The sequence below is a fragment of the Cupressus sempervirens genome, chromosome 3 (assembly GCF_028749045.1).
Source record: "Cupressus sempervirens isolate cs-2001-9-10 chromosome 3, ASM2874904v1, whole genome shotgun sequence".
NCBI lineage: Eukaryota > Viridiplantae > Streptophyta > Pinopsida > Cupressales > Cupressaceae > Cupressus > Cupressus sempervirens.
In genome coordinates, this window is record NC_143120.1 from 299070186 (window position 1) to 299214364 (window position 144179).

Here is a 144179-nt window from a genome sequence, read left to right on the forward strand (position 1 = left end):
CAATGAATTGTATGCAATTTTTTGTTATTTATTCCCTTCTATTTCTAATTCAAGCCGACCGGCTAGTACTCTTGATAGCGGTTGTGTTATCACTTCTCATGCATCTTGTGATCATTGCAGTTAATGGACATGTTCGATTTTCTCTTTTGGTTGGTAGATGATGCACCATTGGATCCCATAACAATAATTCTCATTAAATACCTGTAGCACAAACTCCCAACAGTGATTGGATACAACCCTACAGCACAAGCCTTTCACATTGGATGTTTATATTTGAGGGTTTCATGTGATGTAGTCAATGGTAAGGCAAGAAACAATTCACTCTGGCGCAAGTTGCTACCTATCCAGTGAGTCCAACCAAAAATAGAGTTGGATTGGGTACTCTTCTCAGCATTGGCAAGCATCTATAAAATAATATCCTTCTATTTTATTTCAGAGTGGAACAGACACGAGCATATATCCCATAGGAAGCAAATACTCTATAGCATAAATGTGTGAGGTGGCTAGAAGATTAGTCATAAGGACGAATCCAGTAGCAGATGTTGAAGCCTTGCGTCTAATATTGGGAGCAAACTCTCTTCCAATTTAAGGTAAAAGGAATTGTTATTTGGGCCATTGAAGAACGTTCCATAGAGACCACGTATCAGCATATACAGAAGTTTGATGATGCCTTTGATGACAGAGAGAGAGAATTTTCCTTACACCACAAAACTAGCATTCTGAAAGCATCAACTTAAGGCGAGAGACATCTAAGCATCAATTTATTCTATTCTTTCACAGGTGCATGTTCATTCTCTGTAACTTTCTAGAGAATACATTAATTATCATTATCTACATTGATAGTAGTAGAATTAATCTAAACCATGGTCAAAGAGGGGGATACAGTAAATGTTTGTATCACACATGAAAGTACATAGATGTGGACATTTCTTCTTTTCTTTTCCTTTTTGTGCCTCCTTATGCTTTATTATACGAAGGGGGTCATTGCTTTAACAGATGGAGAGAACAGTAATTTTGTTTGCAATATGTTTCATATCTCAAAAATCTACTCTACAGTTTTCTCGTCAAGTTATAAGGAGTCTCATCGTCTTAATTATACAATTTCATTTTGAACTTCTCTTTAGTTCTATGGGTCTGGTAAGAAACCTGCTTCGATACCATGTTAAAGTAGAACAATTTTTCATCGTTGTAACTTGTAATAGCACTAGTGGATATTTTATGTGTTTTCCAACTTACTATAAGAATGAATATCTATGTGATATAAAGAGGCATGTCTCTTGAAAAGACATGTCTCTTTAATATATTGACTTACATTAGTATAAAGAGGCATGTCTCTTATCTATATCTATATCTATATCTATAATAATATTTTGAGGGCATATTACTTGTGTTATAACTATAACTAATGTAAATTAATATATTAAAGAGACATGTCTCTTTATATCACATAGATATTCATTCTTATAGTAACTTGGAAAACACATAAAATATCTACAAGTGCTATATATCACTCTTAATATAAGTTAATTATTCCATATATCATATATTATATATCTCATATATAATATATAATTTATCCAACAGAATTATAACATTAACAATTATGGATAATCATAATCCAATAAGAAGCAAGGAATATCTATCAATAAGTCATGTCATTGTTTTAGAAATATCATATCAAAGAAGCTTGCAAAAATGAGAGTTAAATGAATGATACAAAGGTATGAAACATAGTATCAAACCCTTGAAGATGAACCATGTAGGAGATCGAGAGAGTTTTATGAGGTTTAAGTGAAAAGAAGGGTATCCAATGGGTAGTTTTATCCAAAAGTTTTAAACTCAAAACAATAAAAAAATTGCAAAAAGGAATGGTCTATAAAGTCAAGTCTTCACAAAGTACACATGTTCAAAACATACATCCATGGTTGCAAGATAGATATAGTTCTTTTTTTTTAGGCATTGAAACTCTGATAGTGAACAAAAGGAAAGCCTACAGTAAAAGACCATGCCTTATAGAAGTGAACAATACAAAGCAAGCATAGTTTGTTTCAGATTTATCAACAAAAAAATTATTAAGGAAAACTTGTAAGTCTTGCACCAGTCCAACTCTCATGATGACCTTCTGATAACAAAAATTAGAAAGCAAGAAATAGAAGGACCCTCAAATAATGACTCAAGGGTTTGTTAGCAAGAACATCTAATGTCACATGGCGAAAACCCTTGTGTCGTCAATACCTCAGAGATCCCTACTAACAAAGTTTTGTGCAAGACGTAAACTTCAAAAGCAAAAAATTATTAGATGGAAGAAGTAGAAGAACCTGTGAATATTGATTTAAGAGAACACTTTCAAAAGTTTCCATAGCCTTACAATTTTGCATGCACAACAACAAACTCATATAAAAGAACAATGCACATTCATATATACATATTGATATGTAAAAATGCATACATAAGCATATACATATAGATACATATTTACATACATACATATCCAAATGAAAACATACATGTACATAACTATGTACAGACATATGCGCAACCACACACATGCATACACACATGCGCGTACACCCACACACACACAATGCATATACATACAAAGTGTACCAACATAACTATAGTTTGAATTTAAGTAAACATCAACTTAGTGTAACGCCCCGCCAAGGGATCCAAAAGAATTAACCTAAAGTATCACTAAGTTTGCTAAACATTTTTTTTTTTTAAGTAAGAAAGTATAACATACACATCAAACACATAGTAGCGGAAGTAATAACATGTAATCATCAACAAACATACATCACAAGTTACATTTCTTAAGGATCTCAAGACGTTGAGTCACGTTTAAATTTAATTAATTCCAAGTCTAACAACTATCACATACATATGAAAAAATAATCAGAAACTCCAATGTCCATAATATACATTTGTTCTGAATGCTCCTTGGCAAATTAATTCGGAATGCTCAATCATCCACTGTACAAGTCACAGGGTATGAAAGGCTTAAAAGAATATACATATGTAAAGATAAAGATACATCATCCTCAAATCCATGATACAAAGTACAGTAAAATAAATGAAATCATCCACCATACATGATACATCAATACATCCATAATGATAAAACATCCGTGTACAGAATGAAGGTAAATGCCAACCAAGAAAACTCCAGCCATGGCAACCACGGATGGATCTCAATGGTAAGAGTAAAAGCACTACCACCCGACTACGTGGAACCTAAATGGTCCACTCCCACCGCGCTGAGGAGATAGTCTCAAGTCCCAAACAAGGTATCAAAACACAAAACACAAGTACTCTCTAAGTCTGGAAATCCTAAAAGTATACTAACTCAAGGGTTCCAACATAGATAAACATCTAGACCCAGGGGCACCACAAAGACACGTAGGAAACCTAATATTCAAGCGGGAAAGTGTCATCGCAAAAGTCACGTAAAAGTTACCCGAGCAATCCCTTAGGAATCTCGGGTCCCTACTGATCCCTGCGGCCACTAGTATCCTCTCGTACTGACGAGGCATACTACGGAATGCAAGGTCGTAACCAAGCGTTCTCTCTACCCCATCCTAGTCTGTACTAGCACTCAAGGCATGGAAGAGAACATAAAATTATCTTGTTAGGTTCATTTTCTCTCATTTAGTGTAAATGTTTTCACTTATTAAAACAACTTACAATGGGTTACTCCAGGCAGCCTCTTAGGGCCCCGATCCCCATTGCAAGCCACTTCCCAACACTACACATAGATAACCTACCCTAGGCTCATGAAATCACAAATCAAAGAATCATAATAAAATCACCTCAGTCCTATACAAGCAACTGAAAAACATCATAAAAGATAAGCCACAAAGTTACATCAGTTCTTCATGAGCAACAAATAAGCATCAAATAATAACCATATGATCACAACAGTTCTCTATCAGCAACTGAAGGCATCAATGATAAATCACAAAATCCAATGGTTCTCCAATGAGCAACCAGAAAGTATCCCAATAGTAAATTACAATACTGATCGAAGACTCCAAAATGGTCAAGTCAAAACATGTCACAACATGACATCATCAAGATCTAAACGAACACTTCAGTCCTCTCAAAGCCACCAGAAGGTAACACAAGTATAACTGATCGAGACTCAAAAATGGTTAAGTTAGGTATCTCAAATACATACATCTCAGCTTCACACAAGGAAACTGGAAAGCAATAACAAACAGTAAATACATCCATCATAGAGCATACAATCACATTACCTTGGTTGGTTTGAAAAGATCGAGAATAAAACATCATAACCCCACATTCACAAAACCGGGCCTCTGGTAACAACCTAAACTGGTCAATACTAGAACAACCCCAAAACACAGAGAACACATAGAAAATATCAAAGTCTCACAGATTGGATTTGAAAGTATATTATTGAGTTAAGGTAAGGTTTATGTTCCAGTTTAATGTCGATTTCAAGTAGCTAAGTTTTCACAACTACCCCTTACGATTAACCCATTTCTATAATAACTTCCATTAAATCAATAATCCAAATCTATAATTTAATCAAATAATATTCATTATTAATTAACCTTAATTAAACTAATTTTAATTAAATTAATCAATAATTACTTGTTCTAATTACTTATTTTAATCTATTCATTAATTGTTAATTTATCAATATTTAACCAAAAATATTAATAAATTAATATTTACAAAAACTATGTTAAATGCATTAATATTTAATTATTAAATATTAATAAAGGTAAAAATATTATTAATTAAAATATATTACAAATTTATTAATTTTTAAATAATAATAAAATTGTTTTGTAAATAATACAAATTTTTAAAAGCAAATTAAAATATTTAAAAAGGTACATATACAAAGCCGCTGGCTTAACCAAGCCTGCGGCCTGCCGCAGTCCTGCGGTCGTAGGGCGTGCGGCGGCAGGTACCCTGTACCTGTCATCGCAGTACCTGCGACGCAAGTACTATCGGTAGAGCCGACAGTGGGGGTGGGTACGGGGTAATTCCCTCCCCCCCACTAATCATATTAATTTTTTTTTTTTTAAATATGAATTTTTTTTATAATCAATTTTTTTTTTAAATTTAAATTTGATTGCAGATATGTATATATATAAATTTATAAATATGTTAAATTAATTCCTCTTAATATATATATATATAAATATATTAAAAGAAATTGCCTCCTTCTTAATAATGACAGATAAAATATAGTCAATCATCCGCACTTCTAATTTAGAATTTCAGTCTTAGATTCAACCCTTCCCATTTAAATCCTATGTATACAAAAGTTAATTGACAAGCGTCTGATGAATTCCTATATTGTAATGTTTAAACATTCATCATAGAGAATTCAGATCTACAATCCACAGACACGAAGAAGACAGGAAATAAGAAAATTGCGTAAATGATCAGCGATCAAACACAAGACCCTACCTGATCCTGATGCTAATACGAAATCCTTGAAAAACTATGAGAGAATTCGTTCCCCTTCAATAACTTTCCTCTGGAAATCTTTCTTGGTATTAGGCCTTCTGAAATTCGCTTCCAAAAGTTGTCTCCCAAAAAAATTCTCATCCAAATTCGTGTGTCACAAAAATGAACCCCCAAAGTTGTGATAAGAAGTTTTCTCCTCAAATCGGAGCACTAATTGTGCATTCACCCGAGAAGACTCTTTGCACAACTGAGTTAACTCCCAAATTAACCTTTATTATCTTTTCTTTTATTTTGCATTCATCTTTCATGCACATTAAGTTGAATTATTAAATAACTTTATTTAATATTCCACTTGACTTTTATTTTAAATTAATTTATTACTTTAATCTCATGTGCACTTCATGAAATTAAAATAACATTATTAATTTCTATTATTTAATCTTTTAATTTATTTCTCAAATTTAAACTCATGCTTAGATCATGCAATCTAGAATCCTTAATAACTTAATATCTTTCAACTTTTAATTTATTTTAGAAACTTAATTGATAACATATTTAATTAATTTAAATAACAATAATATTTAGCATTTATTTAAAAATGAACTCCAAATATATTATTATTAAATTAAATTAATATTATCCTGTTCTAAATTTATCTTTGAACTTTAACCTCTAAATTTAATTCTTTTATTTAATTAATTTCTCAATTAATTAAATATTAAAGACATCATATTAATTCTCCATTAAATTAAATCATTAATTAATCTTTTTAATTAGACTTAATTAATAGAAAACACATCAAGGACTCATATAACAACATACGAAAACCCTTCATAGAAAAACACATACTAAATCAAAACAAAAGGGTTATAATCACGAAATTACATCATTTGATGCATTCAGAGGGTACTTAACTCAGATACTTGTCCTAATTATCAATTAGGACAATTGGCTAAAGGGTTTAGGAATTGTACTTAAGAGTTTATCTCCCCTCTCTTACCATTGAGACAATGCGATAGGGTACGCTCCTCCTGGCAATTCAGGGAAGTCGATACCCGGTACCTTCAACCTGCATAAAATCCACGCATGCACAAACACAATATTCTAAGCTAAACAGACAATGGCAGAAAGTGGTGCATCGTGTAGATCCCGACTAGCAGGTGACTACGACTCCCTTCCTTAACCACATCAGAAACACCATACATAAATAAAACAAACACGCACACCATACACATGCAGTTTGGGGTAAGTATCCATAAGAAGGCACATGTGATAATAAACCATCTAACTAATCATCATCAATAACCGAAAACATTGAATAATCATCATACATGCATGAAATATAGAGTACCAAGTAATCTCATCATATAATAAACTGAGTGTAAACCAACATCTGATAATCTCTAAAATAATAATACTAATCATCCAACATAAATTGGCCTAAAAGAGTTTGGCAATGATGACAGAAATGTGACTTAGGGGCAGGCACTACACTTAGTTGGATTCTTAAGCTTGAAAATTTGTAGAAGATATCCACTCAAAAGAAAGATAAATTCATAATAAAAATGAACCTAGAAATTCCCTTTTGTAAAATCATTTGAATATGAAAAGTAAATGCATTCATTTGCGGTGGTTAATTTACAAATTTGAATATTAGTGGGGAACAATCAGTCATTTCATACTTGCGTCTCCAATTCAAGTTTGGATTGTGTGATGGCTCCAATGACTTCAGTTTTATGTTTTATTATATATGTTTGGATTTTTGTTTGACAGGGAACCTTACAAAAGTGTTGCAAATGTAAGTAGTAATGATAGATGAATGGGGGTTTCACTTAGTGAGCTTAAATCATAGCACATTTATTTGTGAAATAAAAAAGAATCCCCCTTTTTTTAAAAAAATATTGCCCCATACTCTTTTTTGTCACCCCCCTCTAATAACCAATGAGGGCTTCACTTAGTGAGCTTAAATCATAGCTTGCGTATTTGTCACATACAAAAAAATCCCCCTGTTTTTTAAAAGATATTGCCCCATACTCCTTTTTGTCACCCCCCTCTAATACCCACCCAATACCTCCCACAGTAACTTTCCTATATAAACCCCTACCACTCACCCCCCAAAAATTCCCCTCCTCCCTATTTAGTCAATATACTACCTTTTTTTGCAATTTTAAACCCACAAGTTATTGCATTTCCCTTTAGTGAAGACCCTACGAGAAGATAGAATGAAAAATAGAAGCATAACATGATTTTTCAATAACAAAAGCATAACATGCATGATCTAGAATACTTAAGACTACAAAGTAACATACAACATATCATGAGAGAGGTTATTTTGCACACACATTTACAACAATAAAAACTAAAAATATCCAAATACAAAAAAAAAAAAAAACACCTAATTCTATGTTTATATGTATCGGCCCTCATTGCCCAACATGATTAAGCCCTAAAAACATGTAGTTTCATCCAAATTTCAAGATTGTGTAGACGTGTGTGTGTGTGTGTGTCTGTGTGTGTAGATACATATAAATAATGAAAGCGATAAAACAATGAATGTAAATAATCATTTAAACAATATAATGAAACCCTCAACACCATACATATAATTATTCAATAACATAATGAAACCCTCAACACCATGCATATAATCATTTCGTAATACTTAATGAAACAATTGATGTCATATACATAACTATTTCATAGTGAAATGAAATAAGCATAAAACTACAATTTTAATGTAACTCTTAATGCCAAAGAGAATCATTTCATAATATAATGAAACCCTGGAGGACATATACGTAATCATTTCACAATAGAATGAAGCACTTGATACAACATAGATAATAATTCAATCATAAAAGGAACCCCTCGGTAACATACAAATTATTAACATTATTATTATTATTTGTAGAGGATAGTTGTAAAAATCTTGATGAAATGGCTCTACACCATGTGCTTGCTAGGGTTTCTCGCAACTTTGCCACATCAAGTCCTCAAGCTACTAGCGATGGTATTTATGGTTGTAGTGGTCTATGATTGTCAAATGGGGGGTGCATGTATCTATCTGGTCTTTGGGTTTTCCTTCTCATTCATCATTACCTACTGGGTTTTCCCTTACGAAGGTGTCAATTCTAACTTCTACAGTACAAGCATCTGCTTCTATAACCAATGTCACTATTACTGCGAACAATATTTCCATTGAAAAGGGGGATGCTTTTGCAATTCATTAAGCCTCTATGTCTATAACTAAGGTTGCATGCATGCAAAGGCCTAGCTTGGAGATCTTTGTAATTAGGACATCTCTTGTAGTTGTGGTGATGCCTTCTACTCCAATGTTGACACCTATTGTTTCTTATCATAAAGCTATTCGTATGTTTGCTAAGGTGGATGGGAATTCACACTCTCAAGTGGTTGTTGATGTTGGCGTTGCAAATTTGTAGTGGCCCAATTTGGTTAGTGGAATGTTGAAGAAGTAGATTGCTAAGAGTGGTCCTTCATTATGTTGGATATGGGGATAGAGAAGGAGATGGGGATAGATCACAATGCCTCTATTTTCTCCATCTATGATTTGATTTGTTGGTTCGGGATTTTGGCCTAGCCTCCCAAAGGAGTTGCATGTCTAGATCTTATAGCATTAGGAGCCCCTCTTGGCTAGTACCATGCATATTTACCCTATGGCCAAAGGTTTTGTATGATAAATTTGAATGTGTTCAAGACAGAAATAAAATTTTATGCAATAATTACTCTAGTTGGAAGGATAGATTTATGCTTATGGTAGAACCTTGGCATTTTAATTTCAACTCTTCATCTAATACATTCAATTAGATTCTAATATGGGTTCAACTACCTTATCCCCCCTTTTATCCTTGGGTTGACTCTCTTTTAAATGAAGTCATAAATGCTCTTGGGGATTTTTTGATGGTGGATGATGAATCATCAGATATATTGTATTCCACCTTTGCTCATATTCTAGTTGACATGGATCTTTCTAAGGGGTTTCTTGTGGAGATAATATTTAAATCTTTTATAGGTTGAAGGATTTAAACTTTGGAATATGAAGGGATTTCTTTTAGGTGCAGAATATGTTTAAAAATTGGCCATGTGGCGACTCGATAGAGATTAGAGAAAAATAAATTTTTGGCTTCATGGTGGAAAGGTGCTTCATCTCAACATTATACAATTGAGAAGTGGCTTTGTAGGATAAGAGGGAAAGAGGGTAGGGTGTATGGGCCCCTACTTTTCATCACTTACCTTGTATGAAAATTTAAATTCTTGAAGAAGGGAAGGAATGAAAATCCTTGTTGTATTGACCTCAAAAGGGCATTTGTAGAAGAACAAAAGTTTTTGAAATTTAGCCTCGAAAGGGCTATGTTATGGTATGGTGATTGACGTCTCCTATTGAGAAAATCCACCTCCCTCCTAAATTTGGTTCAATGTTGAACTTATCGTGCAAAATTGGGTTGGGGATCCATGCTTGAATCGTTCATCATATTATGTTGTATTGCCATTGGATCAGTTCTCATCTTTTCCATGATTCCCTTGATACATTGAAGTTATTAAAAAGGATTCCTTGTTAAGGACCAAGGAGAGAATTCAAATTGTATTGTATTATTTTGTAAAAATGCATTTAGACTCGTGTTGAAGTGGCAAGGATGTCGGGTTTTCTTACTAGATCTTTCCCAATAGAGCCTTAAACCAAGTTGATTAATAGAAGAAAAAAAACGAGATTGAGAAATGTTCTTGCATATGAGTTTTATAGCTTTTTCTTCAGTTTTGCATATGCTATTTGAAAATCAGATGTGATGATGTTTGCTCTTCCTGTGGCAATCGTATGTCTCGTAATCATATTGAATTGTTTTGGTTTAATTAGATAGAATGAGGATATACCATTACAATTGTTGTTAGTGAATAAAATTAAGGGACATGACTATTTAAATTTGTGATTTACATTATAGTAGGAGAAAAATCAAACTCTTGTAAATTGTATAATGACAAAAGAACGAAGGGATTGATCTTGAGTATAATTGTGTGGACCTTATGTTAATTATTGTTAGTTGGACAGCTGTTATTTCTGACCCGAAAATAGCAGCACTATTTATGGGTAGCTTGGACAGCTGTTCGTCCTTATCTATGAATAGCGGTTGTATTTATGGGTGGTTTGGACAACTGTTTGTCCACTTGCCAAAAATTAGTAAATGGTTATTATTTACTAATTTTAGAGATTCCCTTTTGGACACCTTGCAACCAATTCTATTATTGGCTGTTGAGTTGTCTTAATCTCAGCCGTTGGTTTGTTTTAATCTCGGTCGTTGGTTTACCAACGAGAGTAGTATAAAAAGGGGTCTAGGGGGCATTTGGAAAAAGAAGGCAGGAAGCTTTTGGAGAAGCAGTTTGCAGTGTTAGCAAACAGTCTTGCAGTATTAGCAAGGAAGCTTTTGGAGAAGCAGTTTGCAGTGTTAGCAAACAGTCTTGTAGTGTTAGCAAGGAAGCTTTTGGAGAAGCAGTTTGCAGTGTTAGCAAACAGTCTTGCAGTGTTAGCAAGGGAGAAGCTTTCGTGAAGCAGTTTGCAGTGTTAGCAAACAGTCTTGCAGTGTTAGCAAGGGCACAAGAGAGAAGCTTTTGTGAAGCAGTTTGCAGTGTTAGCAAACAGTCTTGTAGTGTTAGCAAGGGCGCAGTGTTAGCGCAGGGATAGCAGTGAGAAATATCAGCGGGAGAAATTAGGAGGTTGTCGGAGTTCTGCCAGTGTGAGGCAAGGAATTTTGTATCTCTTGATTTGTTGAAGTTTAATATAATTTCTCATCTGTAGAACTGGTTTTCCCTTAGGGGTTTTTCCAGGGACAATTTGTCCGAAAATATTGTGTTCATTGTGTTGCGCATTTCTTTCCGTATTTTATAAGTGAAGTTGCAGTTGTGTTATTCTTCGATATTAGCTGAGAATTTATTTTCAGCAGTTTAATAATCATTTGTGATAGGAGATTAATAATCAGTGACTGCAATAGTTTGATTTTTCACATGGTATCAGAGCATTGTTAAGGGTAGAAGAGTTTTGCCCTAGGAAAGAAATTTTGATCTCTTTAGATTTATTATTGCTTTAAACCCTTGAGATGGCTTCAGCTGGTTTGAGAGATCAGGATAGATTGGATGGTGCCTCAAATTTTGGTGTCTGGAAGGCCAGAATTTCTTTATTGTTGGAAGAGAATGGTATCAAGGATTATGCTACCAGTGGTGTACCTGTACCAACGGATGCAACACAGCTTGCAGCATATAGGAAGGACGATGCCAAAGCGAGGAGGATTATCCTTGATGGTGTTAAGGATCATATTGTTCCACATATCTCGGAGCTAGATACAGCAAAGAAGATGTGGGACGCCATTCTAAATCTGTACCAGAATGCTACCACTAACAGGAAGTTGATTCTCAGAGAGAAGCTAAAGAATACCCGGATGAATCAGGGAGAAGACGTCACAAGTTACCTCACCAGGCTCAGACTTGTCAAGGATGAGTTAGCAGCTGTTGGAGATAGCCCTAGTGATGATGAGCTAGTGAGAATAGCCCTAAATGGGTTTACTAAACAATGGAGTGTCTTTGTTCAAGTTGTCAGTGGACGAGATACTTTACCGAGTTGGGATCGACTATGGACGGATTTCACTCAGGAGGAGTTTAGACTAAGTCTTGTCAATGGGGCCAACAAGAGTCAGAAAAATGAGATGGAACAAGAGAACGTTGCCCTAGCGGGTAAAGGGAAAGCAAAGAAGGGATCTAGCAAAGGATCAAATTCACAAAGTGAAAAGAAGAAGGACCTTTCTAAGGTTAAGTGCTTTGGATGTCACGAGTTTGGCCACTATGTCAGTGATTGCCCAGAGAGGAAAAAGGGTAAGAAGCAGGTGGTAGCTTCAGCAAGTGCAGAAGAACTCTCCAGCAGAATGGAAGATGAGTTTGCACTCATAGCTTGTATGGTTAGCTCAACCTCACAGTGTGTTTGGTATATAGATAGTGGGGCGTCATTTCATATGACAGGAGTTAGAGAGTACTTCTCCAGTTACAAGGAGGAGGACACCAACATCCAGATTTCTACGGGAAACTTGTCCAAACTCAACCCTGTTGGGAAAGGGACTGTTCAGTTTCAGAGGGAGAATGGAAAGATAATTCCTCTTCATGATGTGTTATATGTGTCGGGCTAAGGTATGAATTTGATTTCTGTATCTGTTCTTCAGGATAGGGGGTATAATGTACTCTTTAGAGGGACACATGTGTTGATTAAGCACAAGGATTGGAAATCACCCATAACTATTGGAGTTAGGAGTGGTCGCCTTTATAGATTGCAGTTTGATACTCCTAAGGCACTTATGAGCAACAGTAATCCTAGAGATCTTGGAGAGCTATGGCATAGGAGGTTGGGCCATATTCATCATGGAGCACTTAGATTGCTTCGTGAGACAGTGACAGGTGTTCCGGAGGTGAGCACAGAGCATGACGATGTATCTAAGGAGAAGGATGTAGATCCCACTTTATATAGACAAGTGATTGGTTCGCTTATGTATTTGGTCAACACTAGGCCAGATATAGCATTTGCAGTTAACTCTCTTAGTCAGTTCATGGTTGAACCAAAGAGAATGCATTGGATAGCGGCTAAGCATGTGCTATGTTACTTGCATGGTACAGTCGAGTATGGGATCAGATATGTTCGAGGTGAAGGTATCAGGTTGATAGGCTATACTGACGCAGATTGGGCAGGAAGTACAACAGACAAAAGGAGCACTTCAGGGTGTGGTTTCAGCTTGGGATCAGGAGTTGTATCTTGGTTCAGCAGGAAGCAGAAGTCTGTGGCTCTAAGTTCAGCAGAAGCAGAATACATAGCAGCTAGCATGGCGACATGTGAAGCTATATGGCTTCGAAAGTTGTTAGTAGCCTTGTTTGGTCAGAAGGTTGAGACTACTGTGATACATTGTGACAATCAGAGTTGCATCAAGTTGTCTGAAAATCCAGTGTTTCATGATAGGTCTAAACATATAGATATCAGATATCACTTCATCAGAGATTGTATACAAAGGGGAGTTGTTCGACTACAATACATACCTACAGATGAGCAGGTAGCAGACATTCTGACGAAGGCTTTGGGAAAGGCCAAATTTATCTTCTTCAGAGATAAGATGGGTGTCATGCAGAACAGCTTCCTCGCTAAGAGGGAGTGTTAATTATTGTTAGTTGGACAGCTGTTATTTCTGACCCGGAAATAGCAGCACTATTTATGGGTAGCTTGGACAGCTGTTCGTCCTTATCTATGAATAGCGGTTGTATTTATGGGTGGTTTGGACAGCTGTTTGTCCACTTGCCAAAAATTAGTAAATGGTTATTATTTACTAATTTTAGAGATTCCCTTTTGGACACCTTGCAACCAATTCTATTATTGGCTGTTGAGTTGTCTTAATCTCAGCCATTGATTTGTTTTAATCTCGGTCGTTGGTTTACCAACGAGAGTAGTATAAAAAGGGGTCTAGGGGGCATTTGGAAAAAGAAGGCAGGAAGCTTTTGGAGAAGCAGTTTGCAGTGTTAGCAAACAGTCTTGCAGTATTAGCAAGGAAGCTTTTGGAGAAGCAGTTTGCAGTGTTAGCAAACAGTCTTGTAGTGTTAGCAAGGAAGCTTTTGGAGAAGCAGTTTGCAGTGTTAGCAAACAGTCTTGCAGTGTTAGCAAGGGAGAAGCTTTCATGAAGCAATTTGCAGTGTTAGCAAACAGTCTTGCAGTGTTAGCAAGGGCACAAGAGAGAAGCTTTTGTGAAGCAGTTTGCAGTGTTAGCAAACAGTCTTGCAGTGTTAGCAAGGGCGCAGTGTTAGCGCAGGGATAGCAGTGAGAAATATCAGCGGGAGAAATTAGGAGGTTGTCGGAGTTCTGCCAGTGTGAGGCAAGGAATTTTGTATCTCTTGATTTGCTGAAGTTTAATATAATTTCTCATCTGTAGAACTGGTTTTCCCTTAGGGGTTTTTCCAGGGACAATTTGTCCGAAAATATTGTGTTCATTGTGTTGCGCATTTCTTTCCGTATTTTACAAGTGAAGTTGCAGTTGTGTTATTCTTCGATATTAGCTGAGAATTTATTTTTAGCAGTTTAATAATCATTTGTGATAGGAGATTAATAATCAGTGACTGCAATAGTTTGATTTTTCACACCTTAAATACAAGAATTAGTGCAAATTAAATCAAAAAAAAAACTTAGTCCTTGGATGAATCTACTTTGGATATGATTAATTGTCTATTCGACTTGTCAATAAACTATTAGATTGACTTTAAGTTGAGATTCATCCTTCTTGCCTTTCAAGTTGTTCTTTAAATTATTGAAATTGGATTCAAATATTATCACTAAGAAGTTGAAAAATAAAATCATGTAACTCGGGCTCTATAGAGCTTTCAAAAAACAAAATTCTCAAAAAAACATCCACAAGATGCTGGATTTTGCATGAAGAAAAAATAAATTAAGCCATCTCCTTTTTGTAACAGAGAATCTGAAGATTAATTATCTTCTTTATGAATTTTTCTTAAATATTAAATATTTAGACTCAAAGAAATAAATAAAGCAAACCAAAAAAAAATAAAACTACTAAAAGATATTTCCTAGATATCCTAGACTCTCAACCACAAAACTTTATATCATAAATCACTACTCAACTTTTTTTTCCCCATGCTTTTTCCTAAGCGACAGCTAGCAGCAAAGGGATAGAGTGGAGTTGAAAACCTAAGTCAAAGGCAATTAATGGTGATAAAACCCACCTACACCACCATAGAACACGCAACCCCATGACAATCTTGTTGGGGAAGTCATATGTAAAATCTGCAAAAAAAAAAAAAATGCAAATTATGTTTCTTCTAGCAGGCTTGCGAATTCTACCCATAAGATTTGGGGATCACGTGCCCCCATAATTGCCTTGGCAGTGGTTTGAGCAAATAAGAGTGGGTGGGGGGCAAATTTTTGTTTTAATGTAGACTTGGGTGAAGTTTTAAACTTACCTTTATCTCACATACGTACCCCCTTGCTTGGCAGATGTTCCTGGCTGCGTTGGCAGCTCCTTGGGCAACGTGGAAGGCATGGGGAAGTGCCCATGTCTTTGGGGTGAGGGAGGGAATTCAGGCATGTGGCCTAGGGTAGCTAGGTAGTAGGGTGGTTAAGGGTTTAGTTGAGGGTTGTGGTTAGTTTGTGGGTTAGTATAGTGTTAGTATTTTTTAATTGTTTTGTTTTTTTTTCTTTTTTTTTTATGTAGGAAGGGTGGGTTAGTGTTATTTGGTCTAGGCAGTAAGTTAGTTGTTAGTTTAAATTTAGCTAGTTATATTAGTATGGTATTTAGTTTATAGTTAAGTTAGTTTAAATTTAAGTATTCAAAATACTTATGTTTAGTTTATATATACTTTAAATATATCTAAATTAGTATTAATTAAATTAGTTGTCATATGATTTATGTACGTTAGTTAAGTTGGATGCTAATTTTGTTATATCGTTTTAATTACTTGAATAAGGATAGTAGTTAGAAGTAAGGATTGCAATTCATTTTTAATTATTATTAATTTTTTTAAAAATTAAAAAGAAAAGAAAGGAAAAGTACTATGTGATATTAGTTAGATTAAGAGATATACTATTACATTGCTTTTAAATAAAGTTGAGTATTTGATGGTTGGATGTTTACAATCTTCAAAAAAAATTGCAATTTTTATAAATTCAAAAAAAAAACATTACCTAAATTAAGGTTAGTAGGAGGGATTTATTTATTTGTTTAATCGTGATATGAAGTGATGGTGTTGGTTCAAATTATAAGATAGTGTTATTTTAATTTAAAATGTTTTTAGATTGGTAAAGGCTATTGAGGTAAGTTAGATTGTTAGATTAAACTTTAAGAGTTGAATATATAACCAGATTCTATTCGTATGTTTTATGGTAGAAAATGTTGTCTTGAAATACAATGGATGTTAGAGTTATTTTGTTAATTTATTTTTATTAAGATAATGATTGGTAATTAATGTTCAGGTTTATAATTAATTTCTCTTAATAGTGATATAGTAAAATTATAGTTGGTTTTACCTAGCTCCCTTTATATAAATAAATTTGCAATTATTTAGTATTGGTTTAAGATTAATTTAATTTAAGTTATAGATTTAATTAATCTTTGGAGATTCAATTAAAGTTATTCTATCATAATATTATTATAATTGCTATGAAGGCGTCTTAAGGTTAATAAGTGTTTTGTTATCGTATATAGGTTTTATAGGTTAGTTTGCTTGATGGTCATTTAACCTTTTTTTTTTAAAAGTTTGGTGTGTTTTTGCCCCAATTTTTGGGCATGACACCTTAGAGCTCTACTCTTCAAATGATTTCAATTTCTAATGGTCAGATTGTTGAGGTGCCTCAAAACGTTATTACAATTACTAGAGGAGTGATTGTGGAGGTTGGTTCACAATCTAATTACCAAAGGAGTTTCCACTGGGTGGCTTTGTAGGATCCTTAGAGCTCTACTCCTCAAGTGATTTTAGTTTCTAATAGTGAGATTGTTGAGGTGCCTCAAAATGTTATTGCAATTCCTGGAGTGATTGTGGAGGTTGGTTCACAATCTACTACCCCTCCCATTATTTCTTCAAAGGAGTGTGGGAATGGACCTATGTTGTCCACATCGTTTGATAGTGTTATGGCTATTAATTTTGGTAGCACCCTTGGTGTTGCCTCTGAGTTGGTGATTGTTGTTGGCCTTTTTTTCTTAGGTTGGGAATGTTCCTATGATAAGTTATTTGGATTGGCAAGGAGCTGCTACTAAGGTTGAAGAGGGCTAGATTACCATAAAAAGGGAAAGAAATCTAAGTCATCTATGCCTTCTTTTGACATGACTTTATGTTCCTACAAGGGTGGAGCTATTAGAAAATCTTGATGATTCCTTATTGTGGGTTTTAGGCTAGAGTTTCTATGGTCCTTTGGTTTTTGGGCTTCTCATTGGCTTTTTTAGTAGCTTTTGTTTCATACTAATAAAACCCATTTTGTGGTCTTGGTTCTTTCTATCTTGTTTCATTGAGCTTTCATGGTACATCTTAGATTATACTTTCATAAGGGATTTCGAGTCCCCTTAACACCCATTTTTCTCCTTAATAAAAACCATAGAAGTTTTAATTATTTCAAGGAATTATGAAACCCTCTACAATATCCATATACTTATTTCACATTATTATGAAACCCTTGATGTCGTAGAGATAATTAATTATGCAAATAATGATGCCATAGTATGATTATTTCATTACAAACTTTTAGAATGCATGATGTGTAATAGTGAAACCCTACATGAAATCATATGATCAATGTGAATTTGACAAAATCAAAAGACAATACACATGAATTAATCCCATTGACTAGAAAAACAAAATGTGAAATTATGGGTTTAATGAGAAATCATTAAAAAGAAACCCTCAATCTTAAAGATAGATATCATGAGAAAACAAAGAAAACTACAAGTATAAAGGGAAAAAAATCCATCATTAAACATCCAATAGAATAAGCAGGAACGATGTGCATGCATTACTACGACAGAAGTGTCAAACAAAGCACACTTGTTGTAGAGAACACATCACAAGAAGAAAACAATGGGGAAAGTAATCCCCAAACTCATGTTTCTAGGGTTCAACAACGTTGGGCAATGTGTCCAAGGCAAGCTATGTACATGGCCAATGATGGAGATAAAAGGGACGTGAGGGAACCAAGTTGCCACACATTCATAATGCAAAAGTGAAAATTGTGACAGTGCCCATATGAAAACTTAGAATTTAAGTGTTATTTAATGTAGAAATTAGATATTTTTAAAAAAAATTATTAGTTGTATGTTGAATTACTATTGTTACAATAAAGGGCATATATCAAGTGAAACTTTGAAATGGTTACTTTTTTATTGTTTCAGGCATAATGAATCCTAAACGTGTATCAATAATACCCAAAGGCCAAAACACTAGCTTTAAGTAGTTAAGTTGCTTACAAAGACAATAAAGAAAATAGGAAGAAGGAATGTAGAACAAGAAGCCCAAAAGAAGTTAAGAGTTGTTGCACCAGTACAAGGACATCATTGTTGAGGTAATCCCTGAGTCTCTACCACCGATAAGAGACATAAGTCACCAGATTGATCTTATTCCTGAAGCAGTGCTACCCAACAAGGTAGCATATAAGATGACACTGCAACAAAATGAAGAGATTGCTAGGCAAATACAAGAGTTGCTTGAAAAGGGGTTGGTAAGGAAAAGTCTTAGCCCATGTGTTATACCCTCGGTTCTTGCTCCAAAGAAGGATGGTAAGTGGTGGTTGTGTACCAATTCTAGGGCCAATAATAGGATAACTATAAGATATAGATTTCCTAGAATAGAATAGAAGATTTGTTGGATTGTTTGGGGGGAGCTTCATATTTTTCTAAAATAGATCTCAAAAGCGAATATCATCAAATAAGGATACGAGAGGGGGATGAATGGAAGACGGCCTTTAAAGCTAATGAAGGGTTGTATGAATGGCTAGTTATGGCATTTGGTTTATCTAATACTCCTTGTACATTTATGTGACTAATGAATGAAGTTTTGTAGGACTTCATTGGGAAGTTTGTTGTTGTCTACCTTGATGACATTTTGGTGTATAGCAAGAATAAGGAAGAGCATTTGCAGCATTTGAAGATGGTTTTGCGAAGGCTACAAGAACAAAAGTTGAAGATAAACTTGGAGAAGTGTGACTTTTTGAAACAAGAGTTGGTGTATCTTGGATTTGTGATATCCAAGGGAGATCTAAAAATAGATCCATCTAAAGTGGAGGCCATCATTAATTGGCCAACATCGAGGGTTGTTGGAGAGGTTTGAAGTTTCCATGGATTGGCCACATTCTATAAGAAGTTCATAAGGAACTCCAACAACATTTGTGCACCGATTTTAGACACCATCAAAGGAGGAGGTAAAACGAAGTTTGAATGGAATAGCACAGCAAATAAGAGTTTTGAGGAACTCACGCAAAAGGTAGCCAAGTATCCTATTCTTGTTTTACCAGATTTTAATAAAGTTTTTACAATAGAATGTGATGCTAATGGCTTTGCAATAGGGGTTGTTCTTAGTCACGAAGGCAGACTAGTTGCATTTTTCAATGAGAAGCTGAATGAGGCAATGAAGAAATATTCTTCTTATGATTTGGAATTGTATGTAATGGTCCAAGCATTAAAAAAATGGAGTCATTATTTGTTGCCTAAGGAGTTTATTGTGTATACTGACAACCATGCTTTTAGTTTCTTGAATGGACAAGAAAAACTCAACCATGGGCACATGAAATGGGTTGAGAGATTGCAGGCTTATACATTTACGATCAAGCATAAGAAAGGACAAGCCAATAAGGTGGTTGATGCACTTAATAGGACAGTGCTAATAGTGCAAGAAGTACAACTCCAAAGCATGGGTGTAGATGCATTGAAGGGAATGTATGTGGAAGATCGAGATTTCAACGAAGTATATGAGGTTTGCACTAAGTTGGAAGATAGTTTTCATTCTAATTTTTTTGAATTCATTGTGCAAGATGGACTGTTGTTTAAAGGTAGCCAACTATGTATTCCCAAAAGCTCTATGCGGAACAATGTCATTAAAGAGAAACATTTTGGAGGTCTCAGTGGCAAACCATGAATACGAACTATTTCTTTAAAGAACAATCTTGCAATATAACTAGCATCATTAGTAGTTTTGCATGGAATAAAGTGAGCCATTTTACTGAATCTATCAACAACCACAAATATGTTGTCATAACCTATCTTTTTCCTTGGTAATCCCATCACAAAATCCATACTCAAACACTCCTAAGGTCTATTCGGTATGGGTAAAGGCTAATAAAGTCTAGCATTTGTTGGCACTCCCTTTGCCCTTTGACATACAAGACAACCTTCCACAAACTTCCTGATGTCTGTTTGCATCTTGGGCCAATAATAAAATCTTTGCACCAACTCCAATATCTTGTTGAGTCCAAAATTATCACCGAGACCTCTGCAATGTTTCTATTTAATGACATTGTCTTACATAGATCATTTGGGAATACATAGTTGGCTGCCCTTAAACAACAGTCCATCTTGCACAATGAATTCAAAAAAATTAGAATGAAAACTATCTTCCAACTTAGTGCAAACCTCATATGCTTCGTTGAAATCTCATCTTCCACATACATTCCCTTCAATGCATCTACACCCATGCTTTGGAGTTGTACTTCTTGCACTATTAGCACTCTCCTACCAAATGCATTAGCCAACTTATTAGCTTGTCCTTTCTTATGCTTGATCGTAAAGGTATAAGCCTGCAAACACTCAACCCATTTCATGTGCCTATGGTTGAGTTTTTTCTATCCATTCAAGAAACTAAGAGCATGGTTGCCAATATACACAATAAACTCCTTAGGCAACAAATAATGCCTTCATTTTTTTAATGCTTGGACCATGGCATACAATTTTTAATCATAAGAAGAATATTTCTTCTTTGCCTCATTCAACTTCTTGCTGAAAAATGCAATGGGTCTGCCTTCTTGACTAAAAACAGCCCCTATTGCAAAGCCACTAGCATTACATTCTATTGTAATAACTTTATTAAAATTTGGTAAAACAAGAATAGAATACTTGGCTACCTTTTCCTTGAGTTCCTCAAAACTCTAATTTGCTGCATTATTCCATTCAAACTTCATTTTACCTCCTCCTTTGATAGTGTCTAAAATTAGTGCACAAGGTCATCTTAGGATGTAACATCCCAACCGGGTTACTCCAAGTCACAATGATATAGTCTCTATAAATGTTCATCCTGACATGCCCATTTAGCTCCCATTGTGACGGGAGATGAGTGGGAGCATCAGTGAAAATTGGAAGGGAGGGAGGTGGTCAATATCAATCCCTAAGAGCTCAACAAAGAGGTCGCCTGAGCATACCAACATCGACCTCTAGGGGAGGGATCTGAGGCAGCAATGACAACAAAGGAGCAGCAAGCCAAATAAGCATATTTGTGATGACCATTCGCGGAATCTACAAAGCCATGAATCTAGTGAAGAAACCAAACCAGATCAAAAATGGCACCCAGTCTGAAAGGATGAGCCCTAAATTATGCCATAATAATGTCATGGGGGGTGAATCTATGGCATCTGATAATGCGGCAGAGAAGCAGAGTCTGAACACGCTCAATAGAGGCCCAATCTGAGTCAAGAAAAGACAGTCCCTATACCACTAAGCCATAAAGCATTGTCGGTCTAACCAAGGAGTCTAAGAGAGACAACTTGGACATCGTGTCCTAGAAGTGGTGTTTTTTGCATTGTCTCTCCAGCATAGCAAGGGAGCACACCCACTTGTTAACTCTAGGGTGGATAGTCGACCTCATACTGAAGCAATGTCCCGAGAAATTGACACTGAGGTATGTGTAAGAATAGGTGATCTCAATCTCCTCTCCTTGAAAGTAAAAGTGCAGATTAGAGCTCTTCAGTCGATTGAATACCATAACCCGAGTCTTACACAGGTTCATTGTCAACTGCCGCAAGTTATAGAAGGTACCCAAAACATCTAGAAGTCTCTGAATACTCTCAAGAGAGGATGTTATAAGGACCACAGCACTAGCATAAAAGAGAATGGAGATCAAAACCTGGTGTAAGTAACAACCATCACCTGGGAGCAAAGACTCTTTGAGAAAGGTCTCCAGCGCATTAATGTAAAAGCCAAATAATGTGGGGGAGAGAGGGCAACCCTGTTTCAACCCAATAGTGCTCTAGATAGGAGCTCAAAAACCCTTAGGAGTCTTAAACCTACCCATAACGTTCTCGTATAACCTCATAATAGTTGTTAATAAGATCTCTAAAATCCCAATGTCTCTGAGCCTTTGGAAAAGGGTCACCTGCGAGATGGTGTGAAAAGCCTTACGAAAGTCTACGAAACAACAATAAACTTTTGCAAAGCGATGTCGAGCCTCCTCAATACTAGCCCATAACGTCATGATGTGATCCATGGTCTAGGAACCTACTTCAAACCCTGCCTGGCCTCTAGCTCTACAAGCCCTCCTATCAAGCTCTCTAGTAAGAATAGTGTTCAGTGACGTAGTGTAGAGCTTGGCAAAGGTGTGTCCAATCATGATAGTCCTATAGTTGATGGGATCAAAAGTCAGCCCAGACTTGTGGATCGGATAGATCACATGCCTTGACCAAGAGTCTGGGAAGCCAGTGCAGACCACTTTGTTAAAGTGTGGGAAGAAAGGAGCATAGCACCAAGGCGCCAAGCTTGAGAAGCTCAGCATGAAAACCCTCCTTGTTAGCCACTCTACTACATCTCATGAATCTAACGGCCTCAAGAATGTTGGCAGGGGTTAAAAGGTGGTGGCATTGGGGAGGCGGAGTGAGGTGAAGGGGGGGTTGGTCAAGAATGTATAGAATGGAGGCATGGGCGATGAGGGAGATGAAATCAAGGGAGGAAAGCAGGAGAGTGGAGCAACGAGGGAATAAAGTGCGCCAAAACGAGGGAATAAAGATGCTCTAGAAAATTATTATCATTGCTTAAGTATATTAGATCCAACCATTTTGATCTCCTCTTAGTATCAACCCTAAAGGTTGGTCTTCCAAAATCAAAGTATAAGGGTAAATTTTGGTTGACATGCTTCCTAAACATATTTTGTGGTTCTATTTTTAATGTAACAAGAAAATTTTTTAGCAGGATACAATCATCAGCAAATAGGCTCATTTTCATTATCTCAGCAAATATATTATGTGGCAAAATAAGCTACAACGATTTTTTAAAAAATCAAATATGATAGATTGGTCTAAATATGGGGTTGATTGGAAATCATTGGTCACCTTTTATAGAAGGTGTGATGTAAGATACCTCAATGAATGCAAACCCACTCACCACAACCAAGGTGATAAAGTAATCTATGGCTGACTTACAAATCAAATGATTTCTCTATCAAACCAAACAAACTTCTTTAGGCAAGGAAACTCTAGAGATTTCCCTTCCATAATTAAATATCTAGTTCACTTTCCTAGAAATTGTAATGTTAAGATTTATAATCATCTAGTTTGATGGTCCAAAATCCTCACTAGTGATAACTCAATCACAACAGGCATCATTAGACCACATGAGTGAAGTCAATAGTAAAAAATTGTTAAAACCATTGGGTGATTGTTCTGATTAAGTAAGCATATTAAATATAAGAATTGACCATATCCAAGATTGAGCTCCGACATAACGTTCATTTGTCGTAGGCCATAATTTTTCCCTCTCAATACACTCTAATCATCCACACTTGGTTACAAACCTCTCTTCAAGATTATTTCAACTTTGCTTCCCATGCACACGCATTGGAATAACTAGAAAGATGAAAATGTTACTCGCTTTGAAGACAAGGGTAAGGACCCCTAATCTATTGCTAGTAAACTATCTATAGAACTATTAAAGTTGGTCTATATTCTTTTTAGTGTTCAACAACCTTCTAATTGATTGAGCAATGAGGAACACTAGTTGGTGATTGGTTAGAGAATTGATGCCAAATTATCTTCAAGCGCACAATTCTCCTCCAAAAAATTTCTCTATTTTTTATGATGATTCTTTGTCCAATCTCACTATACTAGTTGCAAGCAATGATTCTTTGTCCAATCTCACTATACTAGTTGCAAGCAATGATTCTTTGTCCAATCTAAGGATTATATTCTCAATTACTCATGGAACCTTGTCCATCAAAGTAATAATGTAGCTAAATCTACCTCTCAATTATAAGCACTTTAAATGTCTATTATTTAAAGATAACAATTCTCATGGCTATACTGTACGAACTTGTTTCTTAATTGTACAATGCCATGTCTATTGATGAAAATATTGGGAAATTTCAAATGTCTAAAGGTTCTAAATTTGTTATTCAAGGTTTGCAAGGAAAAAATTGTGTTTATTAAGTAGTGGTATTCTTCACAATTTATTGACTATGCAAGCTTTTAGCCAAATTAATTGACCCATATTACATGAGCAGTAGTCCAAAAGAACCTCTCTCTCATGACCATGAATGGTCTACTTCACAATAGATGCATCTAGATGATGCTTACAAGTTTGAGCATCAAGGCCTTTTTTGGAGGTTGCCAACCACAATACTACTCCAAAAGAAGCATGCTTGAAAATAGGGTTTCCCCAAGGTCAAGCACATAGGGTAAACTTAAGGGTAGGTCCCCGTGCAACTGCTTAACTTATTTGGACTAGCTGCCACTGCTCAACTTTTTAAGGAGTAATTTGTGGAGCTAATTACCCCATGATTATTTAATTTTGTTGATTATTCAATTGTATTTTACATTAAATTAATAAATAAATAAAAATTACACATTAAAGTTTGAGGAAAAAAGGCAAAAAAAAATGAAAGAAATGTGCAGCCACGCCATTATTTCAATAACTCTGCTTGGCTTTCAACATTTTGAGAATACATTGAGCTCAACAGATACTTTGTGATCCAAGGGGGGATATAATATCATTGTTTTCATAGTCAAATATAGTCAGTTTTCCATGTTTGATTCAGAATGTTTTTCTAACAACATGCCATAAGTTTTCTCGAGTGTCAAATAGCTTTCTCCCTCAACAAAGAGCCAAGTGAAGAAATGTACAGGAGGGAAGAATTCTGATGGTATGAAGAAAACCAACAATGAAATCCAATACCTCACAATTTGAGGCTTGAGACAAAACCATAAAACATGCTCAACACACTTGCAGAGCTCTTGCAAGTTGATAGTTCATATAGCCCATATGCTCAACCTTTTCTAAAGACCTTTTATCTAGATTGTTATGTTCTCAGAGAAGATTTTGATTTTATCTACTAGTAAAATTGATTAATAAAAAGAAGATAATGAAAAAGCCAACATAAGCAGCTCATGGAATATACATGAAAATGAGTATTGACATTCCATCTCCAATTTCCATCATTTTGAGGGAAAGCTAAGACTATTTATGCAGCCCTGTATAGCGTGTGCTCTGTCAAATCTACTCATGAGGATCATTATCTAGTAACTGCTAAGAAAATACCCTTAACCCTGTGAAGCTTTTTAAATCATGATTACAAAACAGATATTTTCAAGCCTTTTATTCATGGAAGGTTTGCAAGAGAAAACTTGAGGTTGGTTAGGATGGAAGCCACCACAAATGGTGAACAGAGAATCATAATCTTCATCCAAAGTCTTATGCGGATCTCACCCCTCAAAGGAGGTTTGACAGACCACTATGCTTTCCAACTGCATAAGATAACAGAAGTGCCTTTGATTTTAACAAAGACCAGATTATATTTTAATAAATTGGAACATTTTCAAGAACAATATTAATAAGAATATCTTCATGTTTACTATGAATATCTATTTTTTTGTCATCTAGAAGGACCACTAATTCTCACTCGTCAGGACAAATTACATTTGTCCACATCCCTATCTTCAGTCATGTACACTTATCATCATCTCCTAAAGATTTTGGATCTAGTTTTGGGAGTGACTGTATGTTTTTAGTCCCTTCGTAATGGAGCTAAGTAGAACATAGCCTAGATAAATATTTTGATGTTATATGTTAATGAGATTGCTAAATGGAACCCAAGAATTTATGTTAGGGCGTGTTTCCTTCATGAAATGAAAAGATGCCTTAAATTTATATTTTAAACTAATTACAAAGTGTTTAAGTTACCAGAACTTTGCACCCTAAAAAGTAAGAACCTTGGAGGGGCATATGATGTTACTATTAAACAAACAAAAGGGGTTGAATCTATCTCTATCCAGACCTCAAGCAAAATAGACATTCAAGCAACATGGAGCGTAGATCTGAAAAACATCCATGTTGTGACTAAGAGCTTAAAAACATCTATTTCTGTTTAACTATCACTAACTATGGATGGCAGAAATCAAGTTAAAACAGGGTTAACCAGTACACTGAGAATAACCATGGCCAAAAGCAATTCTGAGGCGATACCACTAAGACCAGTAAGTGTGATATATCATGATGAACTCAGAGAGAAAAAGTAACCAATCACATTCTGTCTTAGTTATTGGAGAGTTGGCTGGAAAGAATTAGGAAACCACGCTTGGTTTAAGCTGTGACAAGACTTGAAAGTGAATATATTGAGAATTGCTTTGGTTGGTGTGAATGAAGCCAAAGAACACAAGCCGAGACTCCCATTTGTTGTTCAAGGATGCAGAGAATAGGTGAGACGTGTTATTCTAGCATCTCCCTGGTAAGGAACAATGATCAAAAGGTGGTTTAAAAGATGGTAATTTAATTTGTAGTGGCTAATAATGATGAATCATTTCCAATTAGAGAAAGAATCAACAACATGGACAAAAACTTTATGTTAGGTGCAAACAGACTTGCCTGAGAAGATGAAGCAACTGAGGGCACAGAACGTAGCTATCCTAGGGATGTAGATAGATGAGCACAGATGAAACCTGAATTTTTTTTCTCCGGAGCTGATCACTCCTAATCCTGCTTTTCCTAAAAAAGAATTATGGGTACAAAGAAGAGATTAAATTTCCTCCACGAGTACAAGGACTAGCTTCATCCTTCTCTTGATGCTAACTGGTTACATGCATATTGCCCAGAGTTTCAACTCTGGAATTTCTGGTCTGTGTATGTGGCTATGATGCTCTTGATTCTATTTTTCTGGAAATCTGCTTGTATATAATATTTTTGTATCTCTACGAACTTAAAAATCTCAGACCTGACAGAAACTATCATTTGTCTCTTAACCCATAGGTGTATTGTTTTGCAGACAATGGAATATTTCAAAAAGTAGTAAAATAAAACTCCTTAAACAAACATGTGACTGAAATAGCCTATAAAATATTATATCCAATCAAAATACACATTTGAAGCTCTAATTTCATTACCAAATTATACAACATTGATAATAATTTTGAGACAAATAAGATATTGCAAGCATAAAATGCTTTGTCAAATTGGGAAATAAATTAGAAAGTCCCTGAGTTGATAAGGGATCCAACTAAAAGACTAAAATTATTTCATATATTCATATAAATTGAAATATTTGCATATAGAAAAATAACACATAAGAGAACAAATAATAAATGAAAAAAAAGAGATTAAAAAAAACATTTGATTCTCAAACATCAGTCACTCACACATTTTAAAGCATGTTCCTCATAGAGATAACTGCTACAGAAGCATAACTTTGGAACAAAGGCTCTTATAAACCTATCATCATTGCAGATGATGGCAAAATTACCGATATTTCAATGCCATGAGTCATGCATGTTAAGGATATGAGATCAGTGGTAGAATTTTATCCTTTAATGAATTTCCAAATAATGATAGATCTGACTGCTTCAATTCTGGTATCAATCACAGCAGGGATATAGATAGAATGCTTTAAATGATGAATTCTGATGTCTTACTTGTGTTTGAATCTCCCAATGACCAATACTTATGCTTTCTTATTAATTGCAGGTGAATATATATATATATATATATAAACACACACGCACGCACGCAGGTCGCAGGTAATAACATGTGTAGTTGATGAGTTTCCAAATGATCATACCACTCAATATATATAAGAAGTGGAATGGTCATGTCTCTACATGAGACAACCCTTAACAACCATTAGTTAGGATTCATTGACTCAAATCACATTCGGTGATTATGTACTTCAAAAGCCCGATCATGAACGGCGTCTGATATTTCATAAACACCCGATCTCAGTCAGTGAATAGAATAATGATAACATAACAAAATAACCCACAACAGTGGGAGAATGCTGAGTAACAGAATCACATACATGATTCACACAGACTGTGATGTTATCACAGTATGATCGCTGCATCATAACAGGGATTGAAACAGATCGAATCATCTTGTATAGTCAATTATAATACTTTCTATATATATAGATATGTGTGTGTGTGTGTGTGTGTGTGTGTGAGAGAGAGAGAGAGAGAGAGAGAGTATATATTGTTCCTTCTGAGCAATAATCAGATATTAGATATCCGACAGATGCTACAAGTTCAACAATGCAAACTTAAAAAACAGGACACAAAGGCATGACAGTCAACAATTACAGTGTTGGGAACCCAGACCTCAAATATTCAGATTAAGGTGAAGCTTGTTCCTAATCACTAATCAATAAAATGAGAATGGACTTACCTGTGTAAAGCCAATGGTGAATTAATTCTTTAACAGATTTACCTGTGGCTGCCAGATTTGTGAAAGTTCACCTTCAAGGGACCAATATAACCAAATAGTCTAAACGCATATGCTTACACAAAAGATCTCCGTGGAATATTATGCTTTCAAACTCTCAAGTTTCTCCTCTAACTATGTGTCATCATCACTACTTCCCTCTCCATCCCCATCCTCGTTATCTTCATTTTCTTCATCCTCACCCCCACCCTCTTTATCATTTTCTTCAAGACATACAAGCATGGAAAAACCCTTGGTACCTTTTCTCAGCACATCTTTGACAGTCTCAAGTCCTTCCTCAGAAATGAAATCCCCATCAATATTAAGTAGAATGAAATCAGCCTTGTTTGCAACAGTTTCTACGGCAACATTTGCTCCAATTCTATTGGTATGTAATATCCCTTTGCTAAGTTGCCCTTCACTTGCTGATTTAAGGCTCAAGGAATATTGCCAAACACTAGTCATGAAACCTCTAATTTGTTGTTATATGTATTCAGGTTAATTTTTGATTGCTTCAAATGGTTTCCAAATTACATTCAAATGCTTACAAATTAAATCTTAGCAAGAAATTAGGTGCAAATGGGACTTCTTTGGGTCTTTTCAAATGCATATATAAGAAATTCTACATGTAAAATGTGCACCTACAGCCAACTGTCACTTTCACAAACACGTGGTATGTATACCAAGAATTCATTGTGAACTGCAATGAATGGCTACAGGAAAGACATTTTAACAAACAATTGTGCAACCATATAACTCTTTCTTTTGATTACGACTGTTTAGAATTGTCCTATTTGAAAATATTGTAATTTAAAACTACTAAGCTACACAATTTAGAAAGCCTGGCAACCTGAAATTTGTTTGCTCAGTTATATTTCTCCAAGAGAAGACACAGGCCTCTAGAAATGTGGAATTCTCTGATATTAATGCTTGAAACACACAATGATGGCACCCTTAAAGAAAACATGCCTTCCCCTTTGCAAACACAGACCATTCATTTAATATCGCAGCCTCTAAATAAGCTGCCTCCAAACCCCAAATGTAGCCTCTCAATAATGTTGTGATCTGCAATAAATTAATAAACCTCTGACTAGCCACTATATCTGAGATGAAAACTCTAAATCCTCTTCATAATTCGATCACCAAATTAAACACATTCATAATCTCTGGATGAGATTATCATTGGCACAACTCACTGGTCATTTTAAATCAATTCAAAGTCTTGGAATGCTGAGAATAACCAATTCTCAGGGTTCTTGGATTTTGAAATCCCTGGTTCCAAACTCAACACACAAAAAACCAAATTCTCAAATGCACAATAGCATTTTTTCAGTTCTCTCCAAGGCTCTTTTACAATATTTTTCCCATGAATCTTCATTAGCAACGCTCTTTAATGATTTTGATATTTGCTTTTATAATATGAGTTGACTTTATAATACATCATTAATAAAGCACACTTTTAATCAATGATTATTACCCTCAACATGTCCCCCACTTTATTATAAAATCAATTTATAACTTCATAATATAACTTAAATAAGTAAACATCATTAAAGGTCATTAAAATATTAATAACTCATGAAATACTCATTATTTTGATGAGCCCTCCAAACCAAGCAGTCAACCACTGCATCCTTTGTCTATGTTACTGCCTTACTAAAAATAGAAAATTTCATCTCTATCAACCTCAAACTTACTATAAATAGCAATTATATGACATTGAGCCCAAACAAAGTCCAACCTAAGCCAGACGAAGACTAAACAGGAACATACTAGATTCTGAGGAATATTACAACCTCCATTAACCAAGCCTATGCCTCAAAAGACTCTCTATTTACAATAATTAGCTTATGAGGGACACAATAATAGGCCAATCCCTCAAACTATGATGCTCATGAAAATAGGGGAATTACATTATAATGTTTGTACTCAAATCAAGTTCTTTGAGATCATCATGACCTTACAAAAGTGTTTTGCATATGATAAATACAAATGGAAGATATGGAAGAATGTGTAGACAAAAAGAGAGGAGGGCAGAGTAAAGAAGTATTGACTGAGAACAAGAAAGATGAAAAAGGAAAATTTAACAATAGAGAAAAAAGAATAAAAGGATAACACAACAAGTGTGGGAATAAGAAAACATGTGCAAAGAAAATACAAGGAAAGTAGAGTGAACAAGAGAATAAGGAAAGAGAATCACCTAGCTGAAAACATTTGAGGAAAAGAGAGGAATGGATAAAAAGAGTGGCATGAAGGTGTAGCAGGGAAATATAGATGAAATGAATTACATTGTGGAAGGTACACATAATTGGGCTCTCACATGCTAACAGAGAAATTTAAATCAGTTTTGATTGCAGAATAAATGATGGAATTTGCCATAAGAGTAGGAGCAGCAAAGAATGTGCAGAAAAGAGCTTTGATAGAATGAAGGTGTGGGCATTGCAAATAGAAACAGAATTGAAGTGAAGTGTGTGATCTCTAAAATTAACAGGGCAATAAATTTACATTACGGAGATGTAGATTTGAATTCATTTCTTGTAAATTTTAATAGTTAATTACTAATAAGAGAGGTTTTTGTGACTAAGTATTTGTATGATTTGTCCATATGAAGAAATAAAATTTCAGTTTGTTTGGTCATTTAAAAGGAATTTATGATGACAATGTAGTCAGCTTATCCTCTATCTTTATTTGCATCAAATGAAACTGCACATTGTTGATTACTGGGGTTTTCTTCAGAGAGAAAAGAGGATTTTGAGAGGATATGTTTGTAGCTGGCATAAAGAAATCTTGTATTTGTAGGCATGAAAGAGGATTTGTATCTACCATCCTCTGGCAGAGATAAAAATGAGTGGAAAGTGTGCAAATATCCTCCACTATGTTAAAGTAGATAAAGGGGGTTTTGAGAGGTGCATGAACTGTAAGAATTCTGTTATAGGAAGAGTGGCAAGCTAAGAGATTTGTTCACGAGAAGTTTTGTTGATGTCCGATAGCTTCAGTCAGATAAACCTATTATATATGTGTTCTTTATATTTGACATATAAGGTTATTGTTATATAAGAAAAAATTTATATATATATAAACTATTTGATTAATGAGTAGACATGTCTATTCATGGCTTTTACTCAATATAAATGTAAGTGATTGTTGCATTTAGAAAACACATACCAAATAGGCAGTGCTTAGTACATTTACAACAATCTAGAAAAATCAACACGATATCAGAGCCAAGTTACAGATGTAGATATGCAAATCATATAAAATTGTGACAATAAATAATGAGCAATGAAACAAATATCAATCAATATTTCCATGAAACAAAAAAGTCAGAAATTGATAGATATAATGGGATGAAATAAATTCTCTCTTTGCATATGCGGGTGGAGATTTGCTCAGGGAGTTGTCTAAATAACTAAAAAGAATATATATATCATAGGTACAATTGGATCGGAGTCTACTTGTGTCTCACTGCTCTTTGTCTCGTGCACAAGTGGAATCATTGAGTGCGAAATCGGTTAGCAAAATCCATAAAAGTCTCAGATCGAGAAGCAACATCAACTCGAAGCACGTGGATGAGGAGGTTGGGCTTGCTGATGCTTGGTAGATTGATGTGCAAAGTCCATCTTCTCATGGAACAGGCACTGGACGCCAATCCAAAAGTGGAATTTGCATAGAATGGGCACATGATCCACCATGAACATCCTGAAATTTCAAGGACTTAATATTGGAAGAAAATATTACACCTTCAATTCCAAGGACGTACTTCTATCAAGGTTGCTACAGTCTGCAGCGCATGGCAAGATTGTATGGATGATTAATAGTGGAAGCAAGAGAGAAGGAACCCTTCTCCTACGATGGAGAGTTGAACATTATGGTTGATGATTTCTAACACCAATCGCTCTTGATCACCAAGTCTACGAAATGGGGCCATGGGGGAAGAAATTTCAAGTCTGATCATAGCAACAAAGAATGAGTGTCAAACGAAACTCACATAGCAATAGGATCTAGATTTTGGAATGACGGATCACAATGATGTTGCCAATGTCGATAAGAATGAATGCTCAATCATGAAAAGCATTGATCAATTATTGGAGACAGTCACTACAGATCGAGCTTGGGGTTGGTGTTGAATGTCTACACCTACGATCTCAAAAATGATAAATAGGGGTGCACTCAAGGAATGTTGTCAACTAAAAATAAAGAGACCCTCTTTGTGTGTTGGCCAACCCTCATGGTGCAAGTGTAAAGTCCACTACAAGCTTGATAATGTGATGCTCAAAATGGGAGTAGTCGTACTTGAAAAATTGTGGCCGGCCATGTGGATCATGCTTGGACTCTTAGTTGAGCAAGCAATTCTCGCTCATTTCACTAGGTCAAAGAAGCTCAAACTATACAAATTGGAAGGAATGACAGTAAAAGAAAGAGGAGTTCAATTGAATAATGAGGACAAATTATCAATTTGTAAATAACTAGAGATGGGTGTGATATCCCATACAAATTCAGTTATAATTGAATAACAAGTCGGATAATATAATAAGTGGACATAGGCGTGATTATAAGGTGTTAGAGGCATCAATCATTGGTCAAAGAAGATATGTCTTATTTATAAATATGAGATTATAATTATATATATATATATATATATATATATATATATATATATATATATATATATAATGAAACTGTCTATTATTGAAAATATAAAATAAAGAGAGATGTTATAATTATTTATGTTAGTAATAAGCATGCATTAAAATTACTAACATTCTAATTAATATTAATATTCTATTCAAGCATTTGCCTTGATCTTTTCCTTCAAGAATGTTACTGCAGGAAGAGGGAGATTGAGATTTAGAGGGGACCTGACATTTCATTAGAGGAAATCTTGAAAGAGAGGGAGAAAATAGAGGACGTGATTCAGTCAACCTTCGTTAATCTCGGTCATATTGATTTAGAGGGAGTAGCCATGTGAGATGGATTCTCCAATGATCAATAAATTGTAGCAGTCAAGAGGGTCGTGATTCATGAATATACCTCATGACTAGATTTTAATGGGCCTACCCCCTGTGTACATCATGAGAAAGTGACGACTTCCAAATGATGTCACTTGTATTTGCAAAAGTTTTTGTAAGGTGACAATCTTACAATATCTCGTATTATGAGATCAAACAAGATGAGTATATGGTGAATGTCTTGCACCTCAACATTCTAGGAGGCCATTACTCAAAGGGTACTTGGTGAATATCATTGATATTCTAGGAGGCCAATACTCTTGATATCAGATGTGATATCAATCCTTATTTTGAGTACCTGGTAAATATCATTGATATTCTCGGAGGCCGATATTCTTGATATCAAAACCTTTTGAGTACTTGGTGAATATTATTGATATTCCGAGAGACCAATACTCTTGATATCAGATGTAATATCAAAACCTTTTGAGTCCTTGGTGAATATCGTGTGTTGATATTCTGGAAGGCCAATACTCATGATAACAAATGTGATAACAAATGGTGGAAATCTTCTGAGATATCAAATGAGATATCCTTAAATTTGTTATTTGTAATATTACATTGAAGTAATATTTATTCTTATGGGGTTATCCTTCTAAGCTAAGGAGTGTTGATGTTTGATAGCTTCAATCAAATAAACCTATTATATATGTGTTCTTTATATTTGAGATATAAGGTTATTGTTGTATGAGAAAATTATACACACACACACACACACACTTATTTGTTATTATATTAATTATCTGATTAATGAATAGACATGTCCTATGAAGGGACATGTCTATTTATGGCTTATACTCAATATAAATGTAAGTGATTGTTGCATTTAGAAAACACATACCAAATAGGCAATGCTAGTACATTTGCAACGATTTGGGAAATTCAACAAGTCTTAATATAAAGTCTCGAGCAGATGCCTTGGAGAAGTATTTTTTTTCTAATAATGTTTTGATTGGAGGAGAGATAAAAGATGCAATAGAATGTCAAGCATGTGACACTAAAAAGGAAATGGGTGAGATTGTAACAATTGGAGACATTGCAATTGAGGATGTATTAGTCTATGAAGGCCCTATATTTGATACAGAACCCGATGAACAGAATGCATTGATTAAGGATGAGATCAAGAAGGCAAAGGGGATGATTAGATTAAGCAAAAACTTTGAGAATAAAAGTGTTGTAATGGACATGGTCAAAGAATCTGCACCCAATAGTGAGGAAGAGGATCATAACATTCTAAACCTAACCTACCAAGTAACAATATCAAGTAGTGAATAATTCATAGGAAATAAAAATTTCTTCTAACCAGTATTAACAAAAGATAACTATTTCATTTTCACATGAACATGATAACAGTCAAGTTCATTTTAACGAACTGCAAGTAACAGATAATACAATATATTCATTTCGCTACCTCACATGTAAAATAAATTAACTAAAAATCAATTACAGTTTAATCCATAAGGAAATCTTAACTGAATTAACTATCAATGCATAAATCCAAAAACCGAGAGGTGAAAGCATCTTTTTTTTTTTTTTTTCTTTCTACAAGTGCTCGTGATTGTTATCTAGAAAAGGGAGAGCATCATCAGAAATTTTACCTCCCAACCATTGAAATTTTGGTCTACTGCACAACTTCCTTTCAAAAGTAGCCTGGCCTTCCGCAAGACGTGCAGAAATGGGATCAAACTTTATTATCATCGACGACTGGGTGTTTGGTACCCACAACTGCCCTAGCGGATTATGCCCTATAGACTTCCTTTCCTATGAGAATGTCCTTCTTGACTAGACATGCACTGCAAGTTCAAGTAACTGACGGTTACTACACCATTGCATAGCACCACTTTGTTCAATGTTTTATTAACATGAGCACTGTAGTTCATGTTGTTAGTATCAACACCATACTTGTATATCAATCCCCTAAGACTCATTCAATCTTCCCCCACACGTACTACTGGTTCAAGTAATTGACGCTTACTACACCATTATGTAGGACCACCTTGGTCAAGGTTTTATTAATGCAACCACTGTACTTCGCATTGTTAGTATCACCACCATACTCGAATATTGATCCCATAAGATTCATTCAATCTTCCCTGACCTTAATAGGACTTACCATCCAACTCAGCAATAGGGGTGCAAAGACCTTAAGAATGGTGACTCGCTAGAATATTCCAAACACCTATGGTCCATTATGGTTCATGACCAAACTAAGTTGAGTCCCTTCCCAACAGTTCTCAGCCATTATAATTCACTTAAATATGATTGAGTTTATTTTCTTTATTCTATAATCCTTTCCAGGGTAAGAAATGGAACCCTTCCCAAATGTTGCTACATTTTAAATTGTTCAGGTTTGATCTAGTAATACAAGAAAGATGGTCTAAAACTCTTATTGTCGACATGCCATCATTTTCATATAAGGATTTTGGTTTGCCCAAACAAAGGATCATTCATCATTCATGAGTTTTACAACGCTATTGATTGTCAAATCTATCAGTGCAGATTATTAATGATTACGTGTTACTCCACAGATGGGCAAATCCTTCGATGGGAAAATCCTCAAGCAAATATAGATGGTGCCTGATGTTACAAGACTGTGTGATATGACCACAATGTATTCCAAGAATGGTTTTAACTGTTATATTATACAGATTTATGATTGATATGCTCAATACTAAATGATATTTGAATTCATATCTGAGGTGCAGTTTCATAAGGATACACAAATACATATCAGAAAATCAGTTTCAAGAAGATATTAAATCCATATCAAAATGGTAGAATTCACAAATGATATACTGCTTAGTAACAGAATTACAGATTCACATCAGATTACAGAGTTCCTAATAATGAATGGATTCATAAAGATACACAAAATCATATTTGAAAAGCAGAGTCATTATAGTTATGCATGCCAAGGGTTACCAACTTATCATTATCCTATTTGACATAGAGTATGTCTGCTGAAGTAGATTGGATTCAATGTATCACAATGTTTTCAACTAATTTCATTCTCATATTCAATGTCAGATTATATGGGAAACCATACCTGGGCTACAATAGTTGATATAGAAAGAAATATTTAATATTAATTTCATGATGTTAGACCATAGTACGCGTAGTAGACTTGATTAACATTAATGACTTAGATATTAAGCAGACTAAATGTTCTGAGTAAGTTCAGATCGTTGACTATTTAAGAGATTCAAGTGTTAGACTAGTGGATTCCTCAAACCCAATTGGTTGTACATGGATACATTCTCATTGCATAAAGACCTGAGATATTTGGAATAAGTTAGAATATATATGCAGGCTTAAGATCGGTAAAGTTCTCTTTAGTATGTCCATCACTCTAAGATTATATTCCTTTACACATCAGCAAATGACTTTACACCCTAGTTTGTATCCCATTCAAGATTCAATTTAATCAGTAATCTATCTTTGCATGCCGATAATGAAATGCTGATGCCATGCGGCATTCAATACTCAGAATGTCATAGATTCTTCAATGTACATAATAGTGAGAATAACAGTATATGGTTCCTCCAGAAGATATTTCTTTGACACACAATCTTATAATTCTTTTACTCCAAAAGCAAAATGGAAAAGCAAAATGGATGCTCTTGTTCAAATGATTGATATGGATGATCTAACAGCACTGCTAATATGAGCATTCAATATCACAGAAATATGAAAAGAATGTCAATTCTTTGCACAGAGATTAGAATTCTCTCAACGTAATGATCATGGCATTTTGAATGCATTGCATTTATGATCCTTCTGTATGATCAATAATGATGAGAACATAGTTCGTTTGATCTGAACAATAATAATGAACTTCAATGCACAATAAATATATTTCTTATGATGAATGCACTACAAATAGATCAGTCAATATGATTGAATGCTATGAAATTAAGTTCCACAGAAAACACAATAATGATATACCATCATGGATATGAATTTACGATGAAGACGCACTCACTCAATTCACTTAATGAGTTGAGAAACTTACTGAGCTGAGTAAGAACTCGATTTAAAAGCTGAAACTTAAGGATAGAAACAAAGGAATGCCTCAAAGATCCCCTCAATTATTGGTAGCTCAAAGATTTTATATTTTTTCATTTCAATTCAGATTTAGTAGTATTTTTGTAAAAGCAATTGCTGAAGTGATGAATTTCCCCTAATAGAGGTAGCTTTGTGTTTCCGTGAGATCCAAAATTGCCAAGTAGAATCAACTAGCATGAAGGTCAAACGCTATATGGGAACTCTTCTACTAGCAAGAGCAATGGCAATAAGCGTAACTCAATGTCACCTAGGTGGCAAGGAGGAATTATCATCGCCACCCATAGAATGATAATAGACTTGCCAAAGAATTACTAGCGTAAGATAATATAATGATAAATATTTCTGTTCAATTCAATGAGCTAGCCAGGTTTTATATATTCATGCTTATATAGGTTATTCTATTAAATCGATTGAGTGAGATCCTAAGAGACATTCTTATAAACTGAAGTTATTAATTCTTTAATAAGGTCGAGGATAATGAAATGACAACCCACCATGATGTAATGTCCCTTGCTAGGTATGGTACTATGAAGCAGAGTAATCTTAGTGCATGCAATTTTGGGGGCCTCCTTGAAACTGCGTAGATCAGACCACACAGTATCTGCTTGGTCTATGGTGTTGAGATGCTAGTATAGTATCACTGTGTTGGTCATACAAGACTTGATCGTAGGGTAAGGATGGAATGGTTGTTTGATTGCTAAGGATGTCGTACAAGTTGTAGGAGAATGAATATAGTGGTGGCATACGAACTGGTGGAGCATCTAGCACTTTAGCATACAATCAGTTGTGGTCAAAGTGAAGGATTCGTACTCTAGGTTTGTTGTATGGTGAAATGTAGCAACATACAAGGATTAGAGATGTGTCTCTAATGCCATGGAATAGTAGGGCCTCGGGCTTAATGAAGCATGGTTGAGGAGCTCTCGATTAGAGTCACTGCATCCCAAACTCTCCAATTAGTTGTGGTCGAAGTGAATGGTTCGTAGTCTAGGTTTGTTGTACGGTGAAATGTTGCAGCATACAAGGAAGTGGCAAGGGTGTGATGTTGGCAATCCACCTATGGCGCAAAATGGACCATATGGCCTAAAAGGCAAACAGATGGTGTGGCCTATATTGTGTTTAACATTTCTAATAGATTTGAAGTTACAATCCACTGTTATCATTGATATGCATTAATCACTACTCGAACATATAGTTTTCGATGATCAAGTGACAGATGGGAACTAGGTATCGCTAAAATACTAGTCGAAATGTTCGAATAACAATACCTCAAATTTGTCAGATCCGAACATGGAGCAAACAAGCAGAATAGGTAACTAGGATTAGCCAAATAGGGAAGATCTTTCACTTCTAAAATTGCGAACAAAGAACTCACACAAGAATTTGCAATACAAATAAACAAATCAAGATATATGCCAAAAACATCCTACATGTTAGTCATTAATACCCCATCGGAGGAAAACTTTGGAGGTGCACAAAAAGTGCCAACACAGCAACAAACACCTATGACCAAAATAAAAGATGGGCCCAAGATATACATAAATCAATTGGGACCCAAAATACAAATTTTATTATTTATTTTATTTTATGACGGGAACATTGCATATGACCAAAGGAGACTATGGCTAACCACTCTGACCTAGTGACTTTACAACCAAGATGCTTAGCTATGAGTTCCTGCTCAGATGTCTAACCCCTCACCGTATGTATGCACCTTCTATCTCTGATGATACTCTTCCTCTCTTTGCAAGGGTAATTTTTTCTGATAACCAATAACATAAGAAGGAATTAGCCATACTCAGCTTTTTTTCACAGTAACATTTAAACTAACATAATCATCTAGATTATCATCAAGTCATTAGTATACAATATTATTTGTCACAAAATATTAATTTCTGGAAAAAACATCATTTAATTAGTAATCCTCAAAGTCAAACAAACTAGCTTCATTAATCATTAATCCTCACAATTATGCATAATAACTTTATTAATCAATAGTCCTTATAATTAACTAACTTCATACTTCCCATGAAACAATTATTACAATTGTTTAAAAGATCTTCAAGAAAGGGATGTAACAAGCATGTTGTCATAGTAGAGATTGCAGAAGTAAATTTTGATTTTTCTAAATATGATGATGGAGTTTATGAATATTCACATCTTGATGATGTGAATAGAGAGTTGGTCCAAATAAATGTGGAGGAAGATGGAATGTAAAACAAAGTATTTGGAGTGGACACATTTGAAGACTATCTTGTGAAGACATATATATAACACATTGTGTGAAATTTTGGGCCATGATGCTAAGGCAATCCCCTTCATGTATATGGTTTACCTTTTTTGCTAAGAGAATACATGAGCAATTGGTAGCAGCCAAAGCACGTCATGAGAAATGAAAGATAGTAACTCTGACATGCCCCCTATCTAGTTTTGGAAATACATCTGGGACAGAAATTGTGGGAATGTAGATTATGTGACACTGCCAAGAGCATTTTGTTGGAAAAATTATTGGCAATTTTGGTGAGCCAAAGGTAAGAATCCCCAAGGGAGTTTTAGATTTCCTCAAACCTACAAATAGAAATCACGATCTTGGCATTTCACATAATCAAGGAGATTGGTATCTTTATACCAATATACTGCAATCAAAGTGTATGTAAGCCCAGTGAAACCTCATGTCCTACCAAGATGCTTGCTTGAAAAATCACCTTTCTAAAGGAAGTTGGAAACTCAATGAGACAGATAAGATATATTTAAGAGATGAGAACAAGGGTTCCATTTTCCCCCCTAGAATCAAGTTTGCACATTTCACTATCACAAACAAGGATAGACTCGAAAGAATTTATTCAATTTTGCAATCTTATAGGATATGGTTTGAACGTCCAAGGGCCTATAATCTAGAAAGTTCCATATCCTATATCAAGATTTTGAAAGATAGGCCTCTTGTGATATATGTCATGTTGTTTGAGGATGTTATCAAAAGTTGTGCAACTAGATGAAGTGTATAAGAGAAGAAGATCGAATAGAACCATGACGGCTATGGAAATGAGAAGAGTCGACAACCTAGACTTTCCAAATATTTTGTAGAAGAGCAAAATCCATTCATCAAGATTCAAGGATTACTTGAGCATGGTGATTCTCTAATTCCAAAGAAGATAGTCAATAAGGATAAGAGACCCACTATTTTTGAAGTCAAAGAAGAGAAAGTTGAAGCCTCCTACTAAAAAGCCAAGAGTAACTAGGAGTAGGGCAAATGGAAAGGTATGGAGATTACTAATGTTGAAGAAGAGACTCAGTTTGTTATTGCACCTGAAATTCAAGAAGCTCCATCCTCCCTTCTCATCACTCATCCAGCTATCCACCATCTACATCAAGGACGATAGACACTATGATGTCTCAAAGTATGACTCTTGGGAACTTGGGAGATAGCAAAGGATCACACCAATAACATATGAGCATTGGCATGTAACTAGTTTCTTGATGATGATAGTTTTGTGGAGACGCAAGAGTTCAAAGACTTTGTCATTCAATAGAAAAAAGATGAATATCAAAGATTGATTGTAGAAGAACAAAGCAAAGCACCGACCTCTGATCGTGAAATACTAGGGTACAAATGTTAGGTCAATTCAATCCTGAAGTTAATACCATTACACCTAAGGAGGGTAGGAGACTAGTAAAAGAAAGTGGAGTTCTTTTGCTCCCGCATAGTACCTTTCTACTCCTTTATCTTTTGATGCAATCAAGATAAGCTAGTGTGCACATTAGAAGAGCAAGTGGTATAAGATTATTTAGATTTGTGTGTAGTCCACATTATAAGACTTCAGTGATGTGGGCCTTAGCTCCTAATACCAACAAGCCAAATATAATACAAAACCCTAAGGATTTGATGGAAAGTGAATTAATGAAAAGAGTTGTAGATGCTCTCACCCTCAAGGTTGCATCTTACAAGGGATATTATGACTTAACATAATCATATTTTAAACAAAGTTTGGTTGTTGAGAACGTGAGACAAACAAGAGAAAGATGGCATCCTAAGACTCGAAGAATCAAAGATGTGATTAAATCACCAATATATGATTTGAACAAGCGAGTAGAGATTCAAGCTATTTGGTCACAAATGATGACATTGATAAACAATTGAGAGAGAAACTAAAGAAAATTGATTAGATGGATTGTAAGGTAATGCCTCATATCAAAGATATCTAGGCAAAGCAAAATCCTTGGAACAATTGAATTGGAATCCAATACCTATGAATCCAAAGGTGATATGTTTAGTTTTCTTTGATGTAAATATGAGTATGTGTCAACTAAACTCAATTCTTGATGAAATGCATGCTTTTGAGGTACTATGTGAAAGTTAGACTCCAGACCAGTCTTGGATGCAATTAGCAATTAACATAATGAGAATATTGTAAAGATTCAAGAATTTCAAAATGGCCAACTAATAGAATATTTGGACCTTGAGAAGACAAGTATGAACAATAGATGCATATGTGTTGTTTCGTCAGTCCTCAAATTTGAATCAAATCAAAATAGTTTGTGGATGACCTGATTCTAACAATTCCCCTCGAGCAACACTAGTGTAATGGTATAAATCTGGCCCTACAAAAAGGAAACTATGTCCCCTTGAGACCCAATTTCATAACATACATTGGTGAAGATATCTAATAATAGATAAAGAAAATGAAGATTTCAATTACAAAAATTGACAAAAATTGAAAGAAGAGGCAACAAGGGTTTTTCAATCCAAATCTGAGTGTCTTGATCAAGGAAACCCCAAGTCATTTTGGGCGATTCTAAGTCGTTTCCACCGACATCAGTAGGTGACAAGTGACAAAATGCTTAGATCTAACATTTGAACATTAAAATGTTGTAGGACGCATAAGCAACATATGAACATCCATGCAATGAACTAGTGTCTAGACCAATTGCACTCAAAAAAATGATGTGAGACATGAGAAATGCGTGGTTCATGCAAAAGTGATGTTTAAAGATAGTTGCTCAAAAAGTATCTTGGGCATCTTGAGGGGGAAAAGGTGATGCAAGGCTGAAATGAGCCTACTAAAATGCTAGGGGAATGGACACTAAAGTGGCTACGAAATTGTAGGTTAAATTGTGAAGGGGTTTACAATTTTAAACTATACATTTTGCTCCCAATTTAGAATGCTTATGAATTAGCACGAATATGCATACTAAAGGAATCTACTATAAATAAATAAAAACATGATGCTAAAAAGATACTATAGAGGAAGTATAACTCTTTGAACTAAGGAAGCATGCCCCCGAGGTGAAGGCCTACAAAAAAAAATGTATTACAATGAAAAATCTACACAGGACAAAAAGGTTAGAATATGAAAGTCACAAAGCCATGGGGTTAGAACATGATAAACATATAATTATACAAATAAGAACATGGATAACACATACACAAAGACACACGTGACACAACAAGAAACTAAAATTTTTGAGTCGGCAAAGTGAAAGAGACCTTGATATGGAATTTTGACTCTATACAATGGGTTGTCCTCAAAATAAAAGAAACAACTCGTTGAGAAATTATAAAAAGGACAGAAGGATTTTAAAATTGATTGCTTCAAAGAAGAGTGCACCCAAAAGATTGGGAAGAAACCAATGTCGAAGATACAATACATGATCAGGCGCTAGCTTTCTTTGTCATTAGGGGTCATGTAGATGGTCATGATTAAAAGGATAAATCATAGTCTAGCAAGTTGTAAAGATGGTTGATGATTAGTAGCACCAACACCAATACATAGGAAAAGATCTACTAAGAAAAAGATTACAATTTAGCATGTTGTGTTAGGTAATCAATGATTAGTAGCACTAACCCTATTGCAAAGGAAAGAAACTACCATGAAAGATAGATCATAGTCTAGCAAGTTGTGTAATGTTAGGCGATCAATAATTAGTAGCACCAACCATGTTGTAGAGGAAAGAAACTATCAAAAAAGATAGATCACAGTCTAGCAAGTTGTGTTAAGCTTAGGTGATCAATGATTAGCGGCACCACCTTTGCTACAGAGGAAAGAACTACCAAAAAAGATGCTCAATAGAACCATCTTTGCTATTATCTTTGCTACCAACAAAGATAAATAGATCCAACAACACTACAAAAAAGATAGATTTTGCTAAGTACCACAAACGGCAAAAACATATACTCGCCACAATGGGTGACTAGTGGATAGTCAATACAGCAAGTGAGAGATTCACTACGGATGAAAAAGAGATATGCACCACTGCAACGAAAAAAAGGGAGAGTGTAAGAATACACAAAATAAGTGGAATATGTATGCCCCCTTGAAATATTAGCATATTTACTAAGCTCGCATTTCAAGGATGAGAAGAATAAGAAAGAATAGGGTGAATCCTCAAGAAGGATGTACACCTCTCAAAATGAATTGTCACTCGACACCCAACTATGGAAGACAACAATGTTCAAAATTATAGTGTTGCTAACATAGAGAAAAGGATGGTTGAATGCCATATTGTACCACCATGAACAACAATGCACAAGAAATCTACAAATGACACATATTGGGGAGCAATACAATAGAAAGGAGTTATAAGTACCCCATGCAAAAAAGCTTAGCATGCAGAAAGGATAGGGCAAAGCTGAACCTCAATATCACTTTTCACACAAGGAAGAAACAAGTATATCAATAGATGGAAGATTGATGACACCCGATTCATGAAGTTTTATTTTATCTAACAAGGTCTTTACATTTTCTAGAATTACCAAGCACTAGATGCTATGTACAAAAAGAAAGTTTTGTTTTATCATGCTTGTAAAAAATTTCATATAAAAAGAAGTATAATTAAGTTGGCTTTGAGAAGGCGCAACAAAATATGCTCTTGTTAGATAAAGAATGAGAAGTGTGAAGCAGTCATTTCCCTTGTGGAGAAAAGTTTGACTACCCGCAAGAAGAAGATATAGAGACATCAAATGATAGAGGGGATGAATATGAAGGAGATTGTAACCTAAATCAAGTGTAAATGAGTGTGATTTCAATTCCAAAGGGAGCTTAGCGCCTTGTTCCATGGGTCCAAGACCATTTCCTTTAGATCCATGCTTAGAAATATTAGAAACAATATTAAATCCTAGACTATAATGTGATTATAACTCCTCAATAAGGGTAGTATCACTGTGAATGGTATAATTAATAGAGTTCACATGATCTTGCAATAAGGTACAATAATAATAATCTTTGACAACAGGCACAAATGATATTTTTGGAATGCATTGGTGTGGATATGGTTGATTTTATATTCTCCAATGAAGGAGTTTGTAAAGTCTAAAGAACCCCAATCACCACCAAGATATGTATTTAGTTTAGGAGATGAAGAATGAGAAGGGGTAGACTTAGGAGATGACGACAAAGGAGACTGTAGCCTAAACCTAGTGTAAACAAGCATGATTTTGATTTCAAAGGGACCTTGATGCCTTGTTCCATACACCCAAGACCACTTCCTTCAAATCCATGCTTAGAAACATTAGAAACAATATTAAATCCTAGAATATAATGTGATTGTAACATAGTTCCATGACTCTCTGAGAGTCGTGTGAATAGTCTAGGTCACTAAGCCGGGCAGACATGTCCATGTCTTTATAACTCGACCTAGGTCATGGAATATGATATATAATTTCATATATATAATTATAAAAGTATATAATTTAAAGGATCTTTTATTGTCTAGTCAAAGGTGAGTCACAAATCGAGTCGACATTGCCGAGTCCAAGTCTTGGAACTCTAGATTATAACTCCTCAATAGGGGTAGCATCACCATGAATGGTATAATCAATAGACTTCACATGATCCTAAAACAAGGAAGAGTAATAATCTTTGACAATGGGTGCAAATGATATTTTTGGAGTGCAAAGGATAATATGGTTAACTTTATATTCTCCAATGGAGGAGTTTGTAAAGTCTAAAGAACCCCAATCGTCACCAAGACATGTATTCGATTTAGAAGATGAAAAAAGAGGGGTCAACTTAGGACTCTCTGCTATAAGAGGATCTTGTTCCTTATGAGTATCTTATGTAGGGACAACTTTCTTATGGAGCTCCGTTTCAAGAGACACCATAAGAATAGTTGGTGGCATATTGGAATATAACTTGTGATGCATCCCATCTAAATTGAGGAAATAATAATAAATAATAAAATTAAAATATAAATTGATTGATTAACTAATATAATATAATTTCAACTAACTAAATTTCGTGAAAGGTCGGAAGATATATAATGAAGGGTTGTGACTCTTTGGAAGGGTTGTGACTCTTGCCAAAGGGCAGCAGACATGATGAAGGCATGTAACCTCTCCCTCGTATGAGAAGATAAAAGGAGAAGGGTCAAGTGGAAAGGGGAAGAAAGGAGTAGAAGAAATCTAGACCATATTCAGTGACAAAATATAAGGAGGGATCTGACATAAGAATGGAGAAGAAAATAAGAATAATAAGTTATGAAGATCTAGAAGATGTGTCAATCTTAAATGAGAAATTTGAAGATATGAAAAGCAGTAAATATAGTTTTGAGAAGTGAGAGATAGGAAGTGAAACGTGCAATAGCTGTCAAACATATGTATTGTTTCATAACCAAAGGATGTGAACCTTTCATAAGAGCATTTAGAAATTAAAGGGCGGGACTCCTTGCACTCAAAAGAGATATAAAAGAGAAGAACTTCATATAAGAAGGGTAGGATGCCATGAAGGGAAGACCCAAAAAACACAATAGATAAAGATACCAAATAAGAGATTACTAAGGAACCATTGGCAAAGACAAGGAAATAATTATTGAATATAAAGAAAGAAGGAAAGGTACAGACATTTATCATTAAAATATATTATTTGTAATGTCTAGTATGAGTAAATAATATTCATGGAATATTAATCATTACTGCTCATCACTAACTGCATATTGTTAAAACTTGACTGCTTATATTACTCACAACAAACATCCATGTATTATCATACTTCTGAGATAAATTGCACTGTGTTTATATTTAGATAATTGTTGATTCACATCTTGAGTTTGAGATATGGAAATACGGAATACGTGACTTGGGTAGAATACTGTGTATTTATATGTTAAACTGTATTATGTTAATATCTCGCAAGCTAGGTTAGTCTTGCGGTGGAATGGGAATGCTACATCATACAATGACAAGGCGATAAGGCCTGCAATTGAATGGCCATGGGCTACGCCATACAAAGGCACAATTTGTGAAGGATAGTCCATCTAGATGGGAAGCAATTGCAATAAGGGGGGATAGTGAGGCCCACAAGGTACATCAGCTCATGAAGCATGAGGCCAAGAGGGACAAGAGATTACACTCTTCGACCTAGGGTTGAGTTAGGACACCCTTTTGTAATCCTTACCCCAACCCATATTGTAAAGTTTAAATCATTGCTAAAGGACCTTAGCTATGTGAAGAAAATAAGATAGAATGATGGAAGAGAACAACATACATTTTTCTACATACGTCAACCCCATTAATTATGGGGCCAAAAGGACAAAGTATTATGGCCCACATATATATATATATATATAAAATTTATTTATTTGTAAAGATTAAGATTGATTGTTACCACCAACGATTTAATTGGCATATATATATATATATATATATATATATATATATATATTTATTGATTTGTAAAGATTAAGATTGATTGTTATTTGAACCAATTAAATCGTTGGTGTAGATTGATTAAGATTGATTGTTATATATATGGACAATCAATCATAATGTTTACAAATCAATTTATATATATATATATATATATATTCTTCATTTGGTGATTGCAAGACCTAAATCAGGATTTATCTTGTTAAAAGGCATTTCAATTGGTAAAGTTATATTTCAACCATCTTACAATTCTTATTTTAATGGAGTCTGTGATTATAGGCAAAAAATTAGAGTAATTTCAAAAAGGAGACATTACGTACCTATGGAATATAGTTCTAAAAAGCAAGTGTAATTGAAACATGGTTGATGGCTGCTGTTTGGCATAAATGCATGGCATTAGGGTCATATTTGATTGTAACTACCTAATCGTTGGCAACAAACTTAATCTAACCATGAATGGTACAACTTACTGCTCTAAAAGCATGAATTGAAGGTCTTGTTTTGGGGTTTTTACACCATCGCCACATTGCAAATGGGGATCCCCTCTTTTTCTCTTGGTCTTTTCCTTTTGGCTTTAGTTCTTGGTAGTTTTGGGCTCAGTCTTCTAAGGCTTCCCTCTTTCGAATGAGAATTGGTAAAATTGGTCAAGTTTGAAAAGTGTTGTCCATGTGACTCCTAGAATGGAAAATGTTTGCTTGTCTGAGAATTGAATGTCTTGACAAACTTACTACTTTTAGAAAGTCTATTTTTTTTAAATTTCACTGCCTGCCAAATTTCACTTATTTTGACTTTAGGACAACTTACTATTTTTAGTAAGTTTATTTTTAGTAAACTTCACTACCTCCTGGATTGACCTTATTTTGACTTTGGGACAACTTACTACTTTTAGAAAGTCTATTTTTGGCAGGTCTATTTTGGCAACAGGTGAGCTCTGGTCGATAAAGAGACAAAATGGTATCTATTTCTATATTCTAAAGAATGAGCTAGTAAGGCAGGCAAGCAAAAAAGGTCTGGAACCACCCTTGAAATATCCAAGAGTGGAAAGGCATGAAAACATCAAGAAAAACGGTTGTCATGAAATTCTTCCATTGTGGACAAAATCCATGACCACTCAAAAAATCCCACCATGGAGGAAAATGGTTGTCGAGGAACTCTTCCATCATGGACAAAATCCATGACCACTCAAAAAATCCCGCCTTGGAGAAAAATGGATGTCACGGACTTCTTCCATCATGGACAAAATCCATAACCACTCAAAAAATCCCATCTTGGAGAAAAACGGTTGTCCAGGAATTCTTCCACTATGGACAAAATCCATGACCACTCAAAAAATTATGCCTTGGAGAAAAACGGTTGTCAGGGAATTCTTCCATATGAACAAAATCCATGAACACTCAAAAATCCCACCTTGGAAAAAATGGTTGTCGAGGAATTCTTCCATCATGGACAAAATCCATGACCACTCAAAAAGTCTTGCCTTGGAGAAAAATGGTTGTTGCGGAATTCTTCCATCATGGACAAAATCCATGACCCTCAAAACTTCTACTAGCAATAAAATTAGAAATCTTGGAAAAATTGGTTGTGTTGGAAATTTCTCCTTCATTGAAGAAAAAATGACTTAAGTGTTGGAAATTTCTCCTTCATGGAAGGAAAAATGGCAAGAGTTGGAAATTTCTCCTGCATGGAAGAAAAACACTTAAGTCTTGGAAAATTTTCCTTCATGAAAGAAAAATGGCTCAAGTGTTGGAGATTTCTCCTTAATGGAAGAAAAAATGGCTTAGTGTTGGAAAATTTCTCCTCCATATCTCAAATTTCACCCTCTTCAAGAGTACACCTACAGCTTGAGAAATGATTGATGATGATAAACAAAAAAGGCAAATTCTTTGAAAACATAGGAAAAGGCGTAACAAAGTGAATTTAAAGCATTACAAGAGAAGGGTGTGAGGAGAGAGAAAGAGATAATTGTTGGAGAAAGAAAATATCTTTCTAGAGAGAGAATATTTAAGAAGTCTATATGTTTCTTTTTGAATTTATTACACAATTCTTATAACGATTATTTATATTTTGCAAGAGGAGAAAGCTCCTATTCAACTAATTCAAGAAAGACGCTCAAGTCCCAAATTCTAGTTCCAGCATCAAAGACATCCAATATTGAGTGATCCAATCCTATGCGTTCAAAGTTCAAATCCAAAAATCCAAGAACATGGTGAAGGAAGTTAAATATGAGGGAATTCTAAAGAGACATAATCATCAACAAGGGATTCCAATCCATTTCAGGGAGATAAATTTCCAAGAAGTTACATGGAAGATGGGAATGTTCGAGGAGAGATTTTCATAAAAGTCGGTCAAAGTTAGATCGTAGATTAAAACATGACGCACTTGGAAAGGAATCAAGCTTACATGGCATCCATCATATTTTCGTGGCACCAAATTGTCTTTACTGAGGAATCTAAGTTCTCCAAGTCAAACTTCTTTGCATTTAGGGAATAGAATCCACAATAATCTATTCAAGAAAGAATGAGCATTTATCGAGTAACGTACATGCATAGTGGATATTTATTACACTCCACTTTCTTCCTAAGCGAGTATGCATAGTGGGTATTTAATTACCCACTATAGTGGAGGATTCCTTATTGCATTAATGTAGATTCATTTTTTTGCCCTATCCATTATAAGGCTTATGTGGCACAATCTGGGCCATCAGTTATTGTGATCATCCGAGCCATCTGTTTTAATCAAGGACCTATATAAAGGCCTCACTTCTCATTTGTGAAGGGGGGATTTTCTGAGATTATTCCTATGAGCTACTGAGATAATAGAGTTTTAATTGAAGCTTGGTGAGTACTTGATGTGTCTTGGTGCTTGCTTGTTCTCTTAAATTCCCTTATTTAGATTAAGTTTAGTTTAGTTAAATTGTTGCAATTGCAACAGAGAAGATATTGGCATATTGATGAATTCCTTTGATTCATAATTTTGACATTGTAGTGATTCTAAATCATTGTGCAAAGTTAGCCTGAAGCCCTTTCATGCATATGTTTGACTTCTATCATTCATATACATTGTTCTTTGTGATGGTGTGTGTGGTGGTATGAAAATCTTTCACATAATCCTGGAAGATTGCACCAATTCACACAGTGTTCTAGCATAACTTCACGAAGTGGAGCTCGGTAAGTCAAGGAATTTGTCCACCGGAATACCATTTGTTATCATCACTACCCTTAGGATTAGAATAGGACTTCTAACCCCTACCCATTTCATTTCCAGATATTTCATGAAAATCCGCAAAAGTGATTCATTGCAAAACCTTTAGATAGCTCCCACATCCAATATGGCTTTAAATAAATCTCAATAAACATACGTAAGGCCCCTTGTGATCATGAGAAAATCACATCAACCACCGAGCTAATCCACAGTCAAGACCTAACATTGAAGGAACCTTGGAGTCATTGTATGATCTTCTTGCAATCTAAGCATACACGAGACTTTATTCAAGAGAGGATAAGATATTTCGGTATTTTGTTCTACTATTTGGTCGGTCATAAAACATCCATCAACAGGTCCCAATAGAAGGTTGTATGGTAAAGGCTCTTGCATAAATATACAAGGGTTGAAATAGTAACTGGTCCAATCCTCAAAGGCAAGATAAAATTGCCCAAAGCATTTCTACCAATGCTATCAAAATCGTGGATAAAAAAAGAAGATGCAACAAGTGAATTTGAATCCATCTTGATTTTGGACAATAGCATAAATTTGGACACCAGTGCGATGTGTAGACGTCTATGCAACACATTGTAATCTTGTACGGGCTATGTGAAATAGTTAATTTGTGTCACAACTAACTTGTGAAACTCAAAATAAAAGATGTAACAAGATATAAAATATAATAGAGATAAGTAAAACAAGATAAATAAATACAAGCAAACCTTTGTGCATTTGAGTTCTTCAAATGAAAGTGTAAACACATGAGAAGAAAAATGTTTGGGGTTGTTTGGTTACTTGCCTCACTCAAATGCCTATTTTAATGTTTCCAACTCCACAACCACCAAATAGTTAGATAGATCAAAAGATAAATAGATAAACAAATGATTTAATAGATTAGCGATGTGATAAATCCCAAGATGCTCAAAGACACAAGAGAGATAGAAAGATAATACCAGATAGGCTTGAAAAAGCCAAGATAAGATAAATTTATTAATGTCAAACAAGAGACCACAAACGCATCTAAGGGACTGAAAAGCATACAAAGAAGGCCACAGCTAGTGGAGGGAGCACCAAATGGTGTCTGCCGAAAGAACAAAAGAGGAAAGCAAAAAGACAACCAAGAGAGCCTAGGTACTCCTCACAAGAGAGAAATGGTCCAGAACCGAAGGATATAATCTGGGGTGAAGGTGAGCCCTGAGACGTCTCAAGAAGCCGCTGGTGGTAGAATGATGTTGTCAAGTGATCCCTCTGCAAGATCTCACAGATCTAGTGTAACCTAAAGAAAGACCGAGCAACCTCTTCATCCCTTGGGCAAGAGACCCAAGAGTGAAGAAGGAGGTGATGAGCTGGTCTAAAGTCTGTCTCGGTGGGAACTAAAGCTCAAGAGTGTGATCCTGGTGCCGCATGGCCTCCTGGAGATAGAGGAAAAGGCATCGTTGGTTAATATAACTTAAGAAAGAAGATAGGCACCTACACCCCTTGAACAAGTAGTAGAACCTCCCCCGAATCTCACTGTAAATGGGTAAATGGAAGATAAAATGGGCCTCCATCTGCCTCCCCAAGAGGGCGGAGGCAGCAAATCCTGTCGTCTCTATAAATTAGATGAGAGTTATGGATATTATTGTGAGAGGTTGTTGTAGGAAGTTAAAGACTATTCCAGCAAGCAAGAGAGAGAGCAAGAGAATACAGGAGATTGCAAGAAAAAGTGTGAGAGGATTCAAGAGAGAGTCAATGTGCTAAAAAGATGGAATAAAAAGTGAGAAGAATGATTCTAAGCCATTTACACCAACCTAGGCAAGTGATAAGTGACGGAATGCTCAAAACCAACATTTGACCAATAAAATGCCGCAAGATGCATGCATTTTTTCCTTGAGTTCTTCAATGGACTTGCACACACGAGGAAAAATGCTTGGGCCTTTTTGGATATTTGCCTTAGTCAAGTCTCTATTTTAACATTTCCATCTCCACAATAGCCAAATAGATAGAAGAAAAGATAAATAGATAAATTAATGATTTGATAGATTGGGGATGTATCAATTCTGAGCATTTTTCCTATTTTGACCCACCCAGGTCAGTGGAAATGGATCAGAATCTTCCAAAATGACTCAAGCGCTCCTTTCCCACCTCTTCTCACTTTTAAATCCATCTTTTCGCTACATTGACTCTTTCTAGCTTCTCTCCTAAATCCTCCCATGCTCTTTCCTGCAATCTCTCACATTCTCTTGGGTTCAACTTTCTCTTTCTCTCTCTCTGTTGCTTGCTACAATAGTCTCAGTTCAAAATCTTGTTCTCTACTACTTATTGACGAGGCAAAAAAGATCTCAAAAAATATCAAAGATAAATTGGTAACTTCTCAGGAAAATATTTTTTAAAATTAAAAATGACTTAAATTTAATTAGAAATGCATTTAGATCAATAAGGAGATGCATCTAATAAGTCAATAAATGAGTAAACAAACCAAACAAGCTGATCTAAAAATATATATAAATGCAATAATTAGCAAAACCACATCCTCTTGTGGAATGCTGATGGTAGGCAGCCATAGTCAAAGACTCTAAACTCTGAAGCAAAATAAAAATAGCAAATTTATCTTCGTAAAAAGATAAGTAAATACAAATATCGAGTACAATATGAAACTAGTCTACATCTTACTCTTCCTCTTCCCCTTCCCAGTAGCTCTAGTAAAAACTATGTGATTAGGAGGGGGGCTCTAGCCCTAGTAGTCTATTGTGGTTGCGGTTGTGATTGTGACTCGATATCCATCCTAGATGTAGTTGGTGCTAGCTAGCACTATTCTCATCATCATCTGTATCCTCACTCTCACTACCCTCCTCCTAAATGTTATCCAATCTCAGTGCAAAACCACCCTTCTTCTGATCTAAAATTTTCTTGAAATATCTCTTTGAATCCTCTTCAAATCCACTTGCAATAGATCCACAAGGCAGCCAATGACTATTTCTCTCCACCAAAACCCTTCTCCTCTCCTCCAAAGGCTGCAAATTGTAATATGGGCCACTAAATGGTAACTCATTGGGTGCCCCAATTTTACTAGTGCCCCCTATGAAATTTTTTCAACTTCTTGGGAGAAGTATACAACTTCTTGCTGAGAATTTTAGAACTTCTCAGCATCAACTTCTCACGAGAAAACTATTAAGTTTTCTTGTTTTCCAAAACTTCTCACGGGAAGCAAAGTTCTCTTCCACTTCTCGGGGAGATTTTGATTTATGGTCTCTATCTTGCTACAAAAATTTGTCAGTACACCCAATGGAGTGTTGCAATGGTGGGGGCTTGCAATGTGATCTGTCTTTTGCTACATTTCACATAGATGGCAGAGCTATCAAGGTCGATAGAGAACCCAAGGTTATCCACATGATTGAAGATAACATTGATACTGACTCTTCATGTTTTCTAGATACAAAAGTAAATGCCTTCAGAGCTGAAATTACTATTCTAGAAATTGGAAAGGCAATCCCATTGATTTCACAAGAAGCAACAAAATGCATAGACTCACAGAATCTCTAGACAATGTATTTTGATGGTGCTAGTCCCAAAGAAGGGTTAGGGGCTGGAGTAGTTTTTATCTCTCTAAAGAAGAACACATTTAGATACTCGTTTACCCTGAATTTCACTTGTACAAATAATATAGCAGAATATGAAGCACTTTTACTTGGATTAAAAGTAGTTGCAAGTCATGGCATTAAAAAGCTACATGTTATTGTTGATTCTGTGTTAGTGGTATCTCAGATTAAGGAGACATATGCATCCAACAGCAAGAGATTGAAACAATACACAAATGTTGTATGGGATCAGATTGAACCATTTGATGCTTTTGGAATCACTTGGATGGATAGGAGTAATAATAAAATGGTTGATCTACTAACTAATGTAGCCATTAAGCCTGATGACATATCCTTTACTGGGGTCTCCAAGATTGAAGTGCAGAATAGGCCTTCAATTCCTAATAATATAGAGAGTTTGCAGGTATTTGAAGATGACAGAGATATTCTGAATTTTCTTCTGAATGAAGACAAATACTATGGTCAATAGTTAGACTACAGCACATTGGTTGAGAACATAGATCGGAAGGAATACTGCAAAGTTATAGTTTGCACATTTTTGGCCAAGAAATACTGCAGTTGAAAACAAATAAAGTGCCCAAAGGGTTAGTAGTGCTGGAAAATGTCTTTGACAATCAAGCCAAGGTTCACTTAGAAGTTAAAGACAAGATACCACAAGAACTTGAAGAAATCAACCTTGGAACAAGTCAAGCTCCCAAAAAGGTGTATATAGGTAAGTCTCTCTCTCTCCTTCTATAAGAAAATCCTTAGTTGATCTATTAAGGAAGTTTAGACATGTTTTTGAATGGTCATATGATGATCTTAAGGCTTATAGGGAAGACTTGTTCCAACATGTTATCCCATTAAAGAAGAATGTCAAACCTTTTAGACAAAAGCAAAGACCTGTCAATCCCAAATTAGCTCCAAAAATGTAGGAGTTAATAAAGCTTAGGGATGGGGGTTATTATTAAGCCTATAAGACATTTCTCATGGGTATCTAATTTAGTGCCAGTTAGGAAGAAGAATGGTGATATTAGGTTGTGTGTAGACTTTACAAATCTAAATATTGCTTCCTTGAAAGACAATTATGGTCTGCCCAACATGGAAGCTATGTTGTAGCAAGTCACTGGCTCTGAATTGATATCTATGATGGATGGTTTCTCTGGTTACAACCAAGTGTTAGTTGTAAAAAAGGAATAATTCAAGACGGCTTTTACATTTTCATGGGGAACATATGTATATGTTTGAATGCCCTTTGGCTTAATCAATGCAGGAGCTACATTCCAAAGAGCCATGGATGTTGCCTTTGCAGAATATATAGATAAATTTATGGTTGTTTACCAAGATGATCTGACAGCCTACTCAAAGAAAGAAGATCATTGCAGACATTTGGAGAAAAAATTTATGAAGGCTTCGGAATATGGAGTTTCTTTGAATCCAAGGAAGTGTACATTTGGAGTTACAGAGGGAATGTTGTTAGGCCATATTGTGTCTAAGGATGGAGTCGAGATTGACCCAGAAAGGGTTGCAGCCATATATAAAGTTCCCAAGCCAAAACATGTCAAAGGTATACAATCTTTCTTTGGCTAAGTGAATTTCTTAAGAAGATTTGTAACCAATTTTGCTGAGATTGGTAGACCCGTATCTAAAATGCTTAAGAAAGGGGCAGTGATCAAATGGAAGGAGATCCATCCATTGCTTTCCAAGAAATCAAAGATGCAATTAAGAATGCCCTAGTGCTTAGAACACCTGACTATGCAAAACCAATGCACATATTTTCTTTTGCTTCCTTCCACACCATTGTAGTAGTTCTACTCCAGAAGAATGAAGAGGGTTTTGAACAACCCATTGCCTTTTTCAGCAAGTCACTCTAGCCTGCAGAACTCAAGTATGAAGTCCATGAGAAACAAGCATATGCTCTTGTGAAAGTTGTTAAAGCTGTTAGGTGCTACTATCATAGCATTTGTTCCTAGTGTTGTTTGTAAAGAATATTTTCTCCCAACAAGAAATGTCTAGTAGGAGGTGCAAATGGATCAACATAATCCAAGAATTCAACATTGAAATCCAAATAACAAAACTAGTGAGAGGCCAAGGGTTAGCAAAGTTGATGGCTTAATCGAATTTAGATGCCAATCAAATCAATGTTGTAGATGAAGATCACAGGCCATATAATTGTGATATGGATGACTGTGAGTGGTATAAAAATGTTATTTATTATTTGCAACAGATGGAAGCCCCATCCAATTTGACTGAAAATGAAAGAAGGTATGTGAAGCTACAAGCAATCAAGCATATTATTATTGATGGAAATCTTTGTTGGAGAAATTTTGAAGGAGTATTACTGAAATGTATTGATCATGAGGAATCAGCAAAAATACTTACTGAGATGCATTTAGGAGTTATGTAGATGTCATTATATGGCCAAGACTACAGCCCATAAGGTGATGAGAGATGGCTTTTGGTGGCCCAACTTATTCAAGGATGCTCATGTTTTAGTCAGAAAATGTGATCCTTGTCAAAGATTTGCTAGTAGACTAAAATTTCCTAGAAATACCCCTTTGAAGCCAGTAGAAGTTCAAGCACCATTCCAACAGTGGGGAATGGGTTTTATAGGAGAGATAGAAAATAAGTCTAGCACTAGCTATTCCTAGATCATTATAGCAACAGATTATTTCACAAAATGGATAGAGATCATTCCTACTAGAAAAGCTAATAGCAAAGTTGTGAATAACTTCCTACTTAATAACATAATCACCAGACTCAGATGTCCAGAGAGGATTGTGACTAACCATTCCATGTGCTTCAGATCATATTAGTTTATACCATAGTTTCGAAAATCGCCTCAAAATCGCCCAAATCGCGTAAATCGCAATAAGATTCATGCTGACCGATTTTTTATGAATCTTGAATCGCTAAAGGCAATTTTTTGGCATGAATTGCCTGAATCGCCGATTTAGGCAATTCATGCCAAAAATCGCATGAATCTGCCTCGTGAACCGGCCGTGGCAGCTAGGAAGTTGAATTGAAAATTATTTTAAAAAACATGTTTTATTTGCTTGCTTTTTTGCCTTTCCTCTTTGTTATAATTGTTAGGCTTGAGTTGGACCCTGTTTTTATATTTTGTTTACAAATATTGATAGTGATACTGAATCACTGATAGACATACGTACAGCAGAAAGATATTGCGGAAGCGAGAGTAAAAAAAAAAAAAACGACAACAAATAAAAAATGTTCAGAATGCATAATGGACGATGCCCAAGGTTAGGGAAAGACATAATCAAGTACTAAAAGATCAGCAGTTGCTAGAAAGAGTGTGGGATCAGAAGAAAATCACAAAAATACTGTGTTCCATACAGTTTTGTGTGGGTTTTAAAGTGCTAATTTGGTCTTGGTGGCAAGGGCACTGCCCTTCGACCCCGTCCTATATCGCGACAAAAAGCGCACCTGGGGCGCTGCCCCAGTACCCCATGGGGGTGTTGCCCCCTAGACCCCCAGTCGTTGCGGTTATTAGTCATGGGAAGTCTGACTAGTTGATGAGACCTAGAGCTATTGCAAGCATGAAGTGTCTGTGGTGGAGAGAACAACAAAGCAAGCCTTTCGAGAGGGGTGATATGCTTTGAAGCACTTGGAGTAGGTGTTGGACGTGAAGCTGTCTTATAATAACTAAGGCAGCTGTCTTATAAAAACTCTTTACCCCATGCGGTAAACACAAACTTCCATGTTTATGTATGTTAAGTTTTAACTTCTATTTGATGATGTTATAGTGTGTTTAAGTTATATTCAATAAAAGGTGCATGAAATAAGTTTTAAATTGTTAAAATCTCTAAATTTAAAGGGTTTTTTCAAATTTGCCGATTCATGGGCGATTCATCGCCGATTCACGATTCGATTCGGCCTTGCTGATTCTAATACAATTATGATTCTTGTTACTTTGGTTTATACAATTTTGTGACAAGTATGGAATCACTAGATCAACATCATCTCCATATCATCTACAAGGAAATGGGCAGGCTGAATCTACAAACAAAAGTTTGCTAAAGATCATCAAAAGAACATTAGATGACAACAAAAAGGCATGGGATTCCAATTACATCAGGCAGTTTGGGGTAACAGAGTAACAGTAAAGAAAGCAACAGGTGTTTCACCTTTTGATTTGGTGTATGGAATTCAAGCAAGAATGCCTCAGAAGAATCTGATTGGTCTATACAATTACATCCAAATGTATGATGAGGATATCACAGATGACATGCAAGAAAGGATGGATGAATCGGTGGGATTAAATGAGATCAAGAAAAAAGCCTGTGCCAAAAATGCTAAGCTGCAATTACAAATGGAACATTTGTTTGATAAGAAGGTTGTAGAGAAGAAATTTGAGCTTGAAGATCTAATCCTAATGTGGAATACTAGAATGGAAGACAAGGGTAAACATGGAAAGTTTAACCCTATTTGGCTAGGCCCATATCTGATCCATGAGAAATGGGGAGAAGATTCCTATCTGGTTAAAGAATTGTCAAGAAATATTTTGGAATTGCCAGTTCATAGACAATTCCTGAAGAAGTACTTCTATTGAAGGTACTTGTTTTTCCATGAATAGTAGTTTAGGCTCTTGTACATTTGTAAATCTTTGTATATATGTTGTCTTCTCTGTATATATGTTGTACTTTTCCTATTGTGTGTGCATAGCTCTCTTAAAAGTTGCCATTGTGCCAATTATGTGGTTTGCTTAACCTAGAGATTCTAAATCCTTATATGGATGCTAGCTATCCATTGTCCCCAAACAAAGCCACAGTTGGCCTATATTTTTGCCTTGCTAAAATCACGAGAATCTATTGGGAAAATCCAATTTTAAATTGTAAGATTAGGGTTACATGCTTCCTGTTGCAGAGGTTTTGGTGAAAAAACCCTAGTTTCATATCATAATGCATGTTTTCATGTTTCAAACCCTCATGGTGAAAAAACCCTAGTTTCATTGTGAGCTTTCTCATCTGCTTCGAGACATCCCTAACAAGATTATTAGAATCATAGGTCCTAGCAGGAGTTGAAGGCAATAAAAATTCTCTCATAAATTCATCTAACTCTTTAGTTGCATCCTTGCCTATAACAAAACCTCCTACTTTGACATTTCTGCATACAAAGGATTCCCAATTCATCATAATTAATTGCCAAAAGAATTCAATTATCCCCATTCTCTTTAAAATATATTTTGGTAATAGATGAGGAGGTTGAGGGTATCCGTAAACCCTTATGATAGAACAATTATCAAAGAGAAAACCACTCCCCCAATCATGTCCCAATTTCCTATCCTCATCAGGGCACATAGAAGGTCTAATCAACATTCTAACACCCCTAGGAACTCTCTCAGTAATATCAGCTAACATATTGGAGATTGGATGCCATACTCTAGTCCACAGCTGTATTGGCAAGCTTTCTCCCATCTCCTCTATTCCTTAAATGAAATCTAGATTGATCTACCCTATATTCTTATAGAGGATGATATGCATCTGCAATGAATAATGGTGGAATTTGAAATTCCCCTTTTCTCTCCTCTATGCAGCTATGATTTTATTGTGCATAACATTTATTATATGGGTAACAAAATCATGCCCCACATTATGGTGCAAATCCTATATATCTAGGGCCATGATATACACATTACCAGGAGCATTCATAGTGCCATCTAGCCCTAGCACCTTGTCTACTCCAAAAACTGTTTATTGAAAGTATCTACTGAAGAATTCCAAGGGCATAAGGTCTCCTACCTTTTTAGGGAGCTCACCCTTTTTCTTTCTTGGACTTAGGAATATGTCTTCTCATGACCTTGCCAATGAAGAAACTCTTCTGACTTTTGAAAGTCTCATCCAACTTATCTTGTTCAATTATCTTTGTCATAGGTCCTCCAAGGTCGAAGACTTCTATGAATGTCTCCCTATCTAGTTTGCATAGAACACTACTATTCTTTCTACGAAACCCAAGGATTAAAGAATTGTATAATTTTATCAGGGCCTTCACCGAATCTACATCAACAATGACCTCTGGCATAATTAACTTTGCCAAATTTGTGTTCCAAGGATGTGAGATAAGTGGCTCACACAACCTATTGTTGTAGAAATACCAGAACAGTTCATTACCATTAGTTTCCGGCACTATTGCATCTCTGCAAAAACTATATGAGACTTTGAAGATGTGTGAATTCATTGTTTGAACATTTGAAGACCCTAGTAGAAAATACACCCATTCTTCAACGTACAAGCTCGATATCTTTGTTTTTGCTTGCTCAATGCCCAGAGCAGCTTCTTCTATATTCACTGATGCAATCAACTTGTCCTCCTCTTGTGCCATGATTTCAAATGCAGAATCTTCAATCAGCTCTCTGCAATTCAATTCTCCTAAACAATTTCGCGGTCAATTCTCTTCTTGAATCTGAACTCTATGAATGTTGTAAATGGAATTCTATTACATCACCCTTTAATAGCGGTTTGAGCATAGGAATGATAATAATGGCATTTTTAAGACAGCGTGCATGAAAATTTTTGAAAGCTCAGAAAAGCATCACAATCGGGCTTTACGACACTTGTACTGTCAATGTTCAAATCCCTTTTTACACTTTTTAGACAGTACTTCTCATTTTAGCAATAATGAGATCCCAACAGTCATTTTACTCTTTAAGATTTATGCAACGACCATGCGATCACTTAGCACTGTGAGTTGTTCGCAACGTCACGAGGCTTGCTTTTTAACCTTTAAACTTGCTTGCGACTGTGCGAAACCCTTGAACTCCACTCCAATGTTTGTCTTCATACTTAAACTTTTAGCCTCGCAAAAGAGCGAACACTACTATCATATCTAATCGATGCTTCGTGGCCTATGTTTTCTTTTGTGTTCATAACCGTGTGACTAAGCAATCACATAAACTTTTCTCATGGGTTGCAAAGCCGCAAACACCTTTAGTCTCATGTTTGTTGCTTAAAAGAAACATTAACATTTTGAGCCTGTGACTGCACGTTAGACATTTAGTCTGAGAGATCACTGCATTGCCGCTTCTATTTCTCTTTACAACTTTAACCGCGCGACCACAATGGCCAAACCCTTGTAAGCTTTTAATTGTTTTCTTGTGTGTTCATAACCGTGTGACTAAGCAATCACATAAACTTTTCTATCTAATGACCGTGTCGCAAGGTCGCGCTTATTTACATTAACTGCATTTCATGGGTTGCAAAGCCGCAAACACCTTTAGTCTCATGTTCGTTGCTTAAAAGGAACATTAACATTTTGAGCCTGCGACTACACGTTAGACATTTAGTCTGAGAGATCACTGCGTTGCCGCTTCTATTTCTCTTTACAACTTTAACCACGCGACCACAATGGCCAAACCCTTCTAAGCTTTTAATTTTTTCATTGCGTCACGGCTTTTATTTTACCTTACAGCTTTAACCACGCAATCGAGAGATCAAGAAAACTTCATAACATCTTAACATGTTTCACCAGTTAACGGTTCATATTTTTCATTCCCACTTTAACTATACGACTGAGCAATCAAGCGTTTTTAAGACAGCATTGACAGTTTCGCATCATCACAGCTATCCTTTTAAACTACAACCTTTAACCGTGAGACTATGTGATGATTGTTGGATCGCTCCATCATATTAACTATTAGATTTTTAGGTTGCAAAGCCACAAACAGCTTCCCTAACATCAGTGGCACCATCACTGCGGATTCCTTATGTTATAACATAATTGTGCCCTCTTCAGATGATTCCACATGTCTTACCCTCAAGCTGCCATGTGGGTAGCGACGGAGGGTGAATCCCCTTTTCGCGTGGTCGCTGCTTAATTTTGCCTTTATGCTTAAGCTGTGGGGAAGCCACGAAAGATGCATTTGACCACGTCATGCCTTCATTGTTTGAATTATGCCTTCATCAATAACTTACTGAGTCGCACCATAAAAAGGTTAAAGCAAGGTAGCGATAGAGAGATAACCTTCGGTCGCATGGTCACCACTTAAAATTTCAAATTTCTTTTAGAAGCACGGGACATTTAGAGCACTTATTTAAAACAAGGAGGGTTCAAAACATGAAAACATGCGTGAGGATATGAAACTACGGCTTTTTCACCAAAACCTCTGCAACAGGAAACATGTAACCCTAATCTCACAATTTAAAACTAGATTTTCACAATAGGTTCTTGGGTTTTGCACCTCTCTCTTGCTTGCTACAATAGTCTCCAACTTGCTACAACAATCTCTCATAGGACAAGAGCTATTTATCATAGAAAATGATAAATTCACTTTTCCATCTTATATCAATACCTTACTAGATGGAGGCAAGAGCCTATAACACAATGGTAAATTGTGAGCCTCTTATCTAGGAGGTCTTTGATTCGAGCCTACTTGAGCTTAACAAATAAAAATAAATAATCTTGGTTTCGGCCTATTTCCCATCAAAAAAAATATATTACCAAATGGGAGACAAGGAAAATACATGGGTCATGCAAAAGTAATCTTGAAAGATAGCTGCTTAAAAAGTGTTTCGCGCATCCTAAGATGGAATAGGCTGATGCAAGGGCTACAATGAGCCTACTCAAATGATAGGGAATGGGCACTAAAGTGGCTACAAAAGTGAAGGTGAAACTGCAAAGGGGCGTGCAATTTTTTATTGTACATATAGCTCCTAATTTTTTGATTTTTGACTGTACAAATAGCGCCTAATTTTTTGTGTGCAACATATTTTTCTATCTTTGGAGATAGAAGCAAGTTGGTCTTGTTTATCTCCAGCATGTCAGGGCAGCTTCAAGTTCTCTTTCTCCTTCAAGTGTCTATTTTTGTTTCTACAAATTCTGATATCTTTTTGGGCATAAACTATAATTAATTGTCATGAGAATGTGAAAAGTGTACTATTGGCTTTAACCTAGTTTGCTCCCTTGTTCTTATATAAAGGAATTTTGAGCCATTGTACCTTATTCAGCCCCAGAATGTTTAGGAGAGATCAGACTTCTTGTATAGTGTCACAGATAATGTTTGTAGTAGGATGCTTAAGCTTGAACATTTTGCATGTTTGTAAAGCAAATACAAAATCAGAATACAGAAAGCTTTAATCAATTTTGTTATAACTGGCTCCATAATATTGTACCTGCTACTCTCTGAAATATAATTTTCACGTGTTTCATCTCTATGATATGTTCGTAGTGTGTTAAAATTTATTGCATCTTTTTAAAGAAAAGGTGAAAATTGCTTTAACTTGAACAGAAGGGTTTTAGTGTGGTCACTGTGGTGTTAAGGATCTAAAGATAAATTATCTCAAAATTTACAAATGGAGAAATTGGTGTAAGACGTTAGTTTCATAAGGTCATTGGGTTTTGAGTTAATATTCCTAAGCAACTGTGAATAGCCATGTTAAGCAACTGGCCTACAGGTTTGATTGGTTCAAATTAGAGATCAAATTTAAAATCAAATCAAATTTTACTTTTATGCATGTTATAGGTAACGTTTATACTCTTAAAGCAAGGAAAGTAACCAATCCAAGATGATAGCCAAACAATGGATCAGTTAACATTTTCTTGGTTCAGAATGTGAGAATAATTTTGTTATGCACTACCATACAAGTTGTTAAAACAAATCAGAAGGTATTGTAATATATGGCTAGCCCTCTTGATCTTGCAAAACCAAATGTGCAGAGCATCTAGCCTTGAGTTTAGTCCTTGTTCATTGGCAACTGATCTAGAGCCTTTGAGAATAAGAAGTGGCTAACCTTTAGAGGGCATTTAGATAAATAAGTTGGAAACACTAGCACATAGATGTCCTCTTTCTCTATAAGATTTTTTTTCTCAAACAGGTTTCTCCATATAAATTTGGTTATGGATTGCATGTTTATGGTTTGTTTATTTATGCTTTTGCATAATCTTTATATGGTCATTTAAATATTAAATAATTAAATTTTAAACTTGCATACTTTGAAATAATATTTTATTTCAATAGTTTCATCTTCTTAATTAACATTCGGAGCTCATCTCTACACTTTTGAGTTCACAACTTTTACACCATAACTTCTTTAGTGGGGATATAGTGTCCCTTTCCTAATTTTCTCTGGAACTTTTCCCTAAAATCATAATTGAACAAGATTAGAGTTAAAGTCTACCATGTATAGGGTTTTCTTCAAGTGTGCAATCCATAATTTTGAAACCATCTATTTGTTTATTCATTTATAATATCATAGCTAGATTTATTTTAATTAGAAGTAAATATATCTAAGAAATGTAAATTGGATCAAAATATTTCTACAATTGAATTCGATGTGATTCAACCAGAGATGATAAGGTAAGGAAGTTCAATGAGGTGTCCCAAAAACCAAAATCGTGATATTTAAAAATGAAAACACGTTAATTTATCAATCTAATTTTTCGATGTTCACATATTAAAGAAACCAAGGGCAAGGAATCAACAATGTATTCTTTAAAACATGTCACTATATAAGAAATCATATTCAATTAAACTAAATGCGCATGCCCTATTAAGTACATAAGGATAATTCATGATGCGGTATATAAAAAGTGCATTACATCATACCAGATATCAGTGAGTAAATGCATATAAAGATTAAGTGTTTCAGATTTCTATTTTTACAAATTTGTTGATTTGTGGTTCCCTTTAACCAGTGCTTTCTATCTCCTTATACTTATCACAGCTTTCTATCTTCCTTAGTTTTCTAATTCACAGATCTTTTGTTATCTCTGCCAATGATGCCTTCAAGATGTGTTTGTCCACCCATATATATCTTGTCCGATTAAGGATGCTTCTAGAAAAAAGTGTCCCTTAAGATTGTACCTTCTCAAAATCAGCATATGTTGATTGAAACTAAATCACGCCCTTTCTGTTTGAGACTAACTCAACCTTCATTTAGTTGACATTTCTTAATATAAATTAAGTCCTATGGGATTGTTGGTTGCCTTCCATTGGTCCCTCTTAATATTCAAATTGATGTTACCAACCTTTATCAATTCCTCCAAACAATGCTTTAATTGCTGCTACTGTAAGCAGTTTTGCTGTTGTTGTAATATCAGATTTGACTCTTTTAAATAGTGCATCTTCCTTAATATTGTGGTTGATTGGTTAAGACTAGAGATTGCTGATAGCGAAGAAAGAATAATATGGACGATTAATTCTTATTCATATATATATATATATATATATATATATATATATATATATATATATCAGACAAGTCACTTCTGAATAGACCTGATAACTGTTATAAGGTTGTGGAATTACTTGTCACAATATATTCTTATAATTTGTTTTTTCAATGTTTCGTGTCATTAAAGGGTGGCAGATGTAAAATCATTGTGTATGGTGCTCTTTGAGGGTTTTTTGTATTTGCAAATGATACTTTCAGCTCATAGTAATAATATTATCTTTGAAGAGCTATTTAATATGACTAAAGGCAAGAGATATTAACCCATGGCCTAAATATATTAACGCACATAATATTCAGCCTCAATTATATTCAGAAATTGCAATCAAGGATACAGTTCTTTTTGATCTTTCATTAACTTAATTAATTAACTTGTAATTATATTATATTTTATTTTATTTTATTATCATTTTTGTTTTTTTTATATTTAGTTCTCTAATAATTATTTATCCTATTTCAAAAACAAGGAGATATTACAAGAGACCTTGGTTTTTCTTTGCTCCTTTGCTTCAAAAAAGGAATTCAAGGTATATTCGACTATTTGGACATACCCATAATAAACCCAAGTATTGCAAGTAGAATTTTTTTTTAAATCCCAAAAAAGTATAACAATATTATCTAACTCGTAGTTATCACTTGTAGGAAACTATTTTTGCTTAAAGATACTCTATGTTTATCTATACCTTATATATCTACCATGATCCTAGAAAATACATACAACAAATGGAAAACTTGTTCGAATGATTTTTTTGACATGAAGGCAAAACAAAAAGGGAAAAAAATCATTCCCATTGCCAAATAATCACCAAAGACAAGTTGAGTGGCAACTTGAGGATACACCCTTCTACTCATGTATTTACACCCAACCTAGGCTAGTTGTAACTCCTCAACCCTCCTTAGGTGTTCTAGATAAACATTATCATTGTTAAGTACTATTGGATTCAACCACGTTGATATTCTATAACCTATCAATCCTAAACGTGGGTATCAACCCTAAAGGTGGATCTTCCAAAATCCAAAGCTTAATGGTAAAATTTAATTAACTTAATTTTTAAATATATTTCATGGTTGTGATTTGATTGAAATAAGATTGAATTTTGGGATGATAGAATTGTCACTAGATAACCCCATTCTTATCATCTCAACAAAGATGTGTAACAAAAGAAGTTGACAATTCAAAAAACTTTCAAAGACAATTGATTGGCCTAAATTTGTCATTGATTGGAAATCATTTGGTTGCCCTTTGTAGCAATTACAATGTGAGGCAATCTCAATGAATACAATTTACCACAACCAAGTTGATACATTGCTTTATGACTAACTCCCAAATTGAGTGAATATCTATAAAATAAGGGAGCAAGCTTCTTAAAGCAAGGAAACTATAGAGATTGACCTCCCCTATTTTAACATTTAGTTCACACTTTCTTTCAATTCATAAAGTTAAGTTTTATAATTGTCCAATTTGGCATTCCAAACTCTTCCCTCATGATAAATAACTTAATCAACAAGGGCATCAATGGACCACACTAATATAGCCAAAGATGATATAGCCATTAAGCACTTGTTCTAACTATGCAACTCACTCTCCATGCAAAGTATGGCAACTTTCCATTGCCAAGGTTGATATCCAACATAATGTACACTTGCCAAAAGACATAGTTTACTAAAGACAAAATGCTCTCTAATCATCATAATTTGATTATAAACCTCTTTCAAAGATCCTTTCAAACTTTCCCCCCATGTATTTACAATGTAATAACTAGAGAGATGGAAATGCTAGATTCTATGAAGACAAGGGAGACAATAGAAAGATAGAAACACTAGATTCATGAAGACAAGGGAAACCCCTAATCTATTGCTAGCAAAACTATCTATAGCGTTGTTAAGAGTTTGATTTATATTCTTATTACTCTTCAATAACCTCTTCATTGCTTTAGCAATGAGGAAATCTGGTTGGTTAATGTTAAAGAAGATAGGTTCAGTTAGATGATCAATAGCATGATATATTTATATTTAATATTTATATTTACTTGAAATATAAATATATATTTATATTTACTTGAAATAAATTGATTATCACCTATATTAGATTGTAGCATATCATGGACCCCAAGTATATTGTCAATCTGCACTTCCAGATTATACTTCTGATTATTGTCATTTCATGTTCCTCTTATCCTGATCAAGCAATGATCAAATGATCTACTGAATGCAATCAGATCAAGTCTGATTATATTACCTTTCAGATCAATAATGTAATATGTAAGTTTGTTTAACTGCAAACTAATACTAATCCCGATTGGTGATTAGGCTTTATTTGGAGAATGAATCGATGCAAATGGAGGGGCATGTCATGAGTGGACATGCCTCCACTTTGTGGAGACACATCCACTCATGAACATGACTTTTCATTGCATTTATATACTAGACCCGATCGGCCAAGCAGAGCATCAAAATCAATTACTGCTCTGCCCTTTGGAGTTTGGTGACTACAAATATCAGATTCAGAATTACAAAATAATATTCAGTATTTATCTGTCACGAACCCATAATGACATATGGCTAATGTAAATACAGAAACTATTTTAAATATAAATATATTCAATTCATTCTAAATAAATTAGTGTGACCCATTAATAATTATAGTGTCAACTATTACACAATATGATATTGTATTGATTTGTTATCAATATTTTATAATAGAAAACATACTTATAATAACAAACATATTCAATATGATAAGAAAATAATAATCATGTTACATATAATAATAATTCTTATAATATTCATATTTAATTTCCACTTATAAATGACTTACTCATTATAATGTGTCAAGTGTCGCACGACCCACGACCATTAAGATTATAAATGGGAACAGCGTCAAATTAAAGCATCACCTCTTTCACATAAAACAAAAAAGGTTCGAAATAAGTACTTGGCAGGGAGCATTGTAGCAAGGAAACAAGAAAATACCGCAGATATCCACATGGATAGCAAATAGGAGGGGGAGTATGGGCCAAACCCCATCAGGTTAAAAGGAGGCATGAATTGTATGCACAATCAGCACCGTACCAAACACTCCAATTAAATAAGGTGACTTACAGGGAAACGTTGATGTGGGTAAGACAAGACCACAATCCACATGTGTACAGGGAACGATAATGGGATAGTTTGATTAGAGCAAGGCATCATTTAAGAAGATTAACCATGGTGGATCCTTACTAATATTAAAGGTATCGGATCCTACATAAGGGTGTGTATATGTTTAATGTTTTGAAATCAATTCATTAAGAAACTAACACATGTGATATAGAATGAAATTAATAGATAAGTTTATTTATTCTAATGAGATGATGAATGTGATATATATATTGATTAAAAGTATAAAAGGTAGAATGATTTTAATATCTTTGATCCAAGTATAACTTGGTGGAGGGTGTTCATTTTGAATGTCATAACACGATCCAATTTAAATTGGTGGAGGGTATCTATTATGAATGTCGTGATATGATCCAAGTGCACTTGGTGGAGAATGACCCAGGTATAACTTGGTGGAGGGCATTCATTGTGAATGCCATGGAATGATCCAAGTATAACTTGGTGGAGGACATTCGTTGTGAATGTCATGAAACGATCCAAGTATAATTTGGTGAAGAACAGTCATTATGAATGTTGATTATTTCAATTTAGTCAACTGGATAAATATATGAAATATTTTATTAGATTTGTTATGAACTTACCAATTTCTTTGTAGTCATTATGGTCCCCAACTAACCCTAACCATGGGGACATTACAATGGTATCAGAGCATAATCCTGCCATCCTGTGGGATTTCAATTAGTTTACACATCTAAGGAACAATGGTCAAGCAACTAGCCCAAGAATTAAGAACCTTTATGGAACAAACTAATGAGAGAATTGAAAGCTCTAATAAAATGTTACTTTAATCAACAACAACAATCAAAGTGAAAGACCTAACCCATAGCAAGATTGCCATTCTAATCATGAGGAAAATGAGCCATCATCACAAAGTTCAGTTCCACCAGATACCTTTCCTTCATTCATTCCAAGAGGAGAACATGTTCTAGAAGAAGAAACAACTACAAACAGTGTGGAAGAAATTGCATAAATATATGCAAACTTGGATCCTAACCTTCGACAACTTATCTCTTTTGAAGAATACTACAAAACCAAAATCATGGAAAATAAACAAAAAAATCATGTGGATGAGGACCTCCAGGGGAAAGTAAATAAAGTTAAACTACCATGCTTTAATGGGTTAGGAGAGGAAATTGCTCAATCATGGGTGCAAAAGTTAGATACATATCTATCATACAGTCCTATGACAGAAAATGGTGCTATTAAGTTTGTCATACTTCATTTAAAGGGGTTAGCACACAAATGGTGACATTATGGCCAAAATTCCTTAGGACTCAAAAGAATTACCACCTATAGTGAATTCACTCAAAAATTGATGAGTAGATTTGATCAAAGAGATTATGAATGGTACTTTCAAGAGTTAACTCACCTCAAACAATCAAAGACAATGGAGGAATTCGCCAATCAATTTCAAGACCTAAAATCAACTCACTCATCTATTTATAGGAGGACTTAAAGATGCCATCAAAAACCATGTAAAACCTCTTGAACCCCAGAACTTAGAGGAAGCCATCCAGAAAGCAAAGAAGGTTGAAACTAATAGAATAGATGAGAGACCTAAGAATCCCAAAATAGCTTTCGACCATAAAGAGATAAGGGGGGAAAAGAAAGACAAGAAATGTCGCCTATGTCATTATACCTGGAATGTTGGTCGTAAGTGCCCAAAGAGAGATGATCTGTTAAAGAAAGGATTATGTTTCAAATATAAAGAGCCTTGGGAGCGTAATCATCGATGTAAGAGAGGACAAATGAATAAAATAACATATAATTAAGAGAGCCCCAACACAAGGGGAAGATTTGATGAACAAGAACATGGGACGCTAGCAGTCGTTCCTCAAGAGAATGGGGATGATCCCTTTCGAATCAAAAGTTCATTCTAAAGTTATTAATTCTACATTAAATTGAAAAGGTGCAAACTATCACGAACCCATAATAGCATATCGCTAATGTGAAGGGAAATGAGAGCACCCCAAGAATTCATCTGAGATCAGTATGCACATCTTGTATATAATAGTTCATTGAACATCTTCTAATAAAAGCGGAAACAGACAGTTGATTTCCCACAATTAAAACCTTAAAGGAAAGTGATTGCAATTTACCGATCTAAAAAAATTTCAGCAGCATTACGACATACAGATTATTATTCTACAATCATGAAACTAAAAGAATGAGACAAAATACAAAACACAGATATACGTGGGGAAGCCTTTCTAGGTAAAAACCCCACCCTCCAAACTATCAAGCTAATGTATTATTCAACAAGTTACAATACATTTTCAGCCTTCATATGGAGATTTACATCTTGCTCCATTCTAGAGAAAATCTGGCAACATAACCGTGTGCAAATAACTTCTCATCTCTCTCTACATTCTCTACAACAATGCTTGCACTTACAGAGTTTTCATACAAAAGGAAACAGTTTCTAAAGCGTCTACATTCAACGCATCTACAAATTATTTTAGAAACTTCCTTATGCACAACCCTTGCATAAAAACAAAGCATAAGAGAATAAATCACCAAAAAATAGAAGCTTCCTGTTTTTCTACTCCAAGTCTTTTCTTGTGGAAGAATCCAACTTCATTTAGCAACTTTCCAAAAAAACACAAATAAAGCAATAAAACATGGTAAGGTTGAGTCACCTTATCCCAGCAATCTCCCACTTGACAAAGGCCTTACAAGATTCAAACTAATGAAACTATATCACCACAGCCATCCATGAAACAACATAAATCATAACATATGCTCTCATGCTCCAACTAGACACCTGTCCAAATAACACAAGCATAAGATCCCTGTGATAACAAAGGCTACACACACTGCCACCACTCCACTGTGCTCATGAGCTACACAAAAGCATCATAAACATCAACTTCTTAGCCCAACAAAACTGTGAAGTCATCCTCCAGAAAACAAGATAAAACATCAACCAGAACAACAACCAAACTGATTTGTCCAATCCAACTGATAAACCCACGAGATTGAAAATTGCATCCATACTAAATGCTAACTCATCTAATCACCCATACCTCAAAGGTATCCAACACTAGAAAACTCATGCTAGCAACATAACCAACCCATAAACTACAACCTCAAGCTCTATGCGCAAACCAGTCAATGAAGACCAAATACATACAAGAACTTCCACTGCATGGGTAATGTCGAATCTTTTAAGTGATAAACTGCCAAGAAGACCAAGAGCGAGGAACGAGAATGCTCCTCCAAGATATGCAAGTCACACTGTGACTTATCCAAGAACAATCTCCTCATAGGTCTATATTGAACTCACGTCCAACAAAGGTGTAGGCTCCTCAGACTTTCTGTTGAAATCTCATCAAGAGTATACATCTCAACAATATGCCTCTCATCTCAAGAGAACTCTAGCTTCACCTAAGTCTCCAAGTATCCACAAGCACCTGTAATCAATCACTCCACTGCAACACAGCACTGTCATGAAGTATCAAGCAAATGATCAAGAATGTCAAAGCTCCAACCATGGAATCAGGAACATAAACATGACATCATGATCTAAACAATCTCCTCCAAAGAGATAACATGCTTCATGTGATCATATCAAATAACTGTATCATGTCACAACTCTAAATTGGTAATAAAGAGAAAACCATGACATAAAAGCCACCACAATAACATATCAAATAAAAGCATAAACAACATCTCCAAACACATGAAGATACCATCTCAAACTAGTGAACCAACAAATTTGAAAGACCCTTTTGCAACAACAGGATCTAAGGCATCCTCCAACATCTGCAATACTAAAGAAGATCATCCATCACCATATGATGGAAAAATACAGCCACTACTAAAGCTCCCACTGAAGCGTGATACCAAGCTCTCCAAGCATATGACACATCATCCTCCAAATCTGAAAATCTTCCAGGCCCACACATCACACTGGGTGAAACCAAGATCTCCACACTAAAGAAATTCACCATGCTTTAGGACTCCATAATTGACTATCTAAGTACTCAAATATCATCCATCCTCTCATCCCAAAGCAACCACACAAATGCACAAGTGACCAGAAACAAGGCCAACTAACAAGTATGCACCAACACTAAATCAAATCTGGTTGATATAGACAGTCCACATCCAAGTTATCCCACTGCAATTAAATGGGTGGCCTACCCACCTAACTACATAACTTGTAGATCCAATCATTACAACATGCAAACCCATCACATTAGTGACATATGCAAATGAGATCAAATAGAATAATAATGTAAACAACATGACTTAAACACCAGATCAAGCACAAATCTGATTTGCCAATTATGTCCACATCAAGCACCATAGTCCAGGAATCCAACAAAGCATCACTTCAGAAATGTTGACTGACTGATCACGTACCAACATCTACATGTAGAGAAAGAAAAATACCTCCTCTCACCATGCACAAAGAATGCATGCATGTAGAGAACTACAACTATATCATCTGGTACCACTCTAAAAGAACAAGAGTCTAGAAAATAGCTCTTTAGTAGAGCCACAAAAAACTACAAGTTTTTATTTCAGCATGCAAAACCTACAAAAAAACATTGTGTTTAAGAACACCCATGCACATCCACACCCACTTCTCATCTGAAAGATTCAAAAGTCTAAAAAAGCACCAAATAATTGAACCTAGAATAATGGATTTTCATAGACGATCATTGCCATAGATTTTTTTAGGAAACTCTATAAACCCCTCAAATCCAACGAACACAAGTCCAAGCCATGCATGTATAAACATACAAGAGGAAAACATAGTATTGGAAGTCCAGGCCCACTTGTAGACCAATCCCACAACCACTACTAGTACATGCATCTGAGAGAGATAGGCTATCCAAAAGCTTCCAATGATCAACTTCATAGCCTCTATGCATTCCAGGTAACAAAAGAGACATGTGCATCAAGAGTTATTCTAATGTCAACCAAGAGCTCCAGATCAATGTCATTTCAACATGACCAACTCTATTTTCTCCATCTTCACCATCCTTCAAGAAATGTCTGTTGTCTCCTAAAAGAATAAATCAACTACAAGACTTCCACTCATCAAAGGATTAATTATCAGTCAATTTCCTCAAAACAAACTTCTTCAAGATCTGCAAGCTAAGAAATCTTAATAGAAGAAATACCCAGAACTAGAAACTTTGTGAATCCTCACATGCAAGCAACATGTAATTCACAAAATTGAGCTTTGATACCAATTGAAGGGAAATGAGAGCACCCCAAAAATTCATCTAAGATCAGTGTGCACATCCTGTATCTAATAGTTCATTGAACAACTTCTAATAAGCAAATACAAGTGCATACTACTATGCCATAAAAGCGGAAACAGACATAGTTGATTTCCCACAATTAAAACCTTAAAGGAAAGTGATTGCAATTTACCGATCTAAATAACATTACGACGTACAGATTATTATTCTACAATCATGAAACTAGAAGAATGAGACAAAATACAGAACACAGATATACGTGGGGAAAACCTTTCCAGGTAAAACCCCCACCCTCCAAACCATCAAGCTAATGTATTATTCAACAAGTTACAATACATTTTCAGCCTTCACATGGAGATTTACATCTTGCTCCATTCTAGAGAAAATCTAACAGCATAACCCTGTGCAAATAACTTCTCATCTCTCTCTACATTCTCTACAACAATGCTTGCACTTATAGAGTTTTCATACAAAAGGAAACAGTTTCTAAAGCGTCTAGATTCAATGCATCTACAAATTATTTTAGAAACTTCCTTATGCACAACCCTTGCATAAAAACAAAGCATAAGATAATAAATCACCAAAAAATAGAAACTTTTCGTTTTTCTACTCCAAGTCTTTTCTTGTGGAAGAATCTAGCTTCATTTAGCAACTTTCCAAGAAAGCACAAATAAAGCAATAAAACATGGTAAGGCTGAGTCACCTTATCCCAACATAATGTATATAGAAATAGTATTTTAAATATAAACATATTCAATTCATTCTAAATAAATTAGTGTAACCCATTAATAATTATAGTGTCAACTATTTATACAATATGATATTGTATTGATCTATTATCAATTCTTTGTCATAGAAAAAATACTTAAAATAACAAACATATTTAAAATGATAAGAAAATAATAATCATGTTACATAAAATAATAATTCTTACAATTATCAATATTTAATTTCCACTTATAAATGACTTACTCATAATAATGAGTCAAGTGTCGTGACCTCACGACCATTAAGCTTATAAATGGGAGGGGCATCAAATTAAAGCATCACCTCTTTCACATAAAACAAAAAAGGTTCAAAATAAGTACTTGGCGGGGAGCATTGTAGCAAGGCAATAAGAAAATATCACAAACATCCGCATGGATAGCAGACTGGAGGGGGAGTATGGGCCAAACCCCATCGAGTTTTAGGAAGGAGGCGTGAATCGTATGCACAATCAGCACCATACCAAACACTCCAATTAAATAAGGTAACTTGCAGTGAAACGTTAACGTGGGTAAGACAAGAATGATAACGAGATAGTGCAATCAGAGCAAGGCACCATTTAAGAAGAGTAACCACAATGGGTCCTTACTAATATTAAAGGCATCGAATCCTATATAAGGGTGTGTAAATGTTTTATGTTTTGAAATTAATTCATTAAGAAATTAACACACATGTGATATATAATGAAATTAATAGATAAATTTCTTTATTCTTTATATCAATGATTAAAAGTATAAAAGGTAGAATGATTTAATATCTTTGATCCATGTATAATTTGATGGAGGGCATTCATTTTGAATGTCATAACACAAACCAATTTAAATTGGTGGATGGCATCTGTTATGAATGTCGTGATATGATCCAAGTGCACTTGGTGGAGAATGATCCAAGCATAACTTAGTGGAGGGCATTCATTGTGAATGCCATGGAATGATCCAAGTATAACTTGGTGGGCATCCGCTGTGAATTGCATGAAAAGATCCAAGTATGACTTGGTGGAGAGCATTCGTTATGAATGTTAATTATTTCAATTTAATCAACTAGTCAAAGCTATGAAATATTTTATTAGATTTGTTATGAACTTACCAATTTGTTTGCAGTCATTATGGTCCCAAACTAACCCTAACCGTAGGGACATTACATTATCAATATTAAACTGTCATTTGCATACACATTTTACTAAGATTGAATCCTAATTACATGCTACAACATAGAATATAGAGATTAGCAATATTCATATTCTGAAAATATAAAAGAGATTCATAGTTCTAATCTGAGATAAATTTAATCATCATTTACATGGTATCAAAGCCTTGCTAAGGAAGATTCGATTAAATTTGAGATATCAAATTACTCTAAAACATATTCTTTCTTGAAATTGCAATCACAATTCATTCTTCATAACGTCAATTGTCATCAGATTTGAGGATCATCTTGATGGTGCAAACAACTTTACATCATGAAAATTTAGAATCATGATGATATTAAAAGAAAATAGGTTAGACTCATTTGTGAAAGAAAACAAAGTAGAACTAGAAAATGATCAAGAGAAAACTTGATGGATTGAGAACAACAAGAAAGCTATGAAACTTACAGTATATGCAATTAGACACCATATAGTACCTATATTGTCAAAACAAAAGACTACATACCTAATGTTTAAATCCCTTAAAAACACTTTTGAAATAAACAACAACAGTAGGACCCTTGCTCTAAAGAGACAACTTAATCATGTACAAATGAACAAGGGAGAATCCATTAATGCATATTTCATAAGAATCATTGAACTAAGAGATCGACTATCAATAGTTGGATATCAAATAGATAGAAAGGAGTTAACACTATAGCTCGTGGTGGCCTCCCAAACTCATGGGAGTCATTTGTTCAAGGAATAAGTGCAAGATCAAAACTCCCTAAATTTGATAGGCTAAGAATAGATTGCTTACAAGAAGAAGCAAGATTGATAACAAAAGGAAACAAGTAGAAACCAATAGATGAGGATATTCATGTATTAAGCACAAATTCTCATAAGAAAGGTAGGAAAAAGAACTTCAAGAAAAGAAGAATTCTTATGAGAAGGGATCATTTAAGAAGGGGAAAGACATCTCCTAAATACAATGTTTCAAGTGTGATCAGTAGACACTATGCAATGAAACAACAAGCATCATTTGCTAAAGTTGAAAAGACAAATATAAAACATGATTCTAAGAAACTTGTCTTCTACTTGGCATTATCAAGCCAAGTATCAAAAAAATTCAATACCTAGGTGATTGATAATGGTTCATTATGACACGTCACAAGATTCAATGAACACTTAGATACTATGGTACAAGAAACTAACGAGGAAGTAACTATTGGGGATAAGTTTACACATCCAATAAAAGGAGTTGGAACTAGCACCATAAATTTGAAATCTAGCATCTCTCTACAACTCACTAGAGTATTGTTTGTACCAGGAATAAAGAGGAACCTAATAATCATTTTTGCTCTTGAAGACAACGGATATAGGGTTACCTTCATGGATAGAAAAGTTCTAGCATGGCCAAAGAACTCCACCATAAAGAAAGCACAAACAATAGATATAAGACAAGGATATCTTTACAAACTCTGCACTAACATTCAAGCCCTCACTCAAATGAAATTTGGCTTCAAAGATTAGGACATATTCATTTTCATGCCCTACCTTCAGTAGAAAAATTGGTGATAGGGATACCCAAACTAAACAAATTCATGAACCAAGAACTCACTCATTGGGGTATTGTTTGTACCAGGAATAAAGAGGAGCCTAATAATCATTTCTACTCTTGACAATGGATATAGGGTTACCTTTATGGATGGAAAATTTCTAACATGGCCAAAGAACTCGACCATAAAGAAAGCACAAACCATAGGTATAAGACAAGGATATCTTTAGAAAACCCTGCATAACATGAATCAAGCCCTTGCTCAAATGAAATTTGGCATTGAAGATTAGGACACATTCATTTTCGTGCCCTATCTTCAATAGAAAAATTGGTAACAAGATTACCCAAACTAAAACAAATTCATGAAGGAGCATGCAAAGGGTATGCCCTATGAACAAATACAAAGGGGACCTTCCAAAATACTTTCAGTGAAACCAAAAATGTATAAGAATTAGTCCACTCTGACATATGTGGTCCCATGTTTGTACCCTCCATGGGACGGTTCTTATATAATGTAATATTTGTGGATGAATTTCCTAGAAAGGCTTGGATATATTTTCTTAAATGTAAAGAGTTAAAAGAAAAAATTTCCGAGAAGAAAGTCAAAGTATAAGACAAGGATATCTTTAGAAAACTCTACACTGACATGAATCAAGCCTTTACTCAAATGAAATTTGACATCGAAGATTAGGACATATTCATTTTCGTGCCCTATCTTCGGTAGAAAATTAGTGACAAGGTTACCCAAACTAAAACAAATTCATGAAGGAGCATGCAAAGGGTGTGCCCTATGAAAGAATACAGAGGGAACCTTCCAAAATAGTTTGAGTAAAACCAAAAATGTATAAGAATTAGTCCACTCTAACACATGTGACCCCTTGTTTGTACCCTCCATGGGACAGTTCTTATATAATGTAATATTTGTGGATGAATTTTCTAGAAAGACTTGGATATATTTTCTTAAACATAAAGAGTTAAGAGGAAATTCTTAAAAGGTTTAAGGAGTCCAAAGCTCATAGAGAAGACTTTTTCGGGAAGAAGTACTAAGAATAGATAATGGGAAGGAATACACCTCACACATCTTTAAGGAATTTTGTGTAACTGGTGGGATTAAGAGGGAGTTTACTATACCCTACAATCCACAACAAAATGTTGTTGCTAAGAGGAAAAATAGAACTATTGTAGAAGGTGCTAGAGCTATGTTAAATGACCAAAACATAGAAATTTTGGACAAAAGCCTCCAAAATAGATGTCAAAACTCCTGAAGAAGCATTCACCTGTGTGACACCTAATATAAGTCACTTGAGGATTTTATTAGAAAATTATAATGTTTCTTTAATGGTCATCTTAGTTAGTCTTTAGTTCACAATTGTTTCTTTAAGAAACATCGTCTTTGTAGATCTATATAAGGAGTTTCCATCTCATATGTTTAATATAACTACAGCAACATTAATTTACCAAAACAGATTTTTGGTTGTCATTTCTACATTCATGTACTTAAAGAAAGAAGATCTAAATTAGAACCCACTAGCAAGAAAGGGATATCTGTGGGCTATAGTGAAACTTCAAAAGATTACAGAATATACATACCTAGACAAAAACAAATTGAACTAAGTAGAGATGTCATCTTTGAGGAAGAAATTGCTTTCAAAAGAGCAAAGAGTTCTAATGACATAGAAATTCAAGATTCTCCTAAAGCCATGGAGGAGGATCTTGCTTCTTAGATTCAAGGGAGTATCCTAAAGAAACCATAAATGAAAACCAAACTACTCCAAAAGAAAATCCTAATAATAACAAACAGAAACCACTTTGGGCTAGAAAGATGATTGTGAGGAAGCTGAGAGTTATGCAACACCCAAAGGAATCTTTACAAAAAGTACTAATTCTCAAACTATGTCGCCCTAATGAGTGAGATCATTAGTACAGAACCAACTAGTGTTACAGAAGCTATCAAGCTTCAAGTATGGAAAGATGCTATGACGAAAGAATATCAATCCGTTTTGAAAAATGATGTATAGGATATAGTATCTAGGACAAAAGAGAAATTTCTTGTCTCTTCCAAATGGCTCTTCAAAATCAAACATGCTAGAGATGGTAGTATAGAGAAATACAAAGCACGTTTTGTTGCTGGAGTTTTCTCACAAAAGTAAGGTATTGATTATGAAGAGGTTTTTGCACCTGTTGCCCGGTACACCTCTATTAGAACAATAATAGCTATTGCAACAACTAAAGGCTAGAAGATCCATCAAATGGATGTGAAAACTGCATTCTTGAATGGGACCATTAAAAAAGAAGTCTATTAAGAGTAGCCTAAAAGCTTTGTGATATATAATGCAGATTCATTTGTATGCAAATTGAAGAAAGCCCTATATGGACTCAAAGAAGCCCCTACAACCTAGTATGAAAGGGCTGATCATTATCTTATCGGACTAGGATTTTCCAAGAACGATGCAGATTTGAATCTCTATTTTAAGGTAATTAATGGTGATATGTTAATACTAATTTTATTTACATATATGTTGATATGTTAAAACTGCATTCTTGAATGGGGTCATTGAAGAAGTTTATTTAGAGCAACCTGAAGGCTTTGTGATATATAATGCAGATTCACATGTATGCAAATTGAAGAAAGCCCTATATGGACTCAAACAAACCCCCTAGAACCTAGAATGAAAGGATTGATCATAATCTTTATGGGACTACGATTTTCCAAGAATGATGCAGATTCAAATCTCTATTTTGAGGTAATTAATTGTGATATATTAATACTTATTTTAATGTTGATAACCTGCTAATCACACGAGAAGATCACCTTATTATTCAATGTAAGGACCTAGCCTCAAAATTTGATATGAAAGCTTTGGGCATTTTACATTACTTCCTTGGGTTGGAAGTCTCATATCAAATGGTATCGTTTTAAATCAAGGAAAGTCTACTATTGATATTCTGAAGAGAGTTGGACTGTAGACCCATGTCTACACCTATGGAAACCAACTTACACAAATTGAAGGAAGCAGCAATAGAGTCAAAATTTGTTCATCCTCCTCTCTATAAACCAATTTTTGGATCATTGATGCACTTGGTTAACACAAGACTAGGCATTTGTTATGTAGTAAATGCTCTAAGTCAGTTTATGTGCAAATCAAAGGAGATACATCTTGTTGTTGTGAAGCATATATTGAGATACCTTCAAGGTACTATTGGATATAGTCTAAAATAAAAAAATGTAGACCTAGATCTACATGGATACTTTGATTCAGATTAAGCTAGAAGTGTAAGATTAAGTTAGTAGAAGTGTAACCAATTGAAAAAGCACATCAGGATGTTGCTTCAGTTTAGGATAAGCCATGATCTCTGAGATCAAAAGGAAACAGTCTTCAATGGCACAAAGTTCAATAGAATTTGAGTACATTGCAGCCTCTATGGGAGCAAGAGAAGCAGTTTGGCTCCAAAAATTGCTTGTAGGATTATTTGGTGAGCCCCTATATCCTACTATTATCCACTGTGACAATCAGAGTTCTATTAAGCTTTTAGTGAATCTAGTGTTCCATGATAGATCAAAATATATAGAAATTCCCTATCACTATGTGAGAAACATGGTAGAAAGGAATGTGATCCAGTTGGAGTATATTAGTACAAGCAATCAAACAATAGACATTCTCACCATGCCTCTCTCCAGAGTGAAAGTTGAAAACTTCAGGAAGAAACTTGATATGGTCTAAATGTAAGCTACTATTGAGATTAAGTCTCAAATTGTTTATTTGTACTAATATATATATATATAAGATGTTTAATGTGTAAACTCTTTTGTCATGTGTGAGACTCCAAGGCCTTATGGGCACCCTGTGTACATTATTGAAAAATCACAATCTTTCTAATAAAGTGACATTGTATTAGTCTCTCTATCATGATGGATATCATGTGACTTGATATTCGTTGACATGTCATGATAGTATTTCTTGGACATTTTGATAGATATCATGAGACTTGATATCAGTTGACGATCATTATGATCCTTATGACATAATGGAACTTGATGTCAGTGCACATACCATAATGAAGATGTGTTATGAAGAATGTCATTTGACTTGAGATTCTTAAGAAGCATACCATATCAATATACTTGGATAGTTTTTAGCTTCCCTAGCTAAGAGAGAGCGTTAAAGATGATAGCTTCGGTCAAATACATGATAATCAATAGCATGGTATCTATGTGTGTGTAGGTCTATATCTATATTTGTATACATACTGATATATATATGCATATATATTATCTACGTGCGGATGCGTCCCATCCTAAAAATGCCCAAGTATTCGAGACAGGGACGTCCCCAGGACGAGGGGACGGGTACGAGACGTCCCCTGCCATCCCCATTTTGCCAAAAAACATAGGACGCGTTCCAGGTACTTGGGGACATCTATGAAATAAAAAGGGGACGATCGGCTGTCCCTGGAGCGGAAGGGAGTACCACACACGTCCCCCGATCTAAGTCACAAGGTTCGAGTTCGTGTTCGTATTCGACAATCATAAAATTTGGATGAAATTCGGGAAGGACAAAAAATTCGAAAAATATTCGTAATTAAATTCGCTTTATATGAATTTAATTTTTTAGAAAAATATAGCATAGAAAAATAAATAATTCATTTTTCTTTTACCAATTCATATATATATATATATATATATATATATATATATATATATATATATATAATAAAACCATTATATAAAGAATATGTAAATTATATATATATTAAGTATCTATGTGTAATCTTATTTCAATATTTATTTTACTAATATATTATATCAACTATATATAATAAAAATAATATTAACACATTATTTTAAAACTACTATATATAAAAATAAAGGTAATATAAACATATAAAATAGTATTATCGAAGTATAAAACACAATATGAATATATAATACCTACAAACAACATTATAAATTTTGAAAACAAATATACCCAAACACAAAATATTTTCATCAAAAAGGAAAAGCGTAGTTCTAAACCCGACGCCCCGCATTCCTCCTTTTTCTTCAGCAGCCACGACATTCTACAAATCCTAGCCACAATACTTTGCAAATCCTTTTGTTGGATGCAATCGCATTCACAAATTTACCACCTGCACATCCGTGGGTAGTTTCTCCCACCCATCTGAGACAATGAAATGCAAATAACTGACGATAAACGCAGATAAAACATCTTGGTGTCGGAAAAGAAAATGAAGACACGGAAAACCCTAAAAAATAATTTTTCAAACCTGATGTTGTATATGCAGATGAATTTTGGGCAGATTTTAACAATTTTTTAATGATGTTTTAAAGTTCGCCAAATTTCGAACCTCATGGCTGAAATTCGGCGAACCCTGTGACATAGCCCCCGATCATACTAGGGGTGGTCAGTCATCCTAACTTGGTCGTCAGGTGGGCCCTGCCTCTCCAAATGCGCCCTTAAAGGTCAAAAATGACCACATTATGGTTTTGATATTTTTTTTGTTATGCCTATGAAGTTGGAGTGTGTTGCAGTTGACTGAAGTTTTCATTTTGTAAGAAAAGGTGATTTTTTTGCTTCCAAGAGCTTGAGTGGGAGTTTGAGCTTCCTCTATTGTGCACCGAGTATGAAACTCTTTATGCTTCCATTTTTCATTTTTTAAATAGATTTGCAACTTGAAAAGTCTAATATTTTTTATTTTTTTCATTGTTTCAGCTCATATTTCCATTGAATATTTAAATCTCAAAACAAAGCACAATGAGCAGTAATGGAAGTACTGGTAGTAGTGGTGATGAGGAGGAAAATGTGGTTGGGGGTGATATTGCTAGTAGTGGGACTAGGAAAAGAGTTGATCCTAAAACTGATTTGTTTAAATGCCCTTCCACCATCACGAAGGATTTTGCAAACGGTCCTTTCAATAGGAAAGAACCTCTTCTCCAATTTGTCACACCTAGGGAAAAAGATAAAAAGAATGCAGGAGAGACTAGGGTGTGGGATTGCCATGTTGCCTTGAAAATTTTAGGGGCAGCTATACAAGGGTGAAGTCACACTTTTTTAAGTGTTGCATGTCATGGAGTCAAAGTTTGTCCTAACTTCACTAATGAACAAAGATTAGAATGCCAAAGATTGCACTTAAAGGCTGAAATGGGGGGGGCAAAATTTGACATTGATCTATTCGGTCATAATCATCTAGGCATATTTCATCCACCATTGGTACTAGTAGTAGCCATATTGAATCTAGAGGGAAGAGGAAGATGAATAGTGGTGGGAAGAGCTTGGTGGAAAGTTTGTTTAATGCACAGACAAAGAAAAAGTGTGAGGCATCCACTCTGTTGCTAATGGTATCCCATATAATGCAGCCTGTTCCACTTATTTTAAACAAATGGTGAAAGATATATTGAATATAAATCCCTCATTTGTACCCCCTGGTGAGCATAAGCTACTAACCACCATCCTAGATGATGAGTACTCTAGGGTTGCTTTGTTGTTTGAGGATATGAAACGTACTTGGGTTAGGATGGGCTACTCTATTATGATGAATGGGTGGACCGATGTTACACATTGGTTACTCATCAATATCATTATCATATCCTCTGTTGGCTCTTATTTTTTGAAATCCATAGATTGCTTAGGAAAAAAGGATGTAGAAATCAAATTCACCATTTTGAGAGATGTCATAGAGGAGGTTGGACTGGCTAGTGTAGTACAGGTTATCACAAATTTTGCGTGTGTGTCCAAATCAAGGGGTTTGATGGCAGAGGGTGCTTATAGGCACATCTTTTGGACCCCTTGTTTTCATGCATTTAAGGACATAAGGAAGATTGAATGGGTGAAACGGACAATGTTAGAAGCTAGAGAAGTGCAAATGTTTATATGCAACCACCACACTTCACTTGCTCTATTCAGGTCCTCTTCTAAAAAGGAGTTTCTCAAACCAGCAGAGACAAGGTATGTCAATTTTAATTATAGTTTAGCTTGTTTTAAGCTTATTTTTATTTATAATTGTTACAAACTTACATGTGATGTGTTTACTCATTAATGTTTAATTTTATATTAATTTATAATTGTCTCTATAGGTATTGCACATACTTCATCTTGATGGAGAGGATGATTGAGGTGTATGAGACCCTTCCTAATTGATGATGGTGAATCCAAAGTGGGGACGATGGTCCAATTCTAAGTCCTTTAAAGGAATAGCGATGAAGCAAAGGATCCTTGATGAGAGTCGGTGGTCCACAATGAGTTAAGTTGCTGATTTTTAAATTAAATGTTAGTCTTTTGCTTGCTGATTTTCATAGTAACTTATAAATTTAAAATTTCTAATTCTGATTTTAATTTTTGTTTGCATCTTGCAGATATATTTGCTCTATCATAGCACTCATTGTAGATTTCATTAGATATGTTGATACTAACGCTCCTAGTCTAGGAGAGATATATGAGACTTTTAACAGCATGTTGGGGAAGATGAAGAAAATTGTTACAACAAAAGATTCTACATTGGGGTTTTACAAGGACCATATTAGGCCTATTGCGATGCGGAGGTGGAACATAATGAATACCCCACTTCGTATGGAAGCCTTCGCTCTAAATCCCAACTGGTATGCAGAGTTGGCTAGAAGAGGCCTCCCATGTGATGATACTGAGGTATTGGATGGCTTCACAAGAGCCTTTGATAAGATGTATTCAGCTCAAGAGGCCTCTACTCTTCATGCACAGTTCCTTGAATTCACTAACCTTCATGGCCCAAACTTGGGTAAGCCACAAGCAAGGTTGGATAGAGTGGTTTTGGCACAGAGAGATCTGTTCAATGGTAGACCTGGAATTGGAGAGATACACCAGAGTTAAAAGCACTTGCCACTTGCCTCCTTGCACAAGTTGCTAGTGCCTCAACTGTAGAGAGAAATTGGTCCACATATTCATTTATCCACATCGTCAAGTGGAACAGACTTACCTATAAACAAGCGAAAAAGCTAGCAGTAGAGCATCATGCTCTTCGACTTGCGAATCGTCATACTCCAAAGTATAGGAAGACTCTAGCTTTGTGGTAGGATGTTGAGCCCAAGGATGTGACCCAAATAGATGAGGATGAGACAGCACCAGGATTCATTGGGATTCTATTAGATGAGACTATGCTTCCTGTGGAGCATGATAGTGAGGACTCTAATTTTGATGCCATGGTGATAGAGGCAGAATAGGAGCACTAGTCTGCTTCATTTTTCTATATTTTGTTTTTTTTATGTTGAACTTGAACATGATGATGAAACTTTATGGTAAACTTATATTTAGATTTCCAAATTTTTATGATATTGTTCACTACTAAACTTATATTTAAATATTTTTGTTCACATATTGATATGCATATTGACAATTGAGTACTGAAATCAGTTATTATTTCCTCGATGGCATTCAAATGGTGTATGTTCAAGCTCTATAATGTTTAAATGACATGCTTTGTGCTTAGTTTCACATGAATGACATGTATATTTGCAAATCTTGGTGTATATTTTGAAATTTTCTTATATATAGCCGTCCCCCAATTGTCGTCTCCCCCCCCCCCCCCCGAACCCCCGTCCCCAAATTCGCCAAAAAAATTGCCATCATGGAAACCCAACTTGTCGTCCCCTATTGTCCTCATCCTCAAAATCACCAAAAGAATTGTCATCCCAGAAACTCAAGAGAACATAGAAATTTATATTTACTTGAAATAAATTGATTATCATCTATATCAGATTGTAACATTCTTATATTTACTTGAAATAAATTGATTATCATCTATATCAAATCGTAACATACCATGGACCCAAGTATATTGTCAATCTACACTTGCAAATTCTACTTTTGATTATTGTCATTTCATGTTCCTCTTATCTCAATCAAGCCATGATCAAATGATCAATTGAATGCAATCAGATCGAGTCTAATTATATTACCTTTCAGATCGACGATGTAATATGTAATTTTGTCTAAGTGCAAACTAATACTAATCCCAATTAGCGATCGGACTTCATTTGGGATATGAATCGATGCAAATGGAGGGCATGTCATGAGTGGACGTGTCTTCACTTTTTGGAGACACGTCCACTCATGAACATGACTTTTCATTGCATTTATATACTAAACCCGATTAACTCTTGAACTAAATACATCTTATCAAAGGCTCTTGTGAAGCCATCCAATACCTTAGGATCATCACATGGGAGGCCTCTTCCACCCAACTCTGCATACCATTTGAGATTTAAAGCAAAGACTGTACCATATGATGCGAGTATTCATTATATTCCACCTCTGTGTCACAATAAGCCTAATATACTCCCCGTAAAACCCCAATGTAGGATCCTTTGCTGCAACAATTTTCTTCATCCTCTCCAACATATTGTCAAAACTCTCATATATCTCTCCCAGACTAGGAGCATTACTATCAACATATCTAATGACATCTACAATGGGTGCTATGACAAAGTAAATATATCTGCAAAATGCAAACAAAAATTAAAATCAGAATTAGAAATTTAAAATTTTTAAGTTAGTATGAAAATCAGCAAGCAAAACACTAACATTTAATTTAAAAATCAGCAACTTACCTTGTTGTGCCACTAGCGCTCATCAAGGATCATTTGTTTCACCACTTTTCCTTTAGAGGGCTTAGAATTGGACATCGTCCCCACTCTGGATTCACCACCATCAATTGAAGGGCCTCATACACCTCAATCATCCTCTCCATCAAGATGTGAAGTATGTACAATACTTTTATAGAGACAATTATAAATTAGAATAAAGTTAAACATTAATGATTTAAACAAATCACATATAAGTTTGTAACAATTATAAATATAAATAAACTTAAAACAAACTAAACTATAATTAAACTTGACATACCTTGCCTCGATGGGTTTGAGGAACTCCTTAGAGAAGGACTTGAATAGAGTAAGTGAAGTGTGGTGGTTGCGTATAAACATTTGCACTTCTATAGCTTCTAACACCGCCTATTCACCCATTCAGTTTTCCCTATGTCCTTCAATGCATAAACACAAGGGGTATGCCTATAAGCACCCTCTACCATCAAACTGGTTGATTTGCACACACGTGCAGAATCTGTGATAACCTGTACTACACTAGTCGGCCCAACCTCCTCTATGGAATATCTCAAAATGGTGAACTAAAATTCTACATCCTTCTTCTTTCCTGAGCAATCTATGGCTTTCAAAAAATTAGAGACAACAGGGGCTGTGACAATGATATTGATGAGTGGCTAATGTCTAACATCGGTCCACCCATTCATCACAATAAAGCAACCCGTCCTAACCCAAGTACATTTCATATCCTCAAACAAAAAAAAGCAACCCTAGAGTACTCATCATCTAGGATAGTGGTTCGTAGCTTATCATTATGCTCACCAGGGGGTACAATGAGGGATTCATATTCAAAATATCTTTCACCATTTGTTTAAAATAAGTGGAACGGGCTGCATGATATGGGATGCCACTAACAACAAAGAATCTACCAATGGATGCCTCACACTTTTCCTTTGCATGTGCTTTAAACATACTTTCCACCGAGTCCTTCTCACTACTACTCATCTTCCTCTTCCCTCTAGACTCAGTAGGGATGCCACTAGTGCCAATGGCAGATGACATATGTCTAGATGATTGTGACCAAATAAATGGTGATGTCATTGTCAAATTTTGCAAACCCCCCCCCCCCCCCATTTCAGCCTCTAAGTGCAATCTTTGGCATTTTAATCTCTATTCATCAGTTAAGTTAGAACAAGCTTTGACCCCATGGCATGCAACACCTAAAATGTGTGACTTCACCCTTGTATAGCTGCCCCTAAAATCATCAAGACAAACATAGCAATCCCACACTTTAGATTCTCCTGCAATCTTTTTATATTTTGCCCTAGGTGTGACAAATTGGAGAAGAGGTTTTTTTCCTATAAAAATGACGTGGAAGGGCATTTAAACAAATAAGTTTTAGTATCAACTCCTTTCCTATTCCCACTACTAGCAATATCACCCCCAACCACATTTTCCTCATCATCACCACTACTACTAGTACTTCCACTGTTGCTCATTGTGCTTTGTTTTTAAATTTGAATATGCAATAAAAATATGAGTTGAAACAAGGAAAAAAATTTAAAAATCAGACTTTTCAAGCTGCAAATCTATTTTAAAAATGGAAAATGGAAGCATAAAGAGTTTCATACTTGGTGCACAATAGAGGAAGTTCAAACCCCTGCTCAAGCTCTTGGAAGCAAAAAACCACCTCCTCTTCTTGCAGAATGAAAACCTCAAGCAGCTACAACGCACTCTAACTTCACAGGCAAAACCAAAAAATGTCAAAACAACCATAATATGACGTTTTTGACCTTTTAGGGCATTTAGAGGGGCAGGGCACACTAGACGAACAAGTTAGGATTAAAAAAATTATGTTTTTTGTTTTTGTTTTTTTTTTGTTTGAGCTTCATTAAAAAAAGTGACAGTCGATCGTCCCCAATACGGTTAGGGGACGTCTGTGGCATCCCCTTCCGTACCAAGGATGGTCAATCATACCTTTTTTACTTCCCAGGCATCATGTACTGGGGATGTCTCCTGTGTTTTTTGGTGAAATGGGGACAACGGGGGGACATCCTATACCTGTCCCCTTGTCCCGAGCACGTCCCCATCTCGAAAATTTGGGCTTTTCTAGCAGGGATGTGTCCCCTGAAAAGTTGATGGGAAGACTATTTTTAAAACATTCACTAAAAAATGTAAAATGTAAAGAAAAACCATTGATATATAGTTTGAAGTTTAAATCAAGTATTTTTAACATGCCAATATATCATCACATGATTGTGATTTTCTTTTCTTACACTAATCAATGATCTCTCTATGTGTCAAGGAGGAGGGGGCGCAATGCTTTAATTTTATGTATTCTCAAAAATAAGAACCTCTTCCCTAACAACATTTTTCTTATTATCTAAGTGATTCCAAAGGTAAACTTACAAGTTAATATGACCAAAATGGCATGTAGTCTATACAATGCAACATCACCTTAATGAAGTGACAAGCAGTGATTAATTGCATATTACGTTCAATGAAACCAAATGCAACTTCCAGTATCATACAAACACCATATAAAAGGGCAGCAGTTGTAGTAAGTCCAGATCGAGGTTCATCATCATTTAGTGTATTATTTTGTCCCATAAGTCTTTGACAAGGGTACTCATAAATGTATAGCGGCACTTACTCTTTACCCAAACCCACCAGCATCTTCATTTTTTCTCTTCTCCACCTAAGTTGGGGAAGTGAGAGATATGGCAAGAGAGATTCAAGAAAAACGCTTATCTAGCAAGGAGATCACACCGAACCTTGACCAAGATAAACAGGGAGGAGCAAATCCATTGAACAGCCATTGCATGTTTCACTCCATCTAGATGAAGATCTCTACTATACAATTACCTATGTTCATTGAATCTGCTAGAGGGGGCCCTGCTAACTGTATGAAAAGTATGTTTCTCTTAATGAAAAAATTGTTGTTAAAATTGGGTTAACTCTAACTTAATGTATTTCACTTGGCTTTCAACATTTTCAGAATACTTTTAGCATAACAGATACTTTGATACAATATCATTGTTTCCTTGAATATTTATTTTCCATGTTTGATTCAGAACTTTTATTCTAGCAGCATGCAATAAGTTTTAAGTACAGGCCAAATAGCTCTCTCCCTCAACAAACAGCAAACTGCCAAGCAGAGAGCTTAAATAATATGAAGAAAACGGGCAGTGAATCCAATACCATCCATCTTGAGGCTTGAGACAAAACCATAAAACATACTCAACACACTTTAAGAGCTCTTGAGAGCTCTTGCAAGTATATAGTTCATATCACCCATATGCTCATTTTTTCCTCTGAGGAAGCCTTGATCTAGAATCATGTTTTTGGTGAAGATTTCAATTTATTTACTAGTCAGATGTTTAATAAAATGAGGGCTAGGAGAAAGTCAACTTTAGCAGCTACTGGAATATACAAGAAAAGGAGTGTTGGCATTCCATCTCCAATCTCCATCATTCTGAGGGAGAGCAAAGATAAAATTAATGTAGCACTGTATCAGGCATGTTCCCTCAAATATCTGTGAATGTATGTAAGTCAGATGCAACAAGGCTGTATCGTAGTTAAAACTGTACTCATGAGAGTCATTTTCTAGTAGCTTGCACCAAAAAGCCTTTAGAGGTATGATAATTTTTTTATAGTTCACTATAATGATTTTTAAAACTTCTGATTTAGAACCGTGTGGGAATTTTTTTACTAAGATTAAACCAGAAGTTCACAATTTTCCAATAAGTCCATTACTATTTGATGCCTATCCTCAAAAACATGAAGACTTTTATTCGCATAAATTCTGCAAGAGAAAATTTAAGGAGTCCTGGATGGAAGAACACCACAAAAGTCTGAACATAGAATCATAATCTAGATCTAAAAAAATCTTACGGTAATTTTCGAAAAACAAAAGAGATTTGGCAGACCACTATGTTTTCCAGCTGCATTAGATAATAAAAGTGCCTTTGATTTGAAGAAGACCAAGCAGCATTTATTGAATTGGAACATTTTCAAAAACAATAATGACAAGTGTAATAACTCCGTCATTAAACAAAAATAAAATAACTTTTATTAGGGGTCCCAATTGATTTATGTAAATCTTGGGCCCACATTGTTTCTCCCTCAGGAATTTTGCTCTGATGGGATATATATGTTTGTCGGGTTAATTGTTGTAGAGATGTGATTTGAATTATTTTATTGTACTGCAAATTCATGTTGGAGTTCAGAGTTATTCATCATTTCGGAAGTGGAAGACCTTCCCTTCTTGGCTATTCTGGTTTCAGAGGGATTCAACTCTCACCCCATTCCATTCACTGTATTACTTTGGTTAAAATCTAGCACATGTGGACAGCCATCTTTGTCTGCAAATATATATATCTTGACTGAATTGCAAATACTTCTGTTGGCATATACCTGTGTGATTGGCGAATTTATATCATTAAATTAATTTGCATTGGGTTCGGCATCAAGGAAGTCGCACATTATGTCATTCAGTTTTGTTACTGGCACATCTCCATCCGTACTACCTTCTAGTCATACAGCTCGCAAGCCCCACCACCGTATGGGCAATATCACTGGTATCCTACCAGTGTAGGGCAAGCCCCCTTCAGCCCCACCGTACGTCAAGCATTCATCCACTCATCGTACCCTTACAATCCCTCATCAGTCTGTACACCTGTCATCACTCTCACCATATACCAAATCTTCCCACCACTGTACAGACTGGTCTTTGCGCTCCACCGTATGAACTGCCCCACTCTCTGCCCAGTCACCGTATGGTCACACCTACAGACTCCACCGTACAGTCCCACCTACTGTACAAACAATAGAAAATTCCCTCTCCAAATCCAATATCAAGTGCCAGGTAAAACTGGAAAATTACACACTACCAGAGGCAAACATTTCAAACTCCCATTACATTTTCATGTCATATTCATAATTTGAAAATTTTCTTCCAACTGTGACACCGCTTTCATGTTTTGTATGTTGCTAACTATCTCTAGCCCCTTTGCAGGCTGCACATTCTCACTACAGTTTTCATGATTGAAATGGGACCTAGGACCAATCCAATATTTGTAATAACCATGACCACAGTGTGGCTGTATGTATGTTGCTAACTATCCCTAGCCCCTTTGCGGGCTGCACATTCTCACTACCGTTTTCAGGATTGAAACGGGACTTAGGACCAATCCAATATTTGTAATAACCATGACCACAGTGTGGCTGTATGTATCAAAGAGGCTTCAAACATGAGGGTCATTGTATCTTTTATTATGGTTAATTACATGACGGGCTAAGGTCGGGGAGTTCTCATATCTTTGAACCATGTATATTGTAAATCATCGCACCATATTCTGAAATCAATAGCCCAACTTCAGATGCTCCCTCTAATATAGGACAAAGAAGAAACAGATTCCTGAAATACATCAGAAGTTGGAGATCGAGATCACCCTGATAGGCACAAGTGAGTAATATTTGTTTTTGGATGCCTGATAGGATAGGTTACAAGTACAATGTCTATAACACTTCATTACCGACAGTCTGAATTACAAGGGAACAGATTTTGCATCAAATGTCAACAATTTTCTCACACTTATCTGTGATGCCATGAACATTTGACACTCACTAATATTCTTGCTTCTGAACTGATTTGTTGGCAAGGAAAATAAAAAATAGTGACAAACGAAGAAATAGTGACAATCAAAAGCATTGGTTTCTAGAATACAAAGCAGGATCAAGGAAGTGTTTGCTATCACAAAACGGGGGCATAAAATTCCCAAGTCAAAGATTTGTCAGATAAGCTGCAAGGTTTGACAACATTCGAACCTTGATTACGCTTGGTTAGGGAGTTCAAATTAAAGCCTGATATCCTGACGTCATAAGAACTTCTTGTTGTCTGTGATGTCAAAGAGATATTTGGTTCTACAGTTTGATGAAGGGGTCAGTATCCGGACTTCCTAGGAACTTCTAAAAATTTTAATCCATTTAAATGAATTAATCGGGTCTGCAGAGATTTGAGAGCCTTGAAACACAACCTGAGGCTTCGGGAGTTGGTGAACCAATGTCGTCATCGCTTCACTTCCTAATCATAGAATGCAAATTTTCATTACTTATCAGGCTTTGTTTGCGATTTTTTAATTAAGACATTTTGAATGATTCTTGAATTTGTTCCTCATGAGGTAATTCTTCTGTTTGACTCCATTCTACAGAATTCTTGGATAGTAATGCATTCCCTTTGCTATATGACATAGTCCCAATTCAATCTTGCTTCAAAACATTATTTACTACATTGCAATCTTGAGCTTGGACAACAAACCAATAGGTGTAGATTACACTTTCAAATTTCTCATATAAAATGTCTGCAACTATGAGTTCACCTCTTTTCGACGTATTAGGAAGCAAGCACAATTCATTCTTTCTAGATAATGTAGCTTGAATGGCTGAATCTCTCCATAACCCTCGAACAACTGGTATTATATTTTTCAAGTGTTAGCATTTATATTTCATTCTTTTTCCTGGCTTCTAGCAAATAACTTTGGAGAACTTAGATGGAAAGACTGAAGTCAGGTGCCTTTCAACGGATCAACAAGGAAATCAAAACTGGTGTGCAAAGCAATCTCCTTGTAAGGCCTATCATTCATGAAAACTTAATTGCTGCTGCATATATGTGTATTTTATTTTTATTTGTTTTTTATAAACAAACCTAAACTTCCTAGAAAAAAGTTTGATCGAACCCACGAACCTCAACCAATCCCAAAAGTGGACGGACTGGCAACTTAGGAATTTTGATTCCTCTCTATAATTGGTCCCTCCTAATCCTACTTTTCCTGGCAAAAAAAAAAAAAGAAATATGGGTAGAAGAGATCAAATTTTCCTCCATGAGTACAACGAGCAGCTTCAGCCTTTTCTTGATGCTTACTGGTTACATGCATATTGCCCAGAGTTACAACCCTTGAGTTTCCGGTCTGTGTTTGTGGCTGTACAATGCTACAAATCCTATTTTGGTGGGAATCTGTCCATATATGCGGTTTTTGTATCTCTGAGAACCTGATAATTTTTGTTAGCCCTGACAGAAACTATCTTTTGTCTCTTAGCTCGTAGCTGCATTGTTTTACAATTTACAGACAACTGAATATTTCTAAAAGTAGTACCATAAAACTCCTTAAACAACCATGTGAATGAAAGAACCAATAAAATATTATATCCAAGCAAAATCCACCATGGAAGCTCTAATTTTATGACCAAATTATGCAACATTTATCATTTTTTTGAAACAAATAAGATATTACAACCATAAAAAGCTTTGTCAATTTGGAACAAAGTTTAGAATGAAAGTCCCTCAGTTAACAATGAGTTCAACTAAAACACTAAAACCATTTTATTTTTTCATATAAATTGACATATTTGTATATAGAAAAACAAAACACCAGGGAAAAAATAATAAATTATAGTACCCAAGAAAAATACATTTAAGTCTTTCACATGAGCCGTTGACACATTTTTAGGCATACCCTTTATCCAGATGCTGCTACAAAGCAAAATGATCAATATTTCCAGTACCATGAGTAATGCAAACTAAAAACAAGACTGACAATCAACAACTGCAACATTGGGAACCCTCCAGTTCATATAGTAGAGCTCATATATTCAGATTAAGATGAAGCATTCCTAATCAGTAAACAGGAAACGAAAATACCTCTGTAAAGCGAGAAAAGGACTTAGTTGTGGTTGCTAAAATTGTGAAACTTCACCTTCAAAGGATTAGTGTATCCAAAACTGTCCTAACGTTTATGCCTACACTATAGATTTCCAGGGCATATTACGCTTTCAAGCTCTCAAGTTTCTCCTCTAACTCTGTGTCATCGTCACTACTTTCCTCTTCATCCCCATCCTCAATATCATCTTCATTTTCTGCATCACCACCTTCGCCCTCTTCATCATTTTCTTCCAGAGATCCAAGCACGGAAAGACCCATGGTACCTTTTCTCAGCACATCTTTGACGGCTTCAATTCCTTTCTCGGAAATGAAATTCCCATCAATATTAAGCAGAATGAAATCAGGTTTGTTTGCAACAGCTTCTGCTGCAACCTTTGCTCCAATTTCAGTGATACCATTTGTACTCATGTCAAGTTCTTTAAGATGTTCATGACCTTCCAAAAGTGCTTTGCATATAATAACTAATCCCTCATCCTTGAGTTCATTTTCTGATGCAACAAATTTCGTCAGCAAGCTTTTTAAAGCAAGACATTCTGCCAAAGCAGGAGCTGCTTTCGGAGTGATTTCATTTCCTGCAATCTCAAGAACTCTGAGAGATGGAGCTCCATCTTTGAGGCTTTTGGCAATAGCTATCGCCCCTTTATCCTCAAAATTCAAATAGCTCAAGTACACTTCTGTAAGACCTAAATGCGCAGAAATGGCTCGGCTCACAGCAATCCCACCTCTTTTCCCAAACATGTTATCCGTTAAATTGAGCTTTTTCAACGTACTAATTTTTCCTAAAGCTCCTGCTAAAGTAATACCACCCTCGGTACCTATTCTGGTTGATGAACATTGGAAATCCTCCAAAGCAATGCATTTCTTAACAAGCTCTGAAAGGCCCTCTGCTCCATCATCTTCTATCATATTGTTATCGAACTGCAATGTCTTGATCCTTTCAACAGACGGAACAAGCTCACAAATGGCTCTAGCAGCTTCTCCGGAGATATCAGTATTCATGAAATACAATTCTTCCAGCGTTTTCTGAGATTTCAAGAGTGGTCCAAAAGCCCTAATGCCCTTCTCTCCTAACGCATTATGTGAAAGATTCAAAGATCTCAGCATACACCCTTCTAAAACAGAGGAAAATGTGGAGGCAACCTCAAGAGCCTCAGCCTCGGGAATTCCACTAATAAAATCTGCAAGGTCTACATCTGTCAAATTTTTCTGAACACCCATCAAAACCCTTTTCGCAACAGAGGCGGCCCCGAGACCAAAACTTCGGTTGCTGAAGCATATCTTTGTATAAAAATTCCCAGGCTCTTCTAATGGCCTTAAGAGTTCTGTGGCTAAAGCTTCATCGACAAATTTTGGTGTTCCTCCTGATATATCAAATACAGTTTCTTTCATTTCAGCGCTTTCACGGAATGCAACAGGGTTTCTTGTTTCGACCGTACTAGGTCCTCGCTTAAGAGCCTCCAACATGAGTTTGCTTGTTTCTTTTGCATAAAATTGCACTGTAGAACTCCCATCTGCGTCCTGGAATCTACTGGAATGATCATTTGCGGCAGCAAATGCTATTTCTTCTATTTTTTTAGCATTTTCTGCAGCCTCTTCTTTGCCCAGAAGCCCATACCTTCTTGAAAAATAAGATTCGGAAGAAAGATTGGTGGCCATGCGCTCTATCAGCATCAAGCGGGTGTTCTCATTGGGAGGCCATAACGTCAGGGAGAATTTTCTCTCTGCATGATCCGCCATGAACTCTATCAAAAAGAAAAATGCTTTAATCCGCCACGGCCCGAAGTATGATTCCTGTAAAAGTCTAGTTACTTCTCTTTCAGATAGGTATCTATTTTCGAAAAGTTGACGTTGAAAATAGTCATTTATCATAAATATAATGGGGATTAGATATTTTCTCCAACTGAGCCTAACGGCTACAAACAATATTGGAGCTGATATCTAAGAACGCGCTTGGATTGTATTCATCATTCCTTACGAGTGTTTTGTTTTTGCTTTTTTTCAAGTTCTTGCTTTTGTTTTGTTTTCGTTTTTCCAAATAAACCATGCATTTGTAAATAAGGCGGTTAAAATTTCATTGTGGAATACTATTTACTTTTTAGGAGGTTTTTTTTTAGGAGGTTTTTTTTTTAACAAACTTTTGTTTAATAATTGGTATGGTATATGGTGACTCATCGTACAAGTACTTTATATTTATCACACATTTTTAATTCGTCAAGTATTTTTAAGTTCACTTGTCAAATGCATCAAGTATTTTTAAGTTTTACCTGTTAACAAATATTTGTAAATTGCTTAAAAGGCTATAAATAAGTTGTAGTGTAAATTAAAATTGATTAGGCTTTTTTTTTCTCCATTGAATAATAAGATTGGACTCTCTATTTGGTGGGCATAGCCCAAGATTGGATGAAATGTGTTATATATTTGTCTTATTTTTTTACTTTTGTGTCTTTTATTTCTTTGCATTATTGGTTATTTGCATGTAACTATTAGATTTCCATCATGTAATCCTAACACAACTATCCTCCAAGATGAATGTTGGTGACACAAATACTTGTTGAACACGCATTAAGGGTACACCTCTGTGAGCATCACCTAGACCTAATGAGTGTTAAGCGTTATTCATTGTCATGAGAGATGGGTTTTTGTGTGAATGACTACTCATAAAACATGGGTCAATGAGTTTGACTCAAAAACTAAATAGTTAAATCCTAATAGCAATATCACAATTTGACTTGTTGTGGAAAATATCTCCTACTTATCAAATGATGAGCTTAAGGGGCTTTCTAATGAATGGCTCATAAGGCACAACACTCGATGGAGGTTTTAAAAATGGGGTTGCAAGCATAGTGGGTTTAGTCATGGAGGAATCTCTGTAGTTAAGCCCGCTTGAGCTAGAGTAGTACTGAGATGGGTGACCTCCAAGGAAATCTCGGTGCTTCACCTCTGTTAGCATCACCTAGATCCAATAAGTGTTCAGTGTTTTATTCATTGTCATGAGAGATGGGTTTTTGTAAACCACTACTCATGAAATATGGGTCAATGAGTTTAACTCAAAAACTACACAATTAAATCCCGATAGCAATATCATAAATTGACTTGCTCTGGAAAATATCTCATACTTGTCAATTGAGATGGTGTTGTTTTTGTTAGAGTAAAGGGTTAATTTAATTTAATTTATTAAATTGACTTTACTCCCTTCTTAAGGTTTCCCTTTATGCACATGCATTCTCATTTAATAATTAATTAGTAATTATTAAATGTCATTTACATCTTAGGGTTTCCCTTTTAGGTTTTATGATCTACTTCTATAAGGATTGATCAATTGTAAATCTCATATATAATTTTTCGTATTCTCGGAGCAAAACCCTTTCCTCTTCTTTGTCATTTCTTATCTATGTCAGGTTCTTGCATGCAGGTGTTCTTCAGGTTTTGTGGATTTGTATTGTTCAACTCCTTCATGGTATCAGAGTTTGACCTGTTGTAGCTTGTTCTTATTTGAAGAAAAAGAAGAATGAAAGTTTGATAGAATAAATCTAGTTTTTTTTTTTTTTTTTTTTTTTTTTTTTTTTTTTGGTGAAAATAGGGTGGTCTCTGATTTTTGAAACACTTTGAGGCCAAACAGACCTCACAGTTGGATTTAGAAGACATCAAACCCCCTATTTTCATATAAAATTTGTTGATTTTGAACACTGGGCAAATTTGTTTGCCTACTAGGGTTATATGACCCTCGACATGCATTACCATGCTGATTTTTTTTTTTAATGATTTTAAAACATAAATAAAATGTGCAACCCTCCAACCACCATCGCCAACATTCCCCGCCTGCGCACCTCCGTGCTCGTCTCCACCCTTGCACCGTCAGCCTATTGTCTCTGCCACCTACAACCCCTCGGCCTCCACCGCACAACTTGCGGTCACATGGGGGGTCAAGGGGTTATTTCATAGCCCCACTTCCATTATTTGGGAGGTTTTGAAATGTTTTTTTTTTCTATACAGAGGCCTTGGCAGTTTTTTGGCTCTAACATGAGCATAGGGAGGCTTTTTTAAAAAAATAAAATATTGTCAAAAAGTTGAGTTCGAGACAGACATGATGGTCAAGGTATTTTTTGGATTTTTTTCTAGTTTGGTACCTTTTTTTGCTCAAAGTCAAATGATGCTTTTTATCTTCTGAGGAGCATAACTTGCCCGTTTTAGCTCTATTTTCATATTCGAAAGAAGCGCCAAAAAAATCTTCTTGAGAACTATCCAAATTCTCTTTTATTTTCATCAATATTTTTCAATGGTGAATATGATTCTCAAACTAAATATTTTTACTCTTTTCTTATATATGCATTTCTTCTAGCAGTTGTGCTTTGCTTTTTTGCATTATGGAGGGTGTTTTGTATTATTGTTTATGTTATTTACATCAATAGGCCTTTCAATAAAAATCTAACACCTTCTAAAATAATGGTTGGGACCTCTTCTTATCTAGAACTTCTAACCCCTCATAACTATCACACATGGAAGTCCCTAATGACATGACTTCTCTGATCAAAAGGGTTATGGTCTTGTTTAGATGCAGTGCAGTTAGTTTTATGGAGGCCTTTTGAGATCATGCAACATAGGAATAAGATGGATGAGGCAATGGGGTTGATTTCTTTACAGGTATCTGATAGTCTCTAGTTTCATCTTGATGGGTGCAATACCCCTCTAGCTATGTGGACCAAGCTTGACAGCTTGTTTGGTACAATGAATGAGTTCAAGGCACTTCAGATTGAGGTAGAGCTTACCTCTATTGTACCAGATTCTTTTCCTTCCGTTGAGGACTTCTTGATGAAGTTCAAACAACAGAGATCATTATTGCAAGGTGGAAAACCAAGACTGACATTGAGTGCATTTACCTGATTCTTTCAAAGTTTTGTGGAAACTTTCAAATTTTTGCTTCTACCTTCCATTCCACCATGGATGCTTTGGGTACTAGATTTACCATGCCATCCTTTGAGTTTTTTTGTGATCGTTTGACTCGAGAGCAAGCTAAGCTCTCTCAGTTGGATTCTTTCACAAGCTCACAAACTTATGCATTGGTAGCTCAGACATCTTCTAGAAAGAAAGAGAAGAAACATAAGTCACATCCTATAGAGTCTCAAATTGATTATATCCCCCACATCAGATCAAGCCCACCTCCTCCTAAGGGGGATAAACCAAATCTAGATAGATCGAAGTGTGCTTATTGTTATAAGCCTAATCATGATGAGTCACATTGCTATGAGAAAAATTTAGATGGCTATGCCAATTAGGTTTTAGATTTGACAGCTCTCCTTCAAAAGAGCAACATTGATATTCCTTCTACTTCTCATAGATCTTCATCATCATCGTCATTTCAATCAAATGGTAAAGACATAGGAAAGGGTCATGCATTATGTGCAACTACTACTCCACATTCTTCTGTATGAATGTTGGATTTAGTTGCTTCACACCATATGATATCTTCTTAGGATTTGTTCTCTTCTTTTGAGGCTTCTCCTACTTCACACATTTTGATGGGGAACAACACTACTATGATTGTATTTGGGAAAGGTTATATTGACATTGATGATGGTACATTTCATGATTTACTATGTGTTCCACCAATTTCCTCTACCCTTCTCTTTATTTATTAGATTACACACAGTGGGACAGGATTCATTGGAGATTCTATTTCAAGATTCCCATTGGAGATTCCATTTCAGGATTCTCAAGCATCCTCCTTTGAGCATCAGTTAAGGCTTCTAGCTTTACCTTACATTTAGGGTTTCATCCTCCTTGTCCACTGTTATTTCTTTCAGATTGGAGCCACATTGGTTAATTCGTTGACACAGGAATTTTGCCTTTTTGGGGGGCCTATGGAGTCTCAAGCCTCTATCATGGGGGGTTTCATTGTACTTATTGTTTTGAGAGTCTCTTGAGACATAGCATTTGTACTTTTTCTTTCTATCTCTTTTTGGAGAATGGTTTTTCCCATGTGGTTTTCCCTATTTCTCTATTTCATAGAGATTTGGTTGTGATTGGGTACCTCATCAGGCCTTGTTGTCGGGACTCAAGTTTTCTTTCAGCATTGTAGTTTCCTTGATTTTTCATGCATTGTCTGTAGTTGCATTGTTGCTCATCCTAAGGGGGGGTGTTAGAGTAAAGGGTTAATTTCATTTCATTTATTAAATTACCTTTACTCTCTTCTTAAGATTTCACTTTATGCACATGCGTTCCCATTTAATAATTAAATAGTAATTATTAAATATCATTTACCTCTTAGAGTTTCTCTTTTAGGTTTTATGATCTCCTTCTATAAGGATCGATCAATTGTAAATTTCAATTCATTCTTTCAATATGTTAATATAATTTTCCATATCCTTAGAGCAAAACCCTTGCCTCTTCTTTGTCTTTTCTTCTCTGTGACAGATTCTTGCATGTAGGTGTTCTTCAAGTTTTATGGATTTGTATTGCTCAATTCCTTCAGTTTTTATTGAGAATTACCAATCATTTGAATATTAGTGTTGAATTAATTTAACCAAGTTTTTAAGTTTATATTTTGAATGTTATTTTTGAATTTTGTAAAATAAGGAGGTAGAAGTTAATAATTTCTTGGCTAATGGTTTAATATTATTTATATTCTATCTTCTAATGGGTATACTATTAAAAATTAAGTTTAGAGATGTCATGCCCAAAATACGAGGGCAAAAACACACAATTTTTTTTTTAAAGTAATGATAATTAGGTTCACTAGGTTTAAGAGTTTGATTCACAAGTGAAGGAATAGGTTTACTACATTTCATCTTAAGTTTATAATCATGAGAAGAAATACATTGTTAATAGTTAAATTCTCGTTATAAAATTGGTATCAACATACGATTCGTTAATACATTAAGATTACAACGATATATTGAAATTATTTGAATAACAATATAAATTGAACTTAAATTTAACTAAACTAAACAAATTATCATTATCTATTAGTCTATCATATACTAACATACTAAGACAAGATAATAGCTCACACGAAGTTTGCTAACACTTTTAAATATATTGATGAAATTTCTACTAAATTAGAACTAGTTTCTAAATTAATTTTATAATCTAAACACTTTTAACTAATACTAATTAATACTAATAACTTAACATCCTAACACTTAATAACAAAATTTAACTAACCATTCCATAAATTATTTAATTTAAACCATACTAAAACAAATATAATTAAAAAATAAGGCAATCATTAAACCCCCTTTTTTTTCTAATCACTACTTAATAATGTTTTAAAAACATTAATACTAATACTAAACTAAATCTAACTATCATAAATTTAAACTAATCATAATTTATAACTAACTTTTTTAAAAAAAATTAAATAAATAACAAACTAAACTAAATACTAACAAACATAAATTTAAACAAATTAAAAATTACAACTAACTTAAAAAGAACTTTTAACTAAATAACAAACTAACCTAAATACTAACTATCCTAACACTACCACCAACTATCCTAAAGCCACATACCACATTGCCCAAGCACTGACTGGGCGTACTTTGTGGCAGATGTGCCCCCCTCAAACATTGCGCAGGACAACCCAAGGTGGCGCTACAAAAAGGTGTAAGAAAACAAGTTAAAAAAAAAACTTAATGCCAAAGTCTTAATGCTCATCTGGCCTGCGCTTTCCCAAACCCGCACCACCTGCCACTCACCGATACTATTGATGATGGAATTGGGCATGTGGGAGACCTCAAGTCTACATGCTTAATTAAAAACTACGACCACGCCTAAGTAAGATTGGAGGTAAGAACAAAAAAAAGTTAATGAATAAAATATGATCTTCAAACTTCCATGCGCTAGAGTCATGGCAAGAGGTGTGGGTAAAGGGGTTAGGTGGGGACTTAGGACTAAGGGCCCGAGAGTAATAAAAGTAAAAGTTTATTGGGTAGGATACTTGTAGTTTTGTTTTGTTTTATTTTATTTATTTGTTTATTTTTATTTATTTATCAAATTTAACAATTAAATCAAAAGGGATATTACAAGGGATCTTTTGATGCTCTGTTACAAAAAAAAGTGACAAATCCTTTTCCCATACAAAATCCAGAGACTGTTTTGGCTCAAGGAACAGTTTTTTTTTTAATGTCTTTTTTTTGTCTAAGTATGTAATTTTTGCACTTCATTTCATAAGTATGGGTTTTTCTTCCAAGCAATGTATTTTTGTAACAAGGGGGTGTATTTTCTTTTAATGGTCTTAAAAACATATAATTTAATAGTTTGATATCATAATAATGCAAGAGTAATCTTATCTCCTATTAAGCATGAAGACAAATCACATTCCCAACATATCATTTTTTTTGTCTTAACATATTTGAAAATTGAATTTTGCATAATTGAACATCATCATTTCATCTCTCTTTTTTGATACACATACATATAATCGAAAGTATGAAAATCTCAAAAGCAATGATATTACTCATTCATTATTTTACTGACCACCTGATTCAAAGGCTCTGCCGGGAAAGAATCAGGAAGAAAACCCGACATCATTGCCACTACAACAAAGGTTTAAATTACATTTCTACACAGGATTTTAATCCTAAACATAATTGAATTTCAACAAGCAATTTAAATTTCCTTCATGGTCGTTATCAAGGGATCCATATCATTTTCTGCAATACATCACTGAGATCATGGAGGGAACGAAAGTTGACTAGGTGACAAACAAACATAACAAGGAGACAAAATCTAACATTCATTTCCATACTGGGTTTTCACAACAAGTACAAAACTAGGGAGAAGGTGGATTTTTCCAACAGGAGATGTCAATCACAACACCAAAATAGGTGCCCAATTGGGGCTATAACTCAAGAACTTTCGTTCTTCCATTCTTACATGCCAAAACTCATATGTGGTTTGTGCTAATAGGTAGGGGCCCATAACACCCTACCCTCTCTCCCTCTTCTCATCCTGGGAAGAGACTCTACACTGTTGGAGTCCAACTGAAGACCTTTCTCGAAATTGGCCACTTCTACCCTATCCGAGGGTGAGTAATGCCAAAACACCCATACAAGAAAACTTCAAAATTCAAGCAAAACATGAAGAAAAAAAAACAATCAAGAAAACATGTTTCAATCCTTCCCAAGCATACCCAACATACATACAAGCATACCAATCAACAACACAATAACATAAGCATGAACCAAGCATCAAACAACATGAGCAACATGAACAAAGGATATGAAGAACTCCTACCTTCACACAAAGGTTATGGTAAAATGAACAAGTTGAGAAGAGCTTTTTCTTCCTTGCCTTCAATCTTCCAAAACTTCACTCTAAAACTAGAGATTGGATATAACCAAAACTTCTCAAAAATGCCTCTAAAATAAGATCCAAACTCAACCACCTAAAAAGGGCAATAACTTCCCCCACTTGCCTAAAAATCTAGAGGTTTCTAACTCAACTAAACCTAAGGCTAACCTCAAGGTGGGGTAAGGGTCATTCAACCCATGGTGAAATCATTCTATTTTCGCACTAAAGCAAAAATGGACTTTTTGAGTGACCTCAAAAGTCAACAAAAGGGGCTTGGGGGGTGGAAAATGCCCCCAACCCATACCCATACCCCTTGGGTATTAAGATTTCATGATATTAAGCCTTAGGGATTGATTTGGGACCAAACAAATGCTAGGAATTTTTAGGACTATCTAACAACTCCAAAATGCAGATTAAGCACTAATCCATATTAGGGGTAACTAAACTCGATTAAAAACAAATTAGCGAAAAGGGCACTAACTTAGTCTGACATAGGTCCAAAGGCTACACAGTTAGCCCTAACTAGCATGTTGGAATGCATATACAATTCACGAGTGTCAAGTGACACTACAAGAACACAATTACGAAACATTAACATTTACTGATCACGAAAAGATACATTCATACATCTCACAATACAATTAAGACACGAACAACGGGGTTTCCACAATGGCACGTAGGGTTCAGTTTCATTTCCCCATTAAGTTCCTCGACTAAAATACCCTGCACACTCATTGAACACATTAGTAGCTCTAAAAAATCACATGCATATATGTATATACATATCAGGGAAATCACATAAATTAAAACATAAATCTTTCAATTAATCAGGGTTTCTCTCGTTCTACTCATATTCTCAATCATTAAAATTTCATAATCAAAGTGTTAATTTTGCATTCACTTACTTCAATACACATGTTCATAAAGCATTAAATGACGAAACCAAATATCTGAAAGTAAAACTCCACACAACATGAAATAATATAATATGTTCAAAGTATCTGATAGTGTCTCGACATATCGAGTCATGAGTATCAAAATAATAATGTATCACTATGCTATGATGGGTCAGGGTGAGGCCTCACAAGAGAAGAAATGATAAAAGTGATTTTTTTTTAGAGAAGAGAGGAAAACACAAGATCTTCTTCCAAAGTTTTTTCTTTAGGTAACATTGTAAAGTTTTGAATTAATAGAAAATGAAGGGTAAGAGGGTGAAGATGTATCTAGGCTTGAATGTTTGAGCTAACTTGAAGAGCCTAATCAAGAAGCTTAAATAATTGTGTGTTTGGGATGCAATTAGGAGCTTATTCAAGAGGATCGTCATAGGCTCTAATCAATAGTAACATATATTTTGTTCCTAAGTGCGATTAAGAAGATGAAAAGACAATATAGACATAAACTCTGAGGGAAAAAACTAAAAATATTAAATTGGAAAACTTTAATTAGTGTAAATTAATAAAGGTGGTATATGGAGATAATATAAAAAAATGTTAAGGACACACATCAATATGTTAATATAATAACAAGTGACATTTCTACTCTAGGCAATTTGCTATAGGTGTGGATACATCTTTGAGCTCATCTAGAAAATAAAATGTTGGTGGTATCTCTTTGTAATGGTATGTCATCTCTACTCCATCCATGTCTACTAATCAAGTGACATTACCAACCTCAACATCATAAATGTTGGAGGCCAATCATAAATAGGTTCCCTGTTCTCCTCCTCCAACTAGAAGGGTATATTTGATGTTTATGACCTAAAGAATGGTTGCTATGGGCACAACCTATTAAACCCTAAACATCTTAGTATACACTCATACTAGTACTCTCTACATCACAGAGGTTTTTTTATGAATAAGCCACCATTATCTTTTAATCATGTCAAAGCTATATAAAAAATATGGCAACCACATCATGTTACATTTCTCTAGATAGCCTCTAGATAATGCCCTCAAGTGTTTGCTAAGGAAAAACTTGTTGCTAGCCTTGCAAGTTTTTTCTCTCCCTCGACCTAATCATGTTCTTAGTGTCCCACTAAGGAAAGTGATATAACCATCTTTTTCACTATTGTTAACCCCAAACTCGATGGAATATAGATGTGATAATATTGTTTTCCTTAATCCAGTAGAATCATCACCTATACATTTACACAATTTATCATGTAAGTGCGCCAAAATGCATCAATTCCAATAAATGTTCATTTATGTTACCACATCTCTCATGTACTCTAATCTAGCACACAAAATATCATTGAATCCTTTGTCATCTAACAAGACTAGATTACCAATAGTCAAAGTTATCACTTGTATCTTTGTGATGCATCTTTGAGAATGATATGTACATGGTATGTCATCTTTTGCATGCCTCCTAAGTCTTGTGCACTAATGGTTTTGTTGTCTTTGATTTCACCTAAAGCAATCCTTGTGAACTTTTATACAAAATCGTAACTTCTTCTAAGGCATGACTTAGGAGGTACAAGGCTAGTACATGTAAGTGTAAATTCATATGTTATCATGGTTATATTATTTAGCTTCTATTTTGTTGTCTTTTAACTTTTTAATCATCTTTTGGAGTCTCTTGTTCAATAATAGGTTTCAAAAATGTAATTGCAATTTGAATTGCATTACAACTTGTGATTTGGAATTTTAACACCCAAATTACAAGTTCATTTAACAGATGTAATTGGCCTCCAAACAGCTACAACTAACTAATTTTTTTTGTGTTATTATGTTTTTAAATTTAGTTATTTATACCATTTGTAAAATTGACTCCTATGACCATTTTTACAAGCCCAAAACATGACGAATTTTTACTCAATTCTCTAGAACCTTACCACAAGTAAAGGCTTCATGTTGTGTTTGAGTCCATTTATTATCTTCTTCTTTTTGTATTCACAAGCAAAGTTTAACTCATCTAAATAACCTATAAACTCATATTATATCTTATGTAAGCTCATCCTTCATGGTTTGCTTCTATTTTTGTATTTGAAGACACTAAGAAAACATTTTGGGAATTTTTGAACATTCAATCAAGGCATTTTATATGTATTTTTGTTTCAAGTATGATTTTCCTTTTTTTAATGGTTAATCTTCTTTTTTGTAATGGTTTATTGCATTTGTATTTGTAAGTTTCTTGCACTATTATCATTGATGAATGTGTATTGATTTTCCTTTGTGTGTCTTGCATTCATGTTGGTATTTTCTCACATATATGTTCATTGTCTTTCCCCTATAAGATTCAGACAAAGTTTAAGTTATGTTTGGATTTAACTAATTAAACTTTCTTTTTGGGTATATATTTTATTTTACAAGTTTTATTTCAAAAAATGTGATCGAGTATGTTACTTTTAGCGAGCCCTCAAGACCCTAGGTAGTATTGTATTGCTTTTAAAAAATGTCCAAACTTACAATTTGGGCTATATGATTTGGTTAACAATTTTAACTGCATTGATATTTATATTTATGAGTTATCTTCCTGATTTTCAATGGGGTCCTATAGACCCAATTGTAACCTTGAAATGCATTACCAGTCACTTCTATGGGGTCTATAGAATTTGATTACAAAAAACCTGCACATTTTAACTATATATTTAGAGTTACAATTTTACTTTTATCAATTACAAGTAAATACTAGTTGTGTCCTTCCTCACTTGTAATTTCTCTTCCAAGACCCAAAATTCAGCCGTTACTGCACTTTTGCATCATTTTTTACTTTCCCTTGTCAGACTTATTTACACAAACAATCTTCTCTTGTGATAAATCAAGACATGCATAATACGTTGCAACATTTCCATCTTGAAGAATGTGTCTATGGTTACTTACATAGCGCTTTAACATTTTTGTTGAATCTTTGGGGTTTGCATGTCATACTTGTTGACTTGTGTTCAACGTCTAAAGAATCGAAGTCCACTCACAATAATAAGATAAATATAAGTACAATAACTTCCAAAATTCAATTCCACGTTCTTATTAATGATATCGAGGACATAGAGATCAAACATGGTGATATGTCTAATGCCCTTAAGAGAATGAACAACCCAAAAGATCATGGCATGTAATTACTTCTCAATAATCATATACACCATTCATCATTTTTAGTACTTGCCCCAAAACCTTAAAAATTTATTTCTAATGCTTCTCATTTTGACAAAGAGTTGAGAGTAATCAATGATGACTTGATAGTAATATCATTATTAGGCTAGATGAAAAAACCATTGATAACATCTTTAAGTTTCTTTTTTCTCTAGTGTATATTGATATCATGGTTGAAAATGCTCGTTCTCACTATCATCATAATGAAGATGGGTACAAGAGGCATATCAACACTAAATGGCTTCCAAAACCCAATGTTTATCTCAATAACCTAAGTTATATCATGTTGATTTCAAAGAGAAAATTAATGACATAATCACCTTCTTAATAGAGAAATGGTTTTGAAGCATTCTAACATATTTGAAATATGGATGTATAAGCACGTCATCATAATAAGAAAGGAAAAACAACATATTTTATGAAATGAAGTGATCAGTGACCCATTATGTGAATAACTCTCACAAGACCCTACTATTCTTTCATTCTATATAAATTATTATCTAGTGAATATTGCAATGTCAATAAGGTAGTTTCTAGGTCTTTCTACAAAAGGTGATAGGCTACAAGTCCTAGTATGGGAGTAGTGTGAGCAATTGCTTCAAAGCCCAACAAAATTCACTTTAGAGGTGTCAATTTGTGTGCTTACCTCTATTATAAACTTTGGAGTAGGGTGAGCAATTGCTTAGAAGCCCAAAAAATTCACTTTAGAGGTGTCAATATTTGTGCTTACCTCTATCATAAACTTTGATAACATTGTGATTGAGGCCTCTCATAATGTATCAGATATGCAAATCTATAGTTTTATTTCAACTAAAACTTTACCTATAAAACCAAACATAGTTCAAAATCAAGTTAATCATACACAAATTGCATTTTTTTTTTTTGTTAATAAAATGTGTTCCTTAGGTCTATTCCTATAGTTAAGTTTAGTTGCTCCAAAGAGGAACAAGTAATAAATTTTTCCTTATGTTTTCAATTTTCAGCAACTTCAAAACACTAAATTAAAGGTTGCTATAAAAGCCAAGATAGTTTAAAGGGTGGTTGCAGATAAAAACAAGACAAAATGAGCTAAAGGAGAAAAACCACTCATTGATAGGTAGAAATGATACATACAACTATTTGATTAAAGGATTATAAGAGTGGAACTAGGAAGAAAAAACATATTGAAGTTAAGTGTGATGAGCAAGACTTTGTAGCCTTAATGGGTCAAGGTTATGATGAGCTTTTTATCACACTAGTTTGCATATTGTGTTAAGCTATCAACCTAGCAACCTTGTTATACATGGGAATGCTTCTTGGTTGTGGGTGCCGAAAATAGGAGTCAACGTCTAGAGAGGGTTGGCTTGCATATCTTCTCATTGATGTTATATCATGGTGGAGACCCTTTTCCAATTGCAATAGTGAGTATACTCTTTGTATTACATAATACTTTTGCATTATTATATATCAACATCTTGACATATTATATTTTGTCACTTGTAGCAGTCACACTTTTGCTTTAAGTTATTACCTGTGACGCAATCATAACATTGAATATGGTATCATCTTTTCCCTAAAAACTCATAATATTTGAGGTATTTAACAACTGAATTCTCATCTTGGTTCTTTTGAAATTTACAAGGAAAAAAATGCATCTTTAGGCTCATCTTGTTGTGATGCAATTTTTGTCACTATCGCTTCACATTTAATTTGTTCACTATTTCACATTATTCCTTTGATTAACATATATCTATCTAAAATTGTATCTGTCTCGTAGCCTACTTGATACTTATACACTATAAACTAGTGCACTACCATTGTTGATCAACATGTTGGGCTAAAACCTCATGGGATCTCATCTAATCCTAAATGTTATGAACTAGCATGATCCTTGAACTTGTACATGGAACAAATTCATAAGACAAAACCCTGAATTTCTGATTTGTCTTATCTACTTTATAATTAATTTGATGTATCATAGGTCAATTGTGCATCAATTGATGATGTATGAGTAAAGATTTAGAATTGTGAGCTTTAATACCACCTCCATCATTCTCCTTGCGGGTATTACAAGATGGTAAGGCAATGAGAATTGAAGATACAACAAAGGCACAACATTCAACTATGTCATACTTCCCTATATAGTGATAGATCATCTATCTTTTCTTATGCTTCATTTTCCAATGCATTGTTTTTCTTTTATGATGCATTACACCATTTATTCCCACAACTTGTGTGGGACATTGTATTCTAACATGAATGAATAAAGAAAGTGCCTTTTCTAATATGCAATGTTATATGATTATTCTTTATGGTAAACAACTGCATGAATTTGTTATTTGTTGATAGCATTTTTTTGGTTAAAACACTTAACATATTCAAACATGTACCTTTATTTTACTAAATGTAAAACCTAACTTGCATCACATATGAGCTAGAAAAAAAGGGTAATATTGTTTGTGACATTTGCATGATGCTTGTCTACTAAGTACCTAAACCAACTACCATTTGCAAATACATTGGGCATAGAGTTGATTCTCCTTGAAAATAACTTTGAAAAATATTCCTTTGCACTATTGCAACTCACTAATAAACTACTACAGTTGAGGTATCATTTCTTTTCATTCTTAGTTTTAGATGATGGACAACTAAAGCTGGAAAATATACATACACTTGAAAATCCAACAGATATAAGGGAGAAGTCTAATTTCCCTTCAACTTTGGTTGGTCTTGAAAATTGAAAATAATAAAAGAAACAACAACATATAGGATACAACAATCTAGTGGGAGGTTTAATGGTTGTGGTATATTGTTACTAGATAGTCTCTAAGAGGGAGGTGGTTTAGTGTAGAGCTTGATTAGTCCCTGAGTGGGAGATTGTTGGTATAGGGTGATTGGTCATGCAATTATTGTACACTCATCAAAGATTTTGAGTTAACTCATCAAACATTTTTGGGTGAGTGCACCAAATTGGTATACAAAAAACTGGACACTCAACCAAAAAAAAATCTCAATAACCTGATCGAGTTATTTAAAAATCAAATGCTTTAGAAAACTTGATTAGGTTTTAAAATTTATCTTATTTAAAAACCCAGTTAGGGTTTTTAAAATTATGTTTCCTAAAACCCAATCAGGTTTTAAGAAACATAAATAATTTATGCTACCCAAATTTGAGGGCATTTTTATACCCTCAAACAAAAACATTGGTGTGGATTGAAGAGGAAGAAGACAAAACCCAATTGGGTTTGTAAGGAAAAGAGTTTTTTTCTTGCATTTTCATCCACGGTGCCCAACAAATGGGGTATTTCTTCATTCTTTTTGTCATTTATGTATATTTCCATCATAGTTTGTAATGTCATTTCATAATTTTTAAGTTTTATAAAAAAATCATAATTTGTAATTTATTTATTTTTTAAATTAATATCAAATGCATTAATGAATCCAAGAAAACTAGGGAGAGGTGAAAGACCACTGCCTACACAATCAAACCCTACATCCATACTGACACAACCACAAAACACTCCACCATTATGACACAAACTGTAATGAGCCCAAATTAAAAAGGATATATGAACATTCAAATAGCATATTATATAATGATAATAATTAAGAGTAATAATATTAAAATAAAATATATTATAATCCATTATATAATAGTGATATATTTGACAATATAAAAATAAAACTATATATAAGATTATAGCATAATTGTAATGTAAAATATTATATTATAATTATACTATTAATGAGTTAAATAAATTAAATAAAAAATTAATATTTTTATTATAAATGATATCAAATGCCAATAATAATTTTATAATGTACCTACATGAGTTATATTATGAAATGGACATATTCAAGGATAATATTATAATATAATTGAGAATTAAATATTATTATAAATTATATGTAAAGAAAATAGACTACGTAATAGTATTAAAGATAATGATATTACTAATAATATTATTAATATAATATATAATATGTTATAATAAGGTGATAATATATCTAACTATTATCACATTTGAATTGAAGGTAATGAATTGATTAATTAATCAATATAATATTATATCTATTAATAAATATGGTACAACCATTAATATAACATGATAGTACAATATCTTCATATTCGAATAGAGGAATGACATACTAATCAATCTAATTATTAATCAAATGGTTAACAAGTTATATATTATCAATATAATAAAATTATTATAATAAATAGACAATGATATTATATTCAAGACTTTAATTAATCGTGGTTGATTTTATTAAGAGACAAGGGGTGTGTCTTTTAGAAGTATGAAGCATTCGTATAAATAAATAAAGGGAACATGGGAAGGACATATGGAATCAAGATTCAATGATGTCAAGAAGGAATCCTTGGGAATAGACTCATAAAGTACCCACACCAGTTACTCATTGAACATTGCAGTAAACTAGAATAGAGCATGTCAACCAATTCATATATAAGGAAGATATAGAATAAAATTGATAGCAGCACCTACAAAGTATAGATTGCACGATCATAATATTATAATTATGAAATAGTTATTGCATTTATCATTATCTCATTTCAGTTTACCATAAATTGATCTTAGATTCATCATCTAATCTCTTCACTGCCACATAGAGATAATCCACTAAGTATTGAGTATGGATTGCCAATATTAGACTTACCAATGGAAGAGAAAGCTCTAGCAGCACATAAGCATCAATATATACTTCTAATGTTTTCACAATAACCAGACCATTGCCATTACCAATGCCAAATTAGATGAATGATCGGAATGGATTGATAAGAAAGAAAGATATCAATGACAACATATATTCTTTGCAATAAACATTTGGTATAATCAGAAAAATTATGAAAAAAGGGAGACAAATAAAAGGGAAGTCGCACATAAACAATGGACCCCCGAAAAGGGTTCATTACAAGTGGTATCAGAGCTTCAAACCTAGCCAGCCTGTGAGGTCCAGGGATTGTTTCACAGCCAGTTTGGAGGCAAATAACAGTTACTTTATCGTATAATATTTCTGAGGTTGATATTAATATTTCATAATCAGTAATCAATTATGATGATACAAAAATTGGTGTTGTCAGTTAATAAATATTACATGCAATATTAATACCGGGCTGCTTCAATCAATAAACTGGCAAAGAGAGTCAATAAACTTATTAAATTGATCATTGCAGTGAAGAGAAAAACATTAAAAAATATATATACAAATTTGGCAGCACGTTTTATGTTAATGATCAATGCAAACACTGTAATATATAATAATTTCATACTGCAACTTATAACTCAACCAACGCTAAGTCCCTCTTCTATAACGTGCATGCCCATATATGTATCCATAATCCTGAATAAAAGAAACGAAAAAAGAAGGTAACAAGTAAAGAGTTTTCACCTGCCTTCAGAAGTTGCATAGCAGGCCAGACGAGACAAAAAGACTGTGTCACCAGCAGATCATACTAGCTGACCTGAAGGGAAGGTATTAGATTTGTGTTGTGAATAATTATTAATCTGGACGGTATTACAACTTGTCATTACGGCAAAGCTTACATCGTGGGAAGCACGAATATATTATAAGGTTTGATTATAAAATAAAATCGTGCATGTATTTTCCACTTACTTCAAATATTTATGTTGCTACGTATACTGGAGGTCAAGATTAATATTGTTATCGTGGCCTCAGTAGAAAAAAAAAATTTCAAAGGGCAGCAGTTTAATTAAGTGCCTGGGCTTCAAATTATATGAAGCAAATATAATGTGCGAACCACCAGCTATAAAAGCAGCGAATTGCCCTTTTGGACTATGGAAATATTTTGAAACGTTGGCCAACATTATTATTGTGCTTGTGTTTTATATATGTGCGGAAGAAATCTTAGGAATTGCCGTGACGGGGAGGTTTTATTTATAAAAATGAAACAGTTCGGAATATTATTATTATTGATTTATCGATTTTGCTAAGGTTTCAAGCTATAGATTAATTTTCTGTGATCAACTTATGCCAGCCTATAGTTGAAGATGATAAAAATTAATAACATCGAACTCAAAGGAAATATTTCCAACTTGTGAATGAAGTCAAATTATATATTCAATTAAACATCTTTCATTTAGGCCCTGTTTGGTTGCTAGCATAGGAATAGAAAATTAGAATAGAAAAATGGAATGGGAATGGAAATGAGGAATGGGAATAGAAATAGGCAATTCTAATCATGTTTGGTGCACTTGGAATTCGACTGGGAATATGTTAATCTATTGTTTGGTTGTACAAAAATAGAATAGGAATAAGGTTAAGTTTTCTATTTTTAAAAACATTTTTTCTAAAAAAAAATTTAATTTATTATTTTTTAATTAATTCATTTTCATTTTCATTTTTTAAAACAAATAGATATAATTTTTAAAAATGTTATTTTAAAAAAATTAACAAAAAAAATTCAAAAAGTAAAAGTTAAAAAAAAAATTCAAAAAATAAAAAAATTCAAAAAATAAAAAATTCAAAAAAAAATTAAAAATATTTTTTAATGGAAAATCGGAATGGGAATGGAAATGGCCTATTCCAATAACAGATATTTTTTGGCATAGACATATGCTCATTTTAGGGGCAAAATTGGAATATGTCTTCCTATTCCCAATTCCGATTGAGCTTACCAAACAGCAAATATAAAACATATTCTAATTTCGTTTTCCTATTCCACTCATATTCCAGCAACCAAACGGGGCCTTACAGGTCAATGTCCTTTGCACGCACATTCTGTCATGCATAACAAATATCACATTATTTTTGGTATAATCATGTCAAGCTATAAGCCATATCCACCTACACTACATATTGCACCATCTTGCACATAATTGTATCACAGTCACATTTAACTTATTATTATAGAGATCAAATCAACCTCCAGCTCATGAAGGATCAATTAGTTTCCGAAGACAGATGTATCCCCAAGAACTGGCCATGGGAAAATGAAGAAACAATGAACATTGTAACAAACTTGTGGGAGAAAAGAGAACACAGTCAACATTCCTCAGCATAAGACAACAACAGTAATATATGTGCCCATAAGAAAATTAATTCAAATCCGAATAACAAGATAAAATTAGTAGAGGGAAAAGATCTCAGTAACGTAGCTCTCAGAGATGGGATAAAACATGCACAGATTGAAGACTCCTACCATACATGACCATCATGGTAGATGATAATCTGATCCATTATGGAATGCATAGTATAGAGGCATGAGAATTAGTAAAAAAAAATTGAACAAAAGAGACCATGAGTAGCACATGTCGTTATAGTCTAGAATGACACAGATGAAGAGCAAATATTTGTAGGAAGTAGAAGCAAATACAATAGGATACTATATCAACACGCCCCACTAGTATTAGGTGCCATTTGATCATTCACATGTGTAAAGGAAGGTATATATATAGTGCCCTAGAAGATGCGTACATGCCACAATTCATCCACGTGTATTGTATGAGATAAAGACATTACTTTAAGGAGAGTAACGATGGACAAATAAAAATAATTTTACACCGAATGAGAAAAAGATATTGGGAAATACGGGTACGAAGATGGAACTATTTCATGTGAAAGAGAATTTAGTCAAACATATTTCAATGCACTCCATGTGATGACATCAGATCAACATCAAATAAGGAACTTTACTGTGCAAAGTGAATATGAATATTACTCCATACTCCTAAATCACCACTTCAACCATGAAGGTAATGAGAGAATGCTATTTAATAACTTGATATTATATATCAAATCGTATAAGCAAGACTATATGGAGGCAATTTATGATTTGGTACATATGAGATATTTGAGTATTACATTTATTTACATTTATTGAGTATTACATTTATTTACTCATCACTTGAATTACATTACTTACTATTTAAGCTATTTTCTTGATCTATTCCTCTGAGGATGTTAATGTGGAATATGAGAGGCAAATTATTACGAAATTCCACATCATCACCCTATCACACGAGGCATGAGGTAAGTTATATATTTGCTTTATATAGTTATTTTTAAAAAAAGTTATTAATATGAAATGTTGCAATGAAGTTTATATAACACAAGGAAATACACAAAAGGAAAGATTCTATTAAGACATATGCATCTTTGAGGTAAGTATATTATCCATTATAATGACTCAAATAAATTCATATCCATCCTCAATCTCCTTGTATAGAAGAAAATAATAGGGATGCAATATGGGAAAAGATTGTATAAACCCTGCCAACAGATCATTCTAAGATGGGTAGGATCAGTGTCCCTATAGTATCCTTGAGGTTTGACCAAGATGGGATCACATTGCCTTAAGGCCATTCCAATATGGGATCTTGGGCTTAGATCCATAGAAACCTTGAGGAAGACTGTTGAGTTTGGCTCTTAAGCGATTTGTTTGCATCCCTTAAGTGTTCTACTTGAATAGAGAATGATAATAGGGGTATATTTCTCATCCACATTATGATCTCTTAAGATAGGGAGTTGGTGGAGGGAGAGGTGGAGTAATTTTGGGCACATGACAGATATCCTCCAAGGAACCACTTTTAGCCTATTTCACGCGCCCTTTGCATCGTAAATCTACCATCTCAAGATGATCATAATAAGGAGAGAGAAAGATTCCTATGCCAAATAATTATGTTCATTAGATTAATCTTCTCATCCACATTATGATCTCTTAAGATAGGGAGTTGGTGGAGGGAGAGGCGAAGTAATTTAGGGCACATGACAGATATCCTCCAAGGAACCACTTGTAGCCTGTTTCATGTGCCCTTTGCATCGTAAATCTACCATCTCAAGATGATCATAATAAGGAGAGAGAAAGATTCATGTGACAAATAATTATGTTCATTAGATTAATCTTCTCACCCACATTATGATATCCTAAGGTAGGGAGTTGGTGGAGGGAGAGGCAGAGTAAATTCGAGCACATGACATGATATCCTCCAGGGAACCGCTTGTAGCTTGTTTCACGTGCCCTCTGCACTGTAAATATACCATCTTATGATGATCCTAATGAGGAGAGAGAAAGATTCTTTCCAAATAATTATGTAAATGAGAAAAGAGATAAACACAAGACTCATCTTTCTTTGAAGCTATTATATGCTAATAATTATTTGTGTTTGCAGGATCCATGATCAAAAGGCATATTGGGGAAGTATATGTTGTGAATCATTTCCCTTACTCTACTTCATTATGAAAAATAATTATAGAGAAGCAACAAAGTATGTATGATGTGTCTGCATCGTGTATGCTTTGTGCCTTCATGCATAATTTGTCTTCATTGTGTATGCTTTGTGTTTTCATGCATTCATATGTCTACTTCGTGCTTGCTTTGTGTCTTCTTGCATTAATGTGTATACTTCATGTCTACTTTGTGTCCTCATGCATTAATGTTTATATATTGTATATTTCATAATTTTGTTAGCATAATCATCATTTTAATAATCTAAAGTAAAATGATCAAGGAATAGGCCATTGATTTTAAGATTATAGGTTGAGTGGAAATTAAGAATTGCTTGAGGGCAAGCAATTTGAGGAAGGGCGGACTTGTAATGAGCCCAAATTAAAAAGGATATATGAATATTCAAATATCATATTATATAATGACAACAATTAAGAGTAATAATATTAAAACAAAATATATTATAATCCATTATATAATAGCGATATATTTGACAATAAAAAAAATAAATTATATATAAGATTATAGCATGATTGTAATGTAAAATATTATATTATAATTATACTATTAATGAGTTAAATAAATTAAATAAAAAATTAATATTTTTAGAATAAATGATATCAAATACCAATAATAATTTTATAATGTACCTACATTGAGTTATATTATGAAATGGACATATTTAAGGATAATATTATAATATAATTGAGAATTAAATATTATTATAAATTATATATAAAGAAAATAGACTACTTAATAGTATTAAAAATAATGATATTACTAATATTATTATTAATATAATATATAATATGTTATAATAAGGTGATAATATATCTAACTATTATCACATTTGAATTGAAGGTAATGAATTGATTAATTAATCAATATAATATTATATCTATTAATAAATATGGCACAACCATTAATATAAAATGATAGTACAATATCTTCATATTCGAATAGAGGAATGACATACTAATCAATCTAATTATTAATCAAATGATTAACAAATTATATATTATCAATATAATAAAATTATAATAATAAATAGACAATGATATTATATTCAAGACTTTAATTAATCGTGGTTGATTTTATTAAGAGACAAGGGTGTGTCTTTTAGAAGTATAAAGCATTCATATAAATAAATAAAGGGAACATGGGAAGGACATATGGAATCAAGATTCAATGATGTCAAGAGGGAATCCTTGGGAATAGACTCATAGAGTACCCACACCAGTTACTCATTGAACATTGCAGTAAACTGGAATACAACATGTCAACCAATTCATATATAAGGAAGATATAGAGTATAATTGATAGCAGGAGATAGAAGCACCTACAAGGTATAGATTGCATGATCATAATATTAGAATTATGAAATAGTTATTGCATTTATCATTATCTAATTTCAGTTTACCATAAATCGATCTTAGACTCATCATCTAATCTCTTCACTGCCACATAGAGATAATCCACTAAGTATTGAGGACAGATTGCCAATATTAGACTTACCAATGGAAGAGAAAGCTCTAGCAGCACATAAGCATCAATATATACTTCTAATATTTTCACAATAACCAGACCATTGCCATTATCAATGCCAAATTAGATGAATGATCGGAGTGGATTGATAAGAAAGAAAGATATCAATGACAACATATATTCTTTGCAATAAACATTTGGTATAATCAAGAAAATTATAAAAAAAGGGAGACAAATAAAAGGGAAGTCACACATAAACAATGGACCCCCAAAAAGGGTTCATTTCACAAACACAAAACCCTCCACCTGTAGTGACACAACTACAAAACCCTCCACTTAAGTTCTCATTCAACAACTGCCACTACCTATAAACCCTCCATGCATAATACTACATCATTTTAACTAGTACACAAGAGGACCTCATATACTGCCTTACATAAATAGTGCTAACATTACCCAAATGGTCTATAGATTGCAGTCATCTACACTTTCTCACCACTCAACCCTCGCGAATACACTTGAACAAATGGCTCAAAATGTGAATGAGATATCTAGTGAGGTTATAAAATGGGATACATGGAGGGATAGGTGTCATGCATTTTATGTCGATGAGTTATCATATTAGCAAGTGAAAGATAAGGACATAAAGAAAGGTACTATATGTTCTCTTTTCAATGATCCTATATCTAGTAACTCCCTATTACACACAACCAAAACTTTTCCTATTCATTGGTGCACTCATCCTAGGATGAGATCATTTTTTTGGGATAGGTGGTATATGGTATTTGACCTACCACCATGTAATAATTATGAGGTGCCTCTATATTTTTTGAGAAATCTATATTGTCTGTTCATCCTTGACAAGAAGCCAAATTACTTTGAAATTTGTGAGTTCCAAGGTAGAGGAAGATGCTCTACATAAGATAGACCTAGTTGTAGGGTGGTACCACAACATGAGAGGAGATGTACACCAAAAAAACCATGCCTCACATTGTGCTCCCATCAATTGTAAAGGAGTCTATTGATTTACAAACTCTAAACATGTAGTTGCATCATTGAAAGATGTTATCATTGATCATGGCTCACAGTTAGATGGTTTTCCTTCACCTACGACACCTCGACTATCATCAGATGCACCTTTAGGGTCATCACAGCCTGCAACAGCTCCATCATCATCATCACCTATGGCACCTCGATCATCATAGCCTACGTCAATTGCACCAGCATCACTTGTACCACTAGTGTCATCCCCACTTGTGTCACCTACACCACTAGTGTCATCCTCGCTTGTGCTACTTGCATCGTCATAATGTGCATCATTACAGTCTTCAAGGCGCAATCAATATTTTTGTTTTAGTTATCAGTGCATGTGTGATGGGATGGATATTGACACATCTTAGGATGGAGTGGCATCTCATCCATGTGTACATTGTGGGCATACTTATTATTCATATAGAGGTGGGGATTTCACACTCACAAATGATTTGATGATGATGATCTTTGATGGACAGGAGACATCGGTTTGTTTGTTTGAGTTTTGACATGATATTATTTAATCACCTAAATATCGTAAAAGAAAAAATAAAATTATAGAGCATTCTAGATTGATATGTGAACAATATGAAATGCAAGGTGCAACAGGCAGTATGAGAACATCACTAAGTACTCGTTCTACTAGAGGTACAAGGCTAGGAGCAAGAACACTCGAGGTAAATTTTTTTAAATGTTTTTAAAAGCGCAGTAATAGATTGCTTTGAAATATTGTTTCTTAATTGGTATGACACTAACAACACAAATTTCCCTAAATGTTGTTTGTTAATTGTTTTACAACAAACACCTAGTCTCCAAGGAGTCTTACAAGGAAGCCAATAAAATATAAGTTGATGAGGACAACTCATCTAACTACATCATGCAAAGTTTCTAGCACATTGAAACCTTTCCATCTCTCGCACTCATCATTCCTCTTCCATGTCCCATAACTATCATCCCTCTTTCATCCAACCCATTTATAGATCCTCCTTCATTTCCTACCATTATTTAAACCCCTCATATAAATCCTCTTCCATTTCCTACCATCATTGAAACCCTCCCAAATCCATCCAATTCTCATCCACATATCTTGCTCCTAGCATACCCAAACTCCATCTAATGAACCTCATGATTTCATCCTTTGTATACCCATCCACATTGAAGAACCTCCATATCACATACAGTGTCTTATAGGAGTGTGGAGATCATGAATCTCCACTTTATTTCTTAACAAGGTACCAAAATTTAATTTGCATCTCTTTTTTCCTCCCTGGTCGAGATCTTTATTTTCAATTTAGGCCTCATAGCCTTTTTTAGCCCCAAATTTTCATATCTTTCAACTATCCTTCCAATCTTGTCCTTCAAGTCCTTCTTGTGTCTTTTTCCCCTCCTATGATCTTCTTTTTGTTATTGTGTCTTCTTTCCATTTAAAACATTATCTCATATTTATAACAATACTCTTTATTATTTTATAAGGCTTGTTGGGGGCTAAAATTTCTCAAGTTAATGATGCCACACTTTTTGCCATTAACTTTGGCCTTGACAGCTATGTCATTCATAGCTTGCACACCTATCAAGTTTACACTTTGATAGAATGCATGATGTGCCTTATTGATTCATCTTATGTTATATTTGTTTCTTCTTTAGGGTACTCCACATAGCTTGAGGTCTAGAGGAAAGTGAAGGAAATTAGCAAGAACACCAAAACAAAAAAGGTATTCAATACAAGTCAAGTTTATATTTTGATATTTATTATGAATAATGTATATACATGTACTTAATATTGATGAATACATGCTGACTTGGTTGTTTAATACATGTAGACACAATTAAGTTTTGTAGAGTTGATGAATGCACCTAAGACCGTCAATGTTGAGGCAATGGAAGAGGTAAATTTTCATATTTTCCTTCTCATAAATTTTAGGTTATAGTAAGCATTTATTCTATATACATATTAAACAGTTGCATTTACAAATGAAGACATGTTTTTTAATTTCAGTTTTATAGTAATTATCAACAATTTGGCCTATTAACATGTGTTATTTATCTTTTACCTATTACAATACTCTTTGAGACTTCGTAGAAATCCTTTCCTATTTCATTTTGTTAGGAGTCCCGAGTGTCAAAGACGGGGTCAAATGCATTCTTAGTTGAAGCCCTCTTGTGATCTCAATTTGAATTGCTTGTGTGTGTGATAGAAATCCCTAACGCCTACTCTACAATTCTAAAATTTTATCACTTACCATATAGGTTGTGTCTCATTCTAGCACTAATTCATCAGTGGTTGTGTCTCCTACTAGCACAGAAGATCTAGCTCAGGCTATAGTACTTTTTTGTTTTTTTACTCTATTTGGAATCCCTAATGTCACTCTATAATGCTAACATTTTATCGCTTACCATATAGGTTGTGCCTCATACCAGGAATCATTCATCAGTGGTTGTACCTCTTTCTAGCATGGGAGATCTAGCTCAGGCTGCATTACATTTTTTGTTTTTTTTTACTCTATTTAGAATCCCTAATGCCACTCTACAATTCTAACATTTTATTGCTTACCATATAGGTCATGCCTTATACTAGCACTGATTCATTGGTGGTTATGCTTCCCAAGAGAATTGATTCATTGGTAGTTGTATCTCACATCGTCACTCTAGCTCATCATTTTGTTAGGAGTCTCACTCATTGACAAAGGAGCCCATTACCGTTATCATTCAGTCCAACTGTGGGACAAAGGGATGAGGTAATGAACAATTCAAGTATCCACAATTTAGAACCCAATTTCTAGTTATTTTTTGATTACTTATAGATAAGATATTTGATATAGTACTTTAATTTTTCTTCTATAGACACTTGGTGAGCCACAGACTACATCAAAGAGGCTCAATTTTGATGATCCTGCACAGTCATAGATATTGATATGTGTGTGTGTGTGTGTGTGTGTGTGTGTGTGTGTGTGTGTGTGTGTGTGTGTGTGTGTGTGTATTTTTGGTCATTACATGACATTGACATATATATTTGACTTTTGTATTGTATATATTTGAAATTTGTATTGTGCACATTCAACATTTCTATTGTACACATTCGACATTTGTCAAGTATTTGACTTTTGTATTGTACCGATGAGACATGACATCTTTTTATAACTATATGATTGATATGAAACAATATATTGTTCATTTTGATATACATTAAACTTAGATTTTCATCCAACTTGTTCATTGTGTGCATAAAAACTTGTATTTCATCCTACTTTCTTGCAATTAATCAAACACATGAACATTCATTATTTTATACAGAAAATGTGACATGTTTATCAAATTCACTATAACATGTAATCAAACTCATATGTCAATTATTTTGGTGTAATAAGACAAGAAAAGTAAAAATATGTCATGATTTTTGAATTTGTGCCAAAGATTGTAGCCTGATAATGCTTAGAAACCCTTAGGGGCACATTCATTTAGCGTGGTCGATATCACTAGATGGATATTGTGGCTAAAATGAGGTCGGTCCTAGCCTAAACCTAACCAACTAGAGCTAATAGAATAGATGATTTAATCCTAGGACATACAATTTGAAATATACACAACCTTGCTCATTTGAACTAAGCAACATTGCAACTTTTGGCATTAGATAAGATAGGGATGCCAAATCCAAAAAAAGTTGAATATTTAAAAACTAAGATATGTTATTTTAGTCCTAGACAACATGATCCTATAGCATTGATATTTCATCAATACATTGCACGAGTTTGGAGAAATGCCGGATTAGAGATCACAACTTGATGGTGCTCAGAGACCCCTTAGGGACGCTTCCGTTCAATGTGGTCGATAGAATCCTAGGGATGTTGTGGCTGAAAGGAGATTGGTCCTCACCTAAACCTAACCAACTAAAGCTAACGGAGTAGATGATTCAATCCTAGTGCATACAATTTAAAATATACACTGCCTTGCTCATTTGAACTGAGCAGCATTGCAACTTTCGACATTAGGTGAGATAGGGATGTCAATTCCAAAAAAAATTGAATCTCTAAAAATTGAGATAGGTTGTTGGCCTATACAATGAAATCCTATAGCACTTGACAGTTCATCGATACCTCAATGAGCTCAGAGAAATGCTCGATCAAAGATCGTAATGTGATGGTGCTTAGAGACCCTTAGGGAGCAAGTGGTGAGGATTTGATGTTTGGGAATGTAAAGGAGGTCAAGGAGACTCTAAACCTATTGAATCTATGATTTTGACACCTAAGTAGGTATTGTACAAAGTTGAGGACTTAGGGGTTAAGGATAAAGGGTAGTTGCTTTGTAAAAGTGACCTATTTTAAGTTCAAAAAGGGGTGCTATGGTGTGACAGCATGAACACGATCGAAAAAAAACTCATCCAATCTTTGTATATGTTGTAGAGAAGCCAAATGGGTATCCAAATCTATAATTTATTTTCCTAATGTTTTGGGAAAGTTGGGAGAAAAATGCAAGAGGACAAGTCATCTAAATCCATATAAGTTGAAGATAATTGAATTTTTTTTTAACATATCATCAAATCCACGAAAAAGAGTTCAATAGCCAAATTTATAACTATAACAATAAATTCAATGCAAAAATTTATAACAATAATGTACAATATTTACATCTCTTATCAATTCTATATACAAAATTTGGCATCTAAATATGCACATGTGACATCTCTTATCATATTTTTCGATAAAATATGGCATATAAATATGCACATATTGCATGTCTTCCATTTTTTATATACAAAATTTGGCATCTACATGTGCACATCACTACGAAGTTACAACATTTCACATAACATATATACAAAATTTTCAAAATTATTCTACCATATGTAGAATGATTAAGGTATATAGAACACAATCAATCAAGGGACCCTTTTGGATCAGCTCTAACCCTTATTGTATCAAGTATTGCCTCGTGATCATATTCACCTACTTTCCACAACTTCTTGTTAAGAGGCCTACCATGATACAATATCAATTGAATATTTGTTGCAACAATAAGGTTAGAGTAATGAAGGATATGTATGTGTGTCTCAAAATCCTCAAATAACCACGTGGTAGAATTCTTGATAGGGCAACTACATTTATTTGTAAAGACAATTTAAAGTCAAAATTGATACATTATACATGACAAATTGGCTTAAAGAGATCTTCATGGCGAGGGATAAAAATATGCTACCTTCTAAGACATGTGCCTATTATGATGGAACTTATTGGGTACTCAATATCTTCACCATCAATGACTGTAGCTATCAGTTTATTTTTGGGCTCAATACACCGACATATAAAGTAATATATTCCTTCATCATTATTCCAATATGCAATAACTACATATACATGACCTGCATTATATCGAAGGATAAGTTAATGCCAAAATTGAAAGTAAACTATTTTAACCAAGTATTAAATTGATAACTTAGTAACTAGTTCAACTAGGTGAGATACATGCTCAAAATTTGTTGATGTGGTTGAGTTGTACTATTGTAGGAAGTTGATATGAATCAATTGGATGCAAAGGTCTACAAGACCATTGGTCAACCCACTCTTTTGATTAACATTCATCCCATAAATGATCCATACAAGAAGAGCAAAATCATGTAAGCTTTCCAGTATGAATAGCTAGTGATGTTGCATTTGAACTTCGAAATGAATGCATCTCACTTGATCTTGTAAGTGTACAACAATCTTACAAATTTTTAATGTAAGGTTCACCTCTCAACCAAAAATATCTAGAAACCATAGACTTACTTGTATTACTTGGTCCCATTGTAGAATTACACCATTGGACAATTGTTTTAGCATTTTCTAAAATTACACCACCTTCATACTTTAATTCCTCTCTACGAAGGGCTCTTTTCACACATGCTCTAGCACCATTATGGTGCCCCTTTCCATGTCCCGCCTTAGTGAAATTCCAAATATGTTGCACTCCACTTATCACATGCATCCTACTCAACCAATAGAACATCCTTGCATTCTTGAATTGTGTGGTGTAGTTGTCTGACCATATAATTTTTTGATTGTATCTTACATCTCTTTTCCTCAAATTGTCATAGAAAACTCTAAAATATCCTTGTATAAACTTTGATGAATGAGTTTGATCACCGTTGATATAGAAGTCATACTTTCTTAATACCTTTATGTCCTCCTCTATGCTATCATGTGCATGAATAAATTTTATCTATACACAAATTGACACTTGTATAGAGTTGTAATACATTGTTTGCACTTCATTTTGAGGTTTTAGTGTATAGTTTTCAACAAAGTCAACAACTGACACAATCATACCCAAGGGAAAAGTTTCCTTACACAACTTGAATTTCTCATCTAACCATCTAGCTCTATGTGTATGACTTATGTACTCATAAACTATTTTCTCTTGAAACAATTTCATAAAATTAGTTATACATACATCAATTTTCACTAATTTGCACCTCTTTAATTCTTTTCCATCTTTAACACCATATATAATTGACTTGTACTTTCCAAGAGAAACTACTTTCTTACCAATTTCATGTGTGTTATCTAGATGTAGGGATCTATGCAACTTTTACAAACCACCACGTTGAGGGCAAAAACCTTTCAAACATTTGGTCTTATAATAAATACACCCATCATCTCATTTACATAGTACACTTACAATAAATTCTCTTGGTGACTTAGAAGGTAATTGTAGACCACATTCTTGTAATATTTCATTATTATGCAAAGTACAACATGTATAATGATAAACATCATGATGCATAGAAAACTCAATATGAACCCTACAACAACATGCAGTGTGTGTATGATTTATCTTAACATAGAATAGTTTTGTCATCTCAGAAAACATGTGGCTGATTTTAATTTGAGGAAATCTTCAAAGAAACATTTCATAAAGTTGTGTTTGAGTCATATCTAAAAAATGTTTTGCATGTGGCTCACAATTTTTTTCTAATTCGTCTTTTGACAACATCTTTTTGGTTTAATGAGGCCCTTGTGTTGTCATGCCAAAAGTTTTCTATTAATGTTCTTAGTGCATGTCAACAATAACTTTGTCCTTACATGGGATTCTACCCTGGAATGACCAAAAATAAGTCTCATTAGAATTCTCAATTTTCTCCCGCCTCACCAAGGCTTTGACTAAAGTTGTTCTATTTATCCTTAATGATCTACTTGTTTTTCTTGCCATACAAACTTTTGTCATTTCTTTGCCCATTATGGTTGACATTGACTTGTATCATCATCTTTAGTACGTTCTTTTGAACCAATGGATTGGTATGCATCAAAGAGATTTCTAACAATTCTTCTTTCACTACTATTTTCGGATGTTCTTAACCCCAAAATTCTCATTGTTTCTCTATATTTCAAATTTTTAACCATTTCAACAACAAGTTGAAATATTACACTTTGATTTAAAAATTCAAAATAGATATTACAAATCTTTTAAACAATTCTCCTACAATTTCTTTTTGACATTTTATCATTCATTGGCTTCAAAATATTTTCATCAATGTTAATTAGAAACTTTGGTTTTCTACAAATTATTCTAGGAGATGTTGATGTATGTGCATGATCTACATTTTTATTACTTACATTATGTGCATTCATCATTTCAACTTGAGATGTCACATTAAGGGCATTAGGTGATGTAAGTGTATTTATTAGAGTCATTTCAATTGGGGTATGTTGAACATTTTTGTTTATCAAATTAGGTGCATTTGTGACATCAATATCAATAGGTATATTTTCATCACTTACATTGGAAGAATTTGATGATGTACCTTCATGTAATCTCCTCATACACTCCCTTGTTTTTGTAATTGTTGCCTCTCATTTTTCAATCATTCCTCTCTTGTTCTTTCCCATGATTGTAGATTCAAATTACCCTACAAACAATAACATGAATAAAATACACAATAAAATACAAAACTAAGCAAATCTGCATGATTATTTTATGTTCAGTCATAAGATACTAACATAAAAAAATAATTTGGCACATGACAAATATCAAATTTAGCATTTTCAAGCATAAAAAAAACCTTATACTTGCATACCTGGTATAGATATACATGTGAAACAAAAGTATAATCTGGTGGACTGCACTAAAACTACATAATAATCATTGACATGTTTTTGTATTTAAAGTTTTCAATAACCCAATCAGATTATTGAGTTCTGACAACATCATTATCCATATGGACTAATAACCCAAATTCGTTTTGTAGAACCTGATCAGGTTATGTATTACTACTACACAAAGGTAGATTGAAGGAGGGAGGGAGTGATGGAGAGAATGAGAGAGGATGGGGATAGGATAAAGAGAGAGAAGGGGATGAAAAGAGAGAGAGGGGATAGGAGAGGGAGGGGGAGAGAGAGGGAGAGAGGGAGGGGGTGAGAGAGAGAGAGAGAGAGAGAGAGAGAGAGAGAGAGAGAGAGAGAGAGAGAGGATGGGATGGAGAGAAGGATTAGGGGATATGATAGAAAGAGTGAGAGAGAGAAGGGGATATGATAGAGAAAGAATGTGTGTGTGAGAGAGGATAGGATAAAGAGAGAGAATGAGAGAGGGAGTGAGAGAGAGAAGGAGATAGGATAGAGAGAGATGATTAGGGGATATGATAGAAAGAGTGAGAGAGAGAAGAGGATAGGAGAGGGAGAGAGAGAGAGAGAGAGAGAGAGAGAGAGAGAGAGAGAGAGAGAGAGATTAGGGGATATGCTAGAAAGAGTGAGAGAGAAGGGGATAGGAGAAAGAGAGAGAGGGGTAGGATAGAGAGAGGGAGAGGGAGGGGGAGGGGGAGGGGGATGGAGGGAGAGAGAGAGAGAGATTAGGGGATAGGATAGAAAGAGTGAGAGAGAGAAAAAGAGAATGAGAGTGAAGGGGATAGGATAAAGAGAAAGAGAGAGGGAGGGATGGCGAGAGAGAGAGAAGGTGAGAGACTAGGTGATATGATAGAAAGAGTGAGAGAGATATGGAGAGAATGAGTGAGAGAGAAAGGGATAGGAGAAAGAGAGAGAGGGGATAGGATAGGATAGGATAGAGAGAGAGAGAGAGAGAGAGAGAGAGAGAGAGAGAGAGAGAGAGATGATGGGATGGAGAGAAGGATTAAGGGATGTGTGTGTCTATGTCTATGTGTGAGTGAGAGAGAGAAAGGAGAAATAGAGAGGGGAATAGGATAAAGAGAGAGAATGAGTGTGTGTGTGTGTGTGTGTGTGTGTGTGTGTGTGTGTGAGAGAGAGAGAGAGAGAGAGAGAGAGAGAGAGAGAGAGTGTGTGTGTGTATGCACGCACACATGTGTGCATGTGCACAAGAGAGAGAGAGAGAGAGAGAGAGAGAGAGAGAGATCAGGGGATATGATAGAACGAGTGAGAGAGAGAAGGGGATAGGAGAAAGAGAGAGGGGAATAGGATAGGGAGAGAGATAGAGAGAGGAGTTATGTATTATACTACACAAGTGTCTATCATATCCCTTAATCCTTCTCTTCATCCCATCCTCTCTCTCTTTATTACTTCCTCTCTCTCATTCTCGCTCGTTATCCTATTCCCTAATCTCTCTCTCTCTCTCTCTCTCTCTCTCTCTCTCTCTCCCCCTTTGTGTAGTAGTAATACATAACCTGAGTTTTACAAAACCCGATCAAGTTCTAAATGCATTTTTTATTTTCATAACCCAATTGGGTTATGGCTTGGTGATAGCCTAGGGAAATGACCCAAAGGCTTGGGAGACTGTTTTCCCTCCATTTTTTTCCGTTAGACATTTTTTCATCTTCTAGGATGAATTCTCATCTTTATCTTCATTAGGTACACTAATGGTGATGTAGGTACCTCTAAAATCACCACCACATAATCTTACATTTCTTATTAGCTTTCTAACTATAGATTTTTTTCTATTTTTGGACAATATTAACATTGTAAACTTTAATTACTTTTACAATGCCTTCACATTCCTCACAGACATATGTCTACCATTGTTTTAATAAATTTTGATATACTTAACCAAATTCAAAATAAATTATATATTATTGTTCCACACTTGATTATTTACACATTAAAAAAAATTCCATTTTCAATTATTTTGATTCAAGTTATATGCTCAGCACACGAATAGGTACCAAAATTTCAGGATGTAGTTTGTTCAATAAGTAATTTAAAAAAATACTCATCATAAAATTACAAAAAAACCACAACTTCTAGATATGATTCTTAACTATCATCTTACCAAAGAGATATGCAAAATACTAAATATAACTATGTCTTTTATGCTACACAACAAAATAACTATGTTATGTTTTCTAAATAAATAAGGAACTATTTTTCATGTGTGTCGGGTTTGACCCACCTAATCTTATCCATTTTGTAAAAATTCTAGTAGTTTAGAAAGTAGATTCGAAGTACTACAATTTATTTGTTTTACACATCTTGTCATTTTTAGTGGATGACCCTCAAATATCTCGTCCAAGTTCAAGTTTACTTGATTTTAAAAAAAAGGTGTCCACTTATACCCCCCTTTTTGTACACCATCTTGGTGCACTCACCCTTTTACGTTGACTCACCAAGTATTTTTAAGTTTTACTTGTGTAAACTACATAAAGGCCCATAAAAAAGTCAGTGTAAATTAAAATTGATCAAGCTATAATTTTTCTTCATCGAATAATAAGATTGGACTTTCTATTTGGTGGGCATAGCCCAAGATTGGATAAACCAAGTTAAATATTTGTCTTATTTTTTACTTTTGTGTGCTTTATTTATATGCATTATTGGTTATTTGCATGTGACTATTAGATTTCTATCATGTAATCCAAACACAATTGTCCTCCAAGATGAATGTTGGTCACACAAATACTTGTTGAACACATGTTAAGGGTACATGTCTAAATTTGCAAATACATTGGTGATTTGTGTATTTAGACATGTACACCCTATCAAACAAGATATGCATTTGTATCAAGTTTTTCCATAATGTTTTTTCAAATAAACTATAACATATATAAATTCTAAACAAGAATCTTTAACAATTCATTTGTAGAAGTATCATGATATCATTACTTTTGAAGGAATGGATATTAACTTACTTTCCTCAAGACAACGCTATGGCAATTTTGAAAACTAATCCTAGCTACATGCACACATCCTTGTGTTTAGTAGGCTCCTTCGGCTTCCCTGTCATTGTTGTCGGTGGATGGATCTGGGTCATTATGCGGCTTGGCATGGTTGAGACTATATGTGCTTCCAAGGGTTCCATAGCTCAACTAAACAATGATGTCATTCATTTGATTTCTCTCTTTTCGATAGTTGGGGGGGGGGGGGGGGGGGGAAATAGGTCTACATTGTAGCATTTTTTTGTTGATGAAGCCATTCTAAGGGAAGTTATGGCATAAAAGGACGTTGTTGTGGGGGCCTTGGGGAATATGCATGGGCCTTCCTACACCCAATTTGTTAAAGGTGAGGGTTTGAAGACTAGCTCTAATTCTATTTATATTCCCTTTCCAACCCTTAGATCTATTACAGTTGATCTGGTTGAAGATAATGTTTTAGGGATTGTGCAAAGGATTGTGGTACTCAAGGTGGATGTGGATATTTTCATATTGAAGGGCTTTTGGCCTTCTCTTAAGGAGCTTCACGCTTGGATTTTTAATGTTGTAGCTTCAATCAGATTGAATTGACTTAGAGATAATGGTTATTGGTTAATCATTAATCAAACAAACTCTAATATATCCATTTATCTCTGTGTGTGTGTGTTGTATAAATGGTTGTTAACTAATAAGCCATAGAGACATGTCTCTTCTACACGTATTTATATACATTTGAATTTGCATTTGGAATACATACCTAGTAAATGAGAATGTTATTACATTTGCAAAAAATGGTCCTTAAAATCTTAACATGATATCATAGCCAAACAACAAATGTATGATGAGTAATGGGCAAGATTACAAGACACCTTAAGATTTTCGTGGTCTAATGCCAAGAGAGTGACAAGATTATAGGCAAGAGCTAGTCATCACTACAAAGGGTAGTTCGCTTCTTAGTCTATTCAAATAAACAATACAGCATAGATTCATCCCAGAGATGGGTATTTGTTTATTGGCAAATAATATATTCATCACTGTAAAATATATCCAGGGGCATTTGTCTATCGGAAAACAATAATATCTTATCTATTAAGACGGCTGGGCTTAACTAGCACACTCAAAGCGTTGACTGCTTTGGTGGCTTGAGGTGGGCCCTAGCCGTTACACATCCTTCTTCGGTTCGCCATTAGTAGTCTGTCTGGCAAGTTTCAAATTTCATTTTGCCGCTCAATGCCACATAGTTCAAAGCAGCCACACTGCAGACATAAACTTCTGTGGCCCATAATCATGGGTATTCTCATAAGGTTGTCGCACAACAAAAACATTTCCAACTAGTGTAGTCTCAACCTATGCAAACAGAGAAGTGATAAGAGTGGAGAAATTTTGTTTGATATTATGGTTGGAAATAGTCTGATAAAACCTTGTGCAAACTATAGATGCAGAAATAGGCTAAAACGCGTGAAATGTTTGACTGAGTAAATCTTTCCTCATTTATTCTCTGGTTTGTAAGGAATCCAATTTGTTGAGAACGCTTTAGGAACTTTCAAGAAAATGTAATTAATAGGTATAAAGATTCCAAACAGTTGCATAGCCTTTGCACACATGGAACTTTTTTCATTTTTTAATGGCTAGAAATTTTGAAGCTAATGCAATTTTGCAAGTCTAAAGCCAAACTCTACAAATTTTGTTGGCGTCCACCTTGCATGTGCGGAAACGAAAGATTGGAATAGGCTGGTAGACCCATTATCAACATCCTCCTTGCCTGTGGAAAAACTGGAGATTTTGAAGAGACTATGCACACCCATTATAAGATGTAATTGCAAGTGGACATTCTACAAAATCTTGGAAGAAAATACAAGGCACATACTATTTGCTAGATTGTAACCAATAAATCTATTCTTATAGATGAGCTACCATTTTCTAATACCAAGAGGCAATTCACAGTGCTATGTACAAGAGTTTTTCTTAGAATTATTTTTGAAAGTAATGGAAACCAACTTGTAGAAATCATCATAATGTTATTTCCAATGGTCTTATTAATTTATAATTATTTGCATGGAACGCTATATATATAATGATAATAGGGAGTAGGTCATAAGAAAAAAATAATTCACAACATACTATTTTTTATTATCAAGTTTGATTGAATCAATCAACAGCCGACCTGATGGTTTTCTTTGAGATGTTTGGTTTAGTTTGGATAAATAGGTCTGTTGTTTTTAGAAAAACAAATACATAACACTTTTCATTACTAATCTTGGCAGTTGGATGGAACTCTCTCATCTCTTATTTATCAAAAAGCAAGATTGCATTACTTCATGCAAACTGAGAGATTTCATCACTTCCTTAAATATGGGCATGTGTCTAATTGAGAACAAATAGAAACTTACAAAAAAAATAAGGTAGGTCAAGATTCTCATATTGTAGTCCTAGGGGCATCCTTGTAAGTGGTCCCTTGATCTCTCTAACAATGGTACATATTATAAAGTGAGCACCACATGATAACCATCAGAAAGTTTAGGGATCCTATTCCTAGTTACAAAATAATGTAAAATCTCAATGACCAAAACAAGATGTCCCATACCATTTACCTTGCTAATCAGAACTAATAGAATTGTCCCAAGACGAATGGTTTGAAAGATGCATTAACTAGCAACTTTCAAGTGCATGATATTGCAAGTATTTTTGGCAATTGAAACATGCTCACCGAGTCCAAATGGAGTTGAGTATCCCAGAATGGACCTACAAGCACTTAGAGGGGTCCTACACCATCATCATGCACTTCATGGATCTTGAATACCCATCACGAGGTCTGAGTTATCACCCTCTAAAAATTGGTGTCATAACCGACTTAGTGGTCTTGGGGAACACCCAAGTCCAACATGCATGAAAGCTCGATGACAAAAATGAGATATCCCTTACTATTTACCCAACCAACCAGAGCTAACAGAACTGACGAAATGGTCCCAAGACGAATGGTTTTAAAGATGCACCAATTAGCAACTTTCAAGTGCATGATATTGCAAGTTTTTTTAGTAATTGAAACGTGCTCACCGAATCCAAATAGAGTTGACTATCCTAGAATGGATGATGTAATGGAACTAGTAGTGGGTTAAAACAAGGTTTCTAGAATCCTCTTCACTAAAAGTATGATGCAAATAGTGTCCTTACAAAGCTAATATACCCCAAAACACCTATCACAAGTGCTTGAAAAGATGGATAAGGTTATCACAACCCAAAACCACTGCAAGCCAATCCCAATCACAAGGAAAAGCAATCACAAAGGCAACTAATCACTAGTTGCTCTTAAAGGCATTAAAAAGGCATTTTTGACACATTACTCCCCAAACACACATAAGGACCAAGGGTGACTCTAAGACACACTCATAGTCTATTTAGGTCCAAAACAACATGAATCAAACATTATATTCAAACTATGCAACATTTATGGAATAGTTGCTTCACAAACTCAAAGAATGGCTTGTAGCCCTTGAAATGTGAAAACTTGATTTAGTTTTAGAAAACTCCACACAACCCAAGGAATTAATCAAAAATTCTGATACCCTTTTGGGGTTTATACAACATAGTAAAGCACTAGGATCCCAAGATGAGAATGTAGCAATTAGAACTTACAATCTCGCCTAGGAGGATTTGTCAATTAGGTCTCCATTTACAAAGGAAGTACCACAACTCCTAACCCAAACTCCAATCCAACCATTGGAACATGAGGGGTTTCACATAAGATGTTTATAAATGAGATCCCAGACCTTGAAGCCTCTTCTATAGCAAGTTGTGGGAGTTGTTGTTACAAATTACTAGCATGCACATGGATCTTGCATGCCTAGGGCATCAAGTTTCTCCTTCTTCTCTGCATCTTTTCATATGAGACCAAGAAAATCTTAAAATACATTGTTCCTACTTGGATTCCACCTAGGGCCATTAAATTACCATGGTGGAATCTCAAGATATGAGAGAGAATTAATGAAACCCTAGGTAGATGAATGAAGCCCTAGCAACAATCAATAAATCTTGAATATCTGGAGTTTTGTGATGAGTTGGGATCTCATTCCAAATGCATTTGAGAGATGATTCACCAGTCTACCCAAAAATGTCATAAATTCATACCTATGTGTTAGAGGTCATTTGTACAACTTGTTACAACATCATATTTTTGGCAGAAAACTTGATATTTTTATTGATTGAAAACAAAGATTACACATTGTGTGCTTACCACCTGCTAAAAGGGCTATGTAGGCCTTCCCAATGGTTATAAAAACCATTTGAACCAAATATGGTCATTGCGAGTTCAAAATACACCTTTAGTTGCTTGACAACTTTTTAGCAACTTTGCAATATTAGTGCAACTTTTGCCTATACTAACCGAAATTGGTTTCTAATTGATCCAACATGGACAATAACATCTAAAAACATGAAAAACTAATCTATCATAAATTCTAGGCTATGTGACACCTTTGACCATAGTTGACCAAGGGCAAGCTTATAGAATGCCAATCTTGGAACTAGGTCTCACAAGTGGGTCAACATTAATAGTCAATATATCTAATCAAAACCTATACCAATAGACCTATACACACTTATTATGTACACTAAGGGGTTACAATATATCTTAATGAGTCCGAATGTTATCTAAGTGTTCCTATGAGAGGGTGTGTGCACCAAGATGGTGTACAATTTACTAGACACCAAAAAAAAACTAAAAATGTCAATAACCTAATCAAGTTTTGAAGAAGTAAAAATAGGCTCCACTCCGGAAGCCATAAATTTCATGTCCACAATCCAATTGACTCCATTCAAAATGCATTGAAAAGACATTGAAGAGATCTACAACATAATGAAACTAAAATAATAGTAGGAAATCAATAATTTATTTTCCATCCATTATAATCAATCATGGTCTAAAATAAGTAGTAATTATTTCCCAAACATGGAGTGAATATGTAGGTAAGAGTATTATCATAGTTTTTATCTTTCTATCATCTCTCTCACTCCATCTATATCTTTCTCACGCACAAACACACTCACTCATTCACTCACTAACTCCTAATTTCTCTCTTACTAACTCTTAACCACTCCCATTCTCACACCAACTCCTAACCTCTCTCTCTCCTTCTCTATCTTACTCTCTCTATCCTATCCCCCCACCTCTCTCTCTGTCTCTCCATCTTATTGCTCCCCCCCCTCTCTCCATCCTAACCCATTCTCTTCATATTTCTCACTCTCTCTATCCATGTCCAATCCCCTCTCACTCTCTCCATCCTATCCCACTATCTCTTTCTCTCTCCCAAACTCTCTCTCTCTCTCTCTCTCTCTCTCTCTCTCTCTCTACCTCTCCCCCTTTGACAGAGAGAGAAGGGGGATAGGATAAGAGAGAGTGAGATATAGATGGAGAGAGTGAGAGAGAGAGAGATGAAGTGACAGATAGAGAGAGAGAGAGAGAGAGAGAGAGAGAGAGAGAGAGAGAGAGAGAGAGATTAGGGGATATGATAGAGAGAGATATATAATATTGAGAGAGAGAGAGAGAGAGAGAGAGAGAGAGAGAGAGAGAGAGAGAGGGAAAGAGAGTTTAGGGGTTAGTGAGAGAGGGAGGGCTTAGTGATTACTTAGTGAGAGATAATGCTTAAGGGTAACAAGTTAGACAACGAGAGGCTAGGAGTAAGTTAAAGAATGCGAGAGGTTAGGAGTTAGTAAGAGAGATATCTTAAGATTTATTTAGTTAGTGAGTGATTGTGTGTACATGTTTTTTTTTTTTGAGAGAGAATTAACACTATGTTAGCATTTGTTTTTACCTATTGATTATGCATTTGGAAAACAATGACTACTTATTTTAGATTATTCTTAATTCAAATTGATGGAAAATAAAATTTTGATGATATAGAATTGATTTATCTACATCATGTTGTAGATCTCTTCAATAGTGTTCCAACCCATTTTCAACGGAGTCAATCCAAATTTGTATGTGAAAGTTATGACCTTTGAAGTAAAGCCTACTTTTAATTCTTCAAAACCCGATCAGGTTTTGAACAAGTAAATTTTACTTCTTCAAAACCCAATTAGGTTTTTAATAACCCGATTAGGTTTTGAATGTAGTTTTTCATTTTCATAACCTGATTAGGTTATTTGAATCCTAGAAATCCGATTGGGTTAAGGCTTGGTGATAGCATAGGGAAATGACCCAAAGGCTTAGGAGACTATTTTCCCTCCATTTTTTTTCCTTTAGACGTTTTTTCATCTTCTAAGATGAATTCTCATTTTTGCCTTCATTGGGTTTTCTAATAGTGAAGTGGGTATCTCTAAAACTACTACCCTAATATTACATGTCTTCTTAGCTTTCTAACCATATACATTTTTCTATTTTTGGACAATATTAACAATGCAAACTTTAATTACTTTTACCAATGCCTTGACATTCCTCATAGACATATGTCTACCATTTTTTAAATATCTTTTATATACTTAACCAAATTCAAAATAAATTATATATTATTGTTCTACACTTGATTCTATACACTTTTAAAAATAAAAATTCATTTTCGATTATTTTGGTGCAAGTTATGCTCAACACATGAACAGGTACCAAAATTTCAAGATGTAGCCACTTCAATAATTCATAAAAAAAAAAAAAAACTTATCATAAAATTACAAAAAATAGATAAATTCTAGATATGGATCTTAACTATCATCCTACCAAAGGGTTATAAAAAATACTAAATATAAGTATGTCTTTTGTGTTGCACACAAAAACAACTATGTTATGTTTTCTAAAAGAAATTAGGAATTATTTGTCGTGTGTGCAGGGTTTGACCCATCTTATCCATTTTGTAAAAACTCTACTAGTTTAGAAAGTAGATTCAAAGAACTACAATTTATATATTTGACACATATTGTCATTTTGAGTGAATGAACCTCAAATGTCTCCTCCAAGTTCATATTTACCTGATTTCAGAAAAAAGGTGTCCACTTATACCCCCTTTTTGTACGCCATCTTGGTGCACTCACTCGATGTTGTATGGTCCATTAAGACCCCTTATGACCCATTTAGACATATAAGAATCAATTGCAACCCCTTAGAAAATATAAATCTTCAAAAGACACTATATTTTAATAGTGTGACTGCTCTATAGTGTGTACACACTACACAAACCACTACATTTAAGTAGTGTGATCACTCTATAGTGCATATGCGTTACACAATCCACTATATTTTAGTAGTGTGATCACTCTATAGTGTGATTACATTATTGAGCAATAAGTCTTTTCAAATGCATTGGAATTCACCAAACCTAAGGCTTGGATTTTCCTTAGAGATACACCCCAAAGGTGCGGTGGTCTCAAACATGCCTCAAACATGTTAATCATTAAGCATTCCATCCTTTAGAAAGCGAGGTAAGGAAGATCACATCCATTAACCTTCTTAAAAAAATAATACCATGACAGAATATATGAGAAATGGATTTAGGATCTTCATGTACACAAAATTTTCAAGCCCTATTGGAATAAAATGTAAGAAATGAATGAACTACCAAACTTATCGTCCAAGTCAATCAAAATATAAGCAATAATTCATAACATAACTCACCCAATAAGAGGGATACTAACTCCAACCACTCTAAGAATAATAACACTTGGACCCGATGTTGGTGAACACTAGGACAAAAGGACTTCCTTTCCAACCTATGGAGGAAAACACATAAGAGGTGTGATGCAAAACATCTTGCATGTAAGAGCAATCTTGCATCAACCAAAAATATTTCATTTCAGTTGTTTGAATAAGGGTTGTCTAAATGTAGAGTTGTTGTTTCTAGAGGCTTTCTACTTAGTAAGTCAGTCATACGAGCTCAGAATGTCCTAATTCTAGAGGTGGATGTTCATCTTGGATATATCAGCCTACCAGTTGAGGCTTAGTGACATATCATGAGTATTCATGGATTTATTGTGGATTTTTGGTGTACAAAATTTTGGTATAAAAACTTCAAGCTCACCATTGAAGACCTAAATGTGCTTGGTTGAGGCCCTGAAAACACAATGGATGGGTGCTTGCATGGATTCAACCCTGTGGATTAGAAGTTGAGGATTCTAAAAAGTGGTTATAATAGGCAATCAGAGCAATGGTTTGAAAGTTGTGGCCTTCCGAAGTTGGACAAACCAAAACTTCCAAAATAAATGTCAAAGGTGTATTTGGCCAACTATATATATATATTGTTAGGGTCTGTCGACACTAGCTATTAATTTTGAGTGTCTAGACTTTCTCGGGTGGCATAAATTGTCTATTTAAGAAATGCTTGTACATTGTCTAGGACAACTCTGGGTGATAGTTCACAACTTTGTCTTGCAAATTACTGCAATGAAGGCACCCATGTGGGTTAACATATTGTAATTTTAGATTCTATAATTCTACATTTGCAGTGGTAATAAGAAGCTCATATTCTATTCTCGCAAATGGTTGTTATTTCTTTGTTTATGTTATGTGTTTAAGGCATTATGGGGAGCACCCTTCATCAAGTGGAGGAAAACACCTTACTCATCAACAATATTGATTAAACTGTGGAAATATACTCTAGATGTGACCCTTAAATGAGGAGAAAGACCTCTTTTAAGAACCATTATGATACCAAAATAAAATTTGTCTCTTAGAAGTAAAGGATCTTGGGGAATTTGATGAAGATTTGAAAGAACGGATTAGAAAGATAAGTTTCATTTAATTCAATGGATCAAAGAAGATAACTTGCACCAAGTAGAAAATTGACAAAAGATATATTCTAACCAAAATTATACTAAAAAGAAATTAGATAATTAGATAATTAGTACATTTGTGATTCCAACCATCTAAGAAATCCTCCATCAAGGTGAGTGGATCAGAAAACTAAAACCCCAAGATTCAATGGACTATATAAAATTCTACCGAGGGTAGGTGAAGTAGACAATAAATTGGAGTTACCCAAAATAGCCATATCCACATACGCCACATATTTTGACTACAAAAACTAATAGAGACAAACAAGTAACCCCATTTAAAAAAAAATCCTCTTCTAAATGGCAATGATAAAACTAATCTTGGAAAAAAATCTCAACATGGGGGAGAAGTGGACGAATTATTGATCAAATAGAAGGACCTTCTAGAGAAATAATTCATATTAAAATGAGGAGAGGATTTCTTATGGTGTTTTCTAGTTACAGGGATCCACCCCTCCTCAACCAATGTGATCGCCACTTGCGATTCTAGAATAAGAAAATCTTCCACAAAAGAATTAGCAAAAGAGACACAAACATATCCAACAACAAAAACTCTAGTAGAGGGACCAACAATTTAATAAAATTGACTCTAATAGGGACCTCAACCCTATTAGCCTCTACCATCATAGGGAAATGCATAACAACATCTGAACCATCCACCTCACTACCCACAATAATGCAAGTGGCAGCAACCTAAACAGAAATAGGGTCATGAGCAATAGGAGAAGAAGAATTTATAGTGAGGGAATCATGAGAAAGATTCTTAGCAATCGCATATAATGTTCATTACAAGCCCCCTTTCACCAAGAAGAATCCTTATTAGTCTTTGGCCTTTGAAGACCGTAATGAGTTGCCAAATGCCCAATGTTGTAGAATTTTCTACATCTGAAGGGAATCCCTTCATAATCCAATGACTGAATCTCAACAAGAATTCTCACATAAGTGGAATGAAAAATATTTGATGAGTCTTCATCAACCATCAAGTTGTTACCCAAAGCTCCACCTACCACTTCCAACAAAGAATCAACCCAAAGATAAAGAGGATGGTTAGGGAGCCAAACCTAGATTTAAAAAATTAGTAAAATATTTAGATCTGCAAGAGGGAAATTGAGATGCCATGGTTTCATTATCAATGGTTGGTGCTAATTTGACTAGGCAAACGAAGGGACATAAGATTTTCTTTTAGCTTTTAGTTTCATCAAACTTTGCAATGAAGAACCCCTTAGCCATGGGGAAAAGAAGGATAATCCAAATAAAATAGGTTCCCAATCTCTAGAAACCTAAGTGTGCAACTTTGAAAGACTCGACCAGAGACCTTGAAAGTGATAGACCATTACATGGTCAGAAAGAGAGTTAATCACCTTTGCAATATCATTCACCACATCCTTCTCCAACTTGAGCGAAAATGGGGAACAAATTGAACAAGGATCCTTCCCCTTAGGGAACGAATAATCGACCTTGTTGTCTATGTATGAATTATATTTAAAATGCAATTTTTTTCTACTAATGAAAAAAATGACACATATTACAACTCTTCATGATTCTTATCCACTAGACTATCTCATTTTGGATGAGAGACCTAATAAATAAAAAGGATTGTAATGAGCTATAAAGCCACATTGGTACATACACTCCAAGTGGTGCTAAGATGCCAAATGAAGGTTTCCATTTTGTGCTCTTGATCTAGGTAGAATTGATTGAGGTGTCTTGTATAGCCTCCCAGTATTGCTCCATAATGATGATAAGATGGCTAGATGAAACATCAAAGGAATGGACCATATGTTGAATATTACGATAATTATATAGAGTTTTATTTATAGAATGTTTCCTTATTCTCTTATTTATCATGTGATGCTAACTTGGTTGTGGGACTTATGCTAGCATATGAAATCGACAATACCCATTTTCAAGGGAAAAAAAAAAAAAAAAAAAAACCTAAGAATAATTTTAGAAAATATTAAGCTATGTGTCAATAGGAGACATCAAGATAATGTCTAATGTCTACACATGGGAATGATATTATTTTTATGGTATTAATACAATTAAAACATGAACTCTTATGTCATAAAACGATAGATAGACACAACACTTAAAAGTCATCTTAAATTTATAATATTTGTTTTCATTTTTTTTATCCCTCTTTTATATCACTTTCCATTTGGAACACAAACCTAATAATATCTCATTTTTCTTAAATAATCATGTAATTTGAATGGTGTCAACAAAATGTTAGTGCACTATATTCATGATAGTGCCATATTGATTGTATAATTTCCATGATTTAATACTATTACACCTACATTACAATTGAAGGTTTTACCCAAGCATGGGATAACATAGATTTTGACCATTTCAAGTACTTTTAATTTTGTTTTTAATCTTATGTCTTTCCCTTTTCAATCCACATGAATGAGAACTTCCCTTCTAATCGTAAAAATGGAAAAGAACATGGTTTAGAGGTTGGGGATTATATTCCCATAGTTGATCACTTTCTATTCACTCTAAAGCGAAGTACGATTATCTCCATTTCTCTTTCACACAACAGGTATATATTAAATAATTTTTTGTAACCATGCTTTTTTGTTATCTTTTAGAAAAGTGGAGTACGATTATCTCCATTTCTCTTTCACACAATAGATATATTAAATATTTTTTTGTAACCATGCTTGCTTGTTATCTTTTACATTATCTATTCAAAATTTTGGTATGATCATTTTCTCCTACATGGAACATGATCCTCTATACACGTGGCTATCATAGTATACATTCAAGCCACTTGAATACTTGATTTTCATATTTGACCATTTACAATGCACCTACTAGTAGGTTCTTGTGTCTATAGTGTCATATTAATTATATTGATAATGATGAGATCTAGAGATATTTATTTTGAGTACTTGACATTTATATTGAGATAGTTAATATATGCCATTAGGTCACATTCTTGGACAAATCACATATTATATGTGCTCAATCGAAGAATTTTTTTTAGAAAAGTGGATTATGATATAGTTAAGTTTTACAATATAGTTAAGTTTTACAAACTCCTTATCTAATCAATAATTTTCATATGAATTCCTTTATAAAAATAGGAGACAAATCAAAATGTCTTTGTATCCAAGTACAAGAGTGACCTCTATATATATGAAAGAAAACTTTATTCAAATTCAATTTTTGCTCACATAAATAGATTTATATTTACCCTTAGATATGAAATCCACTCTTGATTCTTGGAGATTATCTTGCATGAACCATGCTCATTAAAGATTTCCATAAAAGAATGTCCTAAAAAAATCTTATGATAATGCAAATAAAGTAAAAATTAAATAAAGTAAAAAAAATTGAAAGGGATACTAAATGAATTCAAGAGCTTACCAAGAAAAGCAAAAGAAAGTAAAACATATTTCATAGCATAATAGGTCTATGTTCATTATCATCAAAGCTTCCATTTTGACACAGGCAGCAGAAATAACTTTGGAAGATTCATTGCCCATGTCCTGCCATACAGGCATTCGATGAGACCTAATTTCCTTAGGTCCATTGTCAAATAATTCGCATGCTTGTCCAAACTGAATGTGGTTGCAACTATAAAATTTGAAAAAAATTCCTAGATCCGCTACTCTGATGGTGTGAGAATATTGTGAATTTGTGAGACTCTCGTGATTGGCTATTGTAGGTTTTAAAACCATCGTAATTGTATCATGCTCATGCCGAGAATGCTGGGAATAAACCGCATCATTCACGAGGACAAATTTATTGGAGGCATTTTGGCTAATCGTTCATGTCCTTTTATTTGCTTTCACATTATGCACCCATTCTACACTACCAGGGTAATTGCTTCCTTGATTGCTTGGAGGCATTCGGCCAAACATTTCAAAGCCTTCTCAAGAAACTGAATGCCTTACAAACCAGAGAATAAATGAGAAAAGATTTATTCGGTCAAACATTTCACGCGTCTTAGCCTATTTCTGCATCTACAGTTTGCACAAGGTTTCATCAGACTATTTCCAACTATAATATCAAACAAAATTTCTCCAATCTTATCGCTTCTCTGTTTGCTTAGGTTGAGACTACACTGGTTGGAGATGTTTTTGCTGTGCGACAACCTTACGAGAATACCCATGATTATGGGCCACAGAAGTTTATGTCTGCAGTGCGGCTGCTTTGAACTATGTGCCATTGAGCGGCAAAATGAAATTTGAAACTTGCCAAACGGACTGCTAACGGCGAACGGAAGAAGGATGTGTAACGGCTAGGGCCCACCTCAAGCCACCAAAGCAGTCAACGCTTTGAGTGTGCTGGTTAAGCCCAGCCTATTAAGACTGGTCTTCGAGCTAGTCATTCTTGCTATATATATTCATTATCAGTTTATTTACGACAGCGAAAAGGTTAATTGAGATTATTCATGGCAGTTCTATAGTTTCTAATATAGAGCAACATATATGCAATTATGGTTCATCTGTAAGAGCCCCTGGGAACTACAAGCCAGTAATGCAGCATATAGGTAAGAACCATCAAATAAATGGGGGATTTGGGACAAATTGTTCCAATGAAATAAGGTCCACTAAAGCCCGGTGAATGCCTATTCGTGAACACACACTTGTTTGCGGAGGATCGATAGAATATGCCATCAAAATACAGCATGGAGGGACCATCTTTTAAAGAGGGAAACATTTGTAATGTGAGGGCCACGACTGGGAATATGGAACAAAACCTCTTATTCACATTGCAAAGATCAATTCCTACAATGGCATATAGGAGGACGTTACCAGACTGAATACATTGGAGAATGGATACGTCTGTACCCACACAAACTGTTGAATAACAACATCTCTCGTTTGATAAATGGACGAGGAGGAGTATTAGTAAATCTAAGCAAATCAAAACATAATTACAT

At 34.7% G+C, this 144179-nt stretch overlaps 1 pseudogene across 1 annotated transcript; it reads right to left on the reverse strand.

Annotated features, from left to right (window-relative positions):
• Positions 1 to 39088: 39088 nt before the first annotated feature.
• On the reverse strand, positions 39089 to 96365 carry LOC149566169 (RAN GTPase-activating protein 2 pseudogene; annotated as a pseudogene). The gene is made up of 2 exons (XR_016362131.1): positions 94369 to 96365; positions 39089 to 39455 (listed from the first exon to the last, which is right to left on the reverse strand). The product of XR_016362131.1 is annotated as an RAN GTPase-activating protein 2 pseudogene (transcript).
• Between the last annotated feature and the right edge of the window lie 47814 nt (positions 96366 to 144179).